We start from the raw sequence: 137,415 nt of genomic DNA, 5'->3' as shown, positions 1-137,415 counted from the left end.
ATAACTGTGAAAGCCTCCGCCAAATCCTTCGAATGGTCCCGCGACGTCTTGGACTTGACCAGCATATCGTCGATGTATACTTCCATGTTTCGCCCTAGCTGGGCCCGAAACATTCGATTGATGAGCCTCTGGTAAGTTGCTCCGGCATTTTTGGGTCCGAAAGGCATGACTATGTAGCAATAGATGCCCTTGTCGGTTTGGAAACTGGTGTGCTCCTGATCCGCCACGTGCATGGAGATCTGGTTGTAGCCCGAGTAGGCGTCCATGAAACTCAAGATCTCGTAACTGGACGTAGCGTCCACCATTTGGTCTATTCGAGGGAGCGGGAAACAGTCCTTCGGACACGCTTTGTTGAGGTCTGTGAAGTCGATGCAAGTCCTCCAGGTCCCGTTAGGTTTCGGCACCAAGACCGGGTTGGCCAGCCATACGGGGTATACGGTTTCGCGGATGAAGTTGATGGAAGACAACTTCTCGACCTCCAGCTTGAGGGCCTCGGCCCTTTCCATCCCCAAAGGTCTGCGCTTCTGGCGGACCGGGGTCGCGTTTGGGTCAATACTTAACGCGTGGCAGATGATATTGCGGTCGATCCCGGTCATATTGGAGTGGGACCATGCCAGAAGATCCTGGTTTTCCTGGACTCGGGCGATAATGGCGGCCCGAATGTCCGCCGGCAGGCTCTTTCCCACTTGGATGACCCTTGCCGGGTCGGTTTCGCTGATGCATACCTCTTATATTTCATCCATTGGCTCCAGGATGCGCTCATCTCCTATTCGCGGGTCCAGATCGTCCTCTTCCTGGACTACTTGCTCAACTGGTTGGAGGGCCGGCTCGACGGGCTCTTCCCGGACAATGTATACGGGACGGGCAGAGACATGGTAACACTTTCTAGTGCTTTTTTGGTCTCCCCGGACAGTCCCTATTCCTCCGTTGCTGCACGGGAACTTCATGCATAGGTGGCGGATGGAGGTGATGGCCCCGAACTCGACCAGTGCGGGCCGGCCAATGATGACGTTATACGCGGTGGGGCAATCCACCACAACAAAGGTACAGAACTTGAACGAGCACTGCAACTCATCCCCCAGCGTCACTGGCAGCTGGAATTTTCCCATGGGGAGAAGTGCATCTCCATTGAAGCCGTAGATTTGGGTCGGGCAGGACGCCAGATCAGCCTCCGTTAGGCCAATGGCGGCAAAGGCGGGTTTGAACAACAAGTTGACGGAGCTTCCGTCATCCACCAACACGCGGATATCAACTTGTTGGCAATTTGAGCATCTACGACCAGCGGGTCGTGGTGCGGAAAGTGGACGTTGCGGGCGTCGTCCTCCGTGAAGTGATGGGGAGGTTCATCAGTTTAGGTCGCTGAGCCGGGGCCTGGACAAGGGCGCAAACTTCTTGGTCGTGGTCCAGCTCGCTCAGATAGTGCTTTTGGTCATTCTTCGAAGGTCCTCCTAGGTGGGGTCTGCCCGATATGGTCGCCACGTGCCCGTCCACTCAAGGGGGCGCTGCCCCGGAAGGATAGGGCATTCCAGGGCCGGGAGCCTGCGCGGCGATGGTCACCTGAGGGGCCTGTGCCGGAGGTCCCTGTGCATACCCTCCCTGGGGCGGGTATGCACGAGTCGCCACCGGCGCCGTGGATTGTCCGGGGCTTGCTGCCATACCCGGGACACTCGCGGGCATCCTGACCCACTGATGGAGGTGCCCCAGCTTGATGAGGTTCTCAATCTCATGTTTGAGCTGTCGACACTCGTCGGTGGTGTGGCCCACATCTTTGTGATAGGCGCACCGTTTGCTGGTATCTCTGGGATTCCTTCCCCCCTTAAACATGGGGCTAGGCTTCCGGTAGTGGACTGCTCTTTCCGTAGCCAGGTAGATGTTTTCCCGGGTGTCCACCAAGTTGGTGTATTATGAATATTGGGGCTCGTATCCCCTTTTCCCTTTTTTGGCCAGCTCCGGCCGGTTTTGGCCTTTGCCGGACCGCTTCCCCCGGGAGGGATTCACGCTTGCCTCGGTTACTCCAGTCTGCGATTGCTGGGCTACGATGGGGGCCATACTGTGCCCTGCCGGCGCGACGCCATAACTAGAGAACTGCGTTGATTGGGCCGGGGCGTATCTCGAAGCGGCAGGGCCGTATACCGTAGGCGTGTAACTGATGCCGGGCGTGACGGCCGTCCCCGGGACTATGGGGGCGTGGCGTAGGACTGCGCAGGGAACTGTCCCGCACCTCCCGGAATCGTTTGGGGGACGGGGTGAGGAGCCGGGGGCCACCCGAAGGCCTGGTTCTGAGCCTCCTCCCAGTTGATGAATCCTTGGGCCCTCCTGATGAATTCTTCCAAAGTGGCGGCTTTACTGTGCTTCATGTCATCCCAGAGTGGGGACCCGGCCCGGATCCCAGACTGTAGTGCCACCAGGCGCTGTCCGTCGTCGACCTTGGTCTTGGAGGCTTCTTCAGTGAAGCGCTGGATATAGGCTCTCAATGTCTCCGCGGGTAGTTGCTTAATATTGGCGAGGGCGCTGATTTGCATGTCCATTCTCATGGCGGCCACGTATTGCTTCCGGAACGCCGACTGTAGCCCGGACCATGTTTGGATGGACCCCGGTTTAAGCCTTTTCCACCACTCTTCGGCGGGACCGCCCAACGTGATGGAGAAGCAGAGGCATTTTCCGTTGTCGCTGACATGGGCCACGGTCATGAATCGGTTGTACCGGGACAGATGGTCCCTAGGATCTGTGCTTCCAGTGTAGGCGGTGAGGCTTGGCATCTTGAACCCCTTGGGCAGTACGGCGTCCAGGATGTGCCTCGCGCACGGCTCTTTATCCTCTTCGTCAGAGTCAGTGTCCGTGCCTTCCTGCTTGCAGACCAAGCGATCAGTGACCTTTTTTAATGCAGCCATTTGCTCCATGAGCTGCTTGGCCGTGCTGTCATCCAGGGGGATTCTCTCGTTCCTCCTGTCATTAATGTCGTTCCTGAGGTCGTCGTCTCGAGGGAAGATTTTTTCCTTGCGAGCCCGCTCCTTCCGGGCATTCAGTCCGTCACGTAGATCTACCCGGGAAGTGTCGTCCCCTGAGCTGAGAGCGTGGCGATCCTCGCGGCGAGACCGGTCCCGACAGTTCTTGTTGACCGAGGCACTTGGGTGCAAAGACATTTCCCGCCCGTTCGCCTCTGGGGCGTGCCGGGGCTGATCGTTCCGCGGCCGCTCTCCCTGCGGATCGATTGGGTGGCCTCGTCCTGGGACAGGGCGCACCTTTTCTTTCCTAGGTAACGGCCGTGAATGTGCCCTGGCTTTATCGACGGGGGTGGTCTTTCTCCGAGTCGTCCGTCGCTCCTTGTCTGGGACTCTCAGAGCCGTGTCGGGGAAAGGCTCTAGGGGACGGATCGGGCTGGCACCCCTGGGGCCCCCGGCTTGTGCTTGGGGAGCGGGTCGTTGCGCTTCTGGTTGCGGGCCAGCTGTGGGGTTGGCCGCCGGGCCCTGCGCGGCCATCAGTGCTTGCAGGGCTCGCAGAGACTCTTGCACCCGGCGGTGCGCCTCCGCCTGTTCAGCCATCCTGGCTTCTTGATCCAGGATCTGCTGCCTTAGTCTAGTCACCTCCGAGTCTTGCTGATTGTCGCGAGGGACCCCGGGGTCCGCGGCTTCATCGTGATACTCCCCCTCGTTCTCCTCCTCGTAGTACTCCTCTTCGTTTTCTACTTCGTACTCTGCCTCACCCTCGTAGTCTTGCGACTCACCTTGGTGAGACGTCTGAGGAGGCACATCTTTGGGCAGGTCTTGAGGAATGTACTGAGAAGGCAGCGGGTCTCCCTTACCTTGCTCTAGGTTGGTAGGGTCGAAGGTGGTGTGACGCGTGTTCACCATCGTAGTAAAAGGCCTGACGTTGGCGCTAGCTTTCTTCAGCTCTCAATGAAAGCACCAAACTGTTAACCGAGATTTTCGGCAACTATATTAAGGAACAATATTTACTGATAATAGTAATGAAAGTAGAAGATCGTCACGAGGTTTTTACGTGGTTGGGGCGTTAACTAGCCTTAGTCCACGAGTCTATATATTAGAGCTATAAGAAGCTTTTACAATGGAGTTTTCTGACTCTATCTGAACAGAGTTTCTCCCTTCTTTTTCCTCCCATTTTTTACGTTGTTCGACAGCTTATATTTATAAGCTGAGGGGAACATCGGGTCTGGGCCGGATCTGACCCGGGCCCCTCAGAGAAATGGGTGCAAGGGGCCTTTCTAGTGGAGGCCCAATACAAAAAGGTATACAATACACAAAATTTAAACCAGTTAAGGCCCAACTGGTTGACCTGAGACACAAGCCTTCGCCCGACAAAACGACACTTTGGCTCTGACCACTTCGAGTCACGAGGTTGATTCAGGAGACAAGACCGGTCAGGGTACTTGGCTGCGCAGTCCTGACACTCTAGTGGGCAATCCCGAGGAGACCTCTTCTGCAGGCGAAAAGTGGGGGACAATGCCCACGCGAAATGAGGCGGTTTCAGGATCCCGGACGCCTGGCCCTTCAACTGGGGAGGAGGTGACCCAGGTCCGTTCACCATTGGCCCGCTCCTTTTGTTCTTTTGTTTCTTGAAATTTTGGCTTTCATTATCCAAATATAATTATAAATTAATTATTTGTAATTAATTGTCAGTCTTCGTGGGTTCGAATTCTACTTTGATTATTATTACTTGTTTGTATTAGCGTGTACTTACATACATATTTTTCTCAACAAGATTTTGTACAACTCTTAAGCGATAAGGCTATCTAGGTGTTGACGCGGTTTTTCACCAACAATAGATTTAGAAATTTGATAAGGATATTGGTGCTTATTTGTAAACCGTAATGAAATTATAAGAACTCTTTCGTACACACAAACTTTTACGTGGTTCAGTAGTTAAAATCCACCTAGTCCATGAGACAGTATTATTGGTTTTCTCTCACAATTTCTGCAGAGTTTCAGTAATACAAAAAGGTCATCCCCTTCCCTGTCCATTATCCCTCATATTTATAATGGAATTTCCTGTATAGGTTTAGGTAACCATGTGCTTAAATATTGTACACATTTAATACAGATTATTCCCATTTACATTGGGATATGATTTGATAATAGAATAGAATATACTCCTGCTATCTCAGATCATAAATGATAAATATGCAATACAATTTGGGTATTAATGAGCGTATAAAGGACCTCCAAATCCCTTGAGATCCTTCAGTATGCGTTCTGACCAGGTTCCCACGAGCTGAATATCTTCATCGCTCTGATGATCAAAGATTATTCGAACTTTAGCTTAAATTAACTTCAGAGCACCCAAAAGAGGGATCTAGCCACTATATGTCTCGAACTGGACTGTTATCCTAAGAGGCGGTCTGATAATAACCTGTATGTCATATTGCCAAGTCCCAACTCTAGCTGCTCACATGATCACTAACAAGAGGATTTACTTGGCTGCTTTTCCATATATTCATCTATTAACTGTACCTCGAGCTGAGTAACTAAACTCATGCTAATTTTTAGGGTACAACATTTTCCCCCCAACCTCCTACTCGTGCCTGGTGTCATCTTTTCCAAACATGCACAGTAGGGGCTTTTTGACTTCTGCCATGTAAAATCATGATTGCCTACTACTCAAGTGTTGGACATGTGGCCGTTTGTAATTGGCATCAGTTCAAGTTTCGAGGACTGCCATTTTATGACTCATTTAATCTTGGCCTTTGGATCTCGACCTATCCCAATCGGATGACCCAAATCAATTTCCAAAGTTTACGATAAATGGGAAGATCAGACCCGGACCTTACCACCTTTACATCAAAAAACTTTCCATTCATAAACAAAATTTCCCTTTTTCTCTCATACTTTTCCCAAAAAAATTCATCGGCCTTTAGACTTTCAGAAGCTTTCAAGGAGCTTGCTATGGACATATCAACATTCTCTTTGAACAATCATATAAACTGTAAGTATTTCCTCATCTGGTTTGAAGCTTTCAATTCTTTATTTTCTAGTGATTTTTTTTATTGCAGAGAACATTCTTTGTTCAATATTGCTTAGGCTATGTATGAGTTTAAATGGGGTTTGATTTAGGTTAGATTAATGAAATTAGGCTTGTTTAGAAATAAGGTGTTCATAAAACTGGGCAAATTTGCTGTGTTTTACAAACAAAATGTCACTAGTAAATCGATTAGAATACATATTTGGATGTAGAAGCCTAAAGGGTTTTAGGTTTGGTTCTTGTTAGCATAAGGGTCACGATTCCTTAAGCAGTTTTGCATTAAATTATTGTCAAAAGAAAAGTAGTGAATCTGATGAGTCTAACACACGAATCCCGAAGTATCAGGAAATTTCACGAATTCAAAGTGTGTGGCATAGGACCACGCGTGGAACCACGCGCTGATGCTAGGACACATCTTTAGCTCGTGTAAATTTTAAATTACAAAAATTAAACCACTTAAATCCTCTGATCACCATACCTTTTATCCCCGTATCTAGTTAATGTCTTAAGTCGCCACTAATAGGCCGATTTTTCGTCAGGCGAGCTAGATCATGGCCTCCCCAAAGAAAAACATCACAAGTTCCTCTGCTTAGAGCAAGAACAAGAGCAAGCAGATCACGTCTGACTCTCCAATTCCTCATTTTGGCCCTTGTGGAGAGGGAACTTGTTGTCGACCCCAATGCTTTCTTCGAGCTCGAGCACATAGCATCCCGGATAACGACACAGGTTAAAGTTAACAAGATCTTGTTGAGCCATGGGATTGAGATGGGAGTTGATGGCTCCCTTTCCCGACTTCTGTTTGAAGGAGAGCAGAGTTGCGCCCCCCTCCATGATGACTATGGGGCTTGGAGTGATGAGCACCTAAAGGCAGGTGCATTCCTCCCATTGTACCAGTATTTCGTAGATTTCCCGAACTACGTCAAACTAGCTCCGTTCCAGCTCCCGCCAAACTCATATCAACTTTTGGCGGGGTTAAAATATCTATTTTTAAGGCACGTGTAGGAGGTCCCCACTCTGGCAGATATTATGTATTTTTTCTGCCTCAAGGCCTGTCCTGACCAGAAGGGGCGAGGTGACGACCTTTACTACCTCACTCGCTTTCCCAACTCAACATCCGTCATCGACCTCCCCAACCACTCAAACGACTATAAGGATATGTTCTTTATGTCAAATGGGTTGAAGAAATACGATCACCGATACTTCAACCATCCTTGTAAGTCCTCTAACTTTATGAATTCTGTTCGTGAATTATTTTATCACTTTAACCTATTTTTTTCTTTTTGTTTAAGTATTCTAACTGAGTTCATTCATTGCGTAGCTATATTCGCGAGGACAGGGCGGTCTGTGACCCTTGGGGGTCAATATGAGACTTTTTCTAGTCTTCCTTCGAAGGAGAAAGACTTCTGTCATGTTGTGAATGATGGCACCATGGTGGCTTGCAACCTGATCAGCAAGGGCCAGATGCAGGCTCTTAGGAACCGAGGTCCTCCTCTTGTTATTCCTGAGCTCCCCTCTCCTCAAGAAGTTTTGCCAGCCATTGAAGACTTCGAGGAGGAAGAAGACGTGGCATCGCCGGTGTGCAGTAGGCAAGCTCCTGAAGATAATTAGGGGCCTCATCCAGAGCGAGTTGCATCCAAGGTAGAAGCTGGCCCCTTTGGCCAAAATAACCCTTTAGAGAGTTAGATCGGGCTGCTGCAAGTTTTAGGCTAGTTCGCTTCAACCCCAACCAGCTCGTTAGTTGCCACTGTATTGACCTTGACCTAAACAAAACACTCCTTCAGTGTGTGGATCATTTGGCAGTATGCTATGACCATAACTACCCCAAATGTACCATTTTGGTTGACAATACTATCCATTTTAGGTCATCCATCTTTTAGGAGTATGGGACAAACTATAGGACCTGGCCTTCCTTGTGTCGAGGTATATAAGCTCCTTGTTTTAGGCAGTATGTAGATGAGTCCAGCCCGAAGAAGGACCTAAACCCACTAGGACATAGGAGGTAATAATTTTAGACTCTCCCCTACCTTCGTTAATCCAAGAGTTAGAGGTTATGCCCATCCCAGTCCATAACCCGAGCTGATCGTAGTAGATTCCTCCCCTAGCTTGGAGGGTAGGGTTCTTACTATTGTTCTTGTCTTTTTATTACTTTGACTAATTATCTCTTGTACCTGACTCTTTTGCTCATCCCTTTTCAGGCAAAGAGATGGAGCTGCAAGATGCCCTGAGTTTGAGGGGTGCCTTTAAGGCTGGCGGGGCCGGAGTTGGTCCTATGGTGAAGAGGCCTAAACTGACAAAGAAAAAAGATCCCAAGACTGGGACTTCCACTGAGTCTCCACTTAAAGACAAAGGCGCCAGCTCTATCCAGGAGCAGCTACAAAAGACTCTACCCCCAACTCCGATGACAACAGTCACGGTTCTCCAAGCTCCGTCCCCTCTTCCTCGGCATGTACCTCCCTCAATTCCTCAAGTTATCTAAGGTGAGGCTCCCACTGTCCAGATCCCAGTTAAGCCACTTGACCTGGCAAGGATCCCCGAGGCATTTCGGGGAACTGTATACGAGATGGCGAGCCATATGGTGGGCCACAGCTATAGGGCTAACACCAAGGATCTGAGGGGCCATGGAGGAATGTTCTCCTGAGGATGTCCTCGACTTTTTTCTTTTAAACTAATCTTGACTTACCTTATATTTTTGCAGTCTGTCCTGGCTCAACTCCGTGGAATTTCTCGGGTTAAAGCTAGGGATGAGGAGCTTCGAACAACCCTGAGTGCTGCCCAAGAGAGTGAGCGGACCACAAAATTCACCCTGGTTTCCTCCCAGGAGAATGAGTGAGCCACAAAGGAAGGCGAGTAGATGGTGAAGAACTGTGTCACGGAAGTGAGACGTCGCCTGGACCAGCTACAGGCCAAGAATGAGGGGCTCAGAAAGAAACTTGATGATGTTGAGGCAAAAGCCAAAGAGGAAGCTGAGAAGGTGAGGACAGAGATCGCGGAGTCATCGACTTAAATAGAGGTAATGCTTTATCGTTGCTGGGCTTTCATCCAGGATGGGAACTTAACCTTCATGCAACCAGGGTTTTGGGAACCATATCTTTCCAAGTTCAAGATTCGGTTTTCACAAGAACCCTCGGAGACCGCCGAAGCTTCTGACGCTGCTGAAGGAGATGGCGAGGAGGTGAACTCATCTGAGTGAGTTGACAAACCCCAGTGATGATATTATTAATTTTGTTTATATTTTTATGCTTTTGTAACTAAGTCCCTAGGGACCAAAACAATTTCCTTCGGGCTCAGGTCGAGGTTTTTTCTCCTTGAGATAACAATATAGTTTTGAATACTTATCTAACTTGTGATATATTTGTGTTCCCCTTAGTCTATTGTTTTCTCATCTTTGTGAATCCTTAGACTCTTGTACATTCGAAATCTTAGGGGTTGTCTTTAGATCGGGATATATTTTTGATGGCTCGACTAACTAATTTTAGTTGACATCTTAGTTGAATCAAAGATTTTGGCTGCTTAATTGTGTCATACCTGTTAGGATTCAGGCCTCAAACCTGGTCATATCCAGGGGTTTTAATAGGCTTAACATCTTTCTACCTGCTAGGAATCAGCCCTCGAACCTGGTCATGTCCATGGTTTTTAATAGGCTTAATATCTTTGTACCTATTCAGAATCAGGCCTCGAACTTGGTCTTATCCAGGGTTTTATTTTTAGAGATTTCTCAAACTTAGTTCATGACAGGAATTTTGAAAATCCGAGCTTTAAAACGCCGTTGAATAGTTAATTTTTCCAAACTCTAGTTTCAATTTTCATTAGAACAAACTGAACTCTTTTAAAAGCTTTCTTTGGTTATGTGCCCCCTAAGCAACCAGAACTTACAAATGTTCTAGGTTGCTTTTACAAAGTTAGCTCGTGATAACAAAACGATAAAATTGATTACTTAATAATCCAACTGTTATTAAACAAAAATTACTTTTATAAACAAGCCTTACATAAACAGTCATTCCAAAAACATTAAAGGCAACAAAATTATTGATAATATTTTTTGAGGTGTAGGGCATTCCATGTTTGCAGGACTATTTCTCCACTTAGCCCGGCTAGCTTGAAAGTCCATTCATGCAGGATCTCCACGATCTGATATGGTCCTTCCTAGTTTGGCTCTAACACACCGTCCTTGGGATATTTACTTGCTAAAAAGACCCTTCGAAGAACCACATCGCCTAATCCGAGTCTGCGTCCTTTCACCTTCGAATTGAAATAACGAGTGATTTTCTGTTGATAATGGGGATGCCTCTCATTTTTCTTCGATTATATCAAGGGATGCACTAAGTAGATCATGATTATGATCCTGGTCAACGGTCTTTTGTCTATGGGTCATCACCAGCGCCTCAATTCGAAGCATAGCCTCGCTTCCAAAGGACAGAGAAAAAGGGGTATGTCCCATGGAGGTTCGATGTGAGGTCCGGTAAGCCCAAAGTACCTGCGGGAGCTGCTCAGGCCATAATCCCTTGGCTTCATCTAATCATTTTTTCAAGCTCGCCTTCAGGATCTTATTTACGGCCTCAAACTGCCCATTGGTCTGTGGGTATGCTACCAACGAGAAACTCTTGATTATGCCATATTTTTCACAAAAGTCTGTGAAGAGATCACTATCGAACTGAGTTCCGTTGTCAGACATAATCCTTTTCGGGAGCCCAAATCGACATAAGATATTTTTTACAACAAAATCTAGGAATCTCTTCGAGGTTATGCTTGCCAAAGGTTTTGCCTCTACCCACTTCGTGAAGTAGTCGATGGCAACAACAGCATGACGAACTCCTCCTATTCCTGTCAGCAAAGAACCGATTAAGTCAATTTCCCATACTGCAAACGGCCAAGGGGATGAGATCATGGTTAGCTCGACGGGAGAAACTCAGGCAACTATGGCAAAGCGTTGGCATTTGTCACATTTATGCACATATGAGATCAAGTCCTTTGTCAACGTGGGCAAAAAATAGCCCTACCTCAGCACCTTCAGAGCTAGGTCCCCCCCCCCATCATGGTCTCTGCAGAAGCCTTCGTGTATTTCTTGCAAGATAGTCTGCGCTTCCTCGGGAAAAACACATTGTAATAGTGGTAGCAAATGCCCTTGTCGATATAAAAGCCCTTCAACCATAACATACCGTGGAGCTTGATACAACATTTTTCTTGTGGCCTTTTGATCATCAAGCAATTTTTCAGTTGTGAGATACTCCACTATGGGGGTCATCCAGGTCGGTTTTATGTCAATAATTATGAGCTCAACCATTTTTGCTATTATACTCGGGCTTTCCAAGAATTCCACCAGAACTGCATTCAATTTATCTGCCTCTTTGGTGGTAGCAAGTCGAGCCAGAGCATCAGCGTTGGAATTCTGCTCGTGGGGTACTTGTTCAAGGAGCTAAACTCGAACTCAGACAACTCGCCCTTAACCTTGGCTAAGTAGGCTGCCATTTTGATATCGAGAGCTTGGTATTCTCTCAATATCTGATTGACTACGAGCTGAGAATCACTATAATATTGGATGGTTTTCGCCTTTGGCTCTTTCACCACACTTATCCACGCCAATAAGGCCTTATATTCGGCTTCGTTGTTGGATGCTTCAAATTTGAACCTAAGAGCTGTATGGAATCGATGCCCCTCAGGTGAGATTAAAATTATCCCAGCTCCTAATCCATTTTCATTAGAGGATCCATCAATGAAGATTTTCCATAATTCCTGCACTGGTTCCCTTATTGGCTCGTCTTGAAAACCTGTGCACTTGGCCACAAAATCAGTAAGGGCTTGAATCTTGATTGTTGTCCGTGGCATATATAATATTTTGAACTAGCTGAGTTCGATGACCCATTTCAGCAGACGTCCTGGCATTTCAGGTTTTTGCAAAACCTGCCTTAAAGGTTGGTCAGTTAAGACGTGAATAGAATGGGACTGGAAGTATGGCCTGAGCTTCCTTGAAGCCAAAATGAGACAGAACGTGAGTTTTTCTATCAATGGGTACCAAGATTCATCTCTGAGAAGTCTTTTAATAATATAATACACAGGTTTCTCTGCCCAATTTTCTTCTCGAACTAACACAACATTGATCGCATTTTCCGTCACGACCAGATATAGAAATAGACATTCCCCAGACATCGGCTTTGATAGTTTAGGGGATTTAGCTAGATGCACTTTTCAGGTCACGAAATGTTTGTTCGCATTCTTTGGTCCATTCGAACATCTTGTTTCCTCTAAGCAAGTTGTAAAATGGGAGATATTTGTTAGTGGATTTTAAAACGAAGCAGTTTATGGCTGCCCCCTTTCCAGTTAGGCTTTGTACTTCCTTATGAGACCTAGGTGAAGGCATTTCTAGCAATGACCTGATTTTCTCTGGATTTTTCTCTATCCCCCTTGTGTTTACTATAAACCCCAGAAACTTTCCTGACGAAACTCCAAAAGTGCACTTCTAGGGATTCAACTTCATGTAATACTTCCTTAGTATGCCAAAACATTATTCCAGATCGGATATATGGTTACTGGCAGTCTTTGATTTAATGAGCATATCGTTGACATACACTTCCACGTTTCTTCTGATATGGTTAGGGAACATTTTGATCACTAACCGTTGGTTTGTAGCACCGACATTCTTCAACCCAAATGGCATAACTTTGTAGCAATATACATTATGCTCAATTATGAAGCTGGTATGCTCTTGGTCTGCAGGGTTCATCGCGATCTGGTTATATCCAGAATACGAATCCATGAAGGACATGAGCTCGTGATTGGCTATGATGTCTACCAACTGATCAATTCTTTGTAATGGGAAACAGTCCTTAGGACAAGTTTTGTTGAGATCGGAGAAATCAATGGAAGTTCTCCACTTCCCTTGGCTTCGGGGCCAGCACGGGGTTAGCAACCGAGATCGGATATTTTGCTTCCCTAATAAATCTACATTTAAATAGGTGAGCTACTTCTTCTTCCAATGCTTCAAATCGTGGTGTCTCCCAAAGCCTTCATTTTTGGGACTTTCCAGGCACATTCTTGTCCAAGTTCAAATTATGCATTATTATACTCGGATTGATTCCCACCATATCTTAATGCGACCAGGCGAAGACGTTTAGGTTCATCCTTAAGAATTTGACTAGCTCCTTTCTTTCTGCTTCAAGATTTTTCCCAACTTTGATAACTCTTGAAGGTGTTTCTGGGTCGATATTTATTTCCTCGAGCTTTTCCACTGCTTTGAGCTCAGATCTTTCTTTGCCTACTCCCAGATCAATGGCATCCCATTGGGTGACCTCGTCATCCTCTTATCGAGGTTCTTCTGTCCCACGGGTAACTTCCATTGCCTGGGACTCCTAACTTCCTTCGTCTATGACCATTTCCTATTGTCTGGATTGTGACTTTCCCTTCAAAGCTATGCTGTAGCATTCTCGGGCGGTGAGCTGGTCTCCACATACAGTGCATATCCCCGAGGTTGAGGGGAACTTCATTGCCAGATGTCGAATTGAGGTGATGGATTCAAAAACCATCAGTGCGAGTCATCCCAAAATTGCGTTATATGCAGCCAGACAATCGATTACCACGAACTCAAGTATTTTTGTAATAGTTTGTGCATCATCTCCTAGCGTAACCACCAGTATGATTGTCCTTATGGTCGTCATCCCTTCACATAAAAATCCGTACAATGTCATTGAGGTCGCTTGAGATCGATCACGGACAATCCCATCTTTTCTAGGGTGAACTGGAAAAGCACATTCATTAAGATTCCATTGTTTATCAATATCCTTCACACCCTTCGATTAGCGAGCTGCACGGTTACCACCAGCAAGTCATTCTGTGGGAATTGAATGTGGCTAGCGTTCTCCTCCACGAAAATGATTGGTTGTTTGTTCAACTGTTGCTGTTTTGATAATTGTTGCTCCGGGATAAATTCCACATCATTATGAGTTTTCAGCTCATTTATATACCTGTTTTGGGCCCCGTTGCTCGTGCTTGCCAAATGAGGTCCTCCAACAATAGTAGTTATATATCCTCCTACAATTTGGGGAGGGCCGACTTGATTCTGGTTTGTCTAATCCACCTGAGTCCTCGGCTGACCTAACGGAGCTTCAAGAGCTGGATGAGAATTCTGCCCGACAAACTGATTGGGAGCGACCCAATTTCAGGCGTACTAGGCTAACGGTCTAGCCTGAATGAGAGTCTCTATCTCAGCCTTCAGCTGTCAGAAATCATTGGTGTTATGACCGATGTCATTGTGGAATCAGAAAAACTTTGAGACTTCGAGGGATCTCTCTTTGCCTCTGATGTTGTAAAGGTTATGGCTTCTTCCATGGAAGGTGATTAGAATTTTCTAGGAAGATATGTTCCCGTGTGTCCGTTATGTCAGTGTAGGTGGCATAGACGGGCTTGAAATTATCCCCCAGACTTGTTATTCTTCATGCCGATCTGGTCGCCCTCACCATTCCCCTTCCTCTTATTGTTTCCCGCTTGGTTATTATGGGTAATAGGTTGAGCGGTAGCTGCAACACCTGTCACTGCTACAGCGTCTTGGATATGGGCCTGGCTGGTTCCTGCGACAGCAGATCGCGTCTCTTCCATGTTTATCCACTTCTGAGCTCGGGCCAAGAACTCATCTACACTTTTAACTCCTTTTCACTAGAGCCCTTTCCATAGATCGCCTCCCACCAAGATTCCTGTTCTCATCGCCATGAGCTTGGAGCTATCATCAGCGTCTCCAGCTTGTGCTAAGATGTTGGAGAATCTGTTCAGATATTCATTCAGGGACTCATCAGGTTGCTGTTTTACGTTAGCCAATGAATCAACCTCTATGCGAGCTGCCTATGAAGCTCAGAACGCTTTCTTGAACTCGAAAGACAACTTATTCCACGAATCGAATGTTATTTCTACTTTTTGAACCACTATTTTATAGGTCCAACCAGAGTTGTGGGGAACAAGAAGCATCTTAGATTGAACCCAACATTGTGGGCCAACATCATTGTATTGAACATACTGAGGTGATTGGATAGATCTATGTTTCCATCAAATGTTGACATGTTTGACATCCTGAAGCCAATAGGATACGTAGCTACTAGAATGTTCAGAGCGAAAGGTTTGAGCTCCTCATCAGAGTCACAATCATCAATCCATTTTCCAGATAAGAGTTTCTTTAATTTCTCTTCCATCTAGGCCAATTGTTTGAGGGTTGGGTCTTTGGTCTCTAGGTTAGCTGGGGGTTGTTCACCAACTGCCATTCTATTGTACACGTTTGATGGCTTGTTCTCCCTCCAAGTTCGAGCTTGGTTAGGTGGAACATTCCCATTGTCACGTATGATAGACGGACCTCCCTCAGGTCGAGTATAACTCATATCCTCATTATGAGCTGGATAGGTCTTTTGTGAATTTAGATGATCATGCAGGTTGGGTTTTGGATTGTATCGAGGACTTTGCGCTAAGCTAAGATGATATCTCATGTCACTCTCAGGCCTGCCTCCACACTGGCTGCCCATTCAATAACTTCCATTTGCAAAACTTACAGCCCGCGACTGAGATCGAGGACCTGGAATATCAGCACTTGCCCATGGGGTGTAAGTATCTACTTGTAAGGGAGGATTTCTCCTATTATTTCCACGAGATAGAGCATCTTGTTGTGGGCGTCGTGGTGTAGGATGTCTAACCAGTGATGGTGGATGGATTATCTCGGTGAGGCAATCCTCGTTCCATCATGATGAACTAAATTTACCTGGCTTGGGTCTACCCCAATGTCTCGAGTTCTCTGTTCCCATGGTTCTGATCGCGACATAGGAGGATTTGCTAAGGCATTTGGTCTCCGTGAACTTGTCCCAGCTCGCCTTGGTAGATTGTTGTGGGCATTCCTGGGAATCTGTGCATAAGGCATGGAGCTAGGGGACGCAGTTTTGACCGATTGACTGACATGCTGATGATGGTTCCTGTGATGACTAGTGGGCTAAGCACTTCGGTGGTTTCACTCTGAAGGTACAAAGCTGGGAGTGGCAGTCCTAACAAAATGACTAGGTTTAGACTGGTTATTCCTGTGTGACTTATGAGACTCACTTTGCCTCTTTCTGACATTAACGTCGGTTGCAAGAGGGGGTAACCGAGCCAGGACCTCCTTGATCTATCTGTTTTCCCTAGCGAGATGGCTCCTTAATTGGGCATTCTCCATCTCAACAACAGTTAAATATCCTGGATTAGGATTTGGTGGAGTGACACTGAACTCCCAACATTGTCTTGGCCCACTAGTTGCTTCCACTACAACAAATCTCTATTTCCATAACACATGAATATAAGCTTTTTCAAAAAGTATTATAATAACTAAGATTAAAAAGAAGTAAATTAGATTATAGGCGCGGGACAAAAAAAATTTAAGCGCCAAATGAAAAAATGGGTTAACTTTTTGCCCAAATCCAATTTTCCTTTCTCTCACCTCATTCCTTTCTCTCCGCCCAAATCACTTTGACAGGGGCTCCATTGCACAACTCCACCTCCATCTCCATCACAACCTTTGTTTCTTCTCTCCCCTAATTTGAAAAATTGACCTTCCCTATCATCAGCAAACGACACAAATGACAGGGGCTCGTGGGTCTTGTGAAAATGACGGGGCCAGGGTCGTGGGTGGCTCAGTCTCATGGAGGGGGTGGGTGGCTCGGTCTTGCGGAGGGGGTGGGTGGCTCGGTCTCGCAGAGAGGTTGTAGGTGGCTCGGTCTTGCAGAGGGGTCCGAGCCCCCTCTTCTTTCTTCTTGAAATTTTGGTAAAATATGAATCTCTTTAATTAAATTATTTATTTATTATATCTTCTTGAGGTGCAATTCTTCTCATAACATACATTTCTTGTGTTTGGTTGATTCAGACTAGCTTTTATATGAAGCTGTTTGAAGGTCGTGAGTTGGACCGTAAAGTTATGGTGAAAGCTGGTTGTCAAAACTATTCCCACACCCCATGGGAATCAGAGAAAGGTGATGTCTATGAAAGGCAAACTTATTACAAATTTGACAAGCATATTTCCCATTACAGAGGAGAGACAAGAAGTACTTAGCAAAGAAGCCCCCTTTCTGATAGAAATGGATGGATTATTGAAGAGGTCATGACTCAAATAGTTGCAATGTACCCTGGTTAGTGTTTTGTTTTTCTCCCTTTTTTCTCTCCGTTTATACTTTTGATTTTGGTACTAATACTAATAATATTGAATCTATACCCATATCATCCTCGATATCCAGATATTCTTACAAATTCTGCTCATTCAATGGTAGACACTTCTTCTGTGTGATTTTTAGCTGTATTATTTTCAATTGTCCCCCCACCCCCCAAAATTTCAACTGTAATTGTTAGCTAACTGCTTCATTTTATTTGCTCCTTGCAGAGAGCCCAGGATCTTGCAAATGTTACTTCTTATCGAGAATGGGTGTTATTTTGGTATCTTGTTTGTCCAGATGAGTTGCTTCATGTTACTAGCATCGATATTGCTATGGTAAACCTTAATAGATTACGTTTCTTGATTGTAAAAATAAATTTGGTGATTCGTTGATAAACTTCTTGCTAATTTTACAAAAAAAATGTATTATTTTATCATTCACAATCATGAGCCTAGTTGCCACTTGAGTAGCTCTGGTGGTTTGCTGTGTGTGGGAGGAGGGGGGGTTCAAATCCCCATTGATGCAAGAAAAAAAAAGAAAAACAATCATGAGCATGACTACTATAATTTTAGATCTTTAAAATGCACACTGATTTCGGTCAATGGGTCTTTAATTATTTTTCTCTGTTTTTAGTCGCTTAATGAATCTTTCAACTATGAACACAAATGGGATTTTTATTTTTATTCAAATATATTCCATATATGCAATAAGTATTTTCTTAATATGCCATAAGTGATTTGTAATACAAGGTTGTTTCATATAAAATAAATTCCATAAGTGATTTGTAAAACTTTTGTAATTGTGCCAATGGTATGTACCCATGTTTTTTTTTTTGATGAATCAGCAAGTATATCATTACTCCAAAACAACTTTTACAACCTATTAGCATCCTCCAAACAGGGGGATCTGATCAACTATACAGTAAACTTCTTTACAAAGTATTAAACCAATCTATGTCTCTTTTAGTTACATTCCTAGGCCACATGCACATGATTCTATATTTAACTGCATCCTTAGTTTTGAGCACAGCTGCATCAGTACTTTCCAAAGTTGACAGCCACAATTTACAATTTCTGTTGTGCCAAATCTGGTATACAAGAGCTGCAATGACTGCCGAAAACAAATTCTTCTTAAATTTGCTAATCTTAGCCTTTCCTATCCACCAAATTATTCTTGATAATGATGTTGTTCTCATACTCCAGTTCAGCCATTGTTTAATTTTCTCCAGGCAGTCAGTTGAGTATGGACACTCAAAAAACAAATGGTCTACTGATTCTATGTTTCTACTACAGAGCAAATAATCGGCATTATCAATGACCTGAAACCTGAGTAATCTATCCCTGGTCTTGAGTCTTTTTAGTACAGCTAGCCACATCATGAAGCTATGATTGGGAATGTTAAGTCTACACCAAACCACTTTGCTCCAAAAAACTCTGTCAGTTATAGGACACAGCAGCCTATACCCCTGTGAAGTCGTGTGCTTATCAAGGGTAAACAGAGAGATATCAACTAAGTTCTTCATCTTGTCCTTAATTGCCACAAGTTTCCTCCAGTACCAGCTCCCTTGTACCGTAGCCTTGTAATTCCACCAATCTTCCTGTTTTATATACACATGATGAACCCATTTAACCCACAAGTTATCTTCCTTATTAGCAATAGCCCAAACATACTTGCTCATAGCCGCAATATTCCATTCAGAGATACTTTTAAAACCAAGTCCACCAGAAATTTTAGATTGGCACAAAACTGTCCAAGCAACTGCAGCAGCTCCATTCAAATAGTGATGCCCATTCCATAAGAAGCCTCGGCATATTGATTCTATTTCTCTAACAATTCTCTTGGGCAGTACCAGCACTTGACACCAATATGAGTGAATGGACATCAGTACAGAGTTAATTAGTACCACTCTTCCTGCAAAAGATAAGTTTCTTGTACTCCATGTCTTGATTCGAGCTATCATTTTCTCCACTAGTACATTGCACTCCGCTGCTGAAATGCGTTTAGCACAAATGGGGACACCCAAGTACTTGAAAGGAACCTCACTCTTCTTGAAACCGGATGCATCTAACACTCTCTGAACTTCACTGTCCTGCATATTACTGCAATAAAATGCAGATTTTGAGCAGTTAGGCAGCAGCCCCGAAGTAATAGAAAACAATTTGAGGCCCTGCAACATATAGTAGATGCTCTTGAAGTCTCCATGACAGAATAGTAGTACATCGTCCGCAAAGCTAAGATGGTTTAGCTTCAATTCTCCACACCGTTCATGGAATGTAAAACCCTGTTTTTGTCCCACTTTTTGCAAAATCCTGGAGAGGTATTCCATTCCTAAAACAAAGAGGAGGGGGGACATTGGGTCACCTTGCCTCAGTCCTCTCTTTGCCTCAAAGAAACCTTGCAGGGAACCATTTAGCATTAGTGAAAATCTCGGAGTTCGGACACACTTCATGATCAACTTTATAAAATTTTCTGGAAACTTAAATGCAGTGAGCATTTCTTCAATGAAGCCCCACTCAATAGTGTCATATGCTTTTTGTAGATCAAGTTTGATCATACAATTAGCCTTGGCAGATTTCCTCCCATAATGCCGAATGAGGTCTTGACATATCATGATGTTATGCCCAATAAATCTTCCTTTCACAAATCCCCCTTGGTTCTGTGCCACCAAACTAGGGATAATGAGTTTGAGCCTTGAACTAATTAATTTGGTAGCAGCCTTATAGATGACATTGCAACAAGCAATGGGACGGTAATCACTAATTGAATTTGGGCACTTAGTTTTAGGAATAAGTGTCAAAACAGTGGAATTGATTTCTTTTAGAAGCTGCCTTGTATGGAGAAAAGAAGTAATAGCTTCATATACATCATTTCCAACAAGGTTCCAATTATCTTGGAAAAAGTAGCTACCATATCCATCCGGACCAGGAGCTTTGAGTCCAGGTATATCAAACATTGCTTTCTTAATTTCTTCCATGGAGTAATCAGCCTGCAACAAGTGAGCTTGGTACTGTGAAACCACAGGCCCATCTTGCATAACTGAGGTCAAAACAGCCTTTCTGTTTGCTAATGTGCTGCCCAGCAGCTTCTTGTAATACTCAAAAAAAGCCTCAATAATCTGTTGTGGTTCTTCTACCCGAACTCCACTTTCATTCAGTATAGTAAGCACTCTGTTTTGTGACCTTCTGTCCCGAATACTTCTGTGAAAAAATGCTGTGTTGTCATCACCATCTTTAACCCAACTCAACTTAGCCTTTTGCTGTAAAAAATATTGATATGCACTATGGACCTTAGCATAATCTTTTCGAGCTTCTAGTTCACGGAGCTGCATTTCCTGACTCATAGGATCCCCTCTGACTGCATCTTGACATGCATCCAGATGTGTTCTAGCTTTAAGAATAGCAGAATGCAGATCAGAAAACCCCAATTGATTAATTTCTTTGAAGATTAATTTGAGTCTCTTTAGCTTTGTCACTAGCTGATACATGCTAGTACCATGTGCCAGCTGCTGCCAAGACTTACTAATCATTTCTGAACTATTAGGATGAGAAGACCACATCCTAAAGTATCTGAAAGGATTTTTCCCACTCAACACTACCTCATACACAGTCAGAATTGCAGGCGTATGATCAAACAGTCCTTCATTTGGAAAAAATACTTCAGCAGTAGGATACGAATCCAACCATTTCTGGTTAGCTAACACTCGATCCAGCTTTAAAAAAATCCTCTCCTCTCCTCTCCTTGTTGCTTATTATTCCAAGTAAAATAGTCGCCACTGTACTTAACGTCTTCTAATTGACAAGCTTGAACACAGTTACGAAAATCCACCAAATTCTTGAATCTTACCCTTGTACCAACTCTCTCTTCTTTACTGAGAATATCATTGAAATCACCCAGGACAATCCAAGAATCCAATCTAGAGAGCTCCTGCAGATCTCTCCAAAGTCCTCTCCTCCCATCCTCATCATTGAAACCATAGATGAAAGTAACATAGAAACCGCCCTGTTTACCTACTGGTTCAACAAACAGATGAATGAATTGGCTTGAGCATCTCAAAATAGTCACCGTAAAACTAAGAGGGTTCCAGCTTACTATAATTCTACCCCCATCATGCCATGCACTATTAGATGTGAAACACCATCCCGAAAACATTCTAACATATAAAGCCCCAAGGTTTCGGGCTTTAACTCTCGTCTTGAGGAGACCAACTAGCCCTATTTTTTGATTAACAATCAGTTGTTTGACTGAATGTTGTTTTTGGTGGCTGTTGATCCCTCGGACGTTCCAACTCATTATTTTATCCATATGAAAGAGGAGGTCCTCCCCTTCCTCCTGTGTCGTTCCTATCTGCAATCTGTTTTTTGCTTTCCTCAAGCTGATCTCCCTGTCCAGTAGCTGAGGTTAGTGATTCTGGTAAAGATTCTGCTAAAGCCTGAAAAGGATTGTCCATTACAGTCATTGCTGGAACCGGATCTTTTGGTTTCCATCCTTTAGTAACTGGTTGAAAACCATCATCATCAAGCTTATTGGCTTTGCTAGATTCAGCAGCAGCCTTCTGTTTTCCATTATTTTTGATTACCCATTCTTGTTTCCTTCCTTCTTTTTTCCTACATTCAGCCGTGGAGTGGCCCAAACCAGAACAGTGATTACACACAATTGGCTTCCATTCATATGTGACTGAGACTGAGGTATTAAATCCATTCTCATCTTCAAAGTATATTATGTCCGGAAACTCTTGATTCATAGAGACTTCAATTAAAATTCTAGGAAAACTGAGTTTGTCCCTGAATTTAGTCACTTCGTCCACCATTAAAGGAGTCCCAACCTGTCCAATGATCTTGAACAAAGATTTCTCCACCCAGCATTTCAAGTCCAAATCATCTAGATGTACCCAAATCTGTACCAGCCTGATATCCTCCTTTTTGAAATTAATTGCAGGGTCCCAAGCCTTCATGACTACTGGCCTTTTGTTAAAAAAGACATAGCCACCTTTAAGTACCTCATCTCGATCTGCAATGGATACGAACCGAATTAAGAAAACACCATAAGACAGCATGCCTACCTTGTCAATCTTGTCATTCCACATCCTGCGTGCAAATCCTTCCAGAATTGATAGTGGTGGATTTGCCCCCAAAGCGTAGCAGACAATAGACGATTTCCAGAAATCCACTTCTTCTTTTATATCATCCATAGTGATCTTGACCTTAGTCTTTGAACCAGTACTCAGGCTAGAATTTTCAATGCGTCGCTCAACAGTTCCAGTCTGTAAAACAGGAGGATGAGCAGGTTTACCTCGTGAAATATTGCCAGAGCATCGATTAGTAGCCTCCAAGAATTGAGCAAAATCCTGCCGAATGTGCTCCTGCTGTTGAATCGATTGAAGAGACGATCTGGGTGAGAGAGGCTCAGGGAACAATTCACACAATGCAGGTGACTGTTTCACCAGATCAGAGTCATCAATGCGTTCTTCCTCCACATCTGAAAACACTATTGGGTCCACCCCCAGAACCGCATCCATGGATTTCGTCTTTTGGATATCTGAGATGGAATTAGGTCCTTTCTTCTTCTTCTTCTTGTTCGAATTCAGATTCCCCTGCACTCTAGATCTTGTTTTTGCCATAGCTCCAGCTCAAGAGCTGCAAGAACTTCGCGCGGGAAAAATCTTTTGGTATGTACCCATGTTAAAGGGTAGAAGTTTTGTATAAATGTAATCACCATGCTAAGTATTTGTATTGAAATTATTTTCATTGTAAGATGTGGAATAAAATGATCTGGTTGAAGAGTACAACATTAAAATCATGATTGATTTATTCAATGGAATATTGTATTGCTTGTTTTTCTCACCTCTTTCTTTTTTGTTGATTATTTTAGGTGGTACTGAAAGAAAATCTAGTTCTAACATTATTTAGGGATGAGGTGAGACTTGCCATTTATATTTGTCTAATGAAACATGTTATCAAATTGAAGAAGTTGACTGTTTTCTTGACTTTAAAATATGCAGTATATACTTCTGCATGAGGAATATCAGCTCTATGTTCTACCCAGAATTTTGGAATCAAAGAGGACGGCAAAATCTGGACGCACCAAGCAAAAAGAAGCAGATTTGGAATATAGTGTTGCAAAGAAGGTTGAAAAATTGATTAGGTATGACCCTTTTATTCTTCTTCTTTAAGCAGTTATGTCTAACATAAAACTGTAATTGGAATGTTTGCAAAATAGTGAGTAGGAACTAGAAAAAGCGGACTGTTCTCGTGATGTTATTCATGTCACAATTTTCACCTTCTCTGGGCAGTGGATCCATCTGGTGCATAATGTTTTCTCTTTTCCACTGATAACAGCTCCACTCCATAGCTCCTGTCTCATATCTTTGGTAAATAATAAAAATAATGGCAGATTTAATTCAAATAAAACTCTAGGTACTATTGAATTCAGAGTCAAAGTATGTATTATAACATGTTATGAGATTGAAATATTTTATCTCCCTGAAACAACCAAAAGTGTTATATCTATTTTAAAGAAATGAAGAATAAGGTCCTTCGTGGCTTGACAAATTTTTTTCACCCTTATCTTTCCCTCTCTTGCTTCCCCATCCTTGTCTGATCTTGTTCATAATAGGCCCCTGTACATTAGACAAATATATGACTATATATATAGATATGTTTTATTGAAAGGAACTCTAGTGAAGTTAAATGGTGCTAGAATGTTACAGTAACAAAGATATTCATTGTGAATATATTTTTATGTAGCCATAGTAGGCATAGCTGCATATAACAACCATAAGCTAACAAAAGAAGCTTCTGGACACACCACTGAAGCTTTTATGGCATTGGATGGTAGTTTCAACTTATGCTTTTATGGCATAAGATCATAGTATGACACTGTCATTTTTGGGTCATGTGGCAGGTAGAAATTGGTATAAAGCAGTACTCCATGGGTTCTTTCAAGGGCCAGACACATAAGAATACATGGAATGAGACTCTGAAATTAAGGGGCTGGCTGTCTTCCCAATTGTTTCAACAACAGTTTCCATCCCATTATGCTGAAATAATCCATACTATGCCACTTCAAGAATACATGAATCTCATATGGCTACATCGAGCAACTTGTACAGGCTGATTCTGTCTTAAAACTGTGTTATGATTCCTATGACATGGTATGTCCATTTCTTTTCTCTTGTTATGGTTCAAATGACTAATCTCTTGAAGTCTTGATTTATAAATAAAGCTTCTTATTTATTTCAGTCAAGGGAATTTCAGTATTGGTTGAAGACAAGTAACAATTAGGTGTGTGCATGTTTTTTATTAGATAGTTTTAGTTCAAAGTACTCAGTGATACCTCTGTTTCAAGCCAATTTGCAATATCATGTTAATCTATGCCTTTGACTAGCGCTTTAGTAGATCTTGTCTTGTATTAGTGGACAACCTAGAGTTTTTAAAACTCGTATATTGTTAATGAAGAACGTAATCCATACATTTTCTGTGAAGCTTTGAATTTCTTTTGTTATAAGGTGTGACATTCTGGGTGTAGTGATCTAATACTTCTTAACTTCGTGCAGGTGATTTATTCTGATGAGGAGCGAAAGTTTAACAAAGATATCACTGTTGGCCTTATCCGCAGTGAATTGTTAAACCTTGCAGAGTATAATGTGCATATGGAAAAACTTATTGATGGAGGGAGGAATAGTATGTAGAAGATTATGTTTTGATTTCCTTTTATTCCTTGCATTTAGAAATACTACTAAGTGCGTTAACCATGCAGAGGCTGCAACGGATTTTGCTATTTCGCTTCTTCAAATATTGGCAGTGGAAGAATCAAAAGTAATTTCGGAACTTCATAATCTTGTAGAGGCATTAGCAAAGGTTTGTACTAGTTTAGCTTTTTATGAATGAAAAGCCTTACATATTAATGTATAAACACAATTGCTTATCATTCTGAAACATTTGTTATTGCTTATCCTTTTTATATCAGATACCCTGTACCATTAAGAGGTTTTAGGAATATGAGTGATTGGTGCTGTATCTTTGGTTTGTTTTACCCCAGTTTTACCCCAGGTTTTAGGAAAATTGCTTGGGTATCGTGTTCCTCTGCTGCCACTCACGAATCACGAGATAGAAAATTGCTCGGGATGTTGAATCTGATTATGATTTTGAAACTTTGCTACCTTCTTGTGAGAGTATACATGGCTCAGAAACATCAAAAGACAGGAAAAGTTTCAAGGGTAACAATTAAAGCTCCAATCATGATGGGAAGAAATCACTAGCAGGGTCTGACAGTGCCCAGTGGGATGTTTTTCGCAGACAAGATGTTCCCAAGCTTATAGATTATCTCAAAAGGCATTCTAATGAGTTTGCTTGCCACAAGCGGGTAAGTGTAAAAGCTAAAATGTTGCCGTCTTTTCCTGTCAAATAATTTCTCTTAAACTTTTAACTTGCCTGCCTTAGGTTGATCATCCAATTCTCGATCAGAGTTTCTTTCTTGACACCACTCACAAAATGAGGCTTAAGGAGGAGTTTGGTAAGTAGTTTGTGAGTTTCATCATTTGTGGTAATCTGAAATAACTGAATCTAACCCATCTCTATTTTTACCAGAGATTGAACCTTGGACTTTGATGCAACACGTAGGAGAAGTTGTTATCATTCCTGCTGGATGTCCCTACCAGATTAAGAGCCCTAAGGTCATTTTTGCAATAGTATTGACAGTCTGAATTAAGAAAGATATATGAAACATTACTTTTATTCTCCATGAGTAAAAGTTATATCTTCTTCTCACCACTTTCATAAAAATATATTAAATAATCTATTGATAACTATGAACTAACTCTTTTTTGTCTTCTATGCCCCAAAGATCTCTTTCTTTTTGGCCATGTCTTTTTTTTTTTTTTTCTTAAGTTTTATTTCTAATTTTGTTTTTTTGTCGCAAATTAGGGGTTAGGGCAGCATTGTCTTTGATGATTTATTGTTCATATATTATATGCATTTGTAACGTATAATGGAAATGTCCACTATATCAATATGATCAGGCATGTCCTTATAATGAAAAATTATGCTTAATGCTGAAAGTTAAATATAAGAAAGTGTTTGTTGAAGTCTTGGCTGTTTATAGTACGGATACTGCTGAGTTAAACTACCCCTTTGATACATTTTTCAACTTTTTTTACCCATGTTTTACAATTCAAATAGTATAATCCTATTTATAGTTTATGTATATATTTAATTCAATCTTGGAATGGACGCCCTTTTGATGTGCCACAGTTACAGTTTCTTCAATTTTTCTATTTCTTAAGGTCCCTTTTTCACTTTTGTTTTTGCCTAAACTCATAATTGATTCCCTTTTGATGTGCTGCAGATGTAATTTCACCAATTTTGCTAGAAATATCCACTGCATTTCTTCATTTTGTGTTTGTGTCTTGATACTAAGGGATATGTTTTCTGTTTATCAACTAGCATTTCTTCATTTTGTGTGGTCTATCTAGTTATAATTTAATTTCAGACCTTTAGAGAAATATGCTCTAGAGGGATTTCTATGTACATGATCCACTATTTTAATTGTCAAAATACTATGTAGTGGACCTCCATAGTCTCTTGTTTATGTGCATTTATTTGTTTATGGGAAGATAATGGTTTTGACATCTTATTTTTTTAGTTGCAGAAATTATTTTTCATAGATTGAACCTATTTGTTATATTGTATAATTTTCAAGCATATATCCATATGAATTTGTAAGCACACACACACACACACACACACAAACACACACACACATATATATATATATATATGAAACAATTGGAATGGGAAATGGAGAGAACGAGCTAAAGCAAGAGCGAGAGTTGGAGGATGTTATAGTAGACAATACTCTCCAAGTTTCTTGTTTAAAATCAGATACCACTCAACTTGGCCGAAATGAGTTTCTGAATTAGATTTCTGCAGGTATATCGTACCTACAAAAGTTCAAATATAAAAAAAAACACTAAGCTATATCGTAATTAATAATAAGAGAAATTGGTTTCTTTTTTAAAGTAATTTTGTCTACTTTTGATGCAAAGTTGATTGACTTTATTTTTCTTTGTCATGGAGCATTGAGAGACACCTCCTTTCTTTCTTGTTTTTACTCATTAAAAGTGATTTTATGGTTTCAGGGTATGCATTTAGCTCTCATTCTTGTTATAGGTTGGTGATGGGATGGCTTAGATTCTCAAAATCTCAAAAGATACTTGATTGCATAAATAGGCCAAGCAATGTAAGAATGGAGGATAAAAATATATTTTATTTATAATATATACATATATATGTTTGCTTTGGAATGTATGTTCTGCCTTCCTCTGAATTTGAGTTCTATCTCTGCCTTTGGTTTACTTACAGGCTCACCCAATTCCTGTTCACGTTGAAGAAGTTAAAGGTATCCAGACCCTTGAGAAACATAATTTAGATAATAACTTAGCTTAATGCTTAGAAGCTCTATTTGACAATGTTTTCTTTGCTAGTGTAAACTCTTAATTCTTGGATGTATCTTATGATAAATTTGCTCAAATAGATAGAATTTTACTTTACTCTATCTTGCAGATGTAGTTAGTGTTGCCCAATACATTCTTGTTGTGGAGAAAGAATCAGGTACCTTTGGCCATTCATGTTGCTTGGATTACTAGATGCATTTCTATCAACTAAGCATGTATTGTTTGATTTTGGCCTAGTGTTCCAACGATTGGCAAATGTTTTCTTCCTTTGACAGCAGAAGGTGAGAATGCAATGGTCTTTCATGAATGCCTTTCTTCCAGTTGTGATCTTAATCGATGAGTTATGTCATTTTCAGACAAAAGGAAAACTGAAGCCGTGTTACACAGATGCTACCTACGAAGAAAGGTGTCGAAATGGAGGTAAAACTCTCTGTGCATTTTGATGCGAACCTTTTTTAGCTGGCTATGAATGTTATAATGTACAATAGTTTCTTTTAACTTGAAAGACTGGAGCTAGAGGTGATGCTGGAAAGAGGAGTGAAGTTTGAGATAGAAGCATTATCTGTGCGTGCATTATCCTTCTTATCAGAGGAGTACATACCATCTAAAATTCAAGGTGGGTTCTACATCTAATCTTTTGAAAATTATATGTATTTGTCAAGTAGGAGCCTAAATAGTTTAGTTGAAGGGTTGTCTGCATAAGTGTTACATTAGCAAAATTAACATTTTATGAATCAAATAACACTATTCGGAATAACTGTAATTTTCCTTCGAATTGAAAAATGAGAAAAAAATCAGAAGTAAAACATTCTTAAATTTTATCTTCATTATTGCTAACATTTGATGAAATGGACTTATTTGAGTCTTGGACTCATCTCTGCCATTCATTGGAATAGTATTCAGAGGCTCTATTGTAAATCTCACCTTATTTGACTCATCTCTGCCATTCATCAACCTCGTTTGACAATTCTAGCATTTTTTTTGAAAAAATATTATACAATATTTGAAGGATCTAATATGTGTGGATTTTATTATTTATTTCTCTTCAAGGTTTTATTTCTGTACACCCTAATTTTCCACGGGCTATTAGCGAGCTGTGATATGGCATAATTATATCAGCCACGTGGATACCACGTGGCCGGAGCTGCTGTTTTCAGGTCCTACCTCTTTAGCTCGAGGTAACCAAAAGTTTATCAAGATTATTTCAGGGCCGAGTCAGGAATATGAAGACCGCAGGTCAAGAAGGCATCCAGCTTGACGCACGAGCTGGAGTTGGAAGCTGTGAGCCTTTATAAAGTCAACCACGCAATGTAAATGTGCATATATCAGACATAACGTGTCTGATATATCCCTGAATTCTCGGACACGCAGCATGAACGTGCGTGTTCAGGCACCCACGACTGGGTTGGGCCGTGCGGCCCATTATCCCCTTTACCTATTTATTATACCACACTTCATTTGTCAGGTTTTAGGAATTAATCATGAATGTCATAGAAATGACATGATGGGTAAGAAGGTCACAGGATGACCCCCCTTACCAACTCCTAGGTGCCCTCTCCTATAAATATGGAGATCCTGGGAGTTGCAAAGGGTTGGATTCTATTGTGTAACGAAATACCTTGTAAGGAATACCAGAAATATAGCAATAATATTGGCTGGTGGAGTAGAAGGATTTTAACCTTTGAACTACCTAAAAACGTATTCGTGTCATCAGTCCAGTTTAGGATCATTCATCTGTTTCGGTTCATTATTCAACACTAATCCCTTTCTCTTATTTTCTTAATTACCTGTTGGCGAAGAACCGCGTCAACAGTTTGGTGCTTTCGTTGAGAGCTTGTTAGATTAGTGCTATCGTAAATATCCAACTATGGTGACCACTCGATCAAGACATGGTAACGAGGTGGAACAACATGATGGGAAGGAGGCCCATCATGCCGCCATCTCCGGTGAGCAAAACCTTGAAGTTCAGCAGCGACCGGGCAACCAGCCAATAGGCCAGGATGACACTGGAAGTTCGGCACCCTGGCCACCTAATCCAAACCTGGATTTTTACACGGTGGTAGAGATGGAGAATGCTCAGCTGGCGAAAGCTAGTCAGCAGATTAAGGAGGTGTTGGCCCGACTACCCCCTCTTACAACCGACGCTAACGTCAGAAAGAGGCAAGGCGAGACTCATAAGTCCCGCCGGGGCAATCGGTCCAAGCCTAGCCGCTCGGCCAGACCTTTGACATCCAACTCTACTCCCTCATCGCACCGCCGAGAGGTAATCTTCGAAGAACTACCCAGGGCCGAGCAACAGTATAGCCGCTCAGTCCGAACTTCAACTCCCAGTTCACAGCCAGCCTCGAGTGCGCCTAGGAGAGCTCGAGGGAATTCTAGAAGGAGGTCCTGGGAGGGCGCACAGCGACAGCCCGTCCCGGCCAGCCGTCTTGCACCCCGTTCAGATCGCCAGGCGCAAGGCCCGCAAGTTGGTAGGGCCGAAAGGCCCCTACCTAACCTGATCCGCTCTGACGGAACCAGGATTGCATCCCCGGTCAGGCATCCACCTTCACCGATAAGATACCTGATAACTCTACAAAATAGAGTTATTTTACCACTTTTTATGTGCTAATTGTTGCTTAATTCTTGAGTTTTTAAGTAATTTATTAAGTTTTTTAAAGTAATTTTAAATTTATTAGGTTTATTTTAATTTTATAGATTTTTGTGTATTTTTATAGTTATATTATTGTAAAATGTTATAGTTTAAATTATTTAAAATTAATATTGTTAAGTTAGGAGTAAAAAGATGCAATGTTGAGCTTAAATGTTAAATATAAATTAAGTTATAATTAATATTTTCAAAGAATTAATTTGATTCATTTTATAGTTGAAAATATTTTATTATGATTTATTTTATATTTATTTTGTAGGGAAATTTTTATGCTTGAAAATAAAGAAGAGAAAAGAAAAGAAAAGTGATAATTTTGTGAGAAAGACAAAGAGATTTTGGCATTTTTCAAAGGCCCAAAAGCCATTCCCTTCCACCAGCCATTGGGCCTGCCTCCAGGAGCCCAATCCGTGTCCCTCTAGCCAACCCGCCTCCTGTGCAGATCAATCCCTTCCCAACCACATCCCTCAGTCTTCACACCTGCTAGCTTCAGCCCCAAGTCAAATGCCACCTCACATTCAGCAATCCCACTCCAAGCACTCTCCCGTGGCTCTTCAGCGAAGCAGCTTCACGGCCCAAGCCTGGGCCCGATTCCAGCCACCTGGCTCTTCAACACAAAGCAGCTCCAGCCTCCCTCTTCATCAGCAACGCCAGCTTCAACACGGGCCTTAGAATTCCGCCAACCCAGGCCCATTTCGAAGCCTTCAGCATCTACAACAATCCCAGCCATTCGGCCCAATCAGGCCCACCATGCCTTGGCAGCTGAACCAACTGCCAACACAGCCACCAAAAGCCAAAAAGTCACATTTTTCTTCCCAATATTTTTTCTTTCACTCAAATATCAATTCACTCTTCCCTATTTTTCTTACCTAAATAAACATTCCTAATTCATTTTTTTACCCTAGCTTTTCACTAATCTTTTACCCAACCAAACATTTCATCTTTCCAATACTCTTACATTTACTCTATTTATCCTACCACTTCCCAACACAATTAAATTAATCAATTTATTTATTTTAATTTGATTAATTTAATCTCCATATTTTGCCTATAAATAGAGTCTTGTAAGACCATTTGGGGGGCTCTTCTTCATCTTTTCAACTTCTTCCACACTTCATATTTTTCTCTCTTCTTTTCACTATTCTCTCTACCATTTTCATCTTTTGAAGAGCATGTCAAGTATTTTATTTTGTAATTTTTATTTCAATATAGTTATGAGCTTCTAATATTTTTCAAAGGTTATTAAGATGATGATGAAGCAAAATGTAACTAAATAGTATGTTTTTGTTGTATGTTGATTTCCCATTTGTACAACATTGTTTATTTATTTTTCTATCAAAGATATGCATTTTTCATCTAGTGTTTATTGTTAAAGCATATTACACTTAGTTCTTCATTATGCAAAAATATGATATTCTTTGATTAAATGTTTTTCATTAAATTGTTCACATCTAATTCTTAGAGCATAAGTATCATATTTTGCCTAAACATAATCTCTTTGATTTTTTGTAGTTTCATTAGGTTGTAACATAAGTAATGCTTAGAAATTATATCTTATATAAGTGAAGAAAAATCCTACATTTTTTAAAGTAACTTGTGCTTGAATAGAAAATGTATTTTGGAAAAAATATAGTGCGATTTATCTCAACTATATCTAAACTTGGGAATCAATATACTTATAAATACTATTGAACTTGCATTTTTTGGATTCTAATATCTTAATAATCTTATTTTACATATTTCATTTGAAAACCATTTTTCTATTTAATCTTAAATCTTTTTATTACTTGTCTTTTATTTTTCTAAAACAAAATCTCATCAAATATTTGGAACTAGGTTAGAATATTCTTGCTTTGTTTGAAATAGTTTCTTTTGATGTTAGTCAACTCCCATGGGTTCGACCTCGTACTTACATGAACATTATATTCCGAAACGATTCGTGCACTTGTGAGTTTAAATATTAAAACACCCTCTTTTGGGATCAAAATTACCCATCTCCTCCTCGGCCTATCCGAGATATTCCAGCTTATGGGAGCAGCAGGAGAAACCCGCCTTCCGCAGGACCTTCCCATCGTAGCAGGGAGCCCAGAGAATTCCCGGTTCCTCACCCCCAGAGGCGGGCTCCGAGCTTCTCTAATGGGAGCTACTGGACCGGAAGTCGCCAGAGTGACCTTTCTAGCGGAGACCTGCGCCAACGCCTAAGCTCGGCACAAAGTCTTCAAGCCACCCCGAGGGGCGACCTACGAGATCGCCTTAACTCTCATAGGGGGGACCCGGTAGGAAGTGGCAGCCATGCTCGCTCAAGGGGAGACCTGTCCGAGGTTTGTAACAGCGGGAATGTCCCAAATAACCTATCTCAAGATAGGAGGGGCAATAACCCACCAAATGCATACAATGGATCCGGAGTTGTTGAACAGCCTCGGAATAACAAAGGAGATCAGGACAAAACCCTTGAGAGCCTGACTCAGATGGAGGAGCTAATGAGGAAGCTCCTATCGGAGAAAGAAAAAGACGAATATGATTCGGGGGACGAGCTTGAGCTCTTCGCCCCCAGCATAGCAGCAACAGCATACCCACTCGGTTTCCGTATGCCGCACCTGTCCAAATTCAACGGAGATGGAGATCCGTCAGATCATTTGGGTATGTTCAATACCCTGATGATGGCCCACAACATTGGCCCCAAGTTGATGTGTTTGATATTTCCCTCCACACTAACTGGGCTGGCCAGACAGTGGTTCAAACAAGGCAAGAAGCAGTCAATCAGCTCCTGGAAAACTTTATCGGCTGACTTCAAAAGAGCATTCCGAGCCTCCCAGGCTGCCCGCGTCAAGGCCGACTCCCTGTCTAACATGAGGCAACAACTTGACGGGCCTTTGAAGGCTTACCTGAGTAGGTTCGCGAACGTCGCCGCTCGGGCCAGAGACGCAGATGACAGCTCCAAGCTCATGGCTTTGAGGACTGGAATCCTCGTTGGAGGGGGACTCTGGAATGAAATACAAAGGAAGGGAGTCAGCTCAGTAAACGAATTCCTAAATAGGGCCCAGGGGTGGATCAACTTGGAGGAGGCCCAAGCCTCAACTGCAGGAACCAGCCAGGTCCCTGAGCAGCCGGCTGGAGTGGGAACGGAGGTCGTGATAGCGACCAAGAACGTTACACAGAATAACCAGTTCGGTGGAGGCAAGAAAAAGGGGAACGACGAGGGCAACCAGCACGACCCAAAGAAGAATAAGTCCGTAGAAAAATTTAAGCCGGTCTACGCGACTTATACGGAGCTCACCCACTCTAGGGAGAACATCTTCCTAGAAAACTCTGCTCGCCTCCCTTGGAAGATGTCGGAGTCGTTAAAGCACCAGAAGGGGAAGCGAGACCCCTCAAGGTTTTGTCGTTTCCACAACGACGTTGGCCACAATACCGACGATTGTAGACACCTGAAAGATGAGATCGAGACTCTCATCAGAGCCGGCCCCCTGGCTCAGTATGCGCGGAACAGGGTTCTAGCAAGTCGACCTGCTCCGGAAGTCCCGGTCAGTCAGCCCGGGTCCCGGGTAGATCAAGACGTCCCTCCTCCAGTAATAGGAGGAGAGATATCCACAATCTCTGGAGGTCCTCATTTGGCTGGCATGAGCAGAGGTGCCCAAAAGAGGTACGTCAACGAACTCAAGGCTCATAATGGAGTAGAGTTCGTCCCCGAGCAACACCTGCCAAAGCAGCAGCGATTGGAAAGGCTACCAATCATTTTTACTGAAGAAGATGCCAGCCACGTTCAGTTCTCTCATAACGATCCTCTGATCGTAGCCGTGAAGCTCGCTAATCAGAAGGTTAAGAGAGTGCGGATCAATAATGGGAGCTTGGTAAACCTTCTATTCCGGTCCACACTGGAGAAGATGGGTTTGGTTGTCGCTGAGCTGAAGGCGACCTCCATGATGCTTTATGGTTTCTCGGGAGAAGGATCAGCAGCTATAGGGATGATCGAGCTGGTGATAACCTTAGGAGAGGGACCTCAGACAGTCTCAAAACTCCTTGAGTTCGTGGTCATCGACTGTCCCACCGCATACAATGCCATTTTGGGTCGACCTACACTTATAGATTTTGAAGCCATCACCTCCATCCACCACCTCGTGCTGAAATTCCCTTCTTCCACAGGGATATGCACAGTCCTTGGTGATCAGCTTGCTGCCAGGGAATGCTACAACATTTCTTTGAAGGGAAAATCGAAACCCCGACAGCTAACAATGGCCGTCCAAGGTGGAGAAGAGGAATCTCAGGAACCTTTGACTAATCCTGAGATTGAAAAACCTCAGAGCACCGAAGGGGAAAGTATCATCCTAAGTGAGGATATTGACCCCCGAATAGGTGAGGACAAGTTCGAGCTCCAAGCTATTGAAGAGCTCAAGGAAGTAAATATCGATCCACAAAATCCTTCACGGATGGTTAAGCTCGAGAAAAACCTCTGTGGCAAGAGGAAGGCAGAGCTGATTAGATTTCTGCAGGAGAACCTGGATGTGTTTGCATGGTCACACGAGGACATGGTGGAAATCAGTCCAAATGTCATCATGCACACCCTTCATTTGGATAAGAGCGTTCCTGCAAAGTCCCAGAAACAGAGGCGCCTGGGAACAACTCGGGCTGAGGCCTTAGAAGAAGAAGTAGCCCGGCTAAAGAAATGCGACTTTATCCGTGAAGCCAAGTTTCCGGTTTGGGTCGCCAATCCTGTGCTGGTCCCGAAGCCCAACGGGAAATGGCAGACCTGCATCGACTTCTCCGATTTGAATAAAGCCTGCACCAAAGATTGTTTTCCCTTGTCAAGGATCGACCAATTGGTGGACGCCACGGCGGGGTACGAGCTCATGTCCTTTATGGACGCGTACTCAGGCTATAATCAGATCGCCATGAACCCGGCTGACCAGGAGCACACCAGCTTCATGACCCCAACTAACGTCTATTGTTACAAGGTCATGTCGTTCGGACTGAAAAACGCCGGTGCTACATACCAGAGATTAGTGAATAGAATGTTTGCCAACCAGATCGGGAAGAACATGGAAGTGTACGTTGATGACATGCTGGTCAAGTCAAAGACTGTCGATAACCATGTTTCCGACCTGGAAGAATGCTTCAAGATACTAAGAGAATACGGCATGAGGCTTAACCCTCAGAAGTGCACTTTCGGGGTCGCGTCTGGAAAATTCCTGGGTTTCATTGTCAACACTAGAGGAATTGAGGCGAACCCCGATAAGATCAGGTCATTGCTCGAGCTTCCCTCACCCAGGTCGCGTAAGGACGTTCAAGGCCTGACCGGAAGGGTGGCAGCCCTTAATCGGTTTATTTCAAAATCCACCGACAAGTGCCTGCCATTCTACAACCTGCTCCGAGGAAATAAGAAGTTCGAATGGATAGAGGAGTGCGAGAGTGCTTTCCTCGACCTGAAGGCACATCTGGCCGAGTCACCCGTATTGTCCAAACTAAAGGCAGGAGAGCCTCTTTTCCTTTACCTAGCTGTCATAGAAGATGCAGCTAGTGCCGTATTGGTCCGTGAAGAAGACCGGGTTCAGAAACCGGTCTACTACATCAGTAAGAGACTTCTCGGGGCTGAATCCCAATACCCGTTGATGGAAAAATTGGCGTTCTGTCTTATCATTGCCTCCCGAAAGCTCAGGCCGTATTTCCAGTCCCACTCAATACACGTCATGACCGATCAACCTTTAAGACAGGTTTTGGAAAAACCTGAAGCATCGGGACGCCTGTTGAAATGGGCTATCGAACTCAGTCAGTTTGAGATTTTGTACACCCCCCGAACTACTATAAAGAGTCAGGCCTTGGCTGATTTTATGGCAGAGTGCACAGGATTCAGGGAGGATCCTGTGGAAGGGTCACCCCAGGTCACCTCGACCCAGGCGTCATGGAAGATCTTCGTGGATGACTCATCTAATGAGAACGACTCCGGGGCTGGAATCATTTTGATATCCCCAGAAGGGCATAGATTCCACTCGGCGCTGAGATTCGGACTCAAGGCCTCCAACAATGAGGCCGAATACGAAGCTTTGCTGGCCGGGCTAAGGGTAGCCCAGGAGATGAAGGCCAACTCCGTTCAGTGCTTCAGCGATTCCCAATTCGTGGTAAACCAGGTGCTAGGTGAATATCAAGCACAGGGAGCCAAGATGGCTGCATACTTGTCCAAGGTAAAAGTCGAACTGTCCGCATTTGAACGAGGCTCAATTGAGCAGATACCTTGAGAGTAGAACGCTAACGCAGACGCCATCACCAAGCTCGCTACCTCCGAGGAGACGGAGGCTTTGGGGTTAGTACCGGTTGAGTTCCTGGAGAAACCAAGTATAGAAGAGGTCAGGGCAGAGGTCGAGATGATCAACGCCAGACCGACCTGGATGACCCCCATCCTCGAGTACCTTGCCGAAGGAAAGTTACCCGAGGGGCATAATGACGCCCGGTGGGTACTGTACCAGGATCCAAGGTATACGATGGTAGATGGGGTGCTGTACCGACGTGGGCATTCCCTACCCCTCTTACGATGTGTTATGCCAGGCAAAGCAAAGGCCATCTTGCAGGAAGTGCACAGGGGTTTTTGCGGGGATCACAGTGGGGGGCAAAGCTTGGCCCTAAAATTCTTAAGCCAAGGGTATTACTGGCCCACTCTATCAAAGGACTCGATCTCATATGTCAAGAAATGTGACAAGTGCTAGTGATTCGCCACAGTTGCCCGAGCTCCCCCAGTCGAGCTGAAGATGATCTCGTCCCCATGGCCATTTGCGGTCTGGGGAATCGACTTGATTGGCGCCCTCCCTACTGGAAAGGGCGGGGTCCGCTATGTCGTGGTGGCTATCGACTACTTCAAAAAGTGGGCTGAGGCAGAACCTTTGGCAACAATCACTTCCAAGAAAGTCCTCGACTTCGTGGTCAAGAGCATTATTTTCCGGTTCGGGCTGCCGAAGAAAATCGTATCCGACAATGGGACTCAGTTTGACAGCGACCTCTTCACTGAATTTTGTGAAAGGTACGGAATTGTGAAAAGCTTCTCATCCGTGGCCTATCCCCAGGCAAATGGCCAGGTCGAGGCTGTTAATAAGACGCTAAAGGCGAGCCTTAAGAAGAGACTAGATGAAGCCAAGGGGGTCTAGCCAGAACAGCTCCCCCAGGTTCTGTGGGCATACCAGACCTCGCATCAGACTCCTACGGGTCATACTCCTTTCTCCCTGACTTTTGGGAGTGAGGCAGTCCTCCCTGTCGAGATTAAGGTATCTTCGCATAGAGTTCAGGCATATGACCAGGACTGCAACCACGAACTACTTTGCGCGTCCCTCGACCTGATTGATGAAAGACGAGAAGATTCGCAGCTTCATCTCGCGCATTACCAGCAAAAAATCACTCGTTATTTCAACTCAAAGGTCAAAAAACGCGCCTTTAGCATTGGCGACCTGGTCCTCAGGAGAGTCTTCTTAGCCAATAAGGATCCCAAAGATGGAGTATTGGGACCGAACTGGGAAGGGCCATATCAAATCACCGAGGTCATAAAGGGAGGAACTTACAAATTAGCTCAACTCAATGGAGAGGCAGTCCCATGAACTTGGAACGCCATCCATTTGAAGAAATATTATCAGTAGCACCCTTGTAAGGCTTAAAGGCCACTTTTTTTTATTAAGCAATGAGAATTAAATCTTTGGTTATTATTGTGTATATTTGCGGATGTAATCTCAAGTAACCACGAAAGACCCTTTCCTAGTTACTTGGGGGGCATATGGTGCCTGGATATAACCAGGTCGCCTTAAAGGCTTAGAGGTTTATTCAAATCGATTGATCGATGTTTTTCTTAAAAAACATGAGATATTGATAAAGGATTAACGCGAACTAAGTCCTATCCTGGATGTAACCAGGTCGGCTCAAAACTTAGAAGTTGATTCAAATTGATTAATCAGTGTTGTTCTTAAAAAGCACAAGATATTAGTCAAGAATTAACACGAACTAAGTTTTCAAACTAACGTCCTGGACATAACCAGGTCCTAAAACTTAGAAGTTAATTCAAATTGATTGATCGATGTTTTTCTTAAAAAGCACGAGATATTGATAAAAATTAATGTGAACTAAGTTTTCAAACTAACGTCCTGGACATAACCAGGTCCTAAAACTTAGAAGTTAATTCAAGTTGATTGATCATTGTTTTTCTTAAAGAGCACGAGATATTATATCAAGAATTAACGCGAACTAAGTTTTCAAGACAATGTCCGGGGAGCAACCAAGACTTATCTTAGAAGTCGGGTCAAGATTGGTTAATATGTTTTTCCTAGAAAAATATAAGAGTATCAATCATAGCACCAACAAAAAGAAAAACAAACTAAGAATATTACCGAAGTGCATTGAGGCAAAAGGATATAAACCAATTAAAAGCAAAGATTGATAAAGCCAATTGTCTCAAGGTGAAAAAACCTCATACAAAAGTTACAAAAAAAAATATATGTATTCGAAAAAGAAAAATAAAGGCCCTAGACTCCACCAGGTTGCTCCATTGAGGTCGCCGTCTCACCCTCCTGCTCGGCCGCTGTGGAGGTCTCCCTGGTCTCAGAGGGCGCCTCTTGCTGAAGACGAGCGTTAAAACCCTCCCGGAAGGACTCCCAGACATCCGCTCCTAGGAAGGAGAAGTCGCCGTCTGGGTTGAAGACCCAGCAGTGGTATAGCATGTCCTCCATGGCGGAGCTGGAAGCTGCCTTCTCCTTTTCCAAGGCGGCCTTAGCCTCCTCGGCCTCAGTTTTGGCAGAGTCTAGTGTGGCCCGGGCAGCCCTGGCCTCCTCAAGTTCGGCCGTTACAATGGCTAGGGCGGCCTTGTTAGCCTCGGCCTCTTCCAGCTTGGGGCGGGACGCGTCCAGCTCAGCCCGCGCGGCCGCCAAGGCATCCTTGGCCTCCTGTTCCTGCTTTTGGGCAGTCTTCAGAGTGGCCAACGTAGTCTTCTGGGCGGCCAAAATAGCCTGATGCTCGCCTCTCATGTCCTCGAGCCGAGCCTCGGACCTGGATATGCTCCGGTGAAGAGCCAAGGCACCCTACAAAACAAAGAGGCAACTTCCTTAGAAAAAAAAACAGAGAGAACGTGCGATGCATGATAACCAAAGAGTAGAAAATGTAAAGCCAGCTTACCGTTAGAGCCATTCCCAGTGAAGACTACATCAAGCTCTCCGGGCTCCTTGTTTCGATCGCCGGTAGGTCCTTTTCGGTGGCGGTGTAGTAGTGGTCGAAAGTTTAGGTCGCCGTCTCATACACCGTCCCCTGAAAGATGTCAGGAATTTTCTCCAAGGCCTGGGGATCCACCGGAATGCGTACCTTGGGGACTGCGGTTGCCAAATCCCGGGCTCCGCCTCCATATCCCGAACAAAGGTGGAAGCTCGTGGAGGGGGTAGGGGCATCTTCTCCACTACTGCAGGAGGTGGAGGTACCTTGGCCTGGGCAGCTGGGGTCTGGTATTTCCCCTTTGTAGGGGACTTGGATGGTGTCCCAGCGGCTTTCTTCGCCACCCAGAGCTTCTTCATTTTGGGCCCAGAGGCCCCAGCAGAAGAGTTCCCTCCGGTGAACATAGCTCGCAGGTCTTTGTTCCCGAGCTGAGACATCTCCTCTGGCAAAACAACGACAACATTAGTATACAAGTAAGCATTTATGCAAGAACAACAAAAATAAGAGGGAAAAAGCGGAACTCAAGTATATATATATTGAAAGGGATCCTACCCCCCGAGCTAGAAGAGGAATCTATGGTCACGACCATCGGCCCCGGAGCTTATGCGGGGGAATCTAAGACAATGACTTCGCGAGCTGAAACAGGTTCTGGGTCCGAATCTGGTTCAGGACTAGACTCTTCTTCATATTTCCTAAGACCCGGAGCTACAATACCCTCCCGAAGAGAGGGCCACGACCGGAGATTAGTCCCATACTCCTCAACGAAGGCCGACCTAAAGGCTAAGGTGTTCTCTACGACTACAGTACCCCTAGGGAGGCTACTCTCGTAATCCAGCACGAGCCGGTCGACACATTGGAGTAGGGTTACGTCGAGGTCTAGGTCGTTTCGATGGCGTTGGACGGGCTGGTTGGGATTAAACCTAGCTAACCGAGGATCGGCAGTGGCCCTATCTAAGCCCCTGAACATGTAAGGATTACCTTGCCCAGAGGGACCTGTGGCTGCTCCAGACTGGATCCTCTCCTCGTCCGTTCCTTGGGCGACCTCCAGTGCCCGCTTCCTCCTCGTCCTTACGAGGGGCACCTCGTCCTCCTCGTCCTCGTCCTCTCTTTGCCCCGCGGCCTCCTACTCGGGGATGGGCCTCATCTAGCGAGCTGGGGGAAGCCCCCGGGGTCTCCTCAGGGTCAAAGTCTGGCGAGGAGAGATCAATTTGCATGCCAACATCATCTCGTCTGTCACGAGCTGGCGATAGTCCTTTTCACTGGGGGCAGACCCGCCAGTGGCTCGTACTGACTCCCGAGGATCACAGACTTTTCTGTCCTCGCGAAAATGGCTACAAAATTGTTCTAAGTCAGAAACTGATAAAGGGGAGCTAATCAATACTTAACTTACGAGCTAAGAGTAAAAGGTACTTACGAGGACGGTTTAAGTAATGAAGTTTGCAGTTGCGAAACCCCTTGGACATAAAGAACTAGTCTTCGAAGTCATTGGGGTGGCTGGGCAACTCGATGACCGCAGCCGTGTTTGGAAAGCGGGTCAGGTAGTAGAATCCATCGCCTCGCCCCCGCTGCTCCGGGCTGGCCTTGAGGCAGAAAAAATATAAGATATCCGCCAGAGTGGGGACCTCCCATTCTTGTTTCAGGAACAGATATCTAAACCCCACCAACAAACGGTAGGAGTTGGGGGGGAGCTGGAAAGGAGCCAACTTCACATAGTTGAGGAAGTCAGCGAATTATTGGTCCAGTGGGAGGAAGGCCCCAGCCTTGAAGTACTTGTCACTCCAAGCCGCGTATTCCTCGTCGAGCGGCGCGCAGCTCCGCTCACCTTCTAGGGGAGGTCGGGCGATTAGGGCGCCCCTCCCCAGCTCGATATTGTGGGAAAGGAATATTTTATTCACTTTCCCCTGGTCAGTGATCTTCGAGACGATCTTCTCAGCCTCGAAGAAAGCATTGGCCGCCACCTTGAGCTCCCGCTCCACGGCCGGCCCGAAAGCGGGGATTGGGGATTCTATCACCACCTCCTTTCCTTTGGATTGTTGGGAGGACGAGCTGCCTGCGGTCTTTTTAGGGGCGTTCTTCTTGGGTCCCATCTGGTCGCCTAGCGAACAAAAGAATAAATTTTAGAAAGGGTGACCTAAACATAAGAAAGAATCTAAAGAGAAGTGTTTCCTTTGCACGGGCTGAGGTAATCTCAGCCCGTGGAGAGTGAGGCCACGCAGTTCTATGAACACGCGCCTGTGCTCCCAATGGATCCCCGATTACTCGGAATTTGTGTGTCAGGAGGGTCAAGATAAAAGTTTGCCTTTGCAAGAAAGTTTCAGTAGGCAAGAAGTACAAAACCGCCTGTGAAGCATGTCCCCTAAGCTACCCGGTTTTGCACCCAAAATGCTGGATATTTTAAAGAAGCATACCAAAAAATCCTACCCAGAAGATTTCCCCAGAAAGCGCACCCTATGAGCCATGCTCCTAAATGGTTTTCTTCTACAATCGATGCCCTAAAATAAAAACCTACACCCTTCATACCCACAAAAAACCAACAGAATATTGCATGCAGCTACATGAACTATTTACCTAGGCTATAGTGAAAAGAAAATTTAAAGCATGCACAGTCATAAAACTTACGAAGTGTTTTGCTGTGGGGGGGATGAAGGGGTCGTCTGGGTTAGGGCCTCGATGGAATAACTGGTACCAAAACCTCAAAGGAGCTCTTGCACCTGATCTTCTGGAATGCTAGGAACGGTAACCGGGAGAAAAAGAGGTTTCTTTTTTTTAGGGTAAGAAGAGAGAAGAAGATGGGAAATTTAGAAAATTTTCAAATAAACGGGTGGCCCATGCGTAAGGTGGCCACCCCTTTTATATACATGAAAGGCCATGTGAGGAGGGTCGTTGGATTGCCCTGATGTGGGATCCGAGGCTCTCCACTCGAAAGGCGAAACGACAGCTGAGTATAGGCTAGGCCATTTAATGCGGTTCTCGGAAGACGTACCATCACCAACCATGATGCTCCATGTATTCGGTGCCTGTGTAATAGGTGGAATATGGAGAGTCCATGGAGAAGCCTAAAAGCCCCCACTGTGGCCCCAGATGACGTCGTGAGCCACGAACAGAGGCTTGGGGGGAAAATGTATGCCCTAATTTTCCACGGGCTATTAGCGAGCTGAGATATGGCATAATTATATCAGCCACGTGGATACCACGTGGCCGGAGCTGCTGTTGTCAGGTCCTACCTCTTTAGCTCGAGGTAACCAAAGGTTTATCAAGATTATTTAAGGGCCGAGTCAGGAATATGAAGATCGCAGGTCAAGAAGGCATCCAGCTCGAGGCACGAGCTGGAGTTGGAAACTGTGACCCTTTATAAAGTCAACCACGCAATGTAAACGTGCATATATCAGACATCACATGTCTGATATATCCCTGAATTCTCGGACACGTAGCATGAACGTGCGTGTTCAGGCACCCACGACTGGGTTGGGCCGTGCGGCCCATTATCCCCCTTATTGATTAGACCACACTTCATTTGTCAGGTTGTAGGAATTAATCATGAATGTCACAGAAGTGACATGATGGGTAAGAAGGTCACAAGATGACCCCCCTTACCAACTCCCAAGTGCCCTCTCCTATAAATATGGAGATCCTGGGACTTGCAAATGGTTGGATTCTATTGTGTAACGAAATACCTTGTAAGGAATACCAGAAATATAGCAATAATATTGGCTGGTGGAGTAGAAGGATTTTAACCTTTGAACCACCTAAAAACGTATTCGTGTCATCAGTCCAGTTTAAGATCATTCATCTGTTTCAGTTCATTATTCAGCACTAATCCCTTTCTCTTATTTTCTTAATTACCTGTTGGCGAAGAACTGCGTCAACAATTTCATATTCCTCTGTTGATATTAATTAGCTTTTCACTTTAGATGGAAAACACCAATAGTTGGCTAAGAGAATAAACGAAATTTTGTGTTTATGTTTTAAATGTAATTTAGTGAAAGGCTATCAGCTTTGGTCTGTTTTTATTGATTTTGAAACTAATTCTTTGAATTTGTTTTTTCCTATTATTTTTGTAAGAGTGACTGTATGAAGAGAAAAGAGAAAGACATTACAAATAGAATAATCCCATTGATTTGGTTATGAATTATGATCGACTTAAAATTTAGTGGTCAGTCTCAGTTGTTTTTTTTCCCTTCAGTTTTGTCAAAAAGTGGTACAAGAATTGACTAACAAATAACACAAGTAAACATTAGCTTAGTGAAAAACTTGAGCATAACTTATCCTAAGTAAAATTAAAGATATGTAAAATATTTGAATATATTCATTATTTGGTTCTTTCTTATTTTTCCAATTTGCTTTTCATAATAGGTCGTCTTTATATTTTCTTTTCTTTCCAATTGACACTTACCACGCAAGAGCTCACCTTGCTTTAATTTTTCATATATATACCAGTGTTTACTGAGATCAATTTGTTTGAGAATTTTTGCTCTTTTTCTTTATTTAATTCAATTAGTTGTCTTCTCAGATTTTGTTTGGTTATGAATTCTCATTTTAGCTCACGGATTCAAGAAGCACCACACAAGAGACATTATAAGTTCATAGTTCAAAGCTTCAAGCATTGAAGAATATAATTTTTCTTCTTATTATTCTCAGTTTCATATCCACCACAACATCATTTTCTTTGCTCTTTTAACTGTTAACTGAAATATATTCAATAGGACCCTATTAATAATCACTATTCTCTACTATGATTATTTCTGTGTGTGGTGCACAATGTTTTAGTACTGTTGTTAAAGCAGCCAAGAACAGATGACACTGCATCTGTTTTTGTTTCGTTTTGGCAAAGTTAATCCCATTGCTTATTGGTCTAATTGGTATGAAGCCAAGAAGTTCCCAATCATTTCTTCCCATACTTTTGACTCAACTGGCCATCCCTTCAACATTTCCAGGTTGTTATGGAGGGTTGTCTTGTTTTCTGATCTAGTACATGTTTGGTTTTCAGGTTGTACAATTATTTTAGTTAATGCTATGCTCTCAGACTACAGAATTTGTTTGGTTGCTGTTTTTTTATTTTGCTGGTTTGTCTTCTGATTATTGTCTTGAATAATGATTTTTCATAATGAAGATCATTTTTCAGTGTTCAGATTTCAAAAAAAAATATCAAGTATATGGTTGCTTAGTACTTTTTTCTAATACTAAGAGTCTAAGACCTCAACTTTTTGTCTTCAGTACACTCCTGCAATAGATATTTGGAGCATAGGATGTATTGGCTGCATAGTGATTGTCTCTCAGGGTCATTTTTTGATTATTTTGTTGATTTTTCATTGGTGGTTCTATTAAAGTTGATATTTTTCTTTTCCTTCGTAGTTTTTTTTATTGGATTTATTGCTTTAAATTTTTCAGGAATCACTTTGCAGTTAGTTTTGGGACAGAGAAAGTTTTGTTGATGGTCCTATTCGGTGCCTTCTTTGTAGCCTAGAAGATGAATTTCCCTTCAGGACTGTGGAACTTATTCGCCTCTTATGAGATATGAGATATGAGATTCGACGGATCTACCCTAGAAATAATAGTATCATTCTAAATGCTTTTGTAACTCAATTTTGAAGGCTTTGTGTTGGGCAGCTGTAGAATATTTTGTGCTAAAAGTAGTAACTTTTCAATATGTTGAATATTTAAGACTACTTGAATACTTAAAGAACATTTTGTTGTTGATGACAGTGTTGAATGTTTTAAACTAATTTGTGGATTGTTAATACAATGTTGAATGTTTTTACTTTTTGTTATTTGAAAATCAAGTTCATTTGATGATGCTAGTATATATTAGAAAGCTAATTTTAATTATATAAAAAAATTAAAATATAATAGAATAAATTAGTGTTATATAAATGAATATATAATGAGAATTTAAACTTATCTAAATATTAAAATAATACAAAAATTGTGTAATATCTATTACAATAACATTTTTATGTAAAGAATTTTGTTATGCAAACTTCATTATATAATACAAATAATGTGTTATACTAAAGTGTAGTATAACACAAAAATATGTTATACTAAAGTGTAGTATAACATAAATTTATAAGTATTGAAATGTGTTATATAATCGACTATAAATAATATAATTAAACACTTATCTATTTATTAAAATAACACAAAAAGTGTGTTATCGTTGACATTATAATAACACATCTGTATAACACTGATAAAGTGTTATGTAAAGTACCCTGACCTACGATAACATAGTCGGTCTTAACACATCAAAAAGTGTTATGGTATGTTTTGATAACACATTTTTGGTGTTATTAAAAGCATTTTTTCTTGCAGTGTTCCCAGAACGTTGTTGACATCTGGGCCCCTTTCAGTGGGAACAACGGTATGATGGGCCTCCTGTCCACCAGGCTGCTCAATTTCATTATCATGCATCGATCGAGTTAGCAACATGACGAATGTAGAATTAAACTTGTAAAGCATTAATTTCCTCTCAAGGAAAGCACCAAGTTGTTGATGCAGTTTTTCACCAACAGTAGATTTAGAAATATGATAAGGATATTAGTGCTTATTTGTAAACCGTAATTAAATTATAAGAACCATTTCGTACACACACACTTTTACGTGGTTCAGTGGTTAAAATTCACCTAGTCCACGAGACAGTATTATTAGTTTTCTGTCACAATTTCTGCAGAGTTTCAGTAATACAAAAAGGTCGTCCCCTTCCCTGTCCATTATCTCTCATATTTATAGTGGAATTTCTTGGACAAGTTTGGGTAACCGTGTGCATAAATATAGTATACATTTAATACAGATTATTACCATTTATATTGGGATATGATTTGATAACAGAATAGAATATACTCCTGCTATCTCGAATCATAAATTTTAAATATGCAATACAGCCTGGGCATTAATGAGTGTATAAAGAACCTCTAAATCCCTTGGGATTGTTCAGTATGCGTTCTGACCAGGTTGCCACGAGCTAAATATCTTCTTCGAGCTAATGATCAAAGATTATTCAAACCTTATCTCGGATTAACTTCAGAGTGCCAAAAAGGGGGATCTGGCCACTATATGTCTCGAACTGGATTGTTATCCTAAGCAGCGGTCTAATAATAACATGTATGTCGTATTGCCAAGTCCCAACTTGAGCTGCTCACATGATTACTAGTCATAGGTATACTTGGCTACTTTTCCATATATTCATCTGCCAACTGTACCTCGAGCTGAGTAACTAAACTCGTGCTAATTTTTAGGGTGCAACACTAGGTGCCAAAGCTTCTTCTACACTAATGCACTACTACGAAATAAGTGTTTTATGACTTCATTTGGAAGGAATTAAAAGTATACAATGTCACCAATCAGGGGAGATGTTAGAGGTGGAGTCATCGTAGGTGGGCTTTCAATGTCTCCCATAGGGAGATGTGGGAGACATCTCACGTCTCCCAATGGGAGACATTGAAGGGTCTCCAAAAACAGGGACTTTTGACATCTCCCAATGGGAGATGTTTGAGTCTCTACTAGACACGTGTTAGGTCCCCAATTGGCAACGACTTCTACTTGTTTTAATGACTTACAATTTTAGTCATTAATAAAAAAAGTCAATATCTTCCAACATAAGACATTAAAAAAACCTCTTAACTTTTAATGTCTTACACTTATGGTGTAAGACATTATAGGGAGTCATTGAAAGTATAATTTGTTGTGGTGATGCAACCCAACCTCAAGTTGAGGAAAGATGAAGGAGATATTCTTACTGACCATACATTGATCAAACAGAAGCATTATTGGCAAATTGATATATCAAACTATCACAAGGCCTAACATATCCTTTGCTATCAATATATTAAGTTCAGTACTAATCCATGCCTAGAATGCCACACATAAAGGCTGCACAGAGACTCTTGATTAAGGTCTTTTCTTCCCATCTAATAGTCCACCTCAACTACAAGCCTTTGTTGAATCAAATTTTATAGCTGAAGAATTACATCTGAAGGTCTTCTCACATGCCAACTGGGATTCATATATTGATATATGAAGATCAGTCATAGGCTATTGTGTTTTTCTCGGTACTTCTCTCATTTCATGGAATTCCAAAAGGCAAATAATAGTGTCTTGATCCTCTGCTGAAGTAGAGTACAAAGCTATGACCAATACTACATTCGAGCTTACTTGGTTACTTTCTCTTCAAAAGGACTTTGGCATACAACATACACGTATAATGTTGCTATTAACATCAAGCTTGAAAAATCCAGTCTTTCATACACATTTAAAACACGTTGACATTGACTACCATATTGTTCAAAAGAAAGTTCAGAGTGACATGTTGATACTCATACATGATTCCTCCAAAACTAATCTAGCTGAACTGCTCACTAAAGCCTTGTTTCCTACTTAGTTCAAAGAATTAATATCAAAGATTAGTAAAAAAGATAACAAAAGACAGCAAATATCAATTCCACCCGAGATGTAAGAGTTTGGCTCTTACTCACCTTTGTTTTGCTGATGATCTTCTTTTGTTTTGTAAAGGAGATTATGTTTCAGCAAACCTGTTGCTAAGGGGCTTCAAGCTGTTTGCGAATTCTTCTGGCCTTAAAGCGAATCTTGGGAAATCCGCAGTGTATGGAGCAGGTATGGACACTTATTCTTTTGATAGAATAGTGGATATTTCTGGTTTTCAAAAGAGTTTGCTGCCTTTTAAATACTTGGGTATGAAAATTTGTTCGAAAAGGATTACAAGGGCTGTCTGTGATTGCTTAGTTGATAAAATGACCAAAAGAATTAAGGTTTGGAGTAGTAGAAACCTTTCTTATGCTGGCAGGATGGTATTGATTGATTTTGTTTTGCTTACCATAAATTCTTTTTGGTCTCAAATTGTTATCCTTCCTAAGATGGTTGTTCAAAAGATTAACCAAGTGTGTCGAGCCTTTCTTTGGAAGGGTAGTGAGATGCTTAATGGCCCGGGTAATGTCTCTTGGGAGGATGTTTGTAAGGGAAAAAAAGAAGGAGGTTTGGGGTTTAAAGATATAGCTATGTGGAATCTTTGTGCTATAGGTAAACATGTTTGGGATGTCACCAAGAAGAAGGATAACCTGTGTGGGTTAAGTGGGTGAATTCCGTCTATATTAAACATGATGATTGGTGGAACCATATAGCTCCAAATGATGCAAGTTGGTATTGGAAGTGTATTGTGCAAACTAAAGAAAAAATTAAGAATATGTTTACTCAAACAGAATTTCAGCTCTTCAATTTCTCCATCCAGGGTCTTTGTAACAAGATGCAATCTATTCAGTTAGAAAGGTGGAAGTACTCCTTGATTTGGGTGGAGCAATCTATTCAGGCTCTTCAATTGTTTGGATGGCTTTACTTGGAAAACTTCACACTAGAGATCGGCTTTATAGGTTTGGAATCACTCCTCAAGCCGATTGCTTAATTTGTGGAGTTGCTGAAGAGAATCACAGTCACTTATTCTTTTCCTGCTGCTTCAGTAGGAAAGTCTTGCTAGAAGTTGTTAGTTGGTGTGGGATTACCTATACAGGTACTGACTTGGAAAAGTTGTTGAAGTGGCTGCTGAAAAATAAGATTTCGAAAGGTAGAAGAGCTGTTCTGTTCAGTATTGTTTCTGCTACAGTTTACTATATCTGGATGGGAAGAAATAGAGTTCTTTGGGATCATGTGCTTCCCATGGTTTCAGTTGTTGTAAAGAATATTATTCATGCTGTTTGTAATAGATTACAGATAATGAATATACATAAACTCAATAGTATACATAGAGATTGGGTGGGAATGCTCATGAGAGCTTGTAATTAATTGTTCTTTGATTCTTGTTAGGTTGTGAAGGAGTTTCTTGATGTGAATACAAAGATTACTGATTTACCCAAAAAAAAAAAAAAAAAGATTAGTAAAAAAATTACACTTTATATTGCGGGGGAGTTTTAGAAATATTCTAGTTATATTTGGTTTTTATTCTAACTAATTTGTTTCTTTGTATTAACATTATTCAAGTTTTATTAATATACAACCTTTTGCCTATATATATAAGGTTGGGTCTCATTTTTAATAACCAAATTTCAGTGACATATCAATAAAGCACATATCAATATAGCAATATACTTTATACTACTTATTAAATTAAAATATGAGATTCAATATTGGATTGGAATGAAGATATTTCACCTTGTGGTATTGTGGTGCCCCTAACAATACTCATACTAGAACCTGGCTATTTTAGTGTTAGGTCGATTATCTTGATTCCTCCGCCCAATGCCACCGTAAAATTAGATCTTCTCTCCTAATTTTTAATGCACTTTACATCTCCCACCAATTATAGACCATCACCACATTTAAGATAATAATTAATTAACTTAGAAAAGTGCACATAATATTTGATTTTAAATGATGTGGCTGTTTCTAAGTGGCTAGTGACGAAGAGATCTGGAAAAAATTGGACAGTCGACCTCTCTCCACCACCTAAAACCATAAATATACACGTACGTGCATACATAGAAGATTAAAAAGAAAAAATCACTGGTGCCAATTTGGAATATTATAAATATATATGTACGTACATAAAAGCTTAAATTATTATATATATTTTTTTAAAAAAATAACCATTAACGATCGTAATTTAACATCGACTATATATATAGATATGACCATGTGAAAAGGTTTATTTATAAACTAAAGACTACTAAACTCACACGGCTGTGAAAATGAGCAACGCTCTAATTGCTTTAGAGGGTTCTGCATCAAAAAACAAAAGGTTATGTATTAATTAACTAGGACTGTATGTATTAGTTAATTTGATTCTGATAGGGAATATAAGATATTGATGGACCCAATTAGCAATTTTAATATGAAAATATTTTGAAATTCAGGTTAGAAGAGAAGGTAGCAATAATTACAGGTGGAGCAAGCGGGATCGGAGCAAGTGCGGTGAAAATATTCCATGAAAACGGAGCGAGTGTTGTTATCGCTGATATCCAAGACGAACTGGGTCAGGCCATGGCTGATAAGCTCGGAGAAAAGGCCTGTTACATCCACTGCGATGTGTCAAAGGAAGAAGATATCCGCGACCTCATCGACACTACCATTGCAAAGCACGGAAAACTCGACATAATGTACAACAACGCAGGCGTTCTCGACAAGCCATTTGGTGGGATTCTGGAGACCACAAAGTCGGATTTAGAGCGTGTAACAAACGTTAACTTAGTGGGAGCTTTGCTGGGAGCCAAGCACGCATCAAGGGTGATGATACCCCAGAGAAAAGGATGCATTCTGTTCACCGCAAGTGCTGCCACAGCCATCGCAGGACTCTCAACGTCTCATCCTTACACCGCGTCAAAGTACGCGATATTAGGGATAACTAGGAGCTTGGCGGCCGAAGTTGGCGAGTTTGGAATACGAGTGAACTGCGTCTCCCCTTACGCTGTTGTGACGGGCATGTCGCCTACTGGGGAAGCCGGCGTGGCGCAAGTAGAAGAGTTTTTGAGTGAAATGGGAAATCTGAAGGGACATATTCTGAGGGCTGAGGATGTGGCCAAAGCTGCACTCTATTTGGCTAGTGATGAAGCACAATACGTAAGTGGTCTTAACCTCGTGGTGGACGGTGGGTTTAGTATTGTCAATCCCACCTTAAAGTCACACCTATAAAATAAAAATTAATCAACAAAATGTCACAAGTTCTACGTATGCGCTTTGTTTTATTTAAATAATATGATGAAATACTCATAATTATGCGATATGTCAAATTATTTAAATTAATATTTTGTGATAACGAATATTGGAAAATTTTTAAGGTGGTTATTTTCTTTGCTTCTGGCGTAAGTCGACTCGCAGTGTTGAAAATTTATAAGTAATTAAAGCCAACTTGCAAAACAACTCAATTATTCTTTTTAGAACGCATAATTTCAAAATCATTTAATGGCTAGACGCTAAAAATCATCGCAAGAGATTATTTTTTAAATTTGTATCATTTAAAATAGATTTTAAATAATAACTGCTCTTATATCGTAGCAATAGCTATTTTCTGTTAAAAAAATATAATTAAATTTATGTGGAAGTATTTAGAGAGTACTTAGGCTTCACGGAAGACAAGGAAGTCCTAGTGAGTTTGCCTTTGGAAAGTAAGTGTAACGCCCTACTACCCTAGAGTTATTACCATGTGATTTTAAAATGTGCATTTGACTTGCTAATCGAAGTGTTAGACCCGAAACCATAATTATATTAAGTAAGGAGCCATTTAATAAAAATTCAATATAAAAAGTTTCAACATTCATTAAGATCATAAAAGTATTACATTGAGATCCTAAAATATTTTTTAAAACATATTTACAACCCAAAAGTTAGTATACGGTCAACCTAGGCGATAAAATCAGACATTTATAACGCGTTCCTCAAAACTACCATAGTTGTAGCAGTCATGTACGCCAAACATGTATGCACCACTCTATGCCCTCAAACTCATTCTTGGTCGGCCTTACCCTGGCCCTTACCTGCACCACAGAGCACCCATGAGCCAAGGCCCAACTCCACATACATAGCATATAACAATTCATTTCAGTACATGCATAACTAAACAAACATAACATACAATGCACAACAACCATCACAATTCACAGCAATGCCCTAAGCCGATCAAGGTGGTTTATGGTCCTAACCTAGCGGGTGAGTACATTACTGATTAGTGGTGAAAAATGCACATTCATTGATCTCAAATGTTAAATTAAATTATGTTTTAATTAATATTTTAATGTAAATAATGAAATATATTTTTACAATTGAAAATATTTAGTTTGAACTTAATTTGTTTTATTTTGCAGGAATTATGTGCTTTTTTATACAAATAAAAAGAAAGAATTAATTGCGAAAGAAAGAGATGGAAAAAGTGGCGTATTTGGAAGAATAATAAAATAAATGGTAGAAAAGAAGAGGAACCCAAGTCTATACCAGGCCCAGTCCAAGAGCTTCATGCGCCCAAATCTAAGATTGCTCCACTCCATGTGTACCCTAGAATTCAGCTCTTCCAATCTATTTGTTTCCATGCATGATCCCACAATTATCTCTCTTTCTGAGCTTGACATGAGGCAAAATTACACAAAATTAGTGTTGCTGAATGCAACGTCTTTGGATTCCCAGCCAAGCATGAGCATTGCTTCTATTTCAATTAATATCATTAAAAAGAATGATATTTTCATTTATTTGTCAAAGGTCAGCTTTGTAATTCTGTTTATCATTTTGATTTTATGTTATAATTGTGTCTCCAAAACACCATAAAAAGGGACCTCTTGTACATATTTGGGTGTGTAATTTTCATTAGCAAAACTATAGTAAAATTTAGTCTCATTTTGTCTATTTCTTCTCATATTTTCTCTCTAGATTATTGTGAGAATGACTAGCTCTCTAGGCTAATTTCCTAGATAAGGTAAAAGATGATCATATATGTGAGGTAAAATATTATTTGTGTTTTGATTCATCAAGTACTTAAAATTTATGCATTTGAGTAATGTCATTTCTTCTATTTTTCTCTGTCTCTCTATATCAATATATTTATCTATTTAGTATCATATAGAAGTAGTCATGATTTTTCTACGTGAACATAATAGAACAAATATATTGATATTATAATTTTATGATTAGTCTTTTTTTACATTATTGTCAATAAAGTATATTGTCATTCTTAGATTTTTTATAAGATTATCTTCTATGTTCCTAATGTGAGAATTGTTATTACTCGAATACATTTTATTATATATATGTTATTCAAGTTTTATCTTCAGATTAAATTGGGAAGTGAACAATTTAATTGTGTTATATGTGTGAATCAAAATTCAAATATATTAGTCAAACATACAAGTGATTCTTGAAACCTTATCACTTTTGTAATTTAATTTTTCTACCAATTTTATTTGCTTTAATTTCATTATCAATATTTTCTAAAAAACCACCAACGATTTATTTACTTTTTGTGCTTTAAGTTCTACTAATCACTTTTTTATCAAGATATCTCTCTGTAGACACGACTGCCCATACTACACTACAACAACTGTTTTTGTGAAGACAAATTTGGGTGTAATCAAATTTTGGCACAATTACCGGGGAGATAGATATCAAAAGCTTAGTGGAATACTCAGACAAGAGGTAAGTCATTTTAGTTTTATTATTTACTTTCTTTGTATGTGTATATATTATTAGTGTTATTAGTTTATTTTATTATTAGTATTATCTATTATTTGTTCGAATCATTTGCCAAAGAAAAAATAGTATTGTTAGCTAGTAATTTTGTTTGTTTCAGATTTTTATTCTGTCAATAATTTTTATTTATATATATTATTATATAAGTGATTTTTTTTTTGTTAGCTTAAAAAAATATTATTCAATTACTATTTTTTTTCTATGCATTTTTTTCCCAATTATTACTCATTGTCTTTAGTTCACATATAACTTGTGCTTCAAAAAAAATTTATTACTCATTAATTTTCTTTATATGTTATTTTTATTTTTAGTAATAAATTTTTATTTATTTTTAAATTGATTGCTTCTAAATTATCATTTATTGTTAAAATTGTAACTATTTGTTCTTTAATTATTTTATTTTTAGTTTTACCTTTTAGCTTTAAAGCTGTAGGTTTCAAATTTTTAGAATAACTTAGGTCTCATAATTTGTGTAACGTTAGGTTTTAGATTAGCTTTAATTTAGGTTCTTTCTCTTCAATTCTTGTTTTAAAAAAAAAAAAAGTTCATAAAATTTTAGCATAAAACTTTCTAGTATTTGGAACAATAGTGTAATGCTACAATTGGTAAAAACTGAGAGTATTCTCTCAAGAAAGATTGACTTTTAAGGTTTGTGATAGAATACCCTCTACACTTTCTTGGGAACCTTGAATTTTTCTAGGAAAGTGTGGGATGAAGCGGTACCTTGGCAACCTTCCCAATCAGCCTGGGAATATTTCTTGTGTATGCCCTTGTATTATTACATTTTTTTAACTTGTTACTGTTTAAAAAACCAAGCTTGTTCTTTCAAAATAAGTAATTTATTTTACTTAAGGTCATTTGGTTGAAAATGTTTGAATTGTGATTTTCCATACTCATCTAGTAACCTCGGGGAGTTGTGGTGAGGCATGTGAGATCATTTCAAATTGTCCAAATCAACCACGGAACAAGTTTAAGAAAAAAAGTCTCGACACCCTTAGTGACAACTCTTCCGATACATCCAACATTGCCTCTCCCACCTCAACAATTGCTCATAATCCTTTTGCAATGGCTCATCATGAGGAAATTTAGCAGAGAAGTCTAAATGACTATCTCCATCGTACTCGTACTCCTACCCCTTCTTGTATCATCTTTCCACCTAATATGCCTAACTTTGAATTTAAACCTGGCATGATTCAACTCTTGCCAAATTTCCATGGTTTAGAAAATGAAAATCCTTATGTGCATATTATGGAATTTGAGGAGGTGGTAGCCACTTTCTATAACCAAGCCAATATCGTGGATACTGTGCGATTGAAGTTTTTTCCCTTCTCTTTGAAGGATAAGGCTAAAATCTGGTTATACTCTCTAAGACCAAGGTCTATTGGAACATGGGATGAAATGAAATCATCATTCTTTCACAAATTCTTCCCTAACCACAAGACCAATGGCTTAAAAAGGCAGATTTCAAGGTTTTTCTTTCTCTCTCTCTCTCCTTCGGTGTTTTCACCGGAGCTATGGCGAAAGGAGCGAAGGCAGCCGGAAAAACCAAATCGAAGCCGACATCTAAGAAAATTGGTCCATCTTCTTCTGATAGGATCATCAAAACGAGATCAATGGATGAGGTACTGGGTGTGAAAGAGATGGAAGTTGATGACGAGAAGGAGACAGATGAACAATGGGTGGAAACACTATACTCTCCAGAAGAGACGGAGGAGATGTTCAGGAAACGAAGTGAGATTCGACAAAACTTCTCTGACTGGGTAACAATAGCGAATCGCACGACACAGGATGTAAATTCGGGAAAGAAATCCTCTCCTCCAATTTTGCGATCTAACATTGTTAAGAATTTGGAATCCTGTTTTGTTGGACCATCAAAGGAGCAGGGTGACGATCAAGAGTCTATTGCTTGTGAGAATGGTATGGGGCCGTTGAAAAAACAAGGCGATTGTCTGAATATATCTGGTAGTGATGGTGATCTGAAGCAAAGTACTACCCCTAAAGTGAAAATTAGCTTTGATGATATTGCAGAAGAGGTTAACTATTGGCAGCCATCAATAGTTTGTTTTGTAATGGGAGTCAATCCGCCACTTCATATACTTGATGGTTTTGCAAGAAGAATGTGGAGAGAGGCTGTGGTTAAGGTGGGATTGATTGCTCGGGGGATCTTTATCATTAGATTCCAGAATATGGAGCAGAGAGATCAGGTCTTACAGGGAGGATATATATTCTTTGATTGGAAACTAGTGGTTATGAAACCTTGGAACCCCATAGATGATTTCTCTAAGGATGAGATTACTAGTGTGCCGACTTGGATACAATTAAAAGGATTGGACATCAAGTATTGGGGGGAAAAAATCCTTATTCAAGATTGTTGGGCAGATTGGCACACCTCTACAAGTTGACAATATCACCAAACACAGGGATAGGCTGATGTACCCTCGTGTGTTAATAGAGGTTAACTTTGCTCAAGAATTTCCTGCTTCAATTTCATTTACAGACGAGTTTGATCAGGACATTGATTTGGAAGTGAAATATGAATGGTTGCCTCTTGTTTGCTATAGCTGTTCAGGTTTGGGACATGAGACTAAGCTGTGTAGGAACAAGCCCATAGAGAAGGAAACAGAGAAGCAACAATGGGTTCCTAAAGTAAAAGTGAATAAGATGGAGAAATTAGTACCAACTGTGGATAAGGAGGGTTTTCAAAGAGTTGAGAAAGGGAAAAGAGTAGAAAAGGAAGCTGTTCCAGTTATGACTAAGGTGGTTAATAGATTTGATCTACTGAATAGTCAGGAGCAGGAGACTTTAATTTTTCATAGGGAAGAGGGGGGAGATCCCTCTACTTCTAATGGATAAGATACTGTGTTGGAATGTTAGGGGGATCAATAGCCATCAAAAGCATCAAGAAATCAAGCAATTGATTTTTTCAAAAAAAGTTGGGCTAGTGAGTCTCCTTGAAACTAAGGTAAAGAATAAAAGCATGGGTTCTCTATACACTAATCTTTTTCTGAATTGGTGTTTTACAAATAATAATCCTTGGCTTGATAAAGGGAGGATAGTTGTTGCATGGCTGCCAAGTTTGTTTACTGTTGATATTAGCTTATGTACAGCTCAATTAATTCATTGTGTTGTTCACCCAAGACAGGTTTTATGTTACATTTGTGTATGGATTTAATGAAGATAAGAAGAGAGCTCAACTTTGGATTGAGTTGGAGGAGATTTCAATGCAAATACAGGGGCCTTGGATAGTTATGGGGGACTTTAATGATATTCTGTTTAGTAATGAAAGAGTGGGAAAAAGATGTACTAAAAGTCCTACTCAAGATTTTCGAGATTGTGTGGAAAAGTGCAAATTGGAAGACCTGAAATATTCTGGGATTTTTTATACCTGGAATAATAAGCAAAAGACAGAGGATCGAGTTTTCTCTAAACTAGATCGAGCCTTGGTTAATTCTCAATGGGCAGACTGTTTTCAGTTTTTGGAGGCCAATTTCTTACCTGAGGGATGCTTTGATCACAGCCCCATCTTGGTCTCTCTATACCAGGATGTGATTAGTGGCAGAAAACCTTTTCGATACTTTCGAATGTGGAAGGATGCAGATGAATTTGGTGAACGAATTGCTAAGAGTTGGCAGGAAGGAGCTTATGGTACGGATATGTATAAGCTGACAGTAAAACTTAAGTGTTTGAAGTAGATTCTTAAGTGCATTAATAAAGAAGGATTCCATGATATTCACAAAGCAGAAATGATTGCTAAGGAGGAACTGTTGGAATTGCAGGAAAAAGTGAATAAAGACCCCCATGATACTCGTTTACTGATTGAGGAATAAATGGCTCAGGACAAATATGTTAAAGTATCCAAGGCTTATTATCTTTTTTTAGCTCAGAAAGCAAAAATTTCTTGGGCAAAAAATGGTGATGAAAACACAGCAATCTTTCATGCTTCTCTGAGGGCAAGGAGACTTCAGAACAAAATACATTCAATAGAAGATGCGCAGGGGATCTGGTGTGATACACCTCATACTGTTTAGGAAGCTTTTTTACTGTATTACCAGCAGCTCCTTGGCTCTGAGATGCAGAACAGATACCGGGTGAAGCAATGTATTATCAATCTTGGGCCAAAAATTTCTGAGTTGCATTCCAGTAGACTTGAAACCGAGTACACAGCTCAGGAGGTCAAAGAAGCTATATTCTCTATCCTTGGTTTGAAATCTCCAGGCCCGGATGGTTTTGGAAGTAGTTTTTACCAAGACAACTGGGATTTGGTTGGATCTGATGTGGTATCTGCGGTTCTTTCTTTTTTGAGCTCAGGAAGAATTCTTAAGGCAATTAATACGACTACCATTACACTTATTCCTAAGAGCAGTTGTCCACGAAGTGTGAGTGATTTTCGGCCTATCTCGTGCTGCAATGTGATTTATAAGGCTGCATCGAAAGTGATTTGCTCGAGATTGAGACAAGTTTTGCCTGATTTAATTGCTAAAAACCAGGGGGGTTTTGTACATGGAAGATACATTGCCCATAATATCATGGTGTGTCAGGATTTGGTGAGATTATATGGGCGGAGCAATTGCAAATCTAGCTGTATGATAAAGATTGACTTAAGGAAAGCATATGACACAATAGAATGGGGGTTCATTGAAGAGATGCTCAAGGCTTTTGATTTTCCTCAAACTTTTTTAGATTTAATAATGGCGTGTGTAACAACCCCCATGTTTTCCTTGCTTCTCAATGGTTCTTTACAGGGGTTCTTTGCATCAAAAAGAGGACTTAGACAAGGGGATCCCATTTCCCCTTTGTTGTTTGTTCTTGGATTGGAATACTTTTCCCGAATTATGTGTAAGGTGGGATCTTTACCTGGGTTCAAGTACCATAATAAATGCTCAAATCTGAAGTTGAATCACTTATGTTTTGCGAACGACCTGCTTATTTTTTGTAATGGAGATTTTGTTTCAATTATGCTTATGTTGAGGGGCTTGAAGTTATTCTCTTCTTCTTCGGGTTTGCTCCCTAACTCTGAGAAATCTGCAATTTACTGTCATGGAATGCTTGATGCTGTAGTAGATCGAGTTCTGGCAGCTTCTGGTTTTTCTCGCAGCCACCTCCCGTTCAGGTATCTCGGTATACCTATCTGTTCAAAAAAAATTTCTTCTGCAGATTGTAAATGTATTTTGGAGAAGATGACTAATAGGATTCAAACTTGGAGCACTCAGAATCTATCTTATATGAGGAGAGTGACTTTGATCAATTCAGTACTTATCTCGATACATTCATATTGGGCTCAGATAATGGTTCTGCCCAAGAAATTGCTCAAAGATGTTGAAGCAATTTGTAGGGCCTTTGGAAAGGTATCTTAGACTCTCATATACCAGGGTTGATTGCTTGGGAGTATATTTGTTCATCAAGGGCGGCTGGTGGCTTGGGTTTTCGGAGAGTACATGATTGGAATTTGGCTGCCATGGGGAAGTATGTTTGGGCAATTGCCATGAAGAAAGATAACCTTTTTGTCAAGTGGATTAATAGTGTCTATCTGCTGAATCAAAATTGGTGGGATTACAAGTGTCCCACGGATTGTAGTTGGTATTGGAAGCGTTTAGTTGCTGTGAAGGACTGTTCCAAAGCAAAAATCTCTCATGATTCCTTCTTGTCTCAGAGATATAATATCAAACTTGGTGTAAATCTGCTGGTTTCTCAAGAATCTAGAGTGCCATGGAGGAAATTTATTTGGGATAGATTTATTACTCCCAAGCATCGATTTATTATGTGGTTAGTTATGTGGGAGCGCCTGCACACAAAGGATCGAATAGTTAGATATAATTCCAATATTGATTAGGTCTGTTTGCTGTGTGGGGTAGATAATGAAGACATTGACCATCTCTTTTTCAAGTGTACATACAGCAAGAGGTGTTTAGAGGCTATCAAAAGCTGGCATCATTGGAATGCACAATCCATCAATCTTAACCGTCTCCTGCATTGGATTTCTCATGCCGAGCATGTGTCGAATACATATAAAAGCATGTTTTTCTCTTTTCATGCTGCGATAGTGTACCATATCTGGCGAGTAAGAAATGATGCGCTTTGGAACCACAAGCTGTGGCAAGTTCACCATACAGTTAGTAGAATTCAAAATGATTGTAAATTTCGTTTACTTAGTGTGTTTCCATGTAAAGCCTCTAGGGAAGATAGAGAGTTTATTAACAGATTGATTTGAACTGAAATGTACAGATTTTTATAGGGGTTAGTTGTCCTGGTCTGATAACCCGGTTTGGGTTAGTCTTGGGTTCTTGTATATGTGTTGGGTGTTCAAGACTTGGCTGTATTTGTTTTTTTGAGTAATACAATGGCTTATTCATCAAAAAAATAAAAAGGCAGATTTCTACCTTTTCCCCAAAAGACAAGGAAACTCTCTATCAAGTCTGGGAAAGGTTTAAAGAACTGTTGAATCTTTGTCCCCACCATGGCTATGAAAATTGGCGCCTAGTCGGCTATTTCTATGAAGGCCTCACTAGTCGTGAACGCCAGTTTGTAGAAATGATGTGCAATGGTGAATTCCTTAAAAAAAGATCCAGAAGAAGCCTTTGAATCTCCCAACGATCTTGCTGAAAAATCTCATACCTGGACTAGTCCAATTGCTACTAAAAGCACCAACAGAAATCGACCAGCAGGAATTTACCAATTGAGGGAGGAAGATAGTCTAAAAGCTCAAGTTGAAGCTTTAACAAAGCAACTTGAGGCCTTTAAGAAAAAAGGTGGGCAACGACTTCATATGATTGCCCAAGCAGAAACACATAAGCCATGTTTTGTGTGTGGAGGAACGGATCATGTAGCTAAGGACTACTTAGCTTTTAGTGAAATGAGGGGGGTTTATGAAGAGAAATGCAATGCCTTATGGGCCTATAATAAGCCATTGTCTCATATGTACAACCCTGGTTGGAGAAACCACCCAAATTTTAGTTGGAGAGATCCCAACCAAGCACAATCTTCTGGAGGGCAATGCAGAAATGAGCATCAGTCTCAACCATCAAAAGCTCAGCTTGCTCCTCAATTCAATCCTTCACCTCAAAGGAGTTCTCTTGAGAGAACCCTCCATGCATTCATGGAAGAGCAAGCCAAAACAAATCGATAGCTGATGGAAGAAATCAAGGAAATGAAAAGTTAATTTTCAAACTGACTGGATCCTTGGCTATTTCTGAAAGAGGCAAACTTCCTTCCCAGCCTCAATTCAATACACAAGGGCAACATATGACTCAAACCTCCAACTCTAATGATCAAAACATTAAGGAGGCTAATGCCATCACAACTAGAAGTGGTAAAGCTTCGGAAGATCCACCAATATCAACTACTACATCAAAATCTCCAAATGTTGTCCCTGAAAGTGTGCCATGCAATGCTTCTGCAAAAGTTCCATTTCCCTAGGCTCTAAGACATGCTGGGAAAATTCTTGAAAATCGAGGAGAAATCCTTGAGCACTTGACACAAGTGAAGATAAATCTTCATTTGCTTCACATCATCATACAAGTGCCAACCTATGCTAAAATCATCAAGGATCTTTGCACTTTAAAAAGGAAGCATCATGTCAAGAAGACTACATTCTTGATAGAGCAAGTTAGTGCAGTAATTGAACTAAAGACACTGTCAAAATACAAAGATCTTGGTTGTCCCACCATTTCCTGCCAAACCGGGACTCATAAATTCAGCCAAGCCTTGCTAGACTTAGGAGCGAGTATCAATCTCATGCCTTATTCTGTCTACTCGCAACTTGGTCTTGGTGAAATCAAGCCTACTTCTGTAGTCTTACAGCAAGCTAATCGTTCTATTAAGAAGCCTTGGGGTATTGTTGAGGATGTTCTTGTTCAAGTTGAAAAATTCTATTACCTCGTTGACTTTCTCATTCTGGATAATCAATTTGTGGTTAACATGGAGTCAAAAATCATTATCATACATGGAAGACCTTTCCTTGCTACAGTTAATGCCCTTATTAACTATAGAAATGGTCTCATGAAAATATCTATTGGGAATATGACTCTTGAGGTCAATGTTTTTCATGTTGCAAAGCAACCACATGCTGATGATAATTGTTATCAGACATTTCTGATTGACACACTCATTCATGAGGAGATTCAATTGCAAAGAAATTCTGATGATCTTGATGAACTCCACTCTATTTCTGAAAGTTTTGGTTTTGATGATTCAACTAATGAAATTTCTTATTACAAAGACTCACAAAACAGAAAAACAAAGTTTTGGTAGCCTCGGTTTGAAGAGCTACCTAGTGAAAGGGAAAACCCAAAACCTTCTGCTGAAGAGGTTCCCATAGTTATGTTAGCCCAACTACCTAAGAGTTTAAAACATGTCTTCCTGGGAGATGGTGATACCTTTCCTGTTATCATTTCTTCCAAACTTAATCCTTCACAAGAAATTCAACTAATTAAGCTAATACAAAATCTTAAATTTGCATTAGGTTTGACGATCACTGATATTAAAGGTATTAGCCCTTTAATTTGCTCCCATAGAATCAATTTGGAGGATGGAGCAATCCCTCAAAGAGATCCTCAAAAAAGACTGAACCCCACAATAAAAGTTGTTGTGAAAAATGAACAACTGAAACTTTTGGATGCTGACATCATTTTTCCAGTGGCTGATAGCAAATGGGTTAGTCCAACTCAGGTAGTACCCAAGAAATCAGGTGTAACTGTTGTTGAAAATGAGAAAGGAGCCCTTGTCCCCATAAGAACTGTGACGGGTTGGCACATGTGCATTGACTATCGAAAGTTGAATTCTACCACCTGCAAAGATCATTTCCCACTTCCATTCATTGACCAAATCCTTGAACGTGTGGCTGATTATCCTTTCTATGTCTTTCTTGATGGCTATTCAGGAAATTATCAAATTGAGAATGCATTGGAGGATCAAGATAAGACCACTTTCACATTTCCTTTCGGTAGTTATGCTTTTTGGTGTATGCCATTTGGACTGTGTAACCTTCCAAAGGTGCATGATGAGTATTTTCAGTGACAAGGTTGAAAAATGTATGGAAGTATTCATGGATTATTTAACAGTCTTTGGAAACTCGTTTGACAAATGCCTTCTTAATTTAGAAGCTATTTTGACACGATGTATTGAGAAAGGTCTTGTGCTCAACTGGGAAAAATTCTATTTCATGGTATCTTCGGGCATGGTCTTGGGACACATTGTCTCTGAAATAGGAATTGAGGTTGATCAGTCTAAAATTGATCTCATTTCTAATTTTCCCACTCCAAAGACTGTCAAAGATCTTAGATCTTTTCTTGGGCATGCTGGTTTTTATAGGAGGTTCATTCAAAACTTTTCAGCGATTTCTCGTCCGCTGTGTAACCTCTTAGCCAAAGATGCTATTTTTTAGTGCATGCCAAACTGTGAGGATGCTTTCCGAAAACTTGTTGAAAAATTGACTTCTGCTCCTATCCTGCAGTCACCTGATTGGAATTTGCCCTTTGAAATCATGTGTGACACAAGCAATTTTGTTGTTGGTGCTGTTTTGGGAGAACAAAGGGAGGGGAAACCTTTTGTGGTCTATTATGCAAGTTGAACTCTTAATAATGCTCAAATGAACTATTCCACTACTAAAAAAGAGTTGCTTGTCGTCGTCTTTGCTCTTGACAAATTCTGAGCATACTTGATTGGCTCACCTGTTACGATCTTCACAAATCATTCTACCCTTAAGTACCTTCTTTCCCAAAAGGTTACTAAGGCGTGCTTAATATGGTGGATCCTTCTATTACAAGAATTTGACATCACAATCAAAGACAAGAAAGGTGTTGAAAATGTCATTGTCGATCACTTGTCCCGACTTGAATTCAGTTATTCCTCTAATGGTCTACCTGTTCGTGATGATTTCCCCGATGAACAACTGCTTGTTGTTACTAAGTTACCGTGGTATGCACACATTGTTAACTACTTAGTAATAGGTGAACTTCCTTCTCAGTGGAGTTCACAAGATAGACGCAAGTTTCTGGTCGAGGTGCGCAATTTCTATTGGGATGATCCATACTTGTTCAAGTATTGCCCCAGTCAGATCATGCGAAGATGCATCCCTGATGATGAGGTGTCTAGTGTTTTGAACTTTTATCACAATGATTCTTGTTGTGGTCACTTTTCTATGAGGAAAACTGCTAAAAAAATCTTACAGTGTGGTCTTTATTGGCCCACTTTGTTCAAAGACACCAATGAATTCTGTCGTTCATGTGTGAGGTGCCAGAAGTTAGGTTCTTTGTCATGCCGTCAGATGATGCCCTTGAACCCAATACTTGTGATTGAGATATTTGATTGTTGGGGCATAGATTTTATGGGACCATTTCCATCTTCTTTTGGTTACCTTTACATTCGCATTGATGTGGATTATGTTTCCAAATGGGTCGAGGTTGTACCTTGTTGAACCAATGATAATGCAACAGTTTCCAAGTTCTTGAAGGAAAATATACTATCAAGGTACGGTACGCCTCATGCTATCATTAGTGATCAAGGCACTCATTTTTTCCATAAGTCTTTTGAGGCTCTCATGCGCAAATATGGTGTACTTCATAAGGTTGCTAATTCCAAGCATCCCCAAACCATTGGGCAAGCGGAGTTAGCCAATAGGGAGATAAAACAAATTCTGGAAAAAACGGTAAATCTTGACCGCAAAGATTGGTCTTCTCGTCTTCTTGACGCAATTTGGGCATACCATACTGCTTTCAAATCCTCTATTGGGATGTCTCCCTATCGGCTTGTTTATGGGAAAGCTTGTCATTTGCCTGTTGAACTTGAGCATGAGGCTTATTGGGCTGTCAAAGCCTTTAATTTTGATCTTAGTGCTGTAGGCATTAATCGTAAACTCTAGCTGTCAGAAATTGAGGAGTTATGAAATGATGCATATGACAATTCCCAAATCTACAAGGCAAAAATGAAAATTTCTCATGATAAATAGATCATGCGAAAGCATTTTGAGGTGAAACAAAAGGTGCATCTTTATGATTCTCAGTTACATTTCCACCCAGGAAAGTTGAGATCGCGGTGGACTGGCCCATTTGTGGTGAAACAAGTTTTGCCCAACGGTTCTGTTGAGATCGAGGACCCAATCGATGGGAGACTTTTTAGAGTCAATGGCAAGAGATTGAAGCATTACATCGAGAGTCTAAGTCATGTAGAAGAGGTCCTTCTTGAGGATCCAAATTATACACTCTGAATGGTTTGTTTTTCCTTGTCTTTATTTTTATTTTCTTTTATGTCTTTCTTTTATTTGTGTGTGTTATCATTTTTCGTTTCTTCTATGTTGTTTTGAGTTGTTGTTATCAGGTTGTTTCAACTATTACCCCATGGATATTGTCATCTTCCAGGTGTTCTCTTTCCCTATCTTTCTCATTGAATATTTATTTTGACATTGAGGACACTGTCTAATTTTCGGTTGGGGGTGGTGAGCTCTGGTGAGCTTTCATTTAGAGAATTGCATTATTGTGTTGAATTTTTAAAGTCAAATTTTCTCAAAATTTTCTGAGCATGATTATGAATTATTTGGTTGGAATTAGTTTTTGCAATGTTTAGCTCTTAAGAAGTGATCTCCAGAGTTCTTTAATGCACTTTCCAAACATGTGGTAAGATGGTTGATGATGCAATTGAGAAAAATTTTAAGTTTAAAGTTTTCCATTTCTTGGTGAGTTGTGTGAGTTGAGAAAATGACTTTTTGAACTTTTATTGGTCATTTGAGTTAGTGAAATCAGATTTTTGGAAATTAAAACATGACATGTACTGGAGGGATAGTTTCATGTTCAAAAGAGCCTTTGTTGTAATTTCATTCTCATGTTTCTTTTTGTTCATGTATTTATGTGTTGCCTCTTGTAAAAAAAATCAAAGAATAAAAAAAATATTAAAAAAAATGAAGAAAAAAAAAAGAAGAGAAGAAAAAAATATATATATATAGATAACATGAGCAAAATTTCGTCTTTATTATTACATTCTTTCTCTTTTTCTTATGATTATTGTAAAAAAAAAGACTTCATATGTTTCTTAGAAAAAAAGTGTTATTTTCTCTACTTGTGTAAATCCCAAAGGTTGTTTGTCATTTGAATTCTAATTACTTGATTTTCCTATCTTGTGATCAACATTTGTTCGAATTGTTTGTTCTAAACTATCTATTCTCTCTCATTTGAGCTTTAATTGTTACAATTCCAACTCCAAGAGTGTCATCTCTCCCATAAAAATACTTTCAATGCCTGTGTAGAATTTGGAGTTAATGCCTCTATGCTTTTGAGATTTTTCGATATTGTTTGTGCTATGGCTAGTGGTAAGAAATGGATATGGTTTGGCACACACACACAACTCTGGGATTACAACTGCGTAGTTTGCATATCAGTTTCTGATTTCTTGATGATTTTCAATGTGCTTGGTTGGTTTTGATTGGTTTGACCTGATTATTCAACTTGATAATTTTCTTCTCTGCTTGAATTTCTAGGGACTAGCAATAAGCTAGTTGGGGGTTGTGGTTAGTGGTGAAAAATGCACATTCATTGATCTCAAATGTTAAATTAAATTATGTTTTAATTAATATTTTAATGTAAATAATGAAATATATTTTTACAATTGAAAATATTTAGTTTGAACTTAATTTGTTTTATTTTGCAGGAATTATGTGCTTTTTTATACAAATAAAAAGAAAGAATTAATTGCGAAAGAAAGAGATGGAAAAGTGGCGTATTTGGAAGAATAATAAAATAAATGGTAGAAAAGAAGAGGAACCCAAGTCTATACCAGGCCCAGTCCAAGAGCTTCATGCGCCAAATCTAAGATTGCTCCACTCCATGTGTACCCTAGAATTCAGCTCTTCCAATCTATTTGTTTCCATGCATGATCCCACAATTATCTCTCTTTCTGAGCTTGACATGAGGCGAAATTACACAAAATTAGTGTTGCTGAATGCAACGTCTTTGGATTCCCAGCCAAGCATGTGCATTGCTTCTATTTCAATTAATATTATTAAAAAGAATGATATTTTCATTTATTTGTCAAAGGTCAGCTTTGTAATTCTGTTTATCATTTTGATTTTATGTTATAATTGTGTCTCCAAAACACCATAAAAAGGGACCTCTTGTACATATTTGGGTGTGTAATTTTCATTAGCAAAACTATAGTAAAATTTAGTCTCATTTTGTCTATTTCTTCTCATATTTTCTCTCTAGATTATTGTGAGAATGACTAGCTCTCTAGGCTAATTTCCTAGATAAGGTAAAAGATGATCATATATGTGAGGTAAAATATTATTTGTGTTTTGATTCATCAAGTACTTAAAGTTTATACATTTGAGTAATATCATTTCTTCTATTTTTCTCTGTCTCTCTATATCAATATATTTATCTATTTAGTATCATATAGAAATAGTCATGATTTTTCTACATGAACATAATAGTACAAATATATTGATATTATAATTTTATGATTAGTCTTTTATTACATTATTGTCAATATGGTATATTGTCATTCTTAGATTTTTCATAAGATTATTTTCTATGCTCCTAAGGTGAGAATTGTTATTACTCGAATACATTTTCTTCAAGTTTTATCTTTCGATTAAATTGTTGGGAAGTGAACAATTTAATTATGTTATATGTGTGAATGAAAACCCAAATAAATGAGCCAAACATATAGGTGATTCTTGAAATCTTATAACTTTTGTGATTGAATTTTTCTACCAATTTTATTTGCTTTAATTTCATTATCAATATTTTCTCAAAAACCATCAACTTTTTATTTACTTTTTATGCTTTAAGTTCTTCCAATCACTTTTTGATTAAGATATCTCTCTGTAGATACGACCGCCCATACTACACTACAACAATCGCCTTGTGAAGACAAGCTTGGGCGTAATCATGCACCCTAGATGGCCATGCCATGGCGGCTTGCATTCAACATGCTTATTGTCATTTCCAACCTTTGCCGATCCCAGCCCTTGCGTTCAGTCTCAACATATATACATGGTATAATAATTATAGAGATTCACACATAACACTAAGCACAGATAATCAGGTTGTAACGCCCTAGTTAACCAAGAAATTTACAAAATATGTTTAAAATAGTGCTTAACTCGCTAAGGGAGTCATTTTGACTTAAATGTGTAATTGAAGACTAAGTCAAGTTTAGGTATTGAAAAGTTTGGTCAACCAAAATGATTATTTTTCTTTAAAAATATCATGTTTATAGACATGATCCAAAAAATCGGTTACAGACTGGTAAAAGATGAATGAAATACAAATTAGTCGTCTTAAGCGGCAAAACATGGTTCAACCCTAGTTCCTCCCAGGCTACCTCGGCTGTGGCGGTCAAGTAGGTTTCATATGCACACACCGCCCCTGTAGCTCTCCAACTCATGGCTGGTCTGGCTTTCCTGTTCCCTTACCTGCACCACATAGCACTCATGAGCCAAGACTCAGCAAGAAAACTTAAATCAATAAACTCAATCAACAAAAGGATATAAGCAGCCATCTTAATAGTAACATTCAGCTTAATCAAATGCGTAAACCAAGCTCACAATCAATACAAATGGTTAAGTGCAGACTACACTTCTATTTATTGTATAATGTTCCGACTTGGCGCCCCTAGGCCGAGTCCTCTAGTTTTATAGCCGACCCTGGCACGCTTAGGCCGGGCTGCGTTTTGCATGCTTGGTATCGGCCCTCGGCGTCCTTAGGCCAGCCTATACAACAGATATAATCATAAATATACACTGCACAACAAGCAATCATAGACAGCATATACAAGCATCTCTATCTAGATATTCTCTTATAAAGATATTCGCAATTATAACATATTCATTAACAAGGGTCTAAGCCCCATTCACAACCCTGGTGCAATTTTCTTACCTCAAGTCACGAGCAGCTAGCGTATGGCAACCCCGAGCACGATCCCTATCCCTGAGCCCTTGTGGTATAACCTAGTCACAACGTATTAATAGATAACCATTAAAACTTAAACCGATTACAAACTTCAAAATAAAATACAAGCCTCCGTGAGTTCGAATTCTACTAAACCGGGTAATAGAATTCATCCCAATCACTTAGGTTTGACTTCCCGAGCTTAAAAATATGTTTTGGCTATTTTCTTTAATTAAAGTTGTGGCCCAGTCCCCTAGGGTCGCGGCACGTTACAAGTCAGAGCCTAAGGATCTCTCTCTTGGAGGACACGGGCTGCGGCGTGCCCCTACCTGCGCTGCGGCGCCTGGCCAAAATTCAGAGGCTCCCAGCCTCTTTGTACACACGGGTTGCAGCTCAAGCCCAAACCCCACAAATTCTGGGGCTTTTCCTACATTTTCCCTTAACTCAATTCACCAAAAATCCATCCTAGACATAAAATAAAGCCAAAATTAAGCCTCTCCAGCATTTCGAAGAACCAAAAACAAAACAATCACACTAATAGCTAAACCAAAACTCCATCACAGCCCAAAATTCATCTCTTGAGTTCAAAACTCAAGAATGCAAAAATAAATAAATCAAAACTTAATTAACAACATGAATTGAAGCTTACCTCCTTGAGAATCATGACTCCTGAACTGAACCTCAACCAATCCCAACTCCAGCTATAAATTTCCTAAGCCAAGTTCCTCCAAGAAGCCTCAAATCCAACAAGTCTTAACCGAGAGAATCGTGAGAGAGGAAAGGAAAGGATGAGAGTGTTAATCCTTTAGCTTATGGTTTCATCTAGGCTTCCTAAGGCTTTTAGTCCAAGGGTGAAGTATATCCTTTGATAGAAAGACCATAATGCCCCTTAGTCACAACCTTATCCTTTAATGGCCCAAGGGCAAAATCGTCATTAGCCACATTTCATGCTAATCTTCAAATTGTCTTACAAATTCCCAATCAACCCTGACATACCCAATTAATCACCAAATAACTACCCGTTATCCGATAAATTTCGAATGCTCACAAGGTTCCCCAAAATACCCCTAGGCTCACCCCGAGCCAGATATTTGACCCCATTGTGACCATTCCGCTACCCGCTCACTAGGATCGTCTCGGACCACACATCTCAAATATATTTCGATAACGCTGGGGTCTCACTCACAATACATACATAATGAAAATATACCCCGACGGGTCAAAAATTACAAATATGCCCGCCTTGACAAGAACGGGCCCACATGCATAGTTAATACACATAAACATACACATATATTCATATTACCATATAAACTATTTATATCATATAATCACACACATGTTCCATTTATTCCACATATAATCTTATTATGCCCTCTAGGCACCATAATTCAAGGCACTTAGCCTTAATAGTGAATTCGAGACGTTACAACTATCCCCTCCTTATTGAAATTTCGTCCTCGAAATTTATTCAAATGTCTCAGGATACTAATCCCGCAAATCTGACTATAACCTTAGAGTCTAGTCCTTTACCTTGTTTTTTCTTTGTAACACCCCACAAGAGCGACAGTCTTATTCTGTAAGACTTTGTCTCATTTATAAAAAATTCCACTGGCTTTTCCTTGCATAGTAAATTCAACTGAAATCCTATGGTTTCCACACTCCATGAGCGGTAATACTTAACACCTCTTTCCTAGACATTGGCACCAGTAAGACCCTATTAGCCAAGACCCATATTGGGGTAAGGCTAATCTGTAGGCCCCTGGCCTAATCCTTAGTAAGATCTCAAAAGTCTATCAAATCGGTAGTCAAAACTCTTCTTTCTTTCCCAAAATATCTTATCTGTTCTAATTCACAATACTCAGAGATGTACGAAGTCTCCAACCCTGGAACTCCATGTTCCCATATTGAAATTTGTGAACTTTTATGCTCTTTCAAATGGGCAGACACTCCTGCCCTCACAATCCTAATAACTTCATTGGTCCTCCGAACCAATCCTGAACCACAATACTTCCTGTCTCTTATTTCATTATTCAGAACAAGTACTTCTCGCTCCCTATCTCACTGTATCTTATTTAGAGGCATCCTAGTCGTTAACCGACATTCATCACCGTGGCTATCCAATCAAGGGATCGTACTTATCTTAATGCCTCAAAAACTTACGCACTAGAGGTAAAATTCTCAAAGTCTAGGTCGTTCCTTCAGGTTGTCAGTCTATCTAAAGTTAACCAATAATTCTAAGTACCAATCTTATACTCATTGTCGTCTACAACCCTTTTTCAGAGCTTGGGAAATAAAGGGTCTCAGTTCGACACTATCGACTTCAGTGTCCCACGGAGACATACGGTCTCCCTTTTCCCATACACATTCTTGTGATACCCGTTCACACAAATCGAAGTGTGCTAACTTAATTTGTTGAGTCACAACTTTTCGTATCCACTTATCTTACCTGCAATTAATGTAATCCACCCTTACGGTCCACAACGATATCCTTTTGCCTTCCAATATACAAATGTTAGATCTTAACATCCATTCAATTTTTTTGGATGCAACAATTATAAGGAGGTAGTAAAAGACTCATCTAGAATCTTCACCTTAATGCCAGGTTCCACTAGATCACTCATCTGATCCTCATATCTTAACACATTCATGCTAAAATAGTAGGATTGTTAACCATTTCTACAAGATCTTCTCTTTGTATCTCATTGTTCATAGATGTATATCTGTCAACTATCAACTACAGATTCTATACCAACCCTGGTCATTACCTCGTCTGACATTACTGTAATACATCGCAAGTCATCCAACTAGCACATACCTTTCTAACTCAAGATGTCAGCCTCCAAGTTAATTTCCTCTATGCAATAAAGGATTTGCAATGTGAATCATTCATTAGTTCTAACTAGTGCCTTAGTCTCATGGTTAATCCCTTATGGGTGAAAAAACACTTTAACTCTTTATAGTAGTGCACGCACTTCTATCCCATAGGTGCCGTCATCACACCCCAATCGTGGCTATTTGGCATTACTATCAACTCGATGCCCAATGTAGAAAATTTATGTTCTTATCCCTTCATCTACTGTGAAGCACGAACAATCACCCCCTTTAGTCCACACACGGGCGCACCCTAGTCTTTCACGCACCGCACTATAATTCCATGTTCTAAACAAGGACAGTGTCCATCATGCTGTCCTCCTGCATCAGTCCATCACATGCATATTTTATTACCATAGCGTGCTAACCAACCTTTATTCTAACTTCTGAAAATATGGTACGCAACTATCCATTTAGACAAATTGTAGGTTCTTACGGTACTTCAATTAAGGTATGGATGTCCTCAAAGATGCTTCAAGTAGTAGCCGGTCTGTCTTACTGATCTCACTGTACTTTTCACTCCTTAGGCGTTCTTTTAGAAATATTCCTTACAATCTCAGTCTTAATTACCACATACATGATCCCATCACTTCCCATAACATTACCTTGAATATCCTCTAGAGAAATCAAAACTCACTCCTTCTGGAACCTTACTTGTAACCCTGCTTCCTTTGCCTTGGTACTATCAATGAAGTGGTCATTTACGTTCTGCTTCTAACTGGGAGTAGGCCGAAACATCCCTATTCAATTTGAATATGACTTGTCCATACCATTCATGTATTCTCTACTTGTCGAACTTACCTATGTCGTTGAAGCATTATTCAGTTAAGAACCTTCATTGATATTCCGTCACATCCTACTTGATGCAAGAAGTAATTCTTGAAATGTCTCTTTCCTTGATCCTCAGCTTGTAATAACCAGATCCAGGGTCAATTCCTAAGAGCATGGTCCTACCTTGCAACTAGGCGATTGAATCGTTCATTCTTAGCAAATGGTGTTGACATGTCCCATGATGGGATGCTCCGTTTGATCAACCCTCAAATCAAATACTTCTTCAACTGAACCTTTAGGGGGTGTTTGTTTTGAGTAGTTAAGTTGCCTTGGAAAGTGTAGAGGGACTTAGGATGGTGGTAATATTAAACTCTTGTGTATAAAAGGGTTCACTTTACCCTTAAAATACATGTGGGGCCCACACAAATTATTAACTTTACCCCCTTAAAATTAGAACCTAACATAGGAAGGGTTTTAGATTCTCATTCCCACCTTTACTTTACTCCATACCAAACACCCCCTTAATTCTTTCTACTGAGCTAATGCTGTTCTTCATGATGTCCCTGATACCGACCTTATCCCTGCCTTAAGCCCGTAGCGTACTCAATTCCTTAATGCAACAACAATCCCAACGATTCTTTGTGCAGCCATCTAAAACCTTATTGGCCGATCCAACTTTCATCCGGTCCAACCGGTATATTCCAAGTGGTACCTACCACAATATCTTAGCATCTTGTAGACGCAACCGGGTCCTTTCCTTTTAAACCCAGAAGTGACCATCATTTCTTACAATCCACGATTGTCCCTTATTTGGTAGACTAATCCATACCCAGGATCATATCAAAATCCTTATATGACGAACTCAATCAATTATAATGTCAACCTTTTACCAATAGTACTCTAACCCTTCTCCTGGAAGTTACCAATTTTCCTAGCATGCACTAAAATTTCAAGCCCCATGGCGTGACAACCATAAAATATGTGCCACATATCTATGTCTCTACTGAGAGATACGTTGCACCAAACTCAATCAGCTCAGTAAAAAGGAACAATAACTAGAAGGTCAATTGATCGCCTCCGAGGGACTAGACTCAAGCTCTGATTGTATCAAGGCGGACACTTGAACTGGGATAAAGTAATATGTACTTCTTGGTTCTTTTGTCTTCAATTTTGGGTAATCCTTCCCGATATGCCCCCGTTATTCAACATAAAGAATATGCCTTTACTCGGCATTCTCCCATCTGGCATCTCCTGCACTTGGCGCGTACTGGATAACTTCTCCAGACCTCATTGCCGCCCTGAATACTATGAACCCTCCTGTCAGAACTAGGAGTAGTAGAACTATCAAGGGTCTTTCTCTTTCGGTCACTAGGCCTCTGCCCCCTACCTGATCCCGTAAGTTAGGATACCATTACCTGAGTTTTCTGCCCTACGACACTCTCACTCCATGTATAATCTCCTGCATCCTCTATTACAAGGGCCCTCCCTACCACCCAAGCGTAGGTAGAAATCTTATGTACTGGAGTGATCCTAACACTCTGGGCCATCCCAGAGTTCAATCCTCGAATTAATCGCTCCTTCTGGCCCACACCTGTTGGTGTCACATCTAAAGCGAATTTAACCAACCCATCAAATTCATTGACATACCTTGTCACTATATTACCATGTGGGACTGAGTTCATAAACTCATTGGTCTTCGCAATTCGAACTGTGTCACAGTAGTATCTTTCATCGCACAATTATCTGAATTCCTCCCAACCTATCATGACAACATTCCGGGTCTAGGATACTACCTTTCACCACATCCTAGCATCTTCCCGCAGTATATACGTGGCAGAAGCCACTCTGTCATTGCCTACCGCTCCCATGTCGTCAAGGATGGATTTAATCATGCCCATCCACTAATATGCTCTGAAGAGACCCAATCCTCCCTTGAAAACTGAAGGATAATGCTTATGGAATCTTTCATACGATAATTCCCATCTGCCTCCACCCTCAGGTTGAACCAATACTAGTGTGATTGTTGCCAAGATATAAAAGTAGCATTCCCCGACGAAACCCACTATCCCAACCATCTAATCTCCTTATCCTGATCTGGCAGTTGCTTGCATACCAGCAATCATCTATTGCAAATCCCTGGGGCAGATGGAGGGTCCTGACCCCGACTATCATCTGCAACCCCCATACTAACGATACCAGCTCCAGTTGCTGCCTTGGGTACATAATTTCTGAGTTTGTCCGCAATCAATGACTTAACCTCTCAGCCTTGATATTCAATCCAGAATTATCCCACGGGCAAGGCAAAACAATCATAATAGCCACACACACAATATGCATATCAAAACACAAATCTACATTGTTCATGCATAAGTCCTATTTCCACCAAATACGTTCATACACATCATGCTTTCCATACTACCATGCAGATAAGGCACATAGGTCAATTTAAATAATTAACCACATAATCATGTCATTAGATACCAAACCATGAGTCGAGCTTATCTTTAGTGGCGAGTGTACACGCCCAACTAGTCTTCCGGAACCCTTAAACCTAGACCGCTCTGGTACCAAGTTGTAAGACCTTGATTAGCAAAGACCGTTACACTGTGAGTTTAAAATAGTGCTTAACTCGCTAAGCGAGTTGTTTGGACTTAAATGTGTATTACAAAATAAGTCAAGGTCAGGTATTAAAAATTTTCGTTAACCAAAATGATTATTTTTCATTAAAGATATTAAGTTTATACATGGGATCCCAAAAATCGGTTACAAATTGGTAAAATATGAATGAAATACAAACTAGCCATCCTAAGCGGCAAAAAAGGGTTCAACCCAAGTTCCTCCCAGGCTACCCCGGCCGTGGCAGTCGAGTAGGCCACATATGTACACACCGCCCCTGAATTTCTCCAACTCATGGTTGGTTTGGCTTTCCTATTCCCTTACCTGCACCACATAGCACCCATGATCAAAGGCTCAACAAGAAAACTTAAATCAATAAACTCAATCAACAACAGGATATAAGCAACAATCTTAACAGTAACATTTAGCTCAATAAAATGCATAAACCAAGCTCACCAATCAATAAAAATGGTTAAGTGCAGACAACACTTTTGTTTATTGTATAATTTTCAGATCTGACGCCCTTAGGCCGAGTCCTATGGGATTACAGTTGACCCCGAGCACGATCCCTATCCCTGAGCCCTTGCGGTATAACCTAGTCACAACGTATTAATAGATAACCATTAAAACCTAAACTGATTACAAACTTCAAAATAACATACTAGCCATCGAGCCTCGAATTCTACTAAAACGGGTAGTAGAATCTGTCCCGAGCACTTAGGTTTGAGTTCCCAAGTTTAAAATTTTGTTTTGGATATTTTCTTCAATTAGAGACGCAGCCCAACCCCCTAGGGTCGCAGCGCGCCCCCCTAGGGTCACAGCGCACTACAAGTTAGAGCCTAAGGCTCTCTCTCCTGGAGGATAAGGGCCGCGGAGCGCCCCTACCTGTGCCGCAGCGCCTGGCCAAAATTCAGAGGCTCCCAGCCTCTTCCTACACACGGGTCGCGACGCCTGAAGAATAGGTGTTCAACTCAAACCCCAAACCTTGAAATTCTAGGGATTTTCCTATGTTTTCCCTGAACTCAATTCACCAAAAATCCATCCTAGACATAAACTAAGGCTATAATTAAGCCTCTCCAACATTCCCAAGCACCATAAACAATACAGCCACACTAATAGCTAAACCAAAACTCCATCACAGCCCAAAATTCATCTCTTTAGTTCAAAACTTAAGAACACCAAAATAAACAAATCAAAACTTAATCAACAACATAAATTGAAGCTTACCTCCTTGAGAATCATGACCCCTGAACTGAACCTCAAACAATTCCAGCTCCAACTTTAAATTTCCTAAGCCAAGTTCCTCCAAGAAGCCTCAAATCCCAACAAGTCTCAACAGAGAGAACCGTGAGAGAGAAAAAGAAAGGCTTAAAGTGTTGATTCTTTAGCATATGGTTTCATCTAGGCTTCCTAAGGCCTTTAGGCAGCTTAAGCAGTCCAAGGGTGAAGTTTATCCTTTGATAAAAAGACCATAATGCCCTTTAGTCATAACCTTATCCTTTAATGACCCGAATTGCAAAATCGTCATTAGCCACATTTCCCGCTAATCCTCAAATCTTCTTACAAATTCCCAATCAACCCTGACATACCCAATTAATCAGCAAATAACTACCTATTATCCGATAAATTTTGAATGCTCACTAGGTTCCCCAAAATACCCTTAGGCTCACCCCGAGCAGGGTATTTGACCCCATTATAACCATTTCGCTAACCCACTCACTAGGATCGTCTCGGACCACACATCTCACATATATCCCCATAACACTGGGATCTCACTCACAATACATACATAATGCAAATATACCCTCAATGGGTAAAAAATTACAAATATGCCTGCCTTTACAAGAACGGGCCCACATGCTTATTTAATGCATATAAACATGCACATATATTCATATTACCATATAAACTATTTATATCATTCAATCACATACATGTTCGATTTATTCCACATATAATCTTATTATGCCCTCCATGCACCATAATTCAAGGCACTTAGCCTTAATAGTGAATTCAGGGCATTGCGGAATTGTGGCCGATGGGGACGTCGAACCCCAAACGGGGGGTGATTGTGATAGTCAGAATCCAGTGATCTGCAGGGTGAAAGACTGAGTAAAAAGTTGTGCAATCCCACATCTCCTAGGGAAGGTCAACTGTGATGATTCTAAGACTATGTAGGTATGGGACTACATAGTTGAAGAAGGCTTAAATGGATTGATGGGTACTACCTATGTCAACATGATGCATCTTCTTTTCAGTAGCCAATCACTTGAGAACGCCAAAGTTAAGTGTGCTTGACCTGGAGTATGTTGGGAATTGTGCCCTGAAAGCATATGTAGGAGACATTGTTTTATGAAATAAATAAATAAATTGAATTTGTTATGCATATATTTTATGGACTATATTATTCTGTGATAATATTATGTAAATATCAGAAAAATTCCTAAGTACATATATGTGATCTCAAACACGTATTGGTATGAGAGTAATGTGTTTGAGATAAATGAACTTGAATAGTTCGCAGTAAAATAAAGTTATGGATTCTTTAGATTAATTACTGCAAGTACGGTCCACTAGTATTATGAATACATGTGATCTAGATCTCGATCACTAGTGTAGTAGGACACTTTAGTGGAGGTACTTTATATATTAGAGAATATATAGATCTGGACCAGATATGTTTATTAATACTTAGTTAAATACCGTTTCAAAGTATTAATTAAATATATCATTTGATGATCATATACAAATAGATCTTAATCCTGAAGTTACTATGAACTCATATTTATGTTATATGAGTTCTTTGATTCACTCGTTAGGGTCTGTCAGAATGATCAGGCTAGAAACTCTTGTTTTGGGAACTAATTATTGTAAATGGCTGGGGACATAGTATACAGATATGGAATCTATACCTTCTCGTAAGAGATTGAATAATAGTTCTCTTAATGTTTGACTTTTGGGACTGAAAAGGTTATTGAGCTCAAATTCATAATTTAGTTATGAATTAACCTTCACTGGTAAAGTCAATGGTACTTAAGGAAACAAGATATAATTAAAAGGGTAAAACAGTAACTTTATTCCCGATTAATTATGAACCATTATTTGAGGGTTAATTTTAATGTAATGATTATATCAATGGATGCTTTATTTTATAAAGTACTCAGTAAATGAAATATCTATAATTACAAGAGTGCAGTCTCATATTTATAGTGGAGTAATCATGAGATTAATAAATTAAGATTATTTAATTAAAGAGTTTAATTAATAATCTAAAATTTATTGGTGCTTGGAATTATAGGTCCGTAGGTCCTCACAACGGCTCTATCAACACTATTCAAGGCAAGAGTTGATATAAAGGGAAAAATGGTTGAAAGACATATTTAAGAAGAAATTTGTTCTTCGGGCCAAATATGCAATTATGTGATAATAGTGATTACTTAATTAATTACAAATTAGTTTTAATTAAAAAAATTAATTAATATTTAATTATTTTGTAATTATTGAAATTATACTAAATGATAATGAATTAATTATAATTTTCGAAATTATAATAAATTAAATATTTTATTTCAAATTTTATATTGGTATTAGTTAATTAGTAGCATTAATTAAATATCTTTATTTGAGTGAGAGATAATAATATGATAAGTTCAAAATAGATTTTAATTTAAAAGATTGACATTTATTCAAACAATTAATTATATTTGATAATTAGTTAAAAAGATATTTAATTCAAATTTGAATGTTAGATTTTTATCTGACAAAGTAGTTTGAAAAAATAATTAAATAAAAATAGAAAAATCAAATATCCTTAAAATATAGGGTGGTACACGACCATACACAGTCCATGGACTATGTGTGGCATGTACAGCATAATTTTCAGGGATAGATTTTTTCAATTTTATTTAATTAATTAATGAAAAATTCAAAAATTAGATTTTGGATATTTTCATTAATAAGATAATTAATTAATTAAAAGATAAATTGTAAGTTGGTTACAGATTTATTTTTTAAATTTATATAATTTCTAATTAAGTTAGACTTATCATAAAATGGAAAACATAGTCATTCGCTATGTGAAAAGAATGATACTTTTCTATCTCTCCCTAAAAAGATACAGAACTGTAGATGCTCAAAACTCCATGCTTGTGAAAGATCCAAAGCACATGCCAAGGTCCCCCAAACGCCTAGACACCTACTTTTGCCACGAAACCCATGGGACATCATCTTCCCGCAAGGAGGCACATGAGGCTATTCTCGGCATGCCTAGCATCCATGCACCTCGACAGAACTTCTCAGCGTGTTGAGCACCCATGCACCCAGCGAGGCCTCGCCTCGCAAAGAGCCCCTCGCGCGTCACCTGGGATCTGCGCGCGCTGGCCTCGCGACGCCGCCTGGGATATGCGCGCGCTAGCCTCGCGACGCCACCTGGGATCCGCGTGCGAGTGGCCTCGCTCCAAAGGGCCTCGCACCCATAAGGGCCTCGCCCGAGGGCCTCGCATGCATGATGGCCTCGTCCCAAAGGGTCTCACCCAAGGGCCTCGCGTGTATGATGGCCTCGCCCAAGGGCCCCGTGTTCATGATGGCCTCGCCCCAAAGGGTCTCGCCCAAGGGCCTCGCGTGAATGATGGCCTCGCCCAAGGGCCTCGCGTGCATCATGGCCTCGCCCCAATTTGTAACCGAATCGGGAGGAAGGGTGTTGAGCCATGATCTAGCTCGGTCCCTTAAAGAGAACGGGAATAACTTCAGCCTCAATGCCTCTTCACTTACTCCTTGTAGCTTGAAAGAATCGCTCACCTCCAAAAATGAGCGAAGATGGAGATGAGGATCTTCCGTTGGATTCCCACTAAACTGCCCCACGGTTTGGAGCATTTGAAACATGACCGGTTTGAGCTCAAACTGGGGTGCTTGTATTTCGGGCCTCACAATGCCTGGATTGAGCTCATTAAACATGGGGGCAGCGTATTCCCGTATTGCTCTGGCTCTATCATCCGCCAAAACAATAGGATTAATTACATTCTGGGCATCCCCTTCGTCATCAACATGTTCAGCCATAGTGCCTCGGCTTTTAGCCTTTTGAGCCTTTCTCCTTTTTCTGAAAGTACGTTCAATCTCGGGGTCAATAGGAGCAAGTTCAAAGTCGTCTTGTTTGTTCATGCACTAGATGAAACCTGAAAGTATACAGCCAGAACAAACAGATTTAAAAACAAACAGAAATAAATTGCAAAATAGCTGATAATACAAAATTTTAATTTTCAATCCCCGGCAACGGCGCCAAATACTTGTTGCGTAGATTTAAACAATTAAAATGTGCAAGTGTACACAGTCGGCAACAAGTAATATAGTAGTAAGTTGAGTATCGTCTCCACAGGGATTGCAAAATCAAGCAAATTTAAAACCAACTAATCAACAATTTAAAATTAAAGGAAGAAATTATGAGAATGATTGTACTATCAATCTGAAATTAAATGACTGCAATTAAATCTATTTAAAAATATAACTAAAATGATAGCAAAATTGAATTCAAGAAAAAGTGTCTATGGATTAATAGATCTGAATAGCTATTTCCCCCTATGTTAATCTGCCCAGTTGTTACAGCATTCGTTCAGCAAAGTTGCACAGAGTTAACAGAATTCTAAGATAAGCACGTGAGATTTTCCCAAAATTCAGTGAATTAATTCTACAACTTGATTTAATACATTCCTATATTTAATCAGGTTGCAAAACAGCAATTACACACCAATTCTCTAGTTATACAAGGTAGCAAAATATTCCTATTTTACTCACTAAGAACAACCTAAACATGGTAATTCTCTTGCATCATCTAAGTTATTTCCACTAGATATAACCTTTCCAGAATCAGATCTAGCTAAGCAAATTGTTAGTCATGGCCAGTAATTAACAATCATTTACATTCAGCTCACTTGAATGAACAAAGGCAAAGTTGCTAAACTCCTGCATTCTCATTAATTAATCACAACATAGGGGTCCATAGCTATTCAAATCTCAAAAGGATTAGCTCATGTTCAAACTGATAATTACAACCCAAAACAGAAATTGTTCATCCATAGCAAATATTAAGTTCACAAATTATAGAATCAAGAGTATGCAATACAGAAAAGGAAATATAGAAGAAAGAGAAGAAGTAGAATCGGGTTCTAGAGTCCTCCTCCTTCCTTGGCCGTGGGTCTCCTCTTATGGGTACTGCCTTTTTCTGTGTATATCTCTCTGCATCAGCTATTTTTCCTCTTTCTTCTCTTTTTTGCTGAATAATCTTCTGTATTCCTCTTTCACTATTACGGCTGTACTTAGTTGCCTCCACCCTTGGGTACAATTTTTCCTTTACCCTAATTAGAAAGCCCATTTTCTTCTCCTTGGTCCACTAGTCCACTCCACATCAGCCAGATGACCTAACTTTTAAGTGACTGCCACATAAGCGCTGAGTTAAATGAAGAAAGGCCAGCTGGTATTTTGTCCACGTCAGTCTTCATTTTCCAGATTTGCTAACATTTTGGCCTACAGCATTCGAGCAGCAATTCCAACTTTCTGTCCCCTTTTTCTTTTGATTCCCTTGGCGAGTTTAAGGTTCCTTTCCTAGATAACAAAACACACATATTTACATAAATATTTACAATTACTACCAACAAATCACAAGACTCTTGAATTAACACACTAATTAGAAACTAAAGGTAAAAACTAAACAAACTTACAATTAACAACACCCTCATTACTCTTTTCACCCAAAATTTAAGTTCAAAGTTAATAAAAATAACTCTAAATCATAGAGTTATCACATAGCTCTCCAAGGTGAAGGAGTATTTGGACCAGTTCGAAAAATACACGATAGAACAGAACCCCAGGGAGCAGAATACGAACGTCGATGCACTCGCGAAACTCGCCACCACGTGAGACGAAGATACGCTTGAGTCTATACTGGTTGAATATCTCCACAAGCCAAGCATAGCCGAAGAGAGAATCAACACGGTCAAGAGCTCCAAGGAGCCATGGTTTGCCCCCATTAGGAGGTACTTGAATGATGGGACCTCACCCTTGGACAAGAAGGAGGCCCGCAGACTGGCCTACAGAGCCGTCCAGTACACCCTAGTAGACGGGATCTTGTATAAGAGAGGCTTCTCTACCCCACTCCTGCGGTGCGTTGATAAGGGAGAAGCGTCAAAAATTTTACAAGAGATACACGAAGGGGAATGTGGGAACCATGTCGGGGGGCAGTCCACGGAAAAAAAGGCCGTATGCCAGGGGTATTATTAGCCTACCATGGAGAAGGACGCGAGTGACTTAGCGAGAAAGTGTGACAAGTGCCAGAGACATGCGACTTACCCACGGCAGTCACCAAATGAGCTGGTGAGCATGACCAGCCCGTGGCCTTTTACTGTGTGGGGGATTGACTTGATAGGGGCACTGCCAACCGGGAGAGGAGGAGCCAAGTACGGGGTGGTAGCGGTCGACTATTTCACTAAGTGGATGGAAGCGGAGCCTTTAGTCAATATAATGGCTAAGCAGATCACCACCTTCATCAACAAATATATTGTTTGCTGATTCGGAGTACCTTACAAGATCATATCTGACAATGGAATGCAATTTGAAGGAGGAGTGTTCGAGGACTACTGCAAGGCAAAAGGAATCAGGAGGAGCTTTTCCGCAGTAGTACCCCCCCAAGCTAATGGGCAAGTAGAGGCCATCAACAAGATCCTGAAAAGGAACTTGAAAACTAAGTTGGAGAAGTTGAAAGGGGCCTGGGTCGAAGAACTCTTGAATGTGCTCTGGGCCTACAGGACCACCCCCCATTCCACCACTGGGGAAACACCCTTCGCCTTGGCCTACAACTGCGAGACTGTCCTTCTGGTAGAAATGAAGGTTAACTCCTTTTGCACACAAACATACGATGACCAGGCTAACACCACAGCGTTGGTCGAGAACTTGGACCTGCTGGAAGCCAAGAGAGAAAGGGAACAATTAAGGCTGGCTACGTATCAGCAACGGGCAGCGAGGTATTACAATTCAAGGGTGCGGGAGAGAAAGTTCAAGGTAGGAGACTTAGTATTGAGGAAAGTACTCCCCAACACACTAGACCTGGGGGCAGGGGTACTGGGAGCGAACTGGGAAGGACCCTACCAGGTCGCTCAGTGCATACCACCAAACACCTATAAGCTGGCGCGCATGGACGACACTGTCGTACCTCGAGCATGGAATGCGGAGCACCTCAAGAAGTACTACCAGTGAGACTTCCACATCCAGTGCAAGCAGTATCCGTGCTTTGTTTGTTACGTGTTATGTTAGTTCAATAGACAAGAATCAAGGAGGGTGCCTAGATAACCTCCCAAGAAGATGTAACCTTTTCATATATATATACATATCATTGTAACCTGCCTACTATGAATGAAACTGTTCACATCTTCGCATGCTATTTTTTTCCTTTATGTGATCATCAATCAAAGTGCCTGTCGAGATAAACTTCACCAGACACTTGGGGGGGGGGGGGGAATAGTGGCCCGTGAAGGCAAAGCATACAGCAAATAGGAGGATCCTAAAAAGGACCCTCTATTAGGAGGATCCTAAAAAGGACCCTCTATCAGGAGGATCCTAAAAAGGACCCTCTAGCAGAAGGATCCTAAAAAGGACCCCTTGCATCAGAGCCTTAAACAAATTCTTTTAAAAAGGAATGCAATTCGTGGTGAACCCTAACAAACAGGGAAGAGATCTTGCAAGACATCTCCTGAAGTTCACAAGGATTAGCTACCCTTATGAACATCAAGGAGGCCAAAAGGTCCAATAAGCCTAGAGCGGCCACCAATCCGTCTAGCCAAAAAGGGTCCTAAAAGAGGCCCTTGCAAAAATAGTACTATGAATAATGACGAGAAGGACGCTTCTCGCAAAAAATAATAAGCACGCGCAAAAATATATAAAAGGATAGCTAGAACCCAATGGGTCAATATATCCTTATAAAACTAATCAAGGGGCACCAAAAAAGGACCCATTGAACCCTTTCACACGGACTCCAAAGGACCTCTAGCCTGATAAATAAAAGAGGAGAACCTACCAAACCCCATCATACGGGCTCAAAAAGACCTCAAACACAGAAGATTAAGGGATGAATAACCGCATATGTATATATTAAAAAAGAGTCTTAGTAACATGGCAAGATTTAAAAAAAAAAATTATTACAAGCACAACAAGGCTCAAATGAGCATACACCCACAGCGGGCTAACTGGCAAAGATTATGAAATAACGATCTCAGGACCTCCTGCCCTGGGCGTTCCACCCAGCTGCCCGGGCAACGGCATGCTCACTAAATGAGGAGAAATCGAAGTTTGGATCCTGCCTCCATACACCATAGAGGGCGCGCTCTATAGACCTATACTCAATTGTTGCCATGTCTGCCTCTGAGGAGGCAACCCTCTCCTGCGACGAAACTACATCAGCCTTAGCAACCTCAAGTTCAGCCTTTAGGGAAGCGACCCTCTCCTGCGATGCAGCCCCGATAACCTTGGCACCCTGGAGTTTGCCCTCTAGGCTGGTGACCCTTTCCTGCAACATCATGGCCTTGACAACCACCTTCTTCTTCCTTTTTAACGAGGTAGAAATTTTTTCCTGGGCCTTCTCTAGCCTAGACTTGGTTTCATCAAGCTCTCTCTCAAGCTCCTAGACCTGGGCCGCAAGACAGTCCCTCTCAGTACTCGATGCGAAAAGGTTGTGAGCCGAGTCGGCAAACCGCTGAGCCACGGTATAGGCCTGCACAAGAAAGATAACAACAACAATGATATGTAACAAAAAATAATAATAATAAGGCCGACACAAGATGCATGAACTCACCCAAGCAGTAGAGCGCGCTAGAGTCTCCCCAAGGTCCGACATGGTGAAACTCCCAAGACCACTCCAATCAACTTCGGGGAGGTCTGAGGCGATTTGGATATACCGTCGCCCGTAAGAGGCCGCCATGCGACCCACCCAGGGCGCCCCTTCCGAATCAAGGGTACCTGGCTGGGTAAGGACAGACGACCCGCTCGCCGAAATAGGAGGGGGCGCAGGAAAATTGGAAAAATGAGCTCCCGGTAGATCAGAAAGTGGTGCAGGAAGATTGGGAAAGTAAGCCCCCGATGGACCGGGGTCGAGGGGAGCCTGAGGACAAGCGTCGAATTCCACGGGGTCGGGGCAAATAAAATGCCCCGGTATGGCCTGTTGACCTTGGGATTGGGAAGCCATGTCCGGGTCGAAAGGGACAAAGGGAGGACATCCCCCGGGGGACGAGGATAGCTGGAAAGGTTGCCCGTGTTTAAGGGAGACTCCCTCCGGCACTTCCTCAGCCTCACCTTCACCCGGACAAGGCTCAACCGAGGCAGCCTTCATCCTCTTTGACCCAGGAATAGTCCACAGCAACCTAGGATCTGAAACCAGGGACAGCCTATGAAGGTTAAGATTTTCCGTAGTGAATAAGCATGCAGCCTTTTTCACGGCGGGGTCAACATTGATAAGATCGTTCACGGCGTTCGCTTCCAGCCCAACAAGTATGGCGAACTGCTCTGCACGATCAACACCATTGTCAACACAAACATGAGTTATAAAACAATAAATTTCAACAAAAAAAAGAAATAATAAAAGGTGGCTCGAGGTACTTACTGGGAGCGGAACGGAAGTGCTCACGAACAGAAAGTGGGCCTTTCACAAAGAAAAAGTTCTGCTTCCAGGACCCCGGGTTGGACACTGGGCCATCTATCAGAGGGAGTTCATTATTGGATTTTTACAGGAAATAGAAGCCCTTGGATTTGGGAGGGGGCATGAGATTGTACAGGAAGTCCACGTCTAGGGCCGTAGGAGCAAGTTCGACAAGTTCCATAAACACGATGAAGAGGCAGCTCAAGGTCAGCCAACTGTTAAGTGGCAGCTAAAGTGGAGCGAGGTCAAAATAGTTGTGAACCGCAACAAAGAACCGGTGTAATGGGATGGTACCACCCGCCTTTAGGATATGCTCGCTAAGGGCCATGAAGCCAGGATCAGGGCAGTTAGCCCGACACTTGTCCGAAGGGGTGTATAATGCGTACTCCGGGGGAACACGGTAGTGCTCTACAATTTCCCTCAATTTATTTTCAGACACGTGGGACACCAGGGTGGATGCCAATAGGGGGGCTTCATCCCGTTCATTAATGGACACCTGTCATCGTCCTCCCATCGGCATATTTGCAAAACCAAAAGAAAAAGGTGAGGAAGAGACAGAACACTTGACCCTCCATTTTCTCTTCCTAGCAAGAGTCTTCCACCGGGGCACCGGCTGCGAAAGCGCTAAGCTAGGGAAGATCGAAAATAAGGACTGAAGATAAGCAAAAGCGGCCCCATGACAGTCATCAGGCAAGGATGGGCTAGAAGTCTCAGGTGGAAGATGTCCCTCCATAAACTCCAACTCCCCCTGCAAATCTAAAAGGGTCACCCTAAGGCTCGCTACATGGTCACTAAGGTCAGGAGGGAAAGGTGCTCCATCTCCCCTCAACACCGAGTCAATTTCGCTCTCTACCACCCAAATTTTACACCTAAGTTCAGCCATGTGCTCAAGATGACAAATTCGGGCCTGCCTTAAGGTGTCATGGTCTTGGTAAGGGTTTTCCTCAGGGGACTCTGAGTCTAAAGACAAGTTAACAAACTCAACCCCCGGAGGAATGCCGAAAGGACCGTCACTTGCCATGAGACCTCGTACTGAAAGCAAAAAGGGTTCATGTATAAATGAGAGGACTACTACAAAACACAAAGGAATGGGCTCAAAACTTCTGGGCACAAACACTCTAAATGACCTGCTACGGGGTGTGAATAAAGGGGCATGCCTCATAGCTAACTCACGACGGGCTCAGGCCAAAGTACCCCATCCCGAGTGGTGCTAATGTGGACCCAATAAACATAAGGGAAAAAGATAATATACCTCTAGGAGGAAAAATGAGATGCTGTCGTGGTCAAAAGGAGGTTGGGGGCCAAAAGTACCGTCACGGTCAAAAAGAGCCAAATGGTCGAAAGTACGCGTCTGCAAAAATAAACAGAAAAGATGTGTTAGCCTCCAAATATATGAAGGGATATAGACATACCAAAAATTAGCTCAAATATATATATATATATATAAAAAGGAGGAAGCTATAGCAAAAGGGAGGTTGTGGGGGATTGAACCCCTTACCTCTTGAAAGGAGCAAGGATCTAAATGCCACTAAGCTAAGGAGATGAAGTGTAGATAATAGGCTTGGCATGGGGGCCTATTTATAAGAATTAAAGAGAAGAGTCTACCAAAGCACCTAAAGTTCCTCTCCTAGACTGGGGGGCAAGTGTAGATGCTCAAAACTCCATGCTTGTGAAAGATCCAAACCACATGCCAAGGTCCCCCAAACGCCTAGACACCTACTTCTGCCATGAAACCCATGGGACATCATCTTCCCACAAGGAGGCACATGAGGCTATTCTCGGCATGCCCAGCACCCGTACACCTCGAAGGAACTTCTCAGCGTGTTGAGCACCCATGCACCCAGCGAGGCCTCGCCTCGCAAAGAGCCCTTCGCGCGTCACCTGGGATATGCATGCGCTGGCCTCGTGACGCCGCCTGGGATATGCGCGCGCTGGCCTCGCAACGCCACCTGGGATCTGCGCGTACGTGGCCTCACTCCAAAGGGCCTCGCACCCATAAGGGCCTCGCCCGAGGGCCTCGCGTGCATGATGGCCTCGCCCCAAAGGGCCTCACCCAAGGGCCTCGCGTGCATGATGGCCTCGCCCCAAAGGGTCTCGCCCAAGGACCTCGTGTGTATGATGGTCTCGCCCCAAAGGGCCTCGCGTGCATAATGGCCTCGCCCCAAAGGGTCTCGCTCCAAAGAGCCTCGCGTGCATGATGGCCTCCCCCCAAAGGGTCTCGCCCAAGGGTCTCGCGTGCATGATGGCCTCGCCCCAAAGGGTCTCGCCCAAGGGCCTCGCGTGCATGATGGCCTCGCCCCATAAGGTCTCACTCCAAAGGTCCTCGCACGCATAAGGGCCTCGCGTGCATGACGGCCTTGCCCCAAAGGGCCTCGCCCAGGGGCCAACGCGCGTAGGTGCTCCCACAGCCTCACGCCTCGCGGCCATGTTGCTTTGAAGGTGAATATGACACCCTACGCCTCGCGGGTGCACACGGTGCCAGGACCTACCCACGTCCTTGCAAAACCTCACTAGCCTTATAACATGCTATACCCACCTCATAGAAAAGGCCCTACGTCACTTGGTGAGGTTGGGGCCACCAACGAAATGCACTCTCTTCAATTAGCCAATTGGGACCACTTACAAGAAGGCCAACCAGATATGTCGTTCAAGGTGGCCCACAAGAGACAAAAAATACGAACATGGTACCTCTAAATAGGTACGTACATGCCTACAAGGATTAAGGGACAGACCTGACACCTGTACCCGACAAGTAGTGTCCGTTAGGGGTAGTACGAGGAATGGCAACACCACCTCCACGTCTCTGACATGCACCAGAACCGACCACCACTCTCCCAACACCACTACACCTAATACCACTCTCTTGAGAATGTACTTGTGTACCATCTGGTCCCCTAAACCACACTGTATCAAGGGTCATAAGAGCCCACTATAAAGGGAACCCTTCTTCAACATTGAAGGGGGTTGGAAAAAACACTGTAGCATTACACCATAAGAAATACAAATTCAGTTCACCATTTTTCTTCTGCAAGTGTTCTTTGAGTTTCCAATTAGATCTTTAAAGTTTTTCTTTTGATAATCTCTACGTTTCTATTTTTCTAACATAACTTGGTTGATGAGTTCTCACTGTCAACAAGAACCAATTTCAGGCCTTATTCTTTTGATCTCATGTATTGAGTACATCAAGTAGAATCAGAAATTATCCATCATTTATTCTCTAAGTGCCCACACACTTCTTGAGGTGTAGAGAACGTTGTGGAAGATCTTGGTGTGAGTACCTGGGAGTAGCTTGGATATGAAGTTCGTTCAACTTACGAAAAGATTGCAAGGACACTTGATAGGCATCAAGAGATATGTTTTCTATTTACTTGCTAATGTATGTATATTAATGGATTCGCATATTTAAAGGTAGTTTAAATATGTTACAAAAATTTTGTTGTACACTAGGCCAACCCAGCAGTTGTAACGCCCTTGGCAGCCAAGACCATTACACTGTGTATTTATAAAGGTGCAAGACTTGCTAATCAAGTCATTTAGTTGTAAATGTGATACTAAAACGATTAATGAACTAGGGTTAAAAGGTTTTGGTCATTAAAAGATACATCTCATATAAATAAACGGTTTGAACATGGGATCCCAAAAGAAATAACGTTTGAAGAACAATTTACAAAATTTCAAGTTATAAACTGTTATATTATTTTATAATATAATGTAATATTATATTATTTTATAATATAATGTTTTAGATTAAATAAATGTGACATAGAGTGTCACATATTGTAATATATAATAGAGAGTTACATTATTTAGATATATGTGAAATATCCAAATATGTAACATATTTGGTGTTACAAATTTAATCACAAATTTGTAACTTTCAAATATTACCCATTATTGTGTAAATTTTTTGCTACACAATATTGAGATGAATTTCTTAAAGTTGTAAGAGATATGACTGTTAGAGATATGATTTTAACTCCCATAATGTGTATGGAAGTTACAAAATCAAGTGGGAATGAATTTGGAACGCTTTGGCAAAGTTAGAAAATTGGTTGCTGAAAAATGTCTTGGGCCGCGACCTAAGAGGAAAAAACACATAATGGGCCGCGGCCTGTGTTTTTCAGGCCGCGGCCTAAGCGAATGACAGTATTTTCCAAACTTCGGTTTTATCCAATTTTGAACATTTCCAACAGCCAAGTAACTCCCAAATCTCTACTTTAATTCCATAAACATCCAATTAATCATTGGTAACATCCATGGGGGTTGGTGGAGTTTGAAATTCAAAGGGTGTCTCAAAGCTCTATAAATAGGAGCCTATTGCTCACTTGAAAGACACAAATTTTCTATCCACTAGAGCACTTGGCTAGAAATACCTTGAGGCTTGATTATTCCAGAAAGCATTTCCAAAATCTGTGAGAGATCTCTTAGTGCTTGAGTTAAGGGGACATAAGCTTTTGGACAAAGGTTTCAAACCTTGTTCAAGTTGGTGATCCCCAACACTCTTCACTTTGGTTGTGTGAGTGAGAGTTCTTTGTTCTTTGTTCATTGTTCTTGTTCTTTTATTCTATTGCTTTTCATTTCTTCTATTATTCTCTATTTACTCTTTTATATGTATCTTTTGTTTTAGAGTTGTAATCTCATCTATATTTTTCATTCTACTACTTCTAGTTTATTTGTTCTTTTTATCTTAGAGTTGTATTTTCTACTTCTATCATCTTCTACTTCTCTCTCTATATTTACATGTATTTTTTGTCATAGAGTTGTAACACTTTTTAATCAATAATTATTTATTTATAATATTTTTTCTAGAGTTGTAAATTTCTTAACATTTCCACTGAGGCAAATATATATATTTTCATAACATTCAAAAGCTTAACCCTTTGTTTGTTTCAATGGAAGGTGAGACTATCAAGATCATGAATCAAGACCTAGTGAGGTTGGATAGGTTTGATGGATCCAATTGAACTAGGTGGTAAGACAAGGTGAGTGTAATTTTATACACTGTCTCATATAATAGTGATGAAATTTATTTCAGGTATTAGCATGTTTTCAAATGATGATATATGAATAATTGTGTAGATGTTAACATGTTAATACAATATGAGATACATTGTAACATAGTTGACAAATCTATTTGTGAAAGTTAATGTGTAATTCTTAGAAATGAACTTTTGACAACCTCTACATAATGTAGGGATTGTTAATCTTATGTGTATGCTATATGTGAGATAGTAGTACATACTTTTGACATGAAAATTATGTTTTGAGAATTTATAAAGCATGATAATTAGGTAGTTTTTGACATGCCTATATATTGATTTTATGAATCAATAGTATATATCAATAGGTGGATATGTGAATTATTATATGATATTTGTGATATACTTACAATATAATTATGAGATTCAAAATGCATGCTAATATGATGGATATATGTTGACAATTATGTGGAATTTCTTTGAGACATAATTATGTTAATATATAAAAGTATTTTGATATATACATGAGAATTATCATGATTATTATGGTGTGCCATATAATATGATTATTAAGGTGATAATAATATAAATATATATTTTATCATTTATTATTGCAATGTGATGAGTTACCATTTATTTGGTAAATAAAGAGAATTATTTGAGAAATTAAAATTTCTCATTTAAGGGTTGATCATCTCAACTTATGAGATAAGAAAAGATGAACCTAAGGGGGTCATATCTTTTGATATGTGTCTTGCTATTGCAAGAAAATGGATTAAGGGGATCCTAAATTATGGGATGACATATTGACCTATAGACTTGGAGTCTAAAAGTGTGTTCAAAAGAGAAAATATTTGAGAATTATTTAGTGACAACAATTCTCAAATATTCAATGTCTCAATGAGGTGACATTACAAAATTAGAGAAGCAATTTTGAATCTTTATACCAATAGTGAATAAGGTTGAAGAGAATTTTATTCATTCTTGTTAAAGATGGTGATATGTTTTAAATTAATCTCAATAAGGAGATAATTTTAAACCAAAGCATTAGAAATCAAAGTGTTTAAATAAATCATTGAGGGTTTATTTTCTTCTATTTAACTATTTAAAAATTGACATCTTCAAATTTATTTTGAGGAGAAAATCAATTGATGTCAACATGATGTTTTCAAAAGAATCTCAAAGAGACTCTTAGAAAATGCACAAAAGTTGTTTAAGTGATTTTGAGATTATTTAGACAACTAAAAGTTAAATTAGTGATTATTTTCTTGAGAAATTTTCACATGGTGTTTTAACTAGAGGTGGTCAAAGGTATTTTCTTACTTTTATAGATGATTTTAGTAGATATACCTATGTGTTTCTTTTAAAGCATAAAGATGAAACTTTTGATGCTTTTAAATTATATAAATTAGAAGTTGAAAATCAACTAAATAAAAAGATTAAGGTGCTAAGAAGTGATAGAGGAAGAGAGTACTTCTCTAATGAATTCAATAAATTTTGTGAAGAAAATGGTATAATTCATGAGTGCACCGCACCTTATACACCACAACACAATGGTGTTGTCAAAAGGAAAAATAGGACTTATCTAGAGATAATAAATTCTATGTTGGTGTTTTCTAAGTTGAACTTCAACTTATGGGGTGAAGCACTTTTAACCGCTTGTCACATTCTTAATCGAATACCGATGAAGAAAAATGAGATATCTCCATATGAGTTATGGAAAGGAAGAAAACCCAACATAGGGTACTTTAAAGTGTGGGGGTGTCTTGCATATTGAAAGAAAAACGAACCTAATAGAACAAAGTTAGGTTCAAGAGCCATAAAGTGTGCTTTTGTTGGTTAGGCCAACAATAGTAAAGCTTATAGGCTATTATACTTAGAGTCTAATATTGTGATTGAATCTAGAGAAGTTGAATTCTTTGAAAACATGTTATGTGACAACAATTCTCAAGCTTCAACATCTCAAAAGGATAATTTGTTATATGAGAACAATTCTCAAGCTTCTACATCCAAAATCAATTCTCAAGAGGAGAATTCTCAAAAGAATGTAAAGCAACCCTTTGAACTTAGAAGAAGTCAAAGGCTAAAAAATAATGAGAAAAGTCTAGTAGTGGAAGAGATAGATTCTCAACGAATTTCATTCTACATGGTAGAAGGAAATAGAGAGGAAGTCATTAGGAAAATTCTTATTGTACTTCTTGTTGAGAATGGTCCTAAGACTTATAGAGCAGCTATGCAATCAAGAGATAGTGCATTTTGGAAATAAACCATCAATGATGAGATGGATTCAATTCTTTCCAACAACACTTGGGAATTGGTAGACCTCCCACTGGGGTCTAAGCCAATTGGGTGTAAGTGGGTATTTAGGAGAAAATACCACACTAATGGCACTATCCAAACCTTTAGAGCTAGATTAGTAGCTAAAGGGTTTAGGCAAAAAGAGGGTATCGATTATTTCAATACCTTTGCACCTGTTGCAAGAACAACTTCTATAAGAATTTTGTTCGCTTTAGATTCTATACACAACTTATATGTTCATCAAATGGATGTCAAAACGACATTCCTTAATGGTGACCTCAATGAGGAGGTCTATATGGAACAACCCGAAAGGTTTGTCCTACCAAAATAAGTACATAAGGTGTGTAGACTTGTAAAATCCTTATATGGATTGAAACAAGCTCCTAAGCAATGGCATGAGAAATTTGATCAAGCCATCATGTCTAATGGGTTTAGTCATAACAATGGAGACAAGTATTTGTATTCCAAAACTTGTAAGGGATATGTGATCATTGTTTGCTTATTCTAAGTAATAGCATGAAAGGGATAGAAGAAACAAAGAGGTTTCTATCCTCAACCTTCAAGATGAAAGATCTTGGAGAACTTGACACCATACTTGGTGTTGACCCACGATTTGGCCAACTGACACGGATTCAAAATATGAATGATATGGACAAATATAAAGAGAATAATATAATGACGAAAGTAAAGAAAACACAGCAATTTATAGTGGTTCGGCCCCAGGATCTGGTAATGACCTACGTCCACTTAGAATTATATTGATATGAAATCAGAAGTGCGATCAGAGAACTTGGGTTCAATGAGTTTCAGCACTTCTCTTAAAGCAATACAAGTGTTTTAGGAGAATTCTATCTCTCTCTATGGTTTTTTCTAGTTCAAAGAAAAGTCCCCTCCCCTTGAGCTATATCTTTCTATTTATAGGCTCACAGAGGATTACAGAATATTGTTGCCGATATTGTCCCCTGAATAGTGGGATATTCGGAAGATTGCATGAGATAAATTCGGGATTCACAAAGATCTTCTCACAAATGTTGCTTTGCCAGTGGGACCACCGACCAGTCTGGTCGTGGAAAAGATAGGCTTGTCATGCTTCTGGTGTGTCTCCTGGTCGATACTCTAGTAGATGTTTTCAGGCATCAGCCACGTATCAAGAAATTATTCGCCACGTCTCCAATGCTAATTTACCTGATAACACTTGGTATCAAAGTAAAGAAACATAGTGGGGGTTTTGCGTTAGGGCAAGCTCGCTTTGTTGAGAAAGTATTGAACAAATTTAACCATCTCAAGGTTAAAGATGTCAATACTTAATTCGATCATAGTGTAAAACTAGAAAAAAATGAAGGAAGAGCGGTGGCTCAATTGGAGTACGCTAGTGCTATAGGGAGTCTAATGTACGTTGCCCAATGTACTAGACCTGATATAGCATTTACGGTGAGTAAACTTAGTAGGTTTACAAGTAATCCAAGTGTGGATCACTTGAAGGCGATTGGAAGAGTCCTAGGTTATCTCTAGAAAACCAAAGGACTAAGCCTTCATTACTCCAAATTTCCTTCAATCTTAGAAGGATATACAGATGCAAGCTGGATATCCAATCTTGGGCACAACTTGTCCACAACTGGTTGGGTATTTACACTTGGTGGGGGTGCAATTTCTTGGGGTTCCAAGAAACAAACCTGTATATCTCATTCCACTATGGAAGCAAGGTTTATATCTCTAGCTGCTACCAGCAAAGAGGTCGAATGGTTAAGGGATCTGTTGATAGAGATACCCCTAATCAAAGAGAATGTATCCACTATATCGATACATCGTGATAGCCAAGCAACATTGGCTAGAGCATACAACGGAGTGCATAATGGGAAGGCTAGACATATTAGTCTAAGACATGGATATGTAAGAGAATTGATTCAAAGAGGAGTTATCTCAATATCCTACGTGAGAACAAGTGAAAATCTGGCGGATCTTTTCACTAAGTCACTAACGAGGGATTTACTGGCTACATCATCTCGAGGGATGGGAATTAAACTCCCTAAAGAGATTCACAATTGATGGTAACCTATCTTAACACTAGTTATTTAACTAGTGTTAGGTCCAATAGGTAACAACTAGTCAATCAAGTGAATATTAGTTGTACTCAAAACAAGTCCCATCTGAGATATTGAGTACTTGTGAGTTACCAAGTTGAGGGTTAAAACCGAAAGGTTTTTTAATAGAATTCAGTCTTATGAAGACAAGTATTTTTGGTAACAAAATACTGTAAGAATTCTACCTATATGGACCTAGGGGTTGTGCCGCCTCTCATGAGAATTGGGAGAATTCTCAAGAACGTTCATGAATTTAAAGTGCACATGGCCATTAACGGTGCAAAGTGAGACATAGAGGTCTCAAGTGAACATCGCAAAGGTGTGTGTGTTATCACCAATTTGTTATCATGAAAAGATGGTTCAATGCCCAGTGCAACCAAATTTTTGACAAATTTTGTGATAATTACACTATAGTAAAGTTCAAGTTGAAAAACACTTTACTTTATGCATCAATGCAAGACTCCTATAAGAGAGAGTTCTGATTTAATCAAGTGGGGGATATGTTATATTTTTAAAATATAATGATTGATTAAATAAGTGTTACAATAGATGACTATTTAATCTAGTGGGGGAATGTTATATTATTTTATAATATAATGTAATATTATATTATTTTATAATATAATATTTTAGATTAAATAAATTTAACATGGAGTGCCACATATTGTAACATATAATAGAGAGTTACATTATTTAGATAAATGTGAAATATCCAAATATGTAACATATTTGGTGTTACAAATTTAATCACAAATTTGTAACTTCCAAATATTACCCATTATTGTGTGAATTTGTTGCTACACAATATTGAGATAAATTTCTTAAAGTCATAAGAGATATGACTATTAGAGATATGATTTTAACTCCCATAATGTGTATAGAAGTTACAAAATCAAGTGGGAATGAATTTGGAACGTTTTTGCAAAGTTGGAAAATTGGTTGCTGAAAAAACGCCTTGGGCCGCAGCCTGAGTTTTTTCGGCCGTGGCCCAAGAGGCAAAATCACATCGTGGGTCGCGGCCTGTGTTTTTCAGGCCGCGGCCTAAGCGACTGACAGCATTTTCCAAACTTCAGTTTTATCCAATTTTGAATGTTTCCAACAGCCAAGTAACTCCCAAATCACTATTTTAATTCCATAAACATCCAATTAATCATTGGTAATAGCCATGGGGATTGGAGGGTGTCTCAAAACTCTATAAATAGGAGCCTATTGCTCACTTGAAAGACACAACTTTTCTATCCACTAGAGCACTTGGTTAGAAACACCTTGAGGCATGATTATTCCAGAAAGTATTTCCAAAATCTGTGAGAGATCCCTTAGTGCTTGAGTTAGGGGGAAATAAGCTTTTGGACAATGGTTTCAAACCTTGTTCAAGTTGGTGATCCCCAACACTCTTCACTTTGGTTGTGTGAGTGAGAGTTCTTTGTGCTTTGTTCATTGTTCTTTGTTCTTTTATGCTATTGCTTTTCATTTCTTCTATTATTCTCTATTTACTCTTTTATATGTATCTTTTGTTTTAGAGTTGTAATCTCATCTATATTTTTCATTCTACTACTTCTAGTTTATTTGTATCTTTTGTCTTAGAGTTGTATTTTCTACTTCTATCATCTTCTACTCCTTTATCTATATTTACATGTATTTTTTGTCGTAGAGTTGTAAAACTTTTTAATTAATAATAATTTATTTGTAATATTTTGTCTAGAGTTGTAAATTTCTTACAATTTCCATTGAGTCAAATATATATTTTCATAAGATAAACAATCGCTAGCCACTCTAAGGGAAAAACAGACATTTAAGGTCCTCCTATTCCTGTCCCTCCCTTGACCGTGGCGGCGGAGCAGCTTGTCATGTACATTCAGCCTCTAGAGCTCTCCAATCAAGGCTGATCAAGCTTACGTTTGCCTTTACCTGCACCACGTAGCTCCTGTGATCCAAGGCCCAGCAAGAAAACATAACGTCATAGCACAAACAATGATAATAATCAAAAAATTCTTATAGCATGATCTTTTAACCGATGAACATAACCAAGAAAATCGACAACCTAATACTCGGTTAGTCAGCATGTCATACTCATCAGTTAACAGCAATAATCAAACCACATAACAATCAGGCTCGACGCCCTTAGGTCGCACCCTCTGTTTAACCCACTAACTTTGGTCTACTTAAACCGTGCTTAGTGAATATTAAGCTGTCCTTAACTACCAGTGGCTAAGTCGCGCCCTGTGCGCTAATGTAAACTCCGGCACTCTTAGGCCATTTGTTTATTATTCACATGGCATAATACCACCTTACATAGAGCATACAAGAATAGGGAACCCTTAGTCCCGTCATATACTCACAACCAGGTGCAATTTTCTTACCTTTAATTCCAAGTATTCTGATTACGAGAGATGACCCTTGAGCACGATCCGTTTTCTGAGCCCTAGCTTAAACCTAGTAACAACCAAGAAAAGGGATTCCATTAATAACTGTATAAAGGTTTCCGGACCAAGTTCTAGCCTCCAGAGCATCGAATTACACCAAACACGGTAGTGGAATCGATCCCGAGCACCCTAGGTTAGGTTCCCGCGCCTAAAACCTCCCTATGGCCAAAAATGCCCTTAAGAGTCGCGGCCCAAGCTTTCTATGTCGCGACCCACCCCTATCCAGAGGCCCAGCCTCACAAAACAACAGACATGGGCTGTGGCCCAACACTCCCCATGCCGCAGCCCGCCCCTCTTCCTCAGCTCTCATCTGCTCCAGAGGGCCGCGATACACCAAGAACTGAGCCGCGACCCGACCCCTTCGAACCCAGAAAACCCACCATTTTTAACAATCAAACCTCACCCAAATCAACGCAAAACCATCCTAACGATACAATTCAACCATCATAAACATCCTAACATGTTTCCAGCAGCAAAACCCAACAAAAGCCTAGCTTAGAAACTCATCAAAATTACATTTTACTCTTTGAAACTCATAAGCTCAAGAACACTAAAACCAGCCAATAGAACACAGAATTCAAATGCTAAACTATAAATTAGAGCTTACCTTCACTAAAGAACCAATCTACCAAGCAATTGTTGAGCTAACTCCCAAGTCTTTAGCCCCAATTCAGTCTTTAGTTTCAAAACTAAAACTGCAGAATTTATCAGCTAAACCACAATTTAACACTTACCTAAATTACTGGTCTGAACCTTCACATTGCTACTAAGATATCCCCCCAGGATTCCATCTCAAACCTTTAAATTTCTAGCCAAATCTTCCTTAGTTTCAATGGTTCCTTGAGAGAAAGAGAGAGATTTGAGCTGAGAGGAGAAGGAAGGGTCGGTTTGGCAAAATTCTAGCTATTCCCTCTATTTTGTTTTATCTTACTTAAGTTAATCCCAAAGCTTAGGGTACCAAAACGGCCCCGAGGGCAAAATGGTAAACTTTCCCAGTATTTCATCCTAAGCTTTCTAACTTCAAATATATCTCCAATTATTTATTTCCATAACCCGATAACCCAAATAACCATCTAATACCCAAAATACCCCTTGACTCGCCCCGAGTCAAGTATTGGGTCCCGTTGTGACTTTCCCGCTAATTGGCTCCCTAGGATCACCTCAAGTCACACGCTGTAGATATATTCGCATAATAATGTGGTCTTCACAATTATAACATATAATCACATTTATGCCCTCAACGGGCTAAAATTACAAATATACCCCTTTAAGCTAAAGAGGGCCTACATGCATACTAATACTCTTAGATATGTATTTCATGTATCCCTATAATCATATAAGCATGCTTATCACGAAATCATGCATTAAATTATTTAATTCACACATAAACCAATTATACCCTCCCGACATACTAATCAAGGCCCTTAAGCCTTATTTCTGATTTTTGGGTCGTTACTACTATCCCCTCCTATTGAGAATTTTGTCCTCGAAATTTACCAGAATAACTCGGGATATTGATCCTGCATCATCGACTCAAGCTCCTAGGCCGCTTCTTCGACCCTGTTATTCTTCCACAAAACTTTAACTAGTGGAATTGTCTTATTCCATAGAACCTTGTCCTTTCGATCTAATATATGAACTAGTCGTTCCTCATAAGACAAATCTATCTGCAATTCCAAGTCCTCATACTTCAGCACATGTGTCGTATCTGAGACGTACTTCCGCAACATAGAAACATGGAATACGTCATGAACTCCCGACAACGACGATGGCAAAGCCAACCAATAAGCTACCTGTCCAATCATTTCTAGAATCTTGAAAGGTCCAACAAATCGAGGGCCCAGCTTGCCCTTCTTCTCAAATCTCCTCACCCCTCGCAGTGGTAAAACTCGCAGAAACACGTGGTCCCCAACCTGGAACTCCACGTCTTTACGCTTAGGGTCAGTGTAGCTTTTCTGTCTACTCTGTGAAGCAAGCATTCTGGCTTGGATCTTTTCAATAGCTTCATTTGTCTTCTAAAACATATCTGGCCCCAGATATTTCCTCTCCCCCATCTCATCCCAATGAATGGGCGACCTACACTTCCTCCCGTATAACATCTCGTATGGAGCCACCCCAATCGTGGACTGATAACTATTGTTATATGAAAACTCAATCAATGACGATTACTTACTCCAAGATCCCTTGAAGTCGATCACACATGCCCCAAGCATATCCTCCAACACCTTCATCGTCCTCTCAGACTGTCCATCAGTCTGAGGATGAAAGGCCGTGCTAAACTTTAATTGAGTCCCCATGGATTTCTGCAGAGCACCCCAGAACTTGGAGGTAAAGATAGGGTCCCGATTAGACACAATATACTTAGGAACCGCATGGAGGCAAACGATCTCCCTCACATACAGCTCTGCATACTGCTCTACTGTATAAGTTGACTTCACTGGTAGAAAATGAGCTGACTTAGGGTATCTGTCTACTATCACCCACACCGAGTCATAAAGTCCCATTGTCCTGGGTAGACCTCCCACAAAGTCCATAGTAACCTCCTCCCATTTCCACTCAGAAATACCCAAAGGCTGAAGCAACCCTGCTAGTTGCTGATGCTCAGCTTTCACCTGCTGACAAGTTAAACACCTGGCCACGTACTCCACTACGTCCTTCTTCATCCCAACCCACCAATACAATGTCTGTAGGACCTGATACATCTTCGTGGTACCTGGATGGAGAGAGTACAGCGTAGTAAGGGACTCATATAATATCTCTCGTCTGATTCCTACATCAGCAGGAACACAAATCCGCCCCTGATACCACATCATACTAACTTTAGAAATAGAATAGTCCTTAGCTACGCCTGCTAAGATGTTCTCTCTAACCTCTTGTAACTGCGCATCCACCAATTGACCCTCCTTGATCCTGTCTAGTAGGGTCGACTATAAAGTAACATTGGCCAATCGGCCCACCACCAGTTCTATCCTTGCCCTGGTCATCTCATCAGCCAACTCTCTAGAAATCTGAACAGAACTAAATAACTGCCCCAAGCCTCTCTGGCTCAATGCATCCGCCACTACATTGGCTTTACCTGGGTGGTAAAGAATGTCACAGTCATAGTCCTTTACCAACTCCAACCAACGCCTCTGCCTCATGTTCAGATCCTTCTAGGTGAAGAAATACTTCAAACTCTTATGGCTAGTGTATATCTCGCACTTCTCCCCATACAGATAATGTTGCCATACCTTCAATGCGAAAACCACTGTCACCAGTTCCAGATCATGGGTAGGATATCGCTGCTCATACTCCTTCAGTTGTCGTGATGCATAAGCTATAACTTTCTCATTCTGCATCAACACACAGCCCAAACCCAACCTTGATGCATCACAATATACTGCAAACTTTCCTTCCTCTGAAGGAAGACTCAACACAGGTGCAGTAATAAGTCATCGCTTCAATTCTTGGAAACTGTTCTCACACTTCTTTGACCAAACAAACTTCTGGTTCTTCCGTGTCAATTCTATCATCGGTGTAGAAATCTTCGAGAATCCTTCTACAAACAGCCTGTAATAACCTGCTAACCCGAGGAAACTCCGAACATCTGAGGCATTCCTTGCCTCTGCCAATCTCTCACTGCCTCCACCTTGGAGAGATCCACCTTAATCCCCTCTGCGCCAACTATATGTCCAAGAAAATTCACCTCTGGCAACCAAAACTCACACTTCTTAATCTTGGCATATAACCGATGCTCCCTTAACTACTTCAAGACCTGTCGAAGATGTTGCTCGTGCTCTACCTCTGAACTGGAGTACACTAGGATGTCGTCGATGAAGACAATGACGAACTGATCTAAGAAGTCTTTGAACACCATGTTCATTAGATCCATAAAGGTTGTCAAGGCATTGGTCAAACCAAAATACATGACCAAAAACTCATAGTGCCCATACCTCGTTCATAAGGCCGTCTTCGGTATGTCCTCATCCTTGATCCTCAGCTGGTGATAACAAGATCGAAGATCAATCTTTGAGAACACTGTCTTTCCCTGCAACTGATCAAACAAGTCATCGATCCTTGGTAGAGGGTACTTATTCTTGATGGTCAACTTGTTCAATTCTTTGTAATCTATACACATCCTCAAGGTCCCATCCTTCTTCTTTACAAACAAAACCGGAGTGCCCCATGGAGAGTAGCTAGGCCTAATGAATCCTAAATCCAAAAGTTCCTATAGTTGTATCTTCAATTCCTTCAACTCTGTCGGTGCCATCCTATATGGTGCTCTTGATACTGGTTCTGTCCCCAGTGCTAACTCAATAACAAACTGAATCTCCCTACGCAGCGGCAATCCTGGTAGATTCTCAAGAAATACATCTAAGAACTCACAAACCAATCTGGTTTCTCCCGGCTGTGCTGGCACAACCCTAGTAGTATCCACCACACTAGCCAGAAAAACTATACATCCTCCCTGTAACAAGTCTTTAGCTCTCAGTGCTGATATCATTGGTACGCGGGGTTCATATATCGCACCCACGAAAACGAAGGGATCCTCTCCTTCTGGCTCAAAAGTCACCATCTTCTTCCTGCAATCAATAGTAGCCCCATATCTCACCAGCCAATCCATCCCTAGAATCATGTCAAAGTTCTCCATATCTAACTCAATCAAATCTACTGAAAGCTCCCTACTATCAACCATCACTGGCTATGCTTTAATTCACCTCCTAGAAACTACCAGTTCCCCAGTAGGCAATATGGTCCCAAACCCCACAGTATGGTATTCACTAAGTTTACACAATCTATCAATCACCTTACTAAAAACAAATGAATGTGTAGCACCAGAGTCAATCAATACAGTAAAAGGAGAGCCAGCGCTAGAAAGTTGAATTGTCACCATCAAGGGACTAGCCTCGACCTCTGCCTGTGTCAAGGTGAACACCCGAGTTGGAGTCAACCACCTTCCATGTTTCCCCTTTCTTCACTGTTGGGCAATCCTTCTTGAGATGTCCCACTGTTCCGCACACATAGCAGGTCTTGGCCCAACACTCACCCTGATCGCATCTTCTGTAGCTCGTGCACTCCAGATAACTTCTCCATGCCTCACCGCCTCCCTGACGGCCACCCTGAGCACCCTGACCCCTCCTATCAGGACCAGCAGCGGTCGAAGTGTCAGGGGTCTTCCTCTTCAAATCACTGGGGCCTCCACCCCTACCAGACCCAGAATATGGAGGCACCAATCTGCGACCCTCCCGCCTCGCAGCACTTTCTTTCAAAATCTTGTTCTCCACTTCTTCAGCGGTAAGAGCCTTCTCAACAGCCTGGGCATAAGTCGTCCCCCCAGGTACTGTTGTAATTCTCACATCCCAGGCAATCATAACGTTAAGCCCTCTAATAAATCTGTCTTGCCTAGCTGCATCTGTAGGCACAAGATCTGGCACAAATTTTGCAAGTCTGTCAAACGTTAGGGCATACTCAGTAACTGTCATGTCGCCCTGCACCAATCTCACAAACTCATTAACCTTCGCTGCCCTGATGGAAACATTGTAGTACTTCTGACTGAACAAGTCCTTAAATCCATCCCAACTCAAAGTAATGACGTCCCTGGTCTGTGATGCCACCTTCCACCAAATGCGGGCATCCTCTCTCAGTATATATGTCGCACAGGCCACTCTGTCATGACATTCTACCCTCATGAAATCTAGGATAGTAGTAGTCATAGTCATCCATTATTCGACCTTCAGTGGATCAGGTCCTCCCTCAAAAGTTGGGGGATGTTGCTTCCGGAACCGCTCATACAACGGCCCCCACCTGTTCCCAATTTCAACTGGCTGAATAACTGGTGCCACTATAGATGGCACAATAGGTGCAGCACTCCCTAACAAAGCCTGCTTCGCAGAAGACAGATCTGTTCATCTTGGCTCTGAAGCTGCGCTTGCATCTCTGCCATAATCTGCTGCCAGTTCTCAGAGACTGGCGGAGGAATCTGGCCCTGGTCATCACCTCTAGTCTCAGACCTAGTGCCGGCTAGTCGCGTAGATTTCCTTGGATGCATAGCTATCCAAGTTAATTTGCAATCAGCGACTCGGCAATCAGACCATGATGACAGGGTAAAGCCTTTCCAAAATCCACCAATGGAACACAATCAATCACAAGCAATCAAGATATATGCACTTATCCACATGCACTAGCATTGCTAATAAGCATGCCCCAACATCACCAAAAAACAATCAAGATATAAGCATCCATCCATATATACACAATATGCCGATAATAATTCCAAATATTCATTTACATGCATAGCAATGCTAGTAAGCATGCCTAAATATTGTCACATAGCAGTCAAGAGCCAGGCTCTATCAGTATCTCTTGCTTCCTATTAATCCAACAAATAACTATAATCATAATTCTCTCCAATCACTTAAACATATAAACACATATACACATTTACCAAACCCTGAATCAAGCTTGTCTTTAGCGGCAAATGTACATGTCCAACTAGTCTTAAGGAACCCTAATACCTAGGACGCTCTGATACCAAATTGTAATGCCCTGGGTAGCCAAGACCGTTACACTATGCATTTATAAAGGTGCAAGACTTGCTAATCAAGACATTTAGTTGTAAACGTGTCACTAAAACTATTAATGAACTAGGGTTAAAAGGTTTTGGTTATTAAAAGATACAAATCATATAAATAAATGGTTTGAACATGGGATCCCAAAAGAAATAATGTTTCAAGGACAGTTGACAAAATTTCAAGGTATAAACAACCGCTAGCCACTCTAAGGGAAAAACAGACATTTAAGGTCATCCTGTTCCTGTCCCTCCCTCAACCGTGGCGGCTGAGCAGCTAGTCATGTATATTCCACCTCTAGAGCTCTCTAATTAGGGCGGATCTAGATTACCCTTGCCTTTCCCTGCACCACATTGCACCCGTGAGCCAAGGCCCAGAAAGAAAACATAACGTCATAGCACAAACAATGATAATAATCAAATAATTCTTAAAGCATGATCTTATTCTTAGCAATATATATTAATCACATAACCGATGAACATAACCAAGAAAATCCACAATCTAATACTCAGTTATTCAGCATGTCATACTCATCAGTTAACAACAATAATCAAACCACATAACAATCAGGTTCGACGCCCTTAGGTCGCACCCTCTGTTTACCCCACTGACTCCAGTCCGTTTAAACCGAGATCAATGAATATTAAGCTGTCCTTAGCTACTAGTGGCTGAGCCGCGCCCTATGCGCTAATGTAAACTTCGACACTCTTAGGCCATTTGTTTATTATTCACATGGCATAATACCACCTTACATAATGCATACAAGAAGAGGGAACCCTTAGTCCCGTCATAAACTCACAACCAGATGTAGTTTTCTTACCTTTAATTCCAAGTGTTCTGATTACGAGAGATGACCCTTGAGCACGATCCGTTTCCCAAGCCCTAGCTTAAACCTAGTCACAACAGAGATAAGTGATTCCATTAATAATTGTATAAAGGTTTCTGGACCAAGTTTTAGCCTCCTGAGCATCAAATTCCACCAAACACGGTAGTGGAATCGATCCCGAGCACCCTAGGTTAGGTTCCCGTGCATAAAACCTCCCTAAGGCCAAAAATGCCCTTAAGAGTCGCGGCCCAAGCTTTCTATGTCGCGACCCACCCCTATCCAGAGGCCTAGCCTCACCAAACAACAGACACAAGTCGCGGCCCAACATTCCCCATGTCACGGCCCGCCCCTCTTCCTCAGCTCTCATCTGCTCCAGAGGGCCGTGGCACACCAAGAACTGAGCCGCGGCCCGACCCCTTCGAACTCAGAAAACTCACCATTTTTAACAATCAAACCTCACTCAAATCAACCCAAAATCATCTTAATGATACAATTCAACTAACATAAACATCCTAACATGTTTCAAACAGAAAAACCCAACAAAAACCTAGCTTAGAAATTCATCGAAATTACACTTTAATCTTTGAAACCCATAAGCTCAAGAACACTAAACCAGCCAAGAGAACACACAATTCAGATGCTAAACTATAAATTAGAGCTTACCTTCACTGAAGAACCAATCTACCAAGCAATTTTTGAGCTAACTCCCAAGTCTTTAGCCCCAATTCAGTCTTCAGTTTCAAAACCCAAAAACTCTTAGAACCCAACTAGAACTGCAGAATTTATCAGCTAAACCACAATTCAACACTTACCTAAATTACTGGTTTGAACCTTCAAATTGCTACTAAGATATCCCCCAGGGTTCCAGCTCAAACCTTTGAATTTCCAGCCAAATCTTCCTTAGTTTCAATGGTTCCTTGAGAGAAAGAGAGAGAGTTGAGCTGAGAGGAGAAGGAAGGGTCGGTTTGGCAAAATTCTAGCTATTCCCTCTTTTTGTTTTATCTTACTTAAGTTAATCCCAAAGCTCGGGGTACCAAAATGTCCCTAAGGGCAAAATGGTAAACTTTCCCAGAATTTCCTCCTAAGATTTCTAACCTCAAATATATCTCCAATTATTTATTTCCATAACCCGATGACCCAAATAACCATCTAATACCCAAAATACCCCTTGACTCGCCCCGAGTCAAGTATTGGGTCCTGCTAACTGGCTCCCTAGGATCACCTCAAGTCACACGATGTAGATATATCTGCATAATAATGTGGTCTTCCTAATTATAACATATAATCACATTTATGCCATCAATGGGCTAAAATTACAAATCTACCCCTTTAAGCTAAACAGGGCCTACATGCATACTAATACTCTTAGACATGTATTTCATGTATCCATATAATCATATAAGCATGCTTATCATGGAATCAAGCATTAAATTATTTAATTCACACATAAACTAATTATGCCCTCTCGACATACTAATCAAGGCCCTTAAGCCTTATTACTAATTTTTGGAACATTACACCAGCATTCCACTGCTTATTAGGAAACTCGATCCTAACAGAGTAATCTCATGATGGGTGACCACCTGGGAATTTTTCCCACGCAGTGTGTGAGTGAGGATAAAGAACGCTGGATAGACTCATGTTGGTTTGTAGGGACAATCATCATCCTAGGAAGCAACAATTGTTACGTGGGGCGTTTCATGAGCCATGCCCTGCTCTATGGGTACAAACAATTTTCTTACCCGAGCCCCGAGCTGACAGTATAGGATGATCCCGAGCACGATTCCTAATCTCGAGCCTTAGTGGTAAAACATAGTCACAACGTAATAATAATAAATAACCATCAAACCTAAACCTATTAAAACTTCGGAATAATATACTAGCTTCCGGGATCTCGAATTCTACTAAACCGGGTAGTAGAATCCCTGTCGAGCCCTTTAGTTTGAGTTCCCGAGCTTAAATTTTTTTTTTTGCCATTTTCCTTAATTAGAGTTGCGACTAGCCCATAGGGTCACAGCGCGCTACAAGTCAGAGAGCCTAAGTCTCTCTCCTGGGGGACAAGGGTCGCGTCGTGCCCCAACCTGTGCCATGGTGCTTGGATAATTTTAGAGAATCACCAAGCCCTTCCACGCACACGAGTTCGAAACCCAGAACCCCTTGCTTTTTCTCGAGCCGATTTCGCTGAAAATTCACCCTAATCAATACCTAAACCCAGAATCACATATAGAACTCATATCAACACAACATATTCATTATAATTACCCCAAAAAAATACATCATACTCTCACCAAAACCCAAAATCAGACTAAGGTTTAAACCTCAAGAAAACCCTTAAACTACAACAGAAAATCCTCCAAAAATCAGAGTAAAACCTTACCTCAACTGAGAATTTGATCCCCCTGAGTTGTTCCACATAATCATAGCTTCAATCCCCCAGTCTTCAAGCTTTTTCCCCTCAAAAAATCAAAGCTTTCAAAGCCTTAGAGAGAGAGGGCCACACAAGAGAGAGAAAGAGCTGAGTCTGAATGGCTAAGTGTTTCTGACTACTTCTCAAGCCTTCTTCTAGTCTATCCTTAGCATCAAAAGACCAAAAAGCCCCTATTTTTATCCTTAGCCCTTTAACGCCTCCAAGGGCAAACCCGTCATTTGCCACATTCCCGCTAATTCCTCAAGTAGTCCTGTAAGTCCCTAATTAATCATGCCATACCCAAATAACTGCTAAATACCTACGTGTTACCCAATCAACTCCGAATACACACTACATTCCCAAAATACCCCGAGGTTCACCCCGAGCCAGGTATTTGACCCCGTTGTGACTATTCTGCTAATCCACTCACTAGGACTGCCACGAGCCTAATATCGCAAATACACCCACATAACAATGTGGTCTCAATCATAACACACACATAATTACATTTATGTCCTTAACGGACCAAAATTACATAATACCCTTTTTAACATGAACGGGCCCACATGCATCTTTATTCACCTAAACATGCATATATATTCACATTATAATATAACTCAAGTAATTAAGTAATGATACACATATACCACAATTAATTTACCTAATAATGAAATTAAGTCATTTATTGGCCTCATGTCAAACTAATCAAGGCACCAAGTCTTATTAGCGAATTTGGGACGCTACAGTAAGCATGTTCGTCTGGTTGTGCGCCGCCTTCGGAGAAGTATGTCCTTAGGCGGATTACGCCTTGAGGACTACCATTATGATCTCTTCGTCGTCCTCTCTACTCCAGTCCTTGAGGCCTGGAATATAGTGTCAGGAGTTAGATGAAGTAACCCGGTACCGCCATCAGATGTCTAACATGATACTGTAACCCAAGCCGTGGTGTCGAGTCATTACAAGCGACATGTAGGATGCCTTACGATGCCACGTGACAAGTAAAAATGTACAGCTACCCCCTGAAACTATCAGGGGCATTACCCAAAAAGTTGTGGGCTGTAACCTCGTAAATGGGCTCACTATGATATGCTTGGGCCCACCGATTCTTTAACTATGGGAATGAGTATTTATTAGTTATTAAAACCCATTAAGGGAGAATGTTTGTAATAAATCCCCATTAAGGAAATTAATTGTTCTCAGCCATCTATAAATAGAGCTAGGGCACACTTTGTAAAGTATCCCGAATTCAATCCCCACTTTTGTATTCAGAGCATAGCTAATACACTGCCTGAACTCCATAGAAGCTTGAGACCCCCAAGCTTAAAAAATCCTACTACAAGTGAGTCGTGTACTAGGGTTAATTAATAACCTGAACAATGTAAAATTCATGTGTCCTTCTTGCATTTTGTTTAAGCTTTATTTAATTAGTTGATAGCGAAAAAGGCAGTCAACATTTTGGTGCTTTTATTGAGAGCTTGAAGAAATCTTTGAATATTCAGCCATGGTGACTACCAGCCGGAACGCCACTACCGAAATGCCTCCTCCCACCGTCGCTGAAGGATGAGAGCCCAGCCGACCACCTACACTAGCAAATCTGGAGGTGGCCCGTGATGAAGGCTACAGTGAAGATGACAGATATGATGACGAGGACGAATGCAACTACTACGAAAGTGAGTACTCTCAGTTGTTTTACACAGAGGAACCACTAAAAGTGGTGGCCCTCAAGGGTCAAATAACCTCCCAATAGCAAAAGATAAAGGCCCAGGAGGGGAATACCATCACCTTACAAGAGATGGTTGACGGCATGAAGGCTACTTTGGTGACTCAAGGGCTACAAGTGGATCCTCACGACGAAGAACCACCTAGGCAGCCAGCTGGCGTGCCACCTATGCACCCAACTAGAGTGCCACCTACTCCACCAGTAGGAGTGCCTCCTGAGAACCCCATTGATATGATGCAAGATCCGCGAGTTGGCATGCCACCCATGCCTCAAGCTTTTGGGAAAGAAAAAGTTCAAGTTCAGCCCTCTCAAAAGAGAAAGAGGACTTTTCAAGTATTCGATCTCATTCATGTCCTGAGGAGGGCCAACGATCCTCATTGTCACAGTGCTTGAGGACACTACCAGGTTGCTAGCGTCCGTGGAGCCTAGTGCCTTCCGCAAGGCTCACTGCGACAGATTGTATCAGGCCTGGAGGTCGTGTCCCACCCATGCCTCGCCAACCCCAAAGGAACTCCAAACAAGGGGCCAACATGAGAAACATCTCCGCTAATCGAGGACAAGGAATTAACATCTCGGTTAACAATGAATATGGGGATTTCGAAGGGGAAACTGAAGTAGGATTCCCCAAGGAGGGTTGCATCGTAATGGACATCCTGACTTGCAAAATGACTTGAACACTCACAATAACATAGCAACTCCCGAGGACCTCCCTGGGAGACAACCGTAACTAGATCTCTGAGATAATCTTAATGTTCATAAGAGAGAAGCCATGTCTGACCAGAGTTCATATCTGGCACAGAGTCCCAACCAAGATTATGACCCTCTCCACGCGGAGTTGGGGAGTTTAAGGAGGATAATGTTGAAGATGAACCAGAGGATGAAGATGGGGAGCCCTGTTCTCCACGCATTGTTGAAGCCATGTTGCCTCAAGGCTTAAAGATGCCAAATATCACACCCTACAATAGAGGCACAGACTCTTCCAACCATCTATCTAATTTTAATAGATTGATGTCGGTCTGTATCTCTGAGGATGCCAAAAGCCACATATTCCCGTTAACAGTGACAAGATCAACAAATGAGTGGTTTAAGAAGCACCAGCCAGGATCTATCCATCTCGGGCCCCAACTCTTCACCGACTTCCGAAGGCAATTTATAGGTTCTCGGAAGGTACACTTCGAGGTCAATGCTTTAACCAATATTTAGCAAGGACCTCTCGAGACCCTTAAGGCACACATCAAGCACTTTATGGAGAAATCTGCTAAGACCAAGAGGGTAGACCTTCACCGAATAGGATGCCACAAGCTCGATGAATTCATATGTCGAGCCCAAGAGTATAATCACTGGGAAGATGCCAAGATTGGAGCAATCGAAGGACCGATTTCCTACCCGGCTCCAACAGTCTCAACTACCATACCCCGAGACCACAGTTCTCACCATACACTCCCGTAAAAACGAGTGTCAAGAGTGCCCCGTAGTACAACCTAGCTGTTCCCCTAGATGGTTTTAGTGCAGCTCCTTTCGGGTATGAAGAAGCTCCCACTGGATAAAGTGCTTTGCAGCTTGCATTCAATCCTAGAATACGACTCCAGCCCAGTTAGCAGCACTCAGCGAGACCCCCAGCGTGACCAAACGCAGGTGAACAGGCAAAGGCACGAAGACCAAAAGAACCAGAGCCCCCAAGGAGAAGTATACTCCCTAGTATTCAAAGTACATTGATTTGGTCGATACTTAGCAAAACATTTATCTGACAATGGAGAAGCAAATCCACTACCAGAAACCTCAACCCATCCAAAGGAACCGGGAGCAAAGGGACTCAACGAAGTTCTACAGATTCCACAACGACGTTGGGCACCACACCAATGAGTGCATGCAACTTCGTGATAAGATTGAGAATCTCATCAAGTTAAGGCACCTTCAGCAGTATGCGAGGACCAGAGCATGCCCTACTCAGGCCCCAGCTTTGACAATGCCTCATTCCAACAGGTGGTGCCTCCTCAGGCCCCAGGCCAAATAGTTGTTGCACCGCACCAGGCAGCCCATGGACCTCCTCCGGTGATAGGAAGAGTAAGGAAAATATTTGCAGGACCCCACCTGAGGGGCACATCAAAGGGCTCGTAGAATTGTTATGCGCGAGCCCTAAATCATAAATGCCTCGGATGACAGAGCTGGTAATCACCTTCTCCGAGGATGATGCTCGGATGGTGCACTTCTCCCACCACGATCTTTTGGTGATTGGATGGCAGATTTCCAACAAGATGGTAGCACAAATCCTGATGGATAACAGGAGTTATGTGAACATCATGTTCAAGTTAGCCTTCAAGAAGATTGGGCTGATGACAAGAAAAATTTCCCCATGCACCTCCATACTTTTTGGGTTCTTTGGTGAAGGTTTGATTCCAATGGGGCAGATCAAGCTACTAGTGACACTTGGAGAAGTGCCTCGCTAGGCCGTCAAGTACTGCACTTTTGTGGTGGTAGACTGTTCCTCCGCCAATAACTCCATCTTGGGATGTCCGGCCCTAGTGGAGTTTGGGGCAGTCAATTCTATTCCCCATTTGTGTATGAAGTATCCCACAGATATGGGAATAGGCACTGTCCGCGGGGACCAGTTTGAGGCTCGCCAGTGCTAAAATTTGTCACTAAAGCATCTAGTGATGGTTGTTGAAGCAATGACCCCTGAGCATCCTCCTCCAGCAAAGATGGAGGTCTGGGCTATTCAATAAGAGAAGGAGTCCAACAAGTTTGACCCCAGGGTTTGAGATGAGAGTGCTATTGAGCCAATGGAGGATGCCGAAGAATTCATCCTTGACAACTCCAACCCCAAAAGAAAGACAAAAATTTGGAAAAACCTCAAGGCGAAGGTCCGAGAACTAGGATTTCTTTGCCTTGTCCCATGCATACATGATGAGCATTGACCCCAACATTATCTGCCATGCCTTGAACATAGACCCAAACGTTGCCCCGTTTCAATGGAAGAGGAGGAAAATAGACTCGACCAGGGCGGAGGGCTTGCAGGCTGACTTTGACAAGCTTCTCGCAAAAAGTTTCATTTAAGAAGCCTAGAACCCGAAATGGTTGGCAAACTGAGTGCTATTGCCAAAGCCTAACGACACCTAGAGAACGTGTATCGACTTTTCCGACCTCCACGAGGCCTGGTCAAATGATTGATTTCCTTTTCCAAAGATCAATCAGATGGTTGACGCTACCTCTGGGAATGAGCTTGTAATGCCCTACTTCCTTAGAGCCGTTGCTAAGTGAGTTTAAAAACGTGCTTTCATCTCGCTAATCGAGGTTTTAGATCAAACAGTGTAATTAAGCTATAAACAGAGGAAAAAAAACCTTAGAAATAGTAATTTCCATAGAAAATTATAAAAGGTTTACACTTGGGATCCCAAAATACAGTTTAGAGATGTTTACAACATATTAACTAACCAAGTCGACTAGACGACAAAATCAGAGTTTATTTACAAGCATCTCCCAAAATTCTCTGGCCGTGGCAGCCAGGCTGGCCAAACATGTACACGTCGCCCCACGCCTGCTATACTCATGGTTGGTTGATATTCTCTTTACCCTTACCTGCACCACAGAGCATCTGTGAGCCGAAGCCCAGCAAGAGAACCCACACACAGATAACATATGCAACACATATATCACGCATATAGGCCATCAATTGGCTAAACATATACGGCCTAGCCGTCCCAGGCATTTACCAAGCTCTGGATTTGCGGACCACGCCGTGAGGATATCCCAGGTATCCTTCTAGGGACTCGCCCTAGCAACTCGCATGCCACGTGCTTAACGCTGCTCCCGGCCCCTTGCCGTTCTCGGCCTTGCACTCAACGTGCCCAATGCCGTTTCCGGCCCTTCTCCGTTCTCGGTCTACACCGTTCCCAGCTCAAGCCGACCATTCACATCATAATACACATAGCATAACAAGCAGGTATAGAATTCTAGCATAATCAGATAAAGGGCTACGCCCCGCAGTTCTAACATGCAGGGCTCGGCCCTGCATATCAATCCATTCAAACACACTGGGCTCAGCCCTGCATATCAGTCCATTAAAACACATTGAGCTCAGCCCTGCACACAAGCTCTATGGGAACAAGGGTTCTCTTACCTGAGTTCCAAGCTTTCTGAGGACCGATGCCCCGAGCACAGTCCTCCAACGTGAGCCTCGCCGAAACCCTAGTCACAACACATTAACAATGTCCATCCATCAAATTCTAATCCAACAAATAACTTAGAGCCATAACCCTAACCTCTGGGTCCTTGAATTCTTTCAATCCGGGTGATATAATCCATCCCGAGCTTTACCCCTTGAGTTCCCAAACCTAAAATACCCTTAAAACTCAAACTGGTACAAAGGACCGCGGCCCCACCCACAAGAGCCGCGGCTAGCCTCGAAACAGAGGCTAGCACCTCACTGACCCCCACACGGGCCGTGACGCGCCCACTAGGCGCCGCGGCGCACATGAGCTTCTCGGCCTCCCATGGCCGCGCGCGCACACGAGCCGCAGCGCACCCCTCCTAGGGTCGTGGCTCTCACCTCCGAACCCAGATTTTCCACCATTTTTCCACACCTTTCCTCAAGCTAATTCACCCAAAAATCACCTATCAAACCCATATATTTAACACATACATACCAGCTCAATATCAACACTAAATCCCCATCAAAATCTGCTCAAAAACCCAACTAAAATACTCAAGAACATATCAAACTTAACTAGCATGCATATTCTAGCAAACCAGCAACAATTCTCAACATAATCCCAACAATTAAAGCTTACCTTGCTGAATTCAATCCCTGTAGTTCATCCTTAATCCTCAAGCTTTATGCTCCTAGGTTTCCTTAGCCCAATCCCTTGCTTAAGCTAGCTTGCACCAAAAATTCCCTTTGATATGCCTTAGAGAATGAAGGAGAGAAAGATGTAAATGGTGAGATGCTATCCTTAGTTCAGAAGGAGAAGTATAGAGGTCGGTTTCCCAAAGCTTCTAAGTAAATCCTCCTTTCTTTTTTATTCAGCTTAAGTCTATATGGTTACCTCAAGACTCGGGGTACAAAAACGTCCCCGAGGGAAAAATGGTAAATTTTCCCAATATTCCCGCCTAGACACTCTATCCTCAAATATATCTCCAAATATTTATTTTCATGTCTCGATAATCCCATAACACACCTAGTACCCAAATTACCCCTCGACTCACCCCGAGTTCGAATCTCAACCCCGTTGTAACCCTCTGGCTAAGCGCTCCCCAGAACTGTCTCGGATCGTGTTGCACAGACATATCACACATATGACATTTATCACATTCATGCCCCTAATATCCATACAGGGCCCACATGCACATTTAACTCACTAAACATGCATCACTATCATATATCCACATTAATTCACCCATTAATACATTAAAGCATAAAAAATCATCTATTGCCCTCCAGGCACACTAATCAAGGCCCTAAGCCCGATTAGCAAATTCGGGTCGTTACAACTATCCCCTCCTTACGGGAATTTCGTCCTCGAAATTACCTGAATAACTCGGGATACCGCTCCCTCATCTCTATCTCAAGTTCCCATGTCGCCTCCTCAATCTTGTTGTTTCTCCACAGCACTTTCACCAAGGCGGTGGTCTTGCTCTGCAAGACTTTGTACTATCCCCTCCTTAATATAATTTCGTCCTTGAAATTTACTTGAACACATCAGGCGGTATACCTCATACCTCTGACGACAATTCCCAAGGTTCAATGCCTTTACCCTAAATCATTAATAATACCCATGCGCGAGTACAATCTTGTTCCACAAGATCTTGTTTGATAACCATACCTTCTTTAACTTTTACTTATACATTAAATCTACAGAACTCCAGTGTCTGCCTGGTTCACATCAGTCTCTTCGTTGATTATTCTCAATGTCAAAATACTTATGAATCATCATCGTTACAAGGATAAGATCAACTTATAGGCCCGCGGCCAAATCCTTAGTACGACTTTAGAACTCTTGTCGAAACGAAAATCATAACTCCCTTTTTCTTTCCTCACTATCATACTCTTCCTCGCTGCTTAACTTGGAGGAATATACAACTCCCATTCTGGAACCCCGTACTCCAAAGTTAACATTTTACAGGTTCCTATAAACTTCCAGATAGGTAGACATCCCCTGCCTTAAGAATTCCAACATCCTCTTTGCTTTTCCTCTTAATTATTACTGAACCGTAGTGTCCACTAACTCTTGATTCTTTGCTTTTACCTTTCCAAGTCTTATGCCTTGTCACCTTAGCTATGCTCCAGCATCCAATACTATGACTGTCTCATCAAAGAATACACTTCCCTTGATATTTTAAAAGTTGCACATTCAATGCTTAAACCCTTAACATGATTGTTAAGCCCTTAGATTGACATCCTTTCTGCAATCAATCAATAATTCCATATTACTACTCTGTTTTCTTCGATCTCAGATCCCTTTCCATAACTTAGAGACTATAGGGTCTCAATTCATCATTACCAATGCCCTATTTCATTACCAATTTATGCAAACCAGAGTATGCTATCTTATTCATCTGGGTTACAACTCCTCCCCTGATCCATCACCTTATTTACAGTCTAATGTGATCCATCATCGTATCATTTTACTTCTCCATATTCGAGTATCCCAGGTTCTACCATCAGTCAAAACCTCCCAGTACTATAAACCCTAGGAGGTGAAACAACACCCACTTATAATTCCCATCTCCACTCCAAATTCTCTTTGGACCATTCATCTAGTTCTTGTACCTTATCTTGTACAATACTCGTAGGGTTCTTCCCTGCTTCCACAAAACCAAAGCTCTGGATTCCATTATCCAAAGAAAACATATGTGTCCATCACCACACACTAACACTATACCAATTTCAATTGTTATCCTATCCATTCCATTGTAACCTGTGGCGCTCTTCTAACTGACACATACCTTCCAAGTAAGAGATCCACCTCATATTAAATCTCCTCCTCGCACAGTCGAAGACTTATAACATCAACCTTCCATCTGTTGCGTTCCACTAAATTTCAGTCTCAAGATCATCTTTCTTACTAACAACCCAACACTCAGGTACCTTATGCTATGCATAACTGTCAACTTAACATTCCAAGTATATCAACCATGTTCAATTCTTTCACCTCCCGCGAGGTTCGACCCATCCTCGCACCAATCTGAGCCTGGGCGTGCCCAACCTGTGGTGCACCCCCATGGATCCATACACTCATCATAGATCAGGTCCTTTATGCTATCGCTCTATACTTAACCATAACACACACACATTTCTGCATCACCAGATACCAATCAACTCTTGCCTTGTCTTCTTAATTCTGATTTGACACCATTCATTCCATCTAGCCTCAAGTTTTACTATTCTTTCCATCTCTGATGTAGTTGTCTGTGGAGATACTTATGCAATAGATGACGCGCTTACCAGTCTTGTTATGCTTTCTGTTCTTCAGATGTTCTTCATTAACTTCTTCGTAACTTCAGATCAAATCTTCTCATACCTGTCCTTTCTTCTTATAGCTCTACTCTGAGTACTTCCAACGAAACCCAAACTGACACTTCGTAGAATCTTACCTGTGACCCTACTTCCTTGGTACTAACGTCTTCAGTATAATAGTCATTCGCTCACCATTTCAATCTGGGAGTGGTCCACATATACTGCTCATGAACTAGAGGGGAACTTGCCCATACCGTTCTAATATTCTCTACTTAAGATCTTACCTATGCTGCTGTAGCTTGAACCATTCTAGAATCTTTGTTACCAACTCCTCACACCTTACTCAGTACAAAATAAAACTCCTGAAATGTCTCCTTCCTTGATTTCCAGCTGGTAATAACCAGGTCATAGATCAACTCCTGGAGACATTGCCCCATCTTGTACCCAATATCAAACTTTTCATTCTTAACCGTTGATGCCAACAATTCTCACCATATAATGCTCTGACTAATCCAAGGTCAAATTTCTTTAATTGCTTCAGGTAATTCTTTCTATCAGCCAGTGCCGTCTTCCACAACATTCCTGATACCAAATCTACCTGTAGCCCAACTTTGTAATAACCCCAATCTTTCCTTATATACCTATACAAGTTTCCCACTGGTTAGCTCAGTATCCATTCAGTCTAATGAAAAACTTGCTGACCCACGATTTGGCCAACTGACACGGAGTCAGAATATACTTGATATGAATGAATGCGTAGAGAAAAACGTAATGACAAAAGTAAATAAGACACAGTATTTTATAGTGGTTCGGCCCCAAGATCTGGTAATGACCTACGTCCACTTAGACTGATATTGATCTAAGGATCAAAGGAGTGATCAAAGAACAAGGGTTCAATGAGTTTCACTTACCTCTGAAGAACAATACAATATTGCTAGGAGAATTACTATAGTCTCTAATGATTCAAAAGCCAAAAGTCCCTTCCTTGAGCTATCTTTTGCTATTTATAGGCTCAAGGGGGATTATAAAAGATTGTTACAGATATTCTCTCCTGAATAATCAGATATCCAGGAGATTGTGTGAGATAAATTCGAGATTCACAAAGATCTTCTCATAAATGTTTTTTTGTATGTGGAACTATCGACCAGACTGGTTGCAGGTAACACTGGTCTGCACTGCCTCTAATGTGTCTTCTGGTCGATACTCTAGCAGAACGTTTCCAGGTGTCAGCCACGTGTCCAGGGATCACTTGCCACGTCATCAATCCTAATTTTTTGGATAGCAATACTCAAAATGATATCCCTTATAATCCATGGTTGTCTCTTAACAGATCCACTTTCACTCTGCCTCTTGCTGAGGCTTCCTTAAGACGAACTCTATTGTTCTCACTATGAACTTCTTAATTACTTGTATCCCAATTCATCTGCCAGAAGTTCCTTATTCCTCCTCAATAAATGCTCTTATCCTCAGCTTGTCACATAGCACCCTTGAGGCAAAATCTCTATGTTTAACTCCCTCTCGAAACATTCTCAACACCGAGTTCCTCCAGCTCGTTACATGATTAAGACAAAAAACATCCAGTTAAATACTCATCTTCGAGGAATTGGCCTCGAACTTCGAGTGTAACGGGGCTTTCTAGTCTTTCGCTCCCTCACCATGGAAAATCCATCCTAACATGCTGAATTATTTCATTTAGAAGTCGTGCCCTCACCCGACATCCTCTCAGGTGGCATCCTCTCCCTCAGGTGCATACCAAATAACCTCCCTGGTTCCTGTCACCATCTTGTTAACTACCTTTTCAATCATGCTCCTTTCCAATCACAAATCAGGTGCCCTAGCACTGTCTGGGGTCCTTCTACCTCAAAAATTGAGAATTTGTCCATACTGAATTCTACCAATAGAAGCACTGTCTTTCACATCCCTTTCCCCATAGCACTCACGCTCTTTACCTTATTCCACAGATCTCAAATAACATGGCTCTCTCCACTACTCAAATACCACCGAAGATCTAATACACTGGAGCAGCCCTGACACCCTGAACCATTCCAGAATTTAATCCCTACATGGGTCATTATTTCCAACCACCACCACTTGCATAACTTTCCAAAGTAAGGTACCCAACTCCTAACACTCACTAACACAGGTTGTCACTGTCTTTTCATTTCAAATCAAGCTCATAGATTTATTAATCTCCTCGTCGTTATAACTTCTTTTATCAAATCCCCATTTGAGTTCTTTCCAACCCATCACGCCAATATCTCAACCTGAACACCACTTTCTAGTGTCCTCCTGCCACACGTACTTAGCACAATCCTTTAGTTATGGCCTTTCACCTCCATATAACCAAGAATGAAGTTAGCTTTGTCCATTCACTAAGCAATTCCTAGGCAACCCAAACTTTCCTCACCAACCAGAGGTTAACGCCTCTTAAGCCTTCCAGTTACTATTCTTTATCTGTCTATATCCTTATATTGTACCAATATCATCTACTCATATGCTAGCGGACATCTCTGAACTTTCAGGGTAGATGGAAATTCCCAACCCCAACTATCATCCGCAACTCTCCTGCATTACGATGCCAGGTCTACTTAACCATCCCGGATGCAAACCATCTGAGTTCATTCGCCACTGCTGACTAAACTTATCTACCTTGAGGTTCACACTCCGAATCAAACCACATCCAGGTCCAAAAATCACAATATTCATACACACATAAAGCATATTAAAGCCAAATCCACAATACCATACATTTAGCTACCCAATTATACCACAACTAAGTATACTCATGTTTCAATATGCCTCCTACAGGCCAATAAATAGATATTACATATGGATTCAATTTAGGCAGTTAACCACACACACTCAGTATGCAAACCATTATCCCAATATTAATCCACATGCTTTAGCAATGCTATTCAGCACACTTCAATCTCTTCATGCAATAATCAAGGGCCAGGCCCTATCAGTATCTCATTCATATGTTAATTCATTCATCATGCTCTATATATAAAATAAGTAGGAAAACAGGGCATTCAAATACATATTTAGACATATTAACCAATCTTACCAACCAACCCTGAGTTAAGCATGTCACTGACTGCGTGTGTACATGTTCGGTCAATCTCCAGAACCAATAACCTTGGCTCGCTCTGATACCAAGTTGTAACGCCCTACTTCATTAGAGTCGTCACTAAGTGAGTTTAAAAACATGCTTTCATCTCACTAATCGAGGTTTTAGATCAAACAGTGTAATTAAGCTATAACCAGAGGAAAAAAACCTTAGAAATAGTAATTTCCATAGAAAATCATAAAAGGTTTACACTTGGGATCCCAAAATACAGTTTAGAGATGTTTACAACATATTAACTAACCAAGTCGACTAGACGACAAAATCAGAGTTTATTTACAAGCATCTCCCAAAATTCTCTAGCCGTGGCAGCCAGGCTAGCCAAACATGTACACGCCGCCCCACGCCTACTATACTCATGGTTGGTTGGTCTTCTCTTTACCCTTACCTGCACCACAGAGCATCTGTGAGCCGAAGCCCAGCAAGAGAACCCACACACAGATAACATATGCAACACATATATCACGCATATAGGCCATCAATTGGCTAAACATATACGGCCTAGCCGTCCCAGGCATTTACCAAGCTCTGGATTTGCGGACCACGCCGTGAGGATATCCCAGGTATCCTTCTAGGGACTCGCCCTAGCAACTCGCACGTCACGTGCTTAACGCTGCTCCCGGCCCCTTGTCGTTCTCGGCCTTGCACTCAACGTGCCCAATGCCGTTTCCGGCCCTTCGCCGTTCTCGGTCTACACCGTTCCCAGCTCAAGCCGACCATTCACATCATAATACACATAGCATAACAAGCAGGTATAGAATTCTAGCATAATCAGATAAAGGGCTACGCCCCGCAGTTCTAACATGCAGGGCTCGGCCCTGCATATCAATTCATTCAAACACACTGGGCTCAGCCCTGCATATCAGTCCATTAAAACACATTGAGCTCAGCCCTGCACACAAGCTCTATGGGAACAAGGGTTCTCTTACCTGAGTTCCAAGCTTTCTGAGGACCGATGCCCCGAGCACAGTCCTCCAACGTGAGCCTCGCCGAAACCCTAGTCACAACACATTAACAATGTCCATCCATCAAATTCTAATCCAAAAAATAACTTAGAGCCATAACCCTAACCTCTGGGTCCTTGAATTCTATCAATCCGGGTGATATAATCCATCCCGAGCTTTACCCCTTGAGTTCCCAAGCCTAAAATACCCTTAAAACTCAAACTGGTACAAAGGACCGCGGCCCCACCCACAAGAGCCGCGGCTAGCCTTGAAACAGAGGCTAGCACCTCACTGACCCCCACACGGGCCGTGACGCGCCCACTAGGCGCCGCGGCGCACATGAGCTTCTCGGCCTCCCATGGCCGCGCGCGCACACGAGCCGCAGCGCACCCCTCCTAGGGTCGCGGCTCTCACCTCCGAACCCAGATTTTCCACCATTTTTCCACACCTTTCCTCAAGCTAATTCACCCAAAAATCACCTATCAAACCCATATATTTAACACATACATACCAGCTCAATATCAACACTAAAACCCCATCAAAATCTGCTCAAAAACCCAACTAAAATACTCAAGAACATATCAAACTTAACTAGCATGCATATTCTAGCAAACCAGCAACAATTCTCAACATAATCCCAACAATTAAAGCTTACCTTGCTGAATTCAATCCCTGTAGTTCATCCTTAATCCTCAAGCTTTATGCTCCTAGGTTTCCTTAGCCCAATCCCTTGCTTAAGCTAGCTTGCACCAAAAATTCCCTTTGATATGCCTTAGAGAATGAAGGAGAGAAAGATGTAAATGGTGAGATGCTATCCTTAGTTTAGAAGGAGAAGTATAGAGGTCGGTTTCCCAAAGCTTCTAAGTAAATCCTCCTTTTTGTTTTATTCAGCTTAAGTCTATATGGTTACCTCAAGGCTTGGGGTACAAAAACGTCCCCGAGGGAAAAATGATAAATTTTCCCAATATTCCTGCCTAGACACTCTATCCTCAAATATATCTCCAAATATTTATTTTCATATCCCGATAATCCCATAACACACCTAGTACCCAAATTAACCCTCGACTCACCCCGAGTCCGAATCTCAACCCTGTTGTGATCCTCTGGCTAAGCGATCCCCAGGACTGTCTCGGTTCGTGCTGCACAGACATATCACACATATGACATTTATCACATTCATGCCCCTAATATCCAGACGGGGCCCACATGCACATTTAACTCACTAAACATGCATCACTATCATATATCCACATTAATTCACCCATTAACACATTAAAGCATAAAAAATCATCTATTGCCCTTCAGGCACACTAATCAAGGCCCTAAGCCCGATTAGCAAATTCAGGTCATTACAGAGCTCTTGTCATTTATGGATGTTTACTTGGGGTATAATCAAATCTCCGTGGATGTCGAAGACCAAGAACACACCATCTTTTGAACTGACAAAGGTTTCTATTGCTAAAAGGTGATGTCCTTTTGTCTTAAGAATGCAGGTGCCACGTACCAAAGGTTGGTAAACAAAATGCTCAAAAACCAATTGGGCCAAAACATGGAGGTATATGTGGATAAAATTTTTGTGAAGTCTAGAATCCACGTGAAAGATTTGGTAGAACTAATTTTAGTCCTCTGCAAGTTCGAGATGAAGTTACATCCCCAGAAGTGCATGTTTGGGGTAGCCTACGAGAAGTTCCAGGGATTTATTGTCACTGCCCGAGGAATAAAGAAAAATTCTGAGAAGATCAGAGCCTTGATTGAGATGCCATCATCCATAAACCCCAAGGATGTGCAGAGCTTAATTGGTCGAATAGAAGCTCTCAGTCGCTTTGTCTCCAGGGCCACCGATAAATGCATTCCCTTTTACAATTCCTTACGAGGAGGTTAGCTGTTTGAATGGACGTAGGAGTGTGAACATGCATTCTAGCAGTTGAAGGCTCATATGGTGAATCCTCTGATGAACCCTTCCTCCTTTACACGACTATCTTTGAGAATGCCATTAGTTCCACCTTAGTCCACGAGGAAGGACGCATCCAACACCCTGTCTATTATGTAAGCAAAAGACTCCTTAGGGCAGAGTCTAGATATCCGCTAATGGAGAAGCTAACTTTTTACCTGATGACAGCTTCTCAGAAACTCAAGCCCTACTTCCAAGTGCATCTTATCAGGGTCATCACCAACCAGCCTTTATCGTAAGTCCTCCAGAAGCCGAAGTCCTCCAGGGCACTCCTCAAGTGGATAGTTGAACTAAGCCAGTTTGACATCACTTAGCAACTGAGGCCTTCCATAAAAGGGAAAATGCTAATTGAATTCATTGTCGAGTGCATAGGAGCACACGAGAGATCCGAGGAGGCCCAGGTTCTTGGGCCCATTTGGAAGTTGTTCTTAGATGTGTCCTTCAATGAGAATGGAGCTGGAGCCTGAGAGGCATAGGGTTCATGGAGCCTTATGGTTTGGCTTTGACACCTCATACAATGAAGTTGAATATGATGCTCTAAATGTCAGTCTCTGAGTTGACCTAGAGCTCAAAGCTGAGGGCATAGAGATTTTTAGTGATTCTCAGCTCGTTGTGAACCAAGTCCTTGGAGAGTATCAGGTTCGAGGGACAAAGATGGTCGTGTACCTGGCCAAGACCCAAGAAAGGTTGCACAATGTCAAGAGGTTCACCATTCAACAAGTGCCCCCAGAACAAAATTCTAATGCTGACACCCTAGCCAAACTTGCTACGAATAAAGACGCAGAGTTGCTCAACATGGTTACCATCAACTACTTGGAATTTACGAGCGTCCCAGCTCTGGAGGAGGTAGAAGTGGTCTGGTTGGATGGGACCAATCATGAAGTATCTTGTCTCCAGAGAGTTACCACATGACAAAAAAATGGCTTGAAAGCTACTTTACCAGGCGCCTCTGTACATAATCAGGGACATAAAGTTGTACAAGTTAGGATATTCATTACCTCTGCTATGATGTGTGTCCAGGAAAAAACTCATACTCACCTCAGAGAAGTGCATGAGGGCTTTTGTGGGGACAACGCTGGGGGGCAGAGCCTCGCCAAGAAAAATATGAGACAAGGTTACTTCTGGCCTACGATGAATGGTGGTTCGATTGATTATGTCAAGAAGTTCGACAAATGCCAACATTACACCAACATCCCTCGAGCTCCTCCAAACGAGCTCACGCAGATGACAAGTCCTTGGCCCTTTGCAGTCTGGGCCATTGACTTAATTGGATCCTTGCCCACGGGAAAGGGAGGAGGAAAGTATGTTAATGTGGAAATCGACTATTTCATGAAGTGGATTAAGGACGAACCCCTTGCTACAATCACCTCAAAGAAGGCGCTGGACTTCGTCATCAAAAAATCATTTGCCATTACGAGCTCCTGAGGAAGATAGTCGACAACAGGCTGCAGTTTGACAGTGAACTGTTTACTGAATTTTGTGAAAGGCGTGGTGTCATGAATATTTTCTCCCCCATAACTCATCCTCAGTCTAACGTACAAGTGGAAGCGGTCAACAAGACGCTTAGGGCCACTTTAAAGAAAAGGCTAGAACATGCGAAAAACACTTTGTAGAAGCTTTTAAAGATTACCTTAGCATTTCAGTTGATGCTTTGTAGTGTTTTCACTATGATAAAGTTCAAACCCAAAAGGTACTTTATTTAATGCACTAATGTTATTTTTCTAGTGAATTGAAGATGTATTTAACCAAGTGGGGGAATTATGTTATTGGTTAAATACATGTTGAAATTGATTAGAAACGAAGAGGTGCAAAAACCATGACGATTTCACAAAAGTAAACATGTGAGAGTTGATTTTCGGTATAGGCATTTATAAATCATCTATTTGGGTCCAAAGTGTTTATTTGGAGTATATAAGAGTACCCAAAAAGTTAGGGAGAATTTGGGGATGTTTTGAGACAAATTTTTGAGTGCAATGTTAGTGGCATCGGTAAAGCGTCGCCTTTTGGAGGCGACGCATTGCTCAGGCATGAATGGTAGACTAGGCAATGCGTTAAGTGGGCGTTTCTATAGGTCCGTACAGTGACGTGTTTTTGGCTTCAAAATTCAAATTAAAATGTTCTAATTAAATTGGTTGAGTCTAATGAGGTTCTTATGCTATTTAAAGGGTTCATTTAAGTAAATTGGTGATTTGATCACTCACCTCTCTCTCTCTCTAAAAGAACTTTCTCTCTCTCTCCCTCTCTCTCTCTCTAGTTTTCAAGATTACTAGTTTTCTCCAAGATATTCATCAAGAAAGCTTGACTTGTATGAAGACCCAAGGTTTGTGATTCTCAATCTTATTCCATTGTAGTATCTTCAAGCAATTACAAAGAGAAGGCTAGAAATAGAGATTTTAGGACAACAAATCTTCATTTGTGTCAAGCCTTGTTACTTTTGTTATTCACAAAAAACCATAGACTTGTGATTTTATATTTGAAGGTTGTTCTTCAAGGAAGGTCCACTCAACACTCATTCATTTTTGTTTATGTACTTTGTGATTATCTTCCATTAGAGTTAGATTACTTGTTATTATTTCTTTTAGTTGTAATACAAAACAAACGTTATTAGCCTTAGCCCCCAACAATAGTCTCTATCCCAATTGCTACAACGCAAAACTCCTCTCATTTCTCCCCATATACTCCCACCCAAACGAGTGGAATGAGTGCTCTGCACTACAATCATAATGCTCAACAAGCAGGCTACAGTGCCATGCCCATGGGTAATAGAGCAGCTCCCACTAGATTCATAGAACCGAAGCAGCTGCTCCCTCCTAGTCAACGACGCCTAGGGATGGCCCGAGTGGTAGTAGGCATGGGAGTAAAAACAAACTGAGCAAGAAAGCGAAGAAGGCTCCCAAGGAAAAGTACACAACCCAATACTCCAAGTACACTGAGCTGATTGAGACTCGAGAGAATGCGTACTTGGCTACCGAACAAAAAGTTCACTACCGGAGTTCTCAGCCCATCCGGATAATGACGGAAAAGAGAGACGCAAGCATGTTCTGGAAGTATCACATTTGTGTGAGAAATTACAATTGTGTGAGAAATCACATTTGTCACATTATTTAATGTAACATTATATTATATGAAATAATACAATAGTGATAGAGTTGTCAGGCCTTAATTATACTTTCAAACTCTCTCTCTAACATCTCTCTCTAGCTTTCTCAAAATATTCACTTTTTCCAAGAAATTTATCAAGCATTGCTTGACTTGCATGAGTTTCAAAGATTGCTTAATACTACTTCTTATTTCATCCTTATAGTTGCTTGAAGAAGTTTTGGGAAGGCTTGGAATTAAAAATTTTGATAGCGATACAAATCGTGTGTAAGTGTTGAGTTCTACATTTCGGTTTTGTGATACAGACGCATTGGTTTTTTCGATTTTGAGTTTTTCCATCAATTTTTGTAATTTCTTATTTGATTGTCCTATGTGTTGATTTGCACTTATCTAGGTGTGTAATTTTACTCTCCAATTAATGACTTTTTATAGATTATGCTTTCATCTTTGATTTTTAAAATTTGCATTCATGTTATGCATATGATTCTTGATTAGTTAAGATTTGTACTAATGAGATAAATATTTTTAATAATTGTTGATTTAAAGTTTATGAGTCCTAAATTCTCAATAATTATAAGTTAAATATTGTGAAGATTTTCACATTACCCCTCAATTGACATGAAAATTCCCTTCTCTTTACCAAGTTGGTTGGCATGTTTGACCAACATGGAAAAGCATTCTTATAGTAGCACATGATTTTTTTTATTTCATCTCGCTACGAAGATGGGGACAAAAAAACCATAATTATCACCGCTACATTGGGGCACCTGAAAAACAACCTTAAAGGAGCACAAATCTATACATATTATATATTATGTACAAATTGAGAGTGTGGACCAACCTTGAGTTACAAAGCTCAAGGCCCAACCACTCCACCAAGAGGTGATTGGCGCACATGGTTTAGGATAGGAAAACAAAATTGCACCCTATTATACTTTCTTCTCATTTTGTACACATGAATAATTTTATTTACACAAAGAAATGGAATCTATATATTTATATAAAGGAAAACTTAAAGGATGTTATGTGGCACTGTAAAATATCTCCAATGCACTCTATCTATTTTCTAATTTTTTCACATGTTTAATTATTCTTTTTAAATTTATTATTATTTATTAATAATTAAAAAAACTAAAATATATAACAATTCTCAAAAACTAAAATATCTATATATTTATATAAAGAAGAGCTTAAAGAATGTGACGTGACACTCTAAAATCTCTGCAATGCAATCTATCTATTTTCTAATTTTTTCACATTTTTTAATTATTCTTTTTCAATTTATGATTATTTATTAATAATTAAAAAAACTAAAATATATAATTAGTTCTCAAAAACTAAAATATCTATAACATATAATGTGTAACCCGGTGAATGGATGTTTGTATTTGTTTTTTTTTTTACATTGTTTGTAAGTTTTGTTTATATATATAATATTGAGCTAAAGATCAATGACATGGCTTTCTAAATTTTATTTGTTCTGTATTCTCTAATTTTTCATTTTTTTGAAATCGTTATTCATTTTTTTCAGATTTAACCCATAAAATAAGTTAGCAACTATTGTATTCTCTCTATGCGTTAATGTGTAACAGCTCCATAATTGATTATCAAAACATTCATTAATACACAATATATACAGACAATTCAAAATATTTATACATACAGGGAGTTATATAGTCATAACGAGTTAAACAATTTTCTTCTTTATTTGATTGTCCATAGTCTATTGATCATTTAACTGAGTTTTAACTTAAATTTATCATCAATTATATATACGTTATATTTAATTAATAAGGGAAAACAATTCCACATACGTTTCTAAACTTTATATAAGCACTAGGCCATGAACACATCTCCAAATTAGCACAAGCACCTATAATCCAAGTATAGCAGCAGACTACAAGGTGGAGTAGAACACGAAATTGAGAGTTGTCAATTTATTTCTTTACATGTCCAATAAGGTTTTAATGGGTAATTTTTCTGCCTATATATTATGTATCAACCATGTTGAATAAATTCCACTTATAACCGGCTCTTTACATTTATCCACATCAGCATACAAAGATCTACTTTATAGAAATAACAAATAAAACCTAATGGCTTTGCCTCTACAGATCAGAACCAGAAGTTAGTTACAACAGATTGTAACTAACATCCAACTCGTTCAAGCTAACAGATCTAAATTATAAATAGAAGGAAAAAAGGGTTTTCACAGAGATAACCATAAATTGTCTTCAGCTCCAAGATCCAAGAGAGAAAGGTCCAGAGAAAGAGAGTAAAGCTCTCGTGGTGAGGAGAACAAGAAGAAGAGAGTTCATGCAAAAGAAAGAACAGAGTGTTAGATAAATAGAAAGCAAAGAGAAAGAGAGAGATCTGTACAAAGAGAAGAATCGAGTCTTACCTGATCGAATCTTGTGACAGGAAGCTCCTCAATATTCTGTAATCACCATTGTTGATTAGTGGAAACTCAAGCTCAATCTTTCAGGCAGCTTGACGGAGACGTAGCCCTAATTTTGGGGGTGAACTCTGAAATCATTTCGGGTGTTTTCTCTTCCTTTTATCTCTCTGTTTATTCAATTTGTGATTGAATATTTGTGTGTGTGCATTTCTGTAACGCCCTACTTCCTTAGAGCCGTTACTAAGTGAGTTTTAAGACAAAATAGTGCAATGAACTCGCTAACCAAGGTTTTGAAACAAAAGTGTGTCTAATAAAAAGTTAAGGCTGTAATCTTTGAAAGTGCGTTGACTTAATAAAAACTTCTAGTATTAAACAATTGGGATCCCAAAATAAGGTTTGAAAACTATTTACATCTTGAAATAAGTTTACAGTTGATCAGTTCTAAAAATCATAGATTATTACAGCCATTTTCAAACAAACCCCCAACCAAAGCAGTCGGGCAGGCCAAACATGTACGCGTCGCTTCACGCTCTCCGTACTCATGGTTGGTTGACTCAGTCTTTGCCCTTACCTGCAACATGGAGCACCCGTGAGCCGAAGCCCAGCAAGAAAACTCATGCAGAACATAACGTATGCAAATATACAGTTAATCATATCAGATAGTCCACAGATAAACAAGTCAACCATTAGACTAAGCAAACACGGCCATGCCGCCCCAGAAGCCTTACCGAAGCCTGGGGTATCGGTTCTCACCGTAAGGATAACACATGTATCCACCGGGCCCTGCCCTGACTATAGCATCCCATGTGCTAAGTGTTACTTCCGGCCCCGCTGCCACACCCGGCCTACGCCGCTCTCGGCCCTTGCCGTTCATTTTATTATAATCACACATATAGTATAACACAACAACATTCAAACGAATATTAATTCATTTAAGTCTGCATCCTAACATGTGATGCAATATAGGGTCGTGCCCTGCAATCATCTCATCATGCAACGTGCAACATAGGGCCGCGCCCCGCAATCATACTATGGGCCCATGGCCTATCCTACGGGTGTTATAGTTTTCTTACTTGTATTCCGAGCCTCCTGATGCACTAAAGCCGCGAGCACGGTCCTCAAGCACGAGCCTCTCCAATATCCTAGTCACAACACACAAGAAACATCATTTAATACTAATCAAATCGTAACCACTTCCCGGGACCAATCCCACACTCTCGGGACTCCCAAATTCCTAAAACAAATCATCGGAAACATCCCCCGAGCCCCTGGAACAAATGCCCAAAAATGAAAAATTTCCCATCCTGAAAAAGGTGTAGCGCCGTGGCGCTACCCGCAAGGGCCGCGGTGGCCAGCGAAGTCAGAAAGCTCCCCTGACTGAAAACAACCTCGCGCCGCGGCGCCCAAGAACAGGGCCGCGGCGCTCCTTCGCGAACCCAGAAAAACTGGGTTTTTCCTCTGCATTTCATCATCCAAAACACTCCCAAATCATCCCCAAACTCACACCTAAGCCCCAAAATCAATTCAAAACCCCACATAGACCATTTAACAACTCAGAAACACAATCAAAGAAACCCAAACACACAATCAAATCCCCAAAATCCACATCTTTGATTTTCAACTTCAGAAAATATAAAACCCAAAACCAAACTTAAACCATGCTTAAATTCCTCAAACCATAACAGAAACAAGCCTTAAATTTACTTAGAATCCTTACCTTGAATGAAGAATCCAACCCTATGCATCCTTGATTCATCTCCTAAGTCTCAAATTTCAGCTCCTTCACTCCTCTTCTTCTCCTTCTTCTTCTTCTTGCCCTAGGTCTCGTTAAAGCTTTCCTTTTCTTAATTTTAAACAAAACCACCAAAATGGATAAGTGCCAAACCGTTCACCCCATATAACCCAGCTGCAATTTGTCTAAACCCCTTGCCAAATGACCATCTTACCCCTCCTTGCCTATCCTTTCCTAACTAAACCTCAAGGGCTTACTTGTCATTTCCTATCCATTACAATTCTACCATTTTACCATCAAAACCTGTTACTCTCTATGGTTATTAATCAGTTACACAAGTTACCAAATTACCAGTCACCAAAATCTCTCAAGAACTAAGTTACAAAATCCCCGAATTACCCCTAGGCTCCTCCCGAGCCGGGTATAGAAATCCCGTTGTGACTCTTAAGTTAACTTGCTCTCTAGGACCGTCTCGGCACGTGCATCACAACAATAACACCACACTCACGTGGTACAAATCACAGAATACAATTATCACATATATGCCCTCAGCGGGCTAAAATTACCAATTTACCCCTATCATGCAAACAGGGTCCACATGCATATTTATTTCACCTAACATGCATACTAACCACGTATTCATGCATCTCGAATGTTCAATTAGTCATATAACATGCTCTTAAATCATAACCATGCATTTTACTCATAAAATCACACATAAATCCCAACATGCCCTCCTGGCACACTAATCAAGGCCCTCAAGCCTTATTAGCGATTTTGGGTCGTTACAATTTCTGTGTATTTTAAACTGAGACTTAGTGTTTAACGACATTTGTTGTGTGGTCGTTTTTTGGTATCTAAGGCTCAGATGTATAAATGGTCAGAAATGACCTTAAGGGGCTAATGATGTGTTTTGTTGGTGTAGGGTTAGAACTATAATAATCCTACAGTGGTATCAGAGCCAGGTTCCTTGGCTGGGAAATTCAACAAGGCAGGAACAAGATCATTATGGAAGAAGAAGAAGAAATCAAGAAAAACAAGAAATCTTGAAAGAAAGATTATCAAGAATCAAGAACACATACAAAACTGGAGGAAGAACACAGCTCAGAATCTGATACAAATTCTGTAAAGGAGGAGGACAACTCAGAAACACGTTCAGATTCAGAAGAATCTGTGAACACATCACAGAACAACAACAAACCAGAAAATTATAAAACTCTTCTTGATTTTAATTTTACTAATATGAGTAACATAAAGGTTGACATTGATAAGTTTGATGGTACTGGGGATTACAGGATTTGGAGGAGGAAGATCAGAGCACTCTTGGCTCAACAGAAGCTGTTAAGAGTACTGGAAGACCCAATTGAATGGCCAGAAGGCACTTCAAAAATCCAGAAGGAGGAATATCTGGAAACTGCTACTGGAATCCTAATTTTCAACTTATCAGATGCTATTATCAGGATAGTAGACAAAGAAGAGACACCAGCAAAGATATGGAAGAAATTGGAGGAACAATTTCAACAGAAGTCATTGACTAGCAAGATCTATCTCAAAGAAAGAATTTTTGGCTTCAAGATGAGTCAATCTAAAACACTAGATCAAAATCTAGACAAAATTCTGAGAATGCATATTGAGCTTGCAAATTCAGGGGAGAATGAGGCACTTAGTGATGAGAACCATGCTATCATTATACTGAATTCACTTCCAGAAACTTACAGGGAAGTGAAAACATGTATAAATTATGGAAGAACCTCTATTACTCTTGATGAGGTTATATCTGCTCTAAAGTCAAAGGATCTGGAAATGAAAACTGAAAAAGGTGGTAGTTCTAATGGGGAACTAAACCTAAGTAGAGGCAAACCAACACAAAGGAAGCCATGGCATGGTAAAGGAAGGAGCCAAAGTCATAGTCATAGTAGAGGTCCAAGTAAAGGGTACAGCAACAACAGAGGGAGATCTAATTCCAAGGGACCGCAAGACACAAAAGGATGCTATAACTGTGGGAAACCTGGACATTTCAAGAGAGATTGCTATTTTCTAAACAAAAACAGGAAGAACAAGTTCAATGGACAGAGAGATAATCACAAGTCAGAATCTCAAAACTCTAAACACAAACCAGATCACCAAAATGCAAATCTGAGTGACTGTTATGAAAATGGAGAAGTTTATATTGTTGGATCATCTTTCAAAGATGATTAGATATTAGATTCTGGATGTACTTTTCATATGACTAATAACAGATCATTTTTTACTGATTTCAGGGACTCTACAAAGGGCAAAGTGATTCTGGGAAATGATCAGAGTTGTGCTATTGAAGGATCAGGAACAGTAGCATTTAAGATGCATGATGGAGTTACTAGATCCCTAACTGGAGTAAGGTATGTCCCTCACCTATCCAGAAACTTAATTTCACTAAGTGTGCTTGATGATTTGAAAATAGAAAGCAAGATTAAGGAAGGACAAATGAAGATTTGCAAAGGCTCAATGACCATCATGAAAGGAATCAAGAAGGAAGAGTTATACTACCTAATGGGAGAACCTATAGCCAGAAGCAACAACACAATAGGACAGAACAATGTATTACAAAATCCAGAGGATACTAAGGCAGTACTATGGCACAACAGACTGGGACACATAGCTGAGAAAGGATTACAGATTGTTAGTGAGCAACAATTGCTAGGAAAGGACAATGTGAGCTAGATGGAATTTTGTGAACACTGCATACTTGGAAAACACTACAGACTGAAATTTAAGACAGGTACACATAAATCTAAAGGCACTCTAGACTATATTCACTCAGATCTATGGGACTCTGAAAAGACACCTACTCATGGAGGTAATGTTTATTTTTTATCAATTGTTGATGATTATTCTAGGAAGGTATGGGTGTTTTTACTTAAGAATTAAAATGATGCTTTTCAAAGATTTAAACACTGGAAAACACTTATTGAAAATCTCACTAACAAAAGAATCAAAACCCTAAGGACAGATAATGGTTTGGAGTTCTGCAATAATGAATTTGACATGTTTTGTAAAGAAACAGGAATACAAAGGCACAGAATAGTCAGATTAACACCACAGCAGAATGGTGTGGCAGAAAGGATGAACATAACCATTCTGAACAAAGCCAGATGCATGCTGATACAATCTGGACTGTCCCATGGTTTTTGGGGAGAAGCTGTGATGACATCTGCCTATCTTATAAACAGATGTCCATCCAGCGTGATTGAATTCAAAACACCAGAGGAAAGGTGGTCTGGTAAACCACCTGATCTATCAAATCTAAAGGTATTTGGTTGTAGTGCTTATGTACACCAAAATATAGAAAAACTAGAGCCTAGAGCTGTGAAAGGGGTTTTTCTAGGATATCCTGAAGGGGTAAAAGGGTATAGAGTATGGTTGAGGGAAAAGGATGGTTTTAAAACTATTATTAGCAGGGATGTTATCTTTAAAGAAAATGAATTTCCTTGTTTATTTAAAACTAACCTTGCAGGTACTACAGACACTAACCATGCCGGAACAATACTGTTTGACCCTATCCTTTGGAGACTAGAAGACCAAGAGGAACATGATATAAATCAGGTGGAACCAGTTGTAGAACAATCTAAACCAAATTCAGTTCAGGTGGAACATACAGGGAATTCAGATAGGGAAGGAACTCATACAGAGGAACAAAATGAGGATGAAACAGAAACAATACAACAAGCAAAGAACCTAGAAGAATACCAACTTACTAGAGACAGAGAGAAGAGAGCTCCTAAACCTAATCCCAAGTACAGTTTTAACATTTGGAATGAAGACATAGCATATGCCTTCATGACAGCTATGGAATCTTTGAGTTCAGAACCCGAAACTTATGAAGAGGCTATGAGAGGACCTGAAGCTAAGAAATGGTTCAAAGCTATGGATGAGGAAATGATGTCCTTAAAGAAAAACAAGACCTAGATTATGGTTCTAAGACCTAAAGGGAAAAGGGTAATAGCATGCAAATGGGTTTACAAACAAAAGGAAGGCAGATTAAAGGAAGAACCTACAAGATTTAAAGCTAGACTAGTAGCTAAGGGGTTTAAACAGAAAGAGGGAGTGGACTACACAAAAATATTCTCACCAGTAGCTAAATACAAGACTATCAGAATCATGCTATCTTTGGCTAACCAGTTTGACATAGAAATTGATCAAATGGATGTTACTACAGCTTTCCTACATGGAGACCTAGAGGAGGATATTTATATGGAGCAACCTAAGGGGTTTGAAGTCAAAAGCAAAGAGGACAAGGTTTGCAAGCTGGTTAAGTCTCTCTATGGACTTAAACAGGCTCCAAGACAGTGGAATAAGAAGTTTGATACTTTTATGATAAAGCATGGGTTTAACAGAAGCTATCATGACACTTGCCTATATTTTAAAGGAAGCACAATTCAGGATGTCATCTACTTACTCCTATATGTAGATGACATGTTAATCAGAAGCCAGGAAAGATCAAAAGTAGATATGGTAAAAAAATCTACTCAAGACAAAGTTTGAAATGAAGGACCTTGGTATTGCCACCAAGATTCTAGGAATAACAATTCTAAGGGAAAGGGATAAAGGAAAATTGGTTATGAGGCAAGAGGATTACATTGAGAAGATCATAGGCAAGTTTTCTATGAAAGATGCAAAGGCTGTTAAGCAACCAATAACCACTCAGTATACACTCTCTAAGGAACAATGCCCTAAGACAGAAAAAGAGGCTGAGGATATGAAGGATACACCTTATTCTAATGCAGTGGGATCTATTATGTATCTTATGGTGAGCACAAGACCTGACCTTGGCTGTAACGCCCCAAACTCCAGGGACCATTACGGTGTGCCTTGTAAACAGTGCTAAACTCGCTAATCGAGTCATTTGGCCAAAATCGTGAACTAAGTATGATTAACGGCTTAGGAATTAAAAACTTTGGTTAGGAGGTAATGTTTCACTAGAACGTTTAATATATACATTGGGATCCCGAAAATATAGTTTCAGAGTCTATTACAGAAAATATTTACAACAGGCCGTTCTAAGCAGCAAAACAGGGTTCAACCCTAGTTCCACTTTAAACCTCGGCCGTGGCGGACGAGCAGCTGCATATGTACACGTCATCACCTAAGCTCTTCAACTCAAGGATGGTCCAGCTTCCTCTTGCCTTTACCTGCACCACGTAGCACCCGTGAGCCGAAGCCCAGCAAGAAAACACAATATAACATGATATAATATCAACAGATAACATGATGTAATATCAACAGTAACTATAACAGCCATTCAGGACCAACGGTCCAAAATAGGTAGGTGACAATAGCCAATAGTCACAGAAGTGGGTGCAGCTCCTTCTAGCCATGTGACGATAGGGTCACCAGGGCTTAACTGATAAGTGGTTCCTTCATAAGCTTGATTAGGATAGGTGCATGGTGATTAGTCACCAACATAACCATCCTCTCGACTCTAGAGTCGTAACTAAGGACAGGGTCCCCCAGCCATGTGACAAACAGTCACCGGGGTCATATACCTTGGCTGAAATCATCTGTTCTTAGACCAGGCAAGCGCTTATAGTTCTCATTGACCTTCCGGTCGGTCCAGCATTAATACCCCATATGAGTCATTCAATGCCGACCTCGATCAGATCTAATCTTTAGTTGGCCCGGCGTTCACAACGCACTGCCACCCCTGACCCTTGGGTCGGTAAAACACGACCAGTACTCAGCCCGTGGTGAACTTAACTAATAAGTCAAAGCTTCACAAACGGATCTGACACCATTGTCGATTCTGACTAATAAGTCAGCGCCATACACAGGTAAGCCATGCCACCAAACATCACATGTCCAATATCCATAAACAAGGTATTCAGCATGCTTACTTAACAGATATTAGTACAATTAGGACTATGCATTAACACAGAGGCTCAAGCTCTGAACAACATCATACCCAGTATACAAAGCATGTCCTAATCACATATTTCTCGTGCATCACATGCATCATACTCAACAATCCAACATGCACCAATAACCGCCACGCATGTCACGTTCAACAATTAACCAACATGCATCAAGAATAGCCATGCATGTCATACTTAATAATCAATCCACATGCATCAAGAATAGCCATGCATGTCACATATACACAGGGTGCAGTTTTCTTACCTCAGATTCGAGCTGGAACGATTTAAAGAACGACCCTTGAGAACGATCAACCCTTAAGCCCTTAGCGATCACCTAGTCATAACCAAACATAAAACCTCATCAAAATGAGTAATTAAATACTTCCAAACCCAACCCAAGCCTCTGGAACATCAAATCCCACTCAACTAAGTAGTAGGATCGATTCTAGGCCCTTAGAGTTAAGTTTCCATCACAAAAACACACTTTTGGGAAATTTTCCCTTAAGGTCCGCGGCCCTACATGGACCATGCCGTGGCCCGCCCCCCTGGCAGAGCCTCCTCCACCTTCCTCAAGCTAGGGCCGCGGCGCCCAAGAACAGGGCCGCGGCCCAACTTCGCACCAGCCATTTTTCTTCATTTTTCCACTTCTAAAACCTTCCAAAAACCCATCCAAACATCTCCAAATCATCAAATCAAAGTTCCCAAACTTCCCAATGGTCCAAAACCACCAAAACCTGAAGCTCAAACCAACCAAAAACTCAACAATTCACAAATTCCAATTCTAAGCTTAAAAACTTTAGAAACTAAAAACTTCAAACTTAGATTACCTTTGATTGAGTTGTTTTCTGTTAAATCCTTCGGTTAAGAAGCTTCTAATCTTTCCTAGGATCGCTATGCCTCGACCCTCGCTTGATTCTGACTCCTAGAACTCGAGATTCCTTCAAAAAGGCTTCGAACGGTAAAATAAGCTATCGGGAAGGAAGAGAGAGATTTTCTAACGTACGTTCTTATCTGACAAGCTACTTCAAGCTTAAGTAACCTCAAATAAAACCTAAGGCTCAGGGTCCCGAAAACACCCCTGGGGACATTATAGTCAAAACTTCCAGAATTCCATCCTGATCTCAAATATTCCCAATTTATCATCAAATAAACATTTCTATTACCCCAAAATTGACCCCGTTATGACAAAACCGCTAACTCATAATCTAGGATCGTCTCATGCCGAATAGCTCGAATATATCTCCATAATAATAAAATCGCATTCACAAATTACAATATGCACCCAATTTACAAATATTCCCTCAACAGGCCAAATTACCAAAATGCCCTCATAACTATAAATACTCCCATATGCATGCATTTACCATCATATAATAATATAATTCACATGAACATACATATGATTATTAAATAGCATAACAGATCAATTATGGCCCTCCCGGCCTCCTAATCAAAGTCCTAAACCTTATTAGGAAATTTGGGGCATTACATTGGCTATGCTATGAGAGTTGTCAATTTATTTTTTTACATGTCCAATAAGGTTTTAATGGGTAATTTTTCTGCCTATATATTATGTATCAACCATGTTGAATAAATTCCACTTATAACCAGCTCTTTACATTTATCCACATCAGCATACAAAGATCTACTTTACAGAAATAACAAATAAAACCTAATGGCTTTGCCTCTACAGATTAGAACCAGAAGTTAGTTACAACAGATTGTAACTAACATCCAGCTCGTTCAAGCTAACAGATCTAAACTACTATAATAGAAGGAAAAAAGGGGTTTCACAGAGATAACCAGAAATTGTCTTCAGCTCAAGATCCAAGAGAGAAGGTCCAGAGAAAGAGAGTAAAGCTCTCGTGGTGAGGAGAACAAGAAGAAGAGAGTGGCATACAAAAGAAAGAACAGAGTGTTAGATAAATAGAAAGCAAAGAGAAAGAGAGAGATCTATACAAAGAGAATAATCGAGTCTTACCTGATCGAATCTTGTGACAGGAAGCTCCATATTCTGTAATCACCATTGTTGATTAGTGGAAACTCAAGCTCAATCTCTGAGGCAGCTTGACGGAGACATAGCCCCTAATTTTGGGGGTGAACTCCGAAATCATTTCGGGTGTTTTCTCTTCCTTTTATCTCTCTGTTTATTCAATTTGTGATTGAATATTTGTGTGTGTG

At 40.8% G+C, this 137,415-nt stretch overlaps 2 protein-coding genes, 3 long non-coding RNA genes and 1 other non-coding gene across 6 annotated transcripts; 5 read left to right on the top strand and 1 right to left on the bottom strand.

The window, feature by feature from the left end:
- Positions 1 to 17,346: 17,346 nt before the first annotated feature.
- On the top strand, positions 17,347 to 23,255 carry LOC133794743 (uncharacterized). Its single transcript, XR_009875305.1, has 3 exons — positions 17,347 to 17,449; positions 22,983 to 23,027; positions 23,113 to 23,255. It is a non-coding gene; the product is annotated as an uncharacterized LOC133794743 (long non-coding RNA).
- A 796-nt stretch (positions 23,256 to 24,051) lies between these two features.
- On the top strand, positions 24,052 to 25,215 carry LOC133794740 (uncharacterized). Its single transcript, XR_009875303.1, has 3 exons — positions 24,052 to 24,264; positions 24,353 to 24,394; positions 25,163 to 25,215. It is a non-coding gene; the product is annotated as an uncharacterized LOC133794740 (long non-coding RNA).
- An 11-nt stretch (positions 25,216 to 25,226) lies between these two features.
- LOC133794739 (uncharacterized) lies at positions 25,227 to 25,853 on the top strand. Its single transcript, XR_009875302.1, has 3 exons — positions 25,227 to 25,475; positions 25,553 to 25,625; positions 25,700 to 25,853. It is a non-coding gene; the product is annotated as an uncharacterized LOC133794739 (long non-coding RNA).
- Positions 25,854 to 49,948: 24,095 nt separating this feature from the next.
- Positions 49,949 to 51,118, top strand: LOC133798680 (tropinone reductase-like 1). The gene is made up of 2 exons (XM_062237116.1): positions 49,949 to 50,117; positions 50,233 to 51,118. Exons 1-2 carry the CDS (start codon positions 50,068 to 50,070, stop codon positions 51,005 to 51,007), a joined length of 825 nt encoding a protein of 274 aa, XP_062093100.1. The 5' UTR covers positions 49,949 to 50,067; the 3' UTR covers positions 51,008 to 51,118.
- Positions 51,119 to 56,796: 5,678 nt separating this feature from the next.
- Positions 56,797 to 59,756, top strand: LOC133796275 (uncharacterized). The gene is made up of 4 exons (XM_062233748.1): positions 56,797 to 57,216; positions 57,601 to 58,658; positions 58,952 to 59,231; positions 59,379 to 59,756. Exons 1-4 carry the CDS (start codon positions 56,797 to 56,799, stop codon positions 59,754 to 59,756), a joined length of 2,136 nt encoding a protein of 711 aa, XP_062089732.1.
- A 146-nt stretch (positions 59,757 to 59,902) lies between these two features.
- Positions 59,903 to 60,009, bottom strand: LOC133799070 (small nucleolar RNA R71). The gene has a single exon (XR_009876275.1). It is a non-coding gene; the product is annotated as a small nucleolar RNA R71 (small nucleolar RNA).
- Between the last annotated feature and the right edge of the window lie 77,406 nt (positions 60,010 to 137,415).

The sequence above is a fragment of the Humulus lupulus genome, chromosome 8, assembly GCF_963169125.1.
Source record: "Humulus lupulus chromosome 8, drHumLupu1.1, whole genome shotgun sequence".
In the NCBI taxonomy this organism is placed as follows: Eukaryota; Viridiplantae; Streptophyta; class Magnoliopsida; order Rosales; family Cannabaceae; genus Humulus; species Humulus lupulus.
This window is presented reverse-complemented; position numbering and strand designations above follow the sequence as displayed.

What these genes read in the sequence shown, in the direction of transcription:
- LOC133798680 (XM_062237116.1), top strand. Translation starts at nt 50,068, where the DNA reads ATGAGCAACGCTCTAATTGCTTTAGAGGGTTCTGCATCAAAAAACAAA. An exon ending in TCTGCATCAAAAAACAAAAG is followed by an intron (nt 50,118 to 50,232) that starts GTTATGTATTAA and finishes TTTGAAATTCAG; the next exon opens with GTTAGAAGAGAAGGTAGCAA.
- LOC133796275 (XM_062233748.1), top strand. Translation starts at nt 56,797, where the DNA reads ATGGGGGACTTTAATGATATTCTGTTTAGTAATGAAAGAGTGGGAAAA. An exon ending in CGCAGCCACCTCCCGTTCAG is followed by an intron (nt 58,659 to 58,951) that starts GTATCTCGGTAT and finishes TTGTTCATCAAG; the next exon opens with GGCGGCTGGTGGCTTGGGTT. An exon ending in AACTTGGTGTAAATCTGCTG is followed by an intron (nt 59,232 to 59,378) that starts GTTTCTCAAGAA and finishes AATATTGATTAG; the next exon opens with GTCTGTTTGCTGTGTGGGGT.